The 121,896-nt window shown below is 48.2% G+C and overlaps 3 protein-coding genes across 8 annotated transcripts in view; all 3 read left to right on the top strand.

Annotated features, from left to right (window-relative positions):
• The window catches only part of HPSE2 (heparanase 2 (inactive)), a 655,107-nt gene extending 619,429 nt beyond the window's left edge, over positions 1–35,678 (top strand). Inside the window, exons 10-12 of the mRNA XM_032882617.1 lie at positions 6,001–6,146; positions 14,175–14,321; positions 34,597–35,678. Of these exons, the coding sequence (XP_032738508.1) occupies positions 6,001–6,146; positions 14,175–14,321; positions 34,597–34,762 (459 nt within the window). The 3' untranslated portion in view covers positions 34,763–35,678. The remainder of the gene's footprint in view (positions 1–6,000; positions 6,147–14,174; positions 14,322–34,596) is intronic.
• An 11,939-nt stretch (positions 35,679–47,617) lies between these two features.
• Positions 47,618–70,945, top strand: HPS1 (HPS1 biogenesis of lysosomal organelles complex 3 subunit 1). Of its 6 annotated transcripts, XM_032882655.1 has the most exons (19): positions 47,621–48,236; positions 49,613–49,720; positions 54,596–54,733; positions 54,943–55,085; positions 55,358–55,466; positions 57,629–57,789; positions 58,280–58,382; positions 58,954–59,052; positions 59,160–59,229; positions 61,082–61,137; positions 62,349–62,516; positions 62,612–62,791; positions 63,789–63,850; positions 64,395–64,529; positions 64,606–64,671; positions 65,733–65,877; positions 67,962–68,075; positions 69,856–69,938; positions 70,419–70,945. In XM_032882655.1, exons 2-19 carry the CDS (start codon positions 49,613–49,615, stop codon positions 70,579–70,581), a joined length of 2,103 nt encoding a protein of 700 aa, XP_032738546.1. In that variant the 5' UTR covers positions 47,621–48,236; the 3' UTR covers positions 70,582–70,945. The 6 variants fall into 6 exon arrangements, 5 of the variants coding, with proteins under 5 accessions (XP_032738546.1, XP_032738549.1, XP_032738552.1 ...); XM_032882658.1 differs by lacking the exons at positions 47,621–48,236; positions 49,613–49,720 and adding an exon at positions 54,291–54,385; XM_032882661.1 differs by lacking the exons at positions 47,621–48,236; positions 49,613–49,720 and adding an exon at positions 54,404–54,486.
• A 1,978-nt stretch (positions 70,946–72,923) lies between these two features.
• On the top strand, positions 72,924–100,859 carry PYROXD2 (pyridine nucleotide-disulphide oxidoreductase domain 2). The gene is made up of 16 exons (XM_032882693.1): positions 72,924–73,114; positions 77,494–77,513; positions 79,769–79,862; positions 79,951–80,024; positions 85,327–85,482; positions 88,407–88,560; positions 90,334–90,395; positions 90,492–90,589; positions 92,599–92,740; positions 93,146–93,280; positions 94,580–94,652; positions 94,903–95,059; positions 97,145–97,299; positions 97,983–98,089; positions 99,844–99,964; positions 100,624–100,859. The coding sequence occupies exons 1-16, from the start codon at positions 72,988–72,990 to the stop codon at positions 100,692–100,694; spliced, it is 1,746 nt and encodes a 581-aa protein (XP_032738584.1). The 5' UTR covers positions 72,924–72,987; the 3' UTR covers positions 100,695–100,859.
• Positions 100,860–121,896: the final 21,037 nt, after the last annotated feature.

Consider the following 121,896-nt stretch of genomic DNA (forward strand, 5'->3'; position numbering starts at 1 on the left):
CTACTAAATGGTTAACTAAAACTCCTAAAAATAAAATGTTTCCTGATTTCAGTCTCTGAACAGAAAACATTTCCATGTTTTCTCTTCCTTTCAAGATTTGTTTTCATTGTGAGAGATCTACGATACTTTCTTAATAGAAAAAAATTAGATTGTGAACTTTGAAAGAAACAAACAAATAAACAAGAAACAAAGAAAGAAAAAAGATTCCCTGACTGGAAGAAGTTTACTTTTCACTGCCTTCTATATTTATGAGAGAAGACTCAATATTATAAAAATGTAAACTCTTCTCATTTGAGCTATAAATTCATTGAAATTCCCAAGTCCCAGCAGATTTTGTTTAGATATTTAAGAATCTGATTCTGAAATGTCTGTGCCTGAGTAAAGGCCCAAGATTAGCAAAACCATTCCTGAAGAATAAGATAGGAGATGTTGCTCTACCAGATTTCAAGACATATGTAAAACAATGGTAATTAAAACAGTGCAGCAGTGATACAGGACAGCACAGTGGGACAGAATAGAGAGCCCTGAAACAAACCCATGAACATATGGAAGTTTAACAGAGGACACTGCAGACCGCTACAGAAAGAAGAGACTAGTTAGTAAATGATGCTGGTATAACTGACTATCCACATGGAAAAATATGAAGTTAGATACCTACCTCACACACCACACCAGCAGATCAATTCCAGATTGATTAAAGATTTAATTATTAGAGGGGAAAAAAAAACCCTCAAAATTATAAAAGAATATAAAATATCTATGAATTGGACCTGAGGAAGGACTTCTTAAACAACACACAAAAAGAGCTAGACATTTTATGCCCACTGGCTTGCAAAAATTCAGTCAGAAGATAACAGGTGTTGGCTAGGAGAGGGAACTCATGCAGATGCTGCTGGAGGAACTGTAAGTTGAAATAATTGAAATCACTTTGGAAAAGAGTTTGGCCTTATCCTGAAGTTGAGCCTTTGTCTACTTGGGTATGACACAGCAATTCCACCCTTAGGTATGTACTCTAGTAGAACAGTGCTTCTTTAACTTTCATGAGCATCAGAATTACCTAAAAAGCCACACAATTTGGGGGCCCCGCCCCCTGGAGATTCTGATTCAGTAGGTCTGGGATAAAGTCTATGAATGTGTATTTCTGAGAAACACCCTGCTGCTGAGGCTGCAGCTGGTTTCCAATCACAGTTGGAGCAATGCTTCTCCAGATTTCTTCACTTGTGTCTTGGGAAATAGGAATAAGACAACAAAGGAAACTGTCAACAAAACAAAGAGGCAACCCACGGAATGGGAGAAGATATTTGCAAATGACAGTACAGATAAAAGGATCTATAAAGAACTCCTCAAACTCTACACACACAAAACATATAATTATGTCAAAAAATAGGCAGAATATCCAGGATCTATAAAGAACTCAAACTCCACACACACAAAACAGATAATCATGCCAAAAAATGGGCAGAACACATGAACAGACACTTCTCCAATGAAGACACACAAATGGCTAAAAGACACATGAAAAAAATGTTCATCATCACTAGCCATCAGGGAGATTAAAATCGGAACCACATTGAGATACCACCTTACACCAGTTAGAATGGCCAAAATTAACAAGACAGTAAACAGCAAGTGTTGGAGAGGATGTGGAGAAAGGGGAACCCTCTTACACTGTTGGGAATGCAAGTTGGTACAGCCACTTTGGAAAACAGTGTGGAGATTCCTCAAGAAATTAAAAATAGAGCTTCCCTATGACCCTGCAACTGCACTATTGGGTAATTACCCCAAAGATACAGATGTAGTGAAAAGAAGGGCCATCTGTACCCCAATTTCATAACAGCAATGGCCATGGTCGCCAAACTGTGGAAAGAACCAACACGCCCTACAACGGACGAATGGATAAGGAAGATGTGGTCCATATGCACTATGGAGTATTATGCCTCCATCAGAAAGGATGAATACCCAACTTTTGTAGCAACATGGACGGGACTGGAAGAGATTATGCTGAGTGAAATAAGTCAAGCAGAGAGAGTCAATTATCATATGGTTTCACTTATTTGTGGAGCATAAGAAATAACATGGAGGACATGAGGAGATGGAGAGGAGAAGGGAGTTGGAGGAAACTGGAGGGGGAGATGAACCATGAGAAACTATGGACTCTGAAAAACAATCTGAGGGTTTTGAAGGGGCCAGGGGTGGGATGGAGGGTGAGCCTGGTGCTGGGTATTGTGGAGGGCATGTACTGCATGGAACACTGGGTGTGGTACATAAACAATGAATTCTGGTACACTGAAAAGAAATTTTAAAAATTTAAAAATTAAAAAAAAAACCACAACCCTAGCTAGCTGGTGCATTGCTGGGTGAAAGCAAAGGGAATGTGGATGAATAATATGAGGAAGAAGTCATAAATATCAGCCACTACTTTCTGATCAGAAAAGAGGACCATAATTTTCTCTTCTTTGCTGTATCATGGATGTTTATAAATATAAATGTCATTACTGTTAAAAAAAAAGAATATTCAAAGTCACATTGTTCATAACAGCAAAGATCTGGACACAACCCAAATATCTATCAGCAGAAGAATGGATAAACAAATTGTAGCATGTTCACACAATAAAGTATCATACAATATTGTTAATGAACAAACAATAAGTACAGATAACAACCTGGATAAATCTTAGAAGCATAATGTTAAGTGAAAAAAAGTAACTCACAGAAAATGACATCCAGCATGATACCACTTTTATAAAGCTAACAGATTAAATAACATATTTCTTAAGAGCAAATGTATGGATAAAACTAAAATATGAACTAAAATATGAATAGAAAACACAAAAATGGGGAAAGGAAAGAATCACCTAACAAGATGCCACTGCCTGGGTGTTAAGGTAGCTTTTCAGGTGGGTGGCAGGTTCTCATATGCTTCAGAACTCTCATGTAAGTTATATTTTTTATGAATATTTGTCATACATTATGGAAAACGTATACACAGTACACATAAAATGGAAAACAATTTTTAAATCAGTGCCAGACAATCAGGTAAGCTAAATGAGACAAGACTACAAGGAAAGGAACATTTTCATAGCAATTAAAATACTCATTAGACTTGGTAAATGACAGAAATGATCCTGGAGGAAATGTAGAGGACAAACTTGAGATGTCCTGTTGCAGAGGGAAAACAAGAAGATTAAAAAGTGATGAGAAAGGTGATGATAGATGCACAGGCCCAGGATGGAGGGCTCACAACAATGGTTTTAGGAGTCTTCCTAAAACCATGAGTGGAGCAAACAGAGAGAAAAAAAGTCAAAGCTATATTTAAAGAAAATCCTCATAGGTTAAAAAAAAAAAGGGGGGGGGCTTAGTCTTTCTTTTTTTTTTTTTGGAAATTTGATGTTTTGTCTCTTTTATTTTAAAGATTTTATTTATTTATTTGACAGAGAGAGATCACAATTAGGCAGAGAGGCAGGCAGAGAGAGAGGAAGAAGGAAGCTCCCTGCTGAGCAGAGAGCCCCAAGCGGGGCTTGATCCCAGGACCCTGGGATCATGACCCGAGCCGAAGGCAGAGGCTTTAACCCACTGAGCCACCCAGGTGCTCCAGGCCTTAGTCTTTCTGATCAAAAATACTCTCCAAATCAGCAAATTAATGCAGAAAACCACATTGACACATTTCTGATAAAAGTTCAAATATCAAGGATAAAACATGACTTCTATAAGCATTCTGGCAGAATACAAAAGATAGAAAATAAATAAGCTAACCAAACAGAAAAGAATTCACACTAGCCTCAAATTTCTCTGCAACAACAAACAAGACAAAAAGATTTCAAAGTTCATTTGGAAAAATAAATGGATATGACTAATTAAAGAAAGTTTGAACAAAGAAAAATTATAAATGAAATGAACTTGAACCTCTAGATATTAAGATGTTAACTATAATAACGAAAATGATGTAAAACTGATAATATAATATGTTATATTACATGTTATAATGTTATAATATATATTATAGATATATTTATATGTTTTTACATATATATAAAACTTGGTACGTGATCAAGATGTGTTTAAGAATAGGTTATCAACTGTATGATTCTACAGCTAGTTGTTGTAAATAGTTTAGAAAATAATTAGTACCATACAGCTAATAGTTTTCAATGAATTAAGAGGTTACACTTTTTTTTATATAAATTTTTTTAATTGCTTTTCAGTGTACTAGAATTCCTTGTTTATGCACCACACCCAGTGCTCCATGCAATGCGTGCCCTCCACAATACCCACCACTAGGCTGGCCCAACTTCCCACCCCCAAAGAGGTTACACTTTTAAATGATTATATAAAAAGAACTAGAAGAAATATCAATGAAGATTGATCTGATCTTTGTGTGAGAAAGGATTTTGTAAGAATAAAAGAAGTGAAAGAAATAAAAAGAAATAAATGGATATATTTATCTAAAATTTTCTTGAAAAATTTTCCATGTCAAAAAAATCATAAACATTGATAACAAGTAAGCTACAAACTTGGATGGAATATATTTGTTCAATATACATTCTAAAGACTCTTACCAATAATATTAAAAGATGTATTACAAATCAATAAGAAAAAGGTGGATATCCCATTGAAAACAGGGATGACTGTGATAATCACTTCACAAAGTTTACTGCAAATTAAAAATACAGAAATTGTCATGAAATAAGAGCAAATAGAACCAATGAGTTTTTTTCATTTATATGATTGATGGTGATAAAATATTTGGCATTTTAAATATTAGGAGACCATATTTAACAGCCATTCTGAGGACACTTAGAGTTAACTAAGGTAGGTGGTTAAGCAAGTCTTATAGCTCACTACTCAAGGCAGACATAGAGCTATTCTGCCAGCAAAGGGACTTTGAGACTTTGTTCTGATTTATGCAATTCAACAGACATTTTTAAGCAGCTGATATTATAGAAGACCACACAAGGGGGGGAAAAAAAGAAGAAGAAGATCATTAAAAGATTTCTGCCTGGAAAGATGAAGACTGAGAAAACATGCATGATGTCTTTAAGACCTTGAGTAGCATGTCCACACTGAATGGCATGGTTCTGGAATTCCAGAATTATGGGGAGGGAGGAAACCCCCAAACAAATTAGGGAGCCCTTTTTTACATGGGGAGTTATAAACACTGAAGTCATTACCCCATAATCGGATATAAGAGCAAATACAAAACAAATACAAAATATATCTTGTATCAAGTATAAAAACAAAATATGATAATAGCAAATACCATAGAAATTAAGGTGGCAGTGATTAGGCTTTGTAAGTTCAAATACATGTGTGGATCACAGATTGAATATTTATTAATCAGTTACAAATGGATGACAGAATGGCTAAAAACATCACATTCTTTTAGTTTAGAATTATTCTTTTTATTTCAGAATTATTGAGGATGACCAAGAAGTAGCACCATGGTTTGTAAACATTCTTCTGTTTGCATTTCTGACTCTGGAATCTAAGACCCTGGTCTCTTGCCTGGAGGACTTTCATCTCCCTCCCACCACACTAATAGTGTTTAGTGACAATACTGGGAGGATGACATTTGGATTCTTTTACTGATGACAATCCTAAAGATCGGAAATCTTCTACTCTACAGTTAATCACAAGTCATAGACCAGTGCAAATTCAAGTCATAGGAAAAGAAAGTTGAAAATGTAAGGCCCCAAAAGGTTATTATTTCGTATGTGAAAAACTTTGATTCATTTGTTTTGCATGCCTGTCTGGGTCTACCCAACTTAAATTTCCCCAAATTCATTTGGTCAGTTGAAAAGGTCACTTTAGACAGTGCCCATTTCATTATCAACCCAAGGTAAGCACTTAATTGAGTTGACATGCTTACAGGATTAGGGTGTCTTTAGTCATGATTCACTGTACCCCTGGTAAGAAGTGGTTTCTGGCCTATGTATTGATATGTTTACTCATGACAGTCAACATGCTTCTTTCTCTAACCCTCCACCTCTCTATTCTCCTCAGGACTACTGGCTCTCTCTCCTTTACAAGCGCCTGATCGGCCCCAAAGTCTTGGCTGTGCATGTGGCTGGGCTCCAACGGAAGCCACGGCCAGGCCGAGTGATCCGGGACAAACTAAGGATTTATGCTCACTGCACAAACCACCACAAGTAAGTCTTCAGAGACACGTCACAGAAAGCCACTCCTGAGGGTCTTCAGGCTTCAGGCCCCTCTTAGAATTCCATACCATATGGGACCCCTAAAACACTGACTGTAAACTGCTTCTGGAATCATTATACCTGCTCTTTGCAGGTTTCAAAGGACCTCTGATAAATAGCTTTTTCCCCAGGTAAAACCATTTTCTCACTCTCAAAGGATTGATACACAAAAAGTTCATAAAAACACATGCCATTTGTTCATTTACTTCTTCATCCAACAAATTTTTATTGAACATTTTCTCTCTTCCAGTTGATAAGGCCCATGAGGCTTTTTGTGTGTACCTACACCTGAACCAAAGCTAGAGACACAAAATGTGTTCCTATGATCCAGCAGCAGAGCTTGAGGAAATAAGTCTACATTTCTAAGGTGCATGCTGGAGAGCTCTCCCATTAGAAACCTAGCCCTAGACCTGTGTGTCCCAAGCTGGAAAGCCCAAAGGAAGTTATGCCAGCTTTAGAACCATTTTCAGAATTTCAGAACTCTTTCCGACTATTTTAAATCTTAGGAGGTTAAATAAAGACTAGGCTTCCTTTTTTTTACTGGGCTGGACTTAGGACAATCAGTGTGGTACAGTGTGTCTATCCTTCTCTTTTTTATCGGAAGCACTGGTTGTCATTGAAGTTGTCTGTAAATAAACAGGAAAAATAATTATAAGTAAATAAATAAAGTAAGGCAGATAAAATTTTAAAACATGAGGATCAGAATGTAAAAACTGAAAACAGATCCTAAAGCCAAACCCATCTGACCATATTTGGCTTTCCTACATCACTTCCTGTTTAAGGAGCAGAGTAGGCAACTCTGAAAAAGAACTCTTTCTCTTAATGCCAGTGGAGGATGGGAGGAGGAAGCCAGTGCCTCCAGCCAGAACTTTATTCCGGTGGGCCTATCAGGGGCTGATCATGGGCAGTGGATAGCACAAAGAGCTCCAGTGGTCAGGTTACAATAGACGTTCCTTCTCCTTCCTTGATGAGAGAGGAGCCAAGTCAATTAATTTATCATGATAAGATTTTTCAAAGAATCACTCTGAACATAGTGGGGCCAGGGGCCAGTTGTCTTGTCTGTAGATACAAGTGCCTATTGTGGATGAGAGGAGGCTGGTTTGGGCCGAGGCCAGAGGCTTTCAACGTGCCTTTTGCTCAACAGGAAGCTCAGGCCAATACCTGACAGAGAGTGACTGCTTTATGGCTCTGGCTGGAGTTATCTGATCACCACACAAGGATACATTGTACTCCTTGTCTCCACCCTGGCCCTGAGGTAACCACTCAAAAGGAGGACCCCCAGCTTCAAGAGAGAAATATTACCCTTGGCACCTTTTGTCTCCTTTGGGAAACACATCAGTTGTGCCCTTTATGCGATTGGTCTGAGGAACCAGGGGGGAAATGTCAGTAGTCATGGGCTTAGCAGGATTTCCATGTCCTCACAGAGGGCTCCTCACATAGTCTCATCCCAGTGCTCATCCTCACATTCTTTAACATGCTTGTGGGGAGTTGTCACTAATATTCTGAATATACCATGAACTCAGGGCCAGTGTCTCATTCATTTTTGTATTCTTGGTGTCTAATATGGTAAACTGGCATGAAGACCTCAGGAAATGTTTGATGAATGAATGAATGAATGAATGCCTGCAGAAACAGGGCATCACGACATCATGGATGATTTACAGTTCTTACTCTCTTCCCCTTTGATATCAGCACATCATCCAGAACACGGTGGTGTACTAGAATAGCTAAGAATTCTACCATTCACTAGCAGGAAACCTCAAACCAGTCACTAAAATCATCTGGATTTAATATTCTCTCTAATCACCAGCTCTCCTCTGCTTTCTGTGGGAATCCATTTCAGAACCTCTCTGGGGAAACAGTGCCACTGTGCTCCTGTCAGTACCGCCCCTCTTCCCCATTAAAAAAGGAAGACGAGACTTGTGTGATCTCTTGCACATATGGCTGTAATGAGAATAACAGGGTGGAAGGTCTTTTTGTTCCTATTAGAAAGTAAGCCCACGATGGATGCACGAGATGGCTGGGTTTGTAGATCTCCTCCATGTCTGTGGGTGTCAGATGCCCCAGATAGGTAAGCACAAAGGTAGGACAAGTGTGTCTGCTCCTTTTCCCTGGGAAGCCGTGTGCCCTGCCTGCGCCCCTCATATTCCACGACAGTCATGAGGAAGCATTGCTGATTCACTTGGTTTATTCATGGTGAACAACTCAAGGTCACAGAAATGTCCCAGAGTAGGCATGTTTACACTAGTCACTCCTTACCAATACTCTGAAAATATATATCCTTGGTCAAAACAGGGATTGGGTGAGAAAGTATAAACTTAGCAGTAGAACAATCCAGAGAGACTGTCTATTGAAACAACTCCTGCACTCCAGTGTAGACTGGGCACTTGCTGTGTGCCGAGCATCTTGCCAGATATCTGCATTTATATTATCAGACTGAATTCCAGAAGTCTTATGGTATCACCCCTCTATGCAAATAATAACAACATTAATAATGCAAAGAATTTTACACTTGGGAAGAACCCTCAGAGATCTTTGGGCCCAATGTCCTGTGCAGCAGAATTTCCTTTTGCAACCTCCTTGTCAGTTTTGCAAGCTCTATTTGAATACCTCACTGCCTTTCATGGCACTCTCTTACATTGTGGTTTGTTTCTGACCTAGGAGAGTGGTGTATTTTATGATCAATTGAGGATCAAAAGTTCCATACACACACCAATACCAGCATGTGCTCTGCTGCCTTCTGTTCTAGAGTCAATAGATCAGGAGCCCGGCAACATGGCAGTTCTCACCTTAGATCTTCTTGTTCAGAGAACAAATACGTTTTGACTGGGAAACCTTGTTTTTTTATAAACCATTCCGCTGAAACAATGTATGTTTCTGGGGAGGAGCTGAGGTCTTAAGCCAAGTTCAGAACCAATTGGAACCTGGTGGATATTGAAGCAAAATTGAGCCTTTTGGGGTTCAAGTTTGTTTATTATTGGCAAAACATGACTTCCTGTTTTTTAGAAGAAATTTTTTTAAAGGCTCATAAAAAAGGTTCCTGAGGCTTCTTGGACATCAAATGACTCTTACAAAACAATATTTTGATGAGTTAAGTGTAAATGAATCAGAAACATGTGGATTAAATTTCCCTTAAAATACACAGGGGCTTTGAAATTAGGGGAAAAAAATGTTTGGCAAAACATGGCCTGACTTTTACCGAACCCAAAAACTTTGAGTTAGATTTGGAATCAATGGACCAACCCGGTTCTCAAACACATGGACTTTCACTGGAAATGACCATGGATTCCAAAGCACCATCTTCTCTTTCCTTTTCTTGCCTCCCAGCTGCACTGGAGACATTTCTAGAACAGTGACTATTTTTATCTGGAAGTCAAAATGCACCTCTCCCTATGATGTCCCCCACCTCTTACATTGAGGATACCCCACTTTGAGCCTCCCTTCCCTGATTCACTTCCTCTTACCCCCATGGCATCACAGAGAAGATGTCAAGCAGCAAAAGAACAGCCAGAAAGATGAACTCCAGATGCATGGATTCCCTGCTGAGGAAGAAGTCTCACCATGAGTGAGACATGGGGTAAAGTAGATGTTCTACCAAGCAGAAAAGGGCATTCACTAAGAGAACCAAAAGCCACCAGACAGACCCTATCTTCAAAGGCAATAGATACTCCTCCAGATTATTTTTCTGTGGGCAGAGAATATATATTCTTTAGGACTCTGGATTCTCGACACAGTACTTTCAGGTTGGTGCTACACTCCCCAGCCAAGAATGTATTTTCCCAGCCAAATGACCTCTGCTTAAATCCTTGCCCCTCAGCCAAGCAGAAGGGATGGCTGAGGCAGTCTTCAATGCTAGTTCCTACCTGAGGAGGCTCCATGGAATCTGTGAAAGCCTCTGCTCAGGGGTCTCTGAGCTGGCTTTCAGTACTGCTTTGTCTCCCCCAGGGGTACTATGTAAATGGAAATCAGACCATTGCCAAGCAGCTTGAAAAGACAGCTTTCCCTGCAGCAATGTTGTGATTTCAGGTCTCCCTCCCACCCACCACTTCCCGGAATCCCACCCTTCTCCTCTTCAGTCTACCCCGCTCACCCTGCCCCAGCTCTGCAGAGGAAAAACTCGTAAATGCAAGCATGAGGCTCTCCCTCCTCCACTGATGGCCTTTGAGGTTATCTGATGGTAGTTAGCAAAAGAGTTTACCGCAGTCTGGCAAAACTGGTGCCCAGGCATGCCTACTTTTGCTCACACTGAGGCCCAGAGTACCTGTAGCTAATCGTGTTTCACTCAATTTCCTCAGCAAAGCTAAGCTTAAAGCCCACCAATGGAATATAGTTCTTTTAATGACAGTAAATGCAGGACGCCGGCTAGCAGCATCTTCTGAGCTCCGGTGACACAAGTCTGCTCAGTAAATGGGCATTCTTTTCTGACCTAACTCAGCTGGCTCCAAAAACTACTTCACATGCTTCAGAAGATTAAGAAGGACCAGAGAAGGAACCAGGGAGAAAAGTCATATAATAATTTATCAGAGTATCAGTGCAGGCCTTCAGAAAGCCTTCGAACACAGTAATGTGCCCTCCTACAGATGTAAGGAAAATTATCTGACACAAAGTCAATGGAATATACTTTGGGAATTCTTCTTCTAACCTTAATGGATTGTTCTAGACAAATGGTTCCCAAACTCAACTCATCTGCCAGATATCCTAGAAAGACTTATACACACACACACACACAACACACACACACATTCCTAGCTCCCATCACAAACAGATGGAATAAAAGTCTTCAGGATGAGTCCTAGCAACTGTTTTATTAAAAAACAGAAACAACCCAAGTTATCATGTTGACCTGTCCTTAGTCACTCTACTCTTAATTAGCACCTTTAGAAGCAGAGGTGAGTGACCCAGAGGCTAAGGGATGCTGTTTCTGTAAGGAATGATATTTTCCTCTGGGCAAAGTTGACTTAGAGTTTCTCTAAACTCCTCCTTTGAAGGCAGGACTGGGTCATTTCTTCTGTTTCCTCTCATTAACCCATCCAGATGGGGCCCTAGGGGACCCCTTAGAAACAAAGTCTTTTTTTCCTACAAGAAAGAAGGAAATCATTATAGTTTTGTTGATACATGCTGAAAGGCTCTTGCATGTAGGCATATAGTTCTTCCAGCCTTCTGAACATCCTGTCCTGGTTTAAAAGGATTCCAAAATGCTAATAGTTTTATAATCTTGGTGTAGGTAAAACAGCAAAAGCTGAAATCAAAAAGATCAATAAATTTGGCTATCTAAGAGTTTTAAAGTTTCATACATCAGAATACAATGTCAACAAACTGAATTGATCAAAGAAACCTGGGGGAAATTTTGCAACATACATGTAGACAAAGGATCACTATCTTTAATAAATAGTTTTTATAAATCAATAAGAAAATGGACAAAGGACATGAATAGCCAGTCACAAAAGAAGAGATAAAATGGCAAACAGGCAAATGAAAACAATGTGCCCCTCAGTGTGAATTTTTTAAAAAATGCAAATTAATACAACACAAAATCCCACTATCACCTCTCAGATTGATAAGCGTATTTTAAAAGGTTAATATCCTTTACTTTTGTTTTAAATTTAATTTAATTTCTCTTTTTTTCAGTGTTCCAAAATTCATTGTTTATGTACCACACCCAGTGCTCCATGCAATACGTGCCCTCCTTAATACCCATCACCAGGCTTACCCAACCCCCACCACTGCCTCCCCTCCAAATCCCTCAGTTTGTTTCTCAGAATCCACAGTCTCTCATGGTTTGTCTCCCCCTCCAATTTCCCCCAACTCACTTCTCCTCTCCATCTCCCAATGTCCTCTGTGTTATTCCTTATGCTCCACAATTAAGTGTAACCATATGATAATTGATTCTCTCTGCTTGACTATTTCACTCAGCATAATCTCTTCCAGTCCTATCCATGTTGATATAAAAGTTGGGTATTCATCCCTTCTGATGGAGGCATAATACTCCATAGTGTATATGAACCATATCTTCTTTATCCATTTGTTCGTTGAAGGGCATCTTTGTTCTTTGCACAATTTGGTGTCTCTGGCCATTGCTGCTATGAGCATTGGGGTACAGATGGCCCTTCTTTTCACTACATCAGTATCTTTAAGTTAAATACCCAGTAGTGTAATTGCAGGGTCATAGGTTAGTTCTATTTTTAATTCCTTAAGGAATCTCCACGCTGTTTTCCAAAGTGGCTGCACCAACTTGCATTCCCACCAACAGTGTATGAGGGTTCCCCTTTCTCCACAACCTCTCCAACACTTGTTGTTTACTGTCTTGTTGATTTTGGCCATTCTAACTGGTGTAAGGTGGTATCTCAATGTGGTTTTGATTTGAATCTCCCTGATGGCTAGTGATGATGAACATTTTTTCATGTGTCTTTTAGCCATTTGCATGTCTTTGGAGAAGTGTCCATTCATGTCTTCTGCCCATTTTTTGACATGCTTATCTGTTTTGTGTGTGTTGAGTTTGAGGAGTTATTTGTAGATCTTGGATATCAGCCCTTTGTCAGTAATGTCATTTGCAAATATCTTCTCCCATTCCGTGGGTTGCCTCTTTGTTTTGTTGACTGTTTCCTTTGCTGTGCAGAAACTTTTGTTCTTGATGAAGTCTCAAAAGTTCATTTTCACTTTTGTTTCCTTTGCCTTTGGGGACATGTCTTGAAAGAAGTGACTTCTTTCAAGACATGTCCCCAAAGGCAAAGGAAATATCCATTATTCTTAAAGTATGAGGAAATGGGTGCTCTTGTAGGTAGTTGAACAGAGCAAATAGGTACAAGCTTTCTAGGCAGTTAACATCAATGTCAGTCAGGATAGGTGAGGTTATGCCATGATAATGGAGGACCAACAAATCTCCATGGCTTTCGATAAAAAAGTGTATTTCTCACGCATACTACCTGTCTGTCATGGCTCAACTGTGGCTCTGCTCCACATCGTCTTCATTCTGGGTTGCAGGTCAATAGAGTAGCCTCTCTTGAGAACATCGTTGGTCTTCTGGCACAGGGAAAAGAGACATGGCAAAACACAGACTGCCTTATAAAACTTCTGCACAGAAATTTGAACACATCTATCCCCATTTCATTGGCCAAAACCAATCGTGTGATCCCTAGGGTTCAACAGAGTAGGGACAGAAAATCTTCCCACAAGGAGAGGCTTCACTGGGAATGAACCAGAAGATTTGGTTAGGAATCATGCCATGTGCCTTCCCCTAGTCCTAATGTGTCCAACTTCCAGGACTTTATTTGAAATAATGGTGACATGCAAAAAATTTATATACTAGCATATGTAATTTTGTTATGGCAAATTTTGAAAAAATGTAAGTCCCCAAAGGTAGGGGGTTAACTAAATAAATTATAGTACATTTATATAAGTGAAGAATTTAGCATTCTTCTGTAAGTAGAAGAAAATACACTAACATAATAAGATGGGAATATGTTTAAGATGTTCATGAACTGAAAAAACAATGTGGTCTCAATTAGATGAAAACTGAGAAATATATATGTATATGTCAAAGTACTCAGTAAATATGTGAATTAATGTTGAATTAATAAACAAAAAATACTGGAAGGATGTTTACCAAAATTTTATCATATCTCAAGATACTTGGATTATAAGAGAATTTTTTTTCTTTGTATTTCTCTGTATTTTTCCCTTTTTTCCCCATGCAGTCATCATGTTTTATTTTCATTCTCGGAAAAAGATATTTTGTTTTCTAAAGTCATTGTAATATATTTAAACAAAAACGAAAGGAGAGTGGTGGGAAGCGGGTATCTTCTCTGCAAGAAACCACAAACAATAACAAGGCCTTCTATCTTTGAAGGTCAGGGGTGGTCAAGAATCATAAAATAAGTGCCCTTTCCTGGGGCAGTCCTGTTTGGTGCAGTCTATGAATTATTTAGCAGCATCTAACTGACCACCTTATTTCCATCTTACCCTTCTCCTTCTCCATCTCAGCCACAACTATGTTCGAGGGTCTATTACACTTTTTATCATCAACCTGCACCGATCAAGAAAGAAAATCAAACTGGCTGGGACTCTCAGGGACAAGCTCGTGCACCAGTATCTGCTGCAGCCCTATGGACAGGAGGGGCTCAAGTCCAAGTAAGTGCAGACCTAGAAATAGCTTAAGAGCAAGTGCAGCAGGAACTGGAAAGGGAAGGATCTAGCGCTGTCATTTTCCTGTTGCTATTTCACTCTGGGTCTCAGTGGGATGGAGTCAGGGGACTGATGACTCCCTCTGGGACCCTTGTCAAGCCTGTCCCTGTCTCTAGGCTTAGATCCCTCAACGGTAAAATCAAATGGTAGACAAAAATATTTCTCAACAAGGGCATTTTTTGTTATCTGGGCAAGACAATTCGTTATGAAGGATGATCTCATTTCAAGCTACTTATTCACATCCTGGGTCCCTGTCTACTAAATGCCAATAGCACCCCCTAGTCACGTGACAAGTGAAAACCCTGGAACTTGAGAGCCTTGCCCCTTTCAGCTGTAATGAATAGGTAATGCTAGAACTCCCTTGTTGTTGGCATCTATGAACCTCATGGGAACAAAGGGTCAAAAGTTCAGAGATCAAGAGTTTGTTCTGCCCCTAAATTTATAACTTTGGACACATCACCTCTTGGATCTCAAGTTTCCTTATCAGAATGTTAGGAGAGACATTATATTCTGGGGCTCTGTGATTCCCTCAAACTCTAAAAATATATGATTCAGTCATACTCCCTACCTCCCTTTGTCTCTACCAGAGACTGTTGCCAACCCTGACCTCCACCAAAAGAAAGCAGCTCTAGGCCACAGGGAGAAGAGCCTGGTCAAAGACAAGGCCACCTCAGCTCCCCAAGTAAGGCCTCCCAGGAAGAGTATGGGATGCTGTACAGACTGGGAGCATTCCTATTACATTTTTAATGTTTACCAAGTTTAACAAAGCTGTAAACTTGGAGCAGGTGGCTTGCACTCCCACAGCTGCCCACAACTATTTGCGCTATAATTGTTCGCTGTTTCACTGCAACCTTGGTGGCTTGCATTTGGCTTCCAACTGTATGTGCAATGGGAACAAAACACAATCTGGGAAGTCACTTACTGAGTCTCTTTAGCCCACCCTAGATCTGTATTTTCAATTTTGGTTCATACACTGGCTCTTTTCTCCGGCTACATGTACATTGCCTCTACTTTTCTTTCCTCGCAATCCTACCTGTATTAGGAGTCACTCAAGTATTTTATCCCTTCTCTTTCTATTTCCCAGTCATTCATGACTAGTATGCTGAATTCCTGGACTTTATCCTAGGCAGGAAAATGAGTTTTTGTCCCAGAGTCACTAAATCGTTTGGCCTTGGCCGATCAGTTAATCCTAATTCTTTGGCCTCAGTGTTCTCATCTGCAAAATTCAAGAGTTGCTGTATGTTTGATAAGGTCCCTTCCAGCTCTAAAGTTCTCATCCTGGGGCTGATTTTCTGAGGATCATGAGTGTGTTCAAGTTTCCACTGCCATTCACTAGTGACCTGCAAAGTCACTTCTTGCAGAAGGGCTGACACCTCAAGCAGTGATTGTGATAGTTCAGGGTCCTCTGGAGCCGGAGATTAGGAGCTGAGCCTGCCCAACACTGGGAAAACCATGTGTACTGCACGGAAGGAACTAGCCAAATGCCTAAGTCTAACAGGCCATTTGCTGACTGTGTGTCCTTAAGCAAGTTACATAATTTCTATAATACAGTCTCAGTTTCTTCATCTCATGGGGAGAGGAGTAAACACAGTAGTCTGTAAAGTTCCTGCCACATAGGAGGTGTGTGGTAAATACCCATTGCCTTCTTTTTCCTCAACTCGGGACTCTAGCTGGCTGGGATGAAGGAAACAATTGCTCTCTTTTTAACATCTCTAAAATGTTCTTCCAAAGCAGAGTCTTCTCGGATTTTTAAGATAATGTGTTGCTAAGATGCTTGTTAAGATTATAATAAAGATGGTATAAATGCAAAACCATGGAACAGGAGGAAATGTAGTCAGAGCGTAGCATCATTTTATGAGTTTGTTTCCCCCACCAACCAAGGCCATGGGCCTCCAACCCTGTTTACTCCAGGATTATTCCCGATGCTTGAACCTGGGCACACCTCGGACCCTCCTGCCTATACCTGTCCTGCAGAGTGACTGAGGTGACTGCCATTGGCTACTGATGTGCTCTGTGCTCCTGTTATGCTTTCTTGTACCTCACCTCGTCACCATCTCAGTGACAATTTGTGTTAGGGGGTTTGTTGAGAATGTCAGAGGGGGGCAGGGTAAAAGAGAATTTCATTCCATGGGGGTCCTGAAGAGGGATTCTGTAATGGACACTGAGATCAAATAACAATGTTATGCAGTCGGAAGAGGAGGGAGCTAGAATCAGAAGGCCTGGCTATGAATCCAGTTGCTGCCATTTACTCGTGTGGGCAAACCTCGGCTCCCTTACCTGTCAGATGGGGTGATTGTGAGAATCGGGTTAGAGCATGTGGGGGAGCTAGAGCATGTGAGCTTTCTACAAATGAAAATTTCGCACACCCATGCATACACATATGTATAGAAGTAGAAATACAGTCAGGCACATATGATTTTACATATATCATTTTAAAGAGAGTTTTGGATTGGAAGTCAGGAGAACTGGATTCCAGCCCTAATCCTGCCATTACTTCACTGTGGAGTTTTGAGCCCTTCACTTAATTCTCTAAGCCTATTTCTCTCCTGTAAACTACTGCTAATTTGACACCTCTCCCGTTCTTGACCTCAGTGACTCTGACCCTGTGCCGCGCCATCTTGGACTGTAAGCTGCCGGCAGGGGCTGTCGTGTATGTGTTCGGTGCCTCCAGGGCTCTGCTCAGTAACTACTAATACATGCAGGAGCCCTCGGTGGTTCTGAGATGGGGGTCTTACAGGAAGGGTGTGGTTTTGGTGAAGCAGACTCTGCAGGAAAGGATGAAAGGAAATGCAAGGAAGTGATTTCAGCCTTTGGTGTCTCCTTCTCTGTTTTATAAGCCTCTGGGGCCAGATTCTGTATTCTGTGTCTGCTAATTCCTTGCTGCAGCCTGGAGCCATATTAACTCAGAAGAAAATGGAAAGCTCTGGGAGCTGAGGAACCTGTAATTGCTCTTGTCTGGAGGAACCAGAAAGAGGATACAGAGCAAGTCTGTGTGCCATTCAAGCCACCAGTTAGACACCGTGGCCTGGCATTTCAGGAGTAGAGAGATGCCAGCAAACATTTATGACTGGTTGAAAACAAGGGGTAATTCTCATTCTCTTGGTGTGGTCAGCAGGGCTGGGTATATTTGAAATATTTGGAAAGGGATCTCCATGAGATCTTGGGGCTCAAGAATGTCAGGCATTGCACATGAAGCCCCCCTAAGGGGCTAATCAGGCACAGTCTGGGCATCCGAGGCCACAAATGAAGGTTCCTGTTTGTCATTTCAGTGAGCGACCCCATCATAAGAACCACCAGTCAAGTCTCAACTCTCTATGTGAGAAATAGTTCTCATTCTTGGAATCAGACAAAAGGTGGGTGCCCTATACACTATAGGATAGGAGAATGGAAGCTTCAAAAATTATAGTGTGTACAAGAGGAGGGGGTTCTGTGTCTAGAATACATATTCTGTAAGGATGGCTGAAAGAAATAGGGAGATTTCATTCAGACAGGAAAAATAACACAAATCATAAGGACTTTCTTTAGATACTCAGGGACTGTGAAATGAAAGAAAACAGATTTAGCCTAGAATCCTCTAAAGTGACAGCAAATCAGGGAGTATAATTTAAAGAGAAAGATTTCACCACAAAAAGAGCTCATTTTCCAAAGACTCATCTGGTGTGACCGAGGACAGGGTTGTTAGGAGGTAGCCTATTATTCAGAGAGTGAGTGGCCATGGCCAACCCAGAGGGGCTCCAAGATTCTCACTCAGTGGGAGGGTGAGCTAAAAGAGTTCTGCTTCCCATTGAACTGTAAAATTCGATTTTTCTCTTCTATTCTCCTTCCCCCACTCCCACTTCACTTTTGGAGCCGATGGTCACCAGCCAAGTAGCTTCTTCAGGCCACTAAAAGGTCACACAAAGAGGCTGTGCTGTAAGAGGATGTGGCAGTAATATTGGGCTAGTTTTTCTCCAGAAAATCTCCAAGCTGCAGGTCCATCCTCTGTCCTGTTCCCTGGTTTCTCACCTGTCTGGGAGGAAGACTGACCATTTATATCCAAGACAATAATAGTTCCCATTCCGGAGAAGTCAAAGAGAACATTTGGGGCATCTCTGTATCCACAAAGGAAAGAATCTGCCCAATGCCTGATGCGATCACAAATCAGTGAGCATTGTCCTCTAAGGAATCGATTCCATCCAAGACATAAATATCTCCAGTGTCTTTCAACAAACAGGGAAACAACATGAAGCTGGGCCAAAGAAGTCAACTTACATCAAAAAACAGGACTCACGTTTTTAGGGAAAAGTCAAACCAAGAACGGGTGTTTGCTCACATCCTAATGTCCTACCCTATATGTCTAATTCAATTCCATTTGAAGGGAAAACTATCCAAAAATTAGAAAAGAAGGAAACAACCTTCATCACACTGACCGTTCTGTTCTGACACAGTGACCCAAGGGAATCTGCTACTAAGAATCCTGGGGCAGAATGACATTTTGAAGTGATCTGCTTCATTCTCCCTACCCTTAGTCTACGGCAAAGCCATCTGGACTAGACGACGCTCTAGGTTTAAAGACCTCTGGATAATGAGTGCCCACAATTTCAATCTTGTCCAAACACTTAATTTTATAAGAACACTGTGACCCACTGTGGCTGGGACTTTATAGATAATAAAGGACTTTAAGAGCCATTATCTCATTTGACCCTCTGAATAGCACCAAGAAGAAAGTAGAACAATCCCTGCCTCCCTCACACTTTAGAGTTGGAGAAACCAAATCTTGGAGCATTAAGTGACTTCCTCAAGAATCACACAACTATTAAGTGATAGAGTTAGAAAGTATCTAGCACCCAATTTTCCTGGCCCCAAATCCAGTACACTCTCCTCAACACTGTGCTACCCCAGTAGTACAGCAATATAAAATTATAGTGACATACTGACAAACATACAGTACGGATCACTGAACACTATCACGATGCCGTCTGCTTTCATTTCATCATAAGCTGTTCACAGAATGAATGTGAAGAGTATCAGGGTACTCAGCAATGTTCTCTCCTCTGTGCCAACTCACCTCTGTTCCATTAACTTTTCTTCAGAAGTCCTAATTCCAGATCCTTCTTAAAAAGTCTTCTGTGAGCTGCTTCTAAGATTCTTTTTCCCAGTCATATAGAATTTTAATAAAAGCTTTTTTTCTTTGCAAAATTGGTGATTTCCCTTCTGTTTCTTCTATGCTCTTCTCAGACAAAAGGATTATTAAATGCCAGCACTTACTATAAATTGGTTTAATTTGAAAGACGTAAAAATCAGTTTTGACAAAGGACATTCTGACCCTATGCACATAAGCACTGCTAGCTAACTCCCCTTCCCCTACTGGAGCTCAAGCCCAGAGTTACATCTCTGAGGGAAAGATGCTGGCACATGAGCTTTCTCATATGTCTTCATCCATTCATCACCTTTTATTGAGATCCTACTTTGTGCCAGACATGACTTGTTCCCCTTCAGCAGTCTATCGTGCAGTGGCCAGTAATGCAGCTGAAATTTTAAATGAATTATAGTCCAATAACTACAAAGAGCTCAGGAATCCCAAGTAGATAAACTAGGGGAAAATGTCTGAACATGAAGTTCAATGTGAATGCTTCATCTCAGAATGTCTCTTGATCTTCCTCATGCCAACCCACACCATCAATAGCCTTCAAAAGCTATTCAGTATAGAGTATTTAAGGGAAAGGGGAACGGGATTCTGAGGTCCCTGTCCTCGAGGAGTTCATCTCTGCTATTAGAAACAAACAGCTAACAGGAAGCGGCTTGTGGGTGGTACATGAGAGAGGTGTGGAGAATTTCTGCTTCAGGGCTAATAGGTTCCATATTAAATGTTTTTATTTCATATCTGCACGATGCATATTCATATTCATATCTGTATCTTCATATTCATATCTGCATCTCTGTCATGATGTTAGCTGAAAGAAACTTAAGGTTTCTATGAACCTAGAATCTTATTGCCTGTACTGTGAAGAAATGAACATATTTTTTTTCTTTTCTGCATACTGCTTATTTTTTCCATTTCTCCGGGATATGACTTTTGCTTTGATTTCATATTCATTAAATCCTATATCAAAGAAAAACATTGACATCTAACTGCATGCCTTTAGAAGGGTGTCATTTGATGTTAGCCAAACAGAATAGTTCTGAAAATATACAAGTTAACACCCAGGTGCTAAGAGTTTAAAAATATCTTCATGACCCTGTTGGAACAGACCACATTATGATACTTCATCTCCAGATTCAGAGTTTGGCGAGTGTGAGGGCTGAACTGGCCACCACCTGACCTACCACAGCCTCTAAAGATGACTAGAAGCGCCACATTTATTTTTGGGCATGGACAGATCTGGGAAAAGGAGCTTGAGGAAAAGTCTTAACCCTAAGAATTCTATACCGAGACATCTCACTCACACACTTAGAAACAACTTACCTCAGCAGACTCAAGACACGTAAGTGTGTAAGTTCTACACTGCTGATACTAGTTTCTGATGATGATGATGGGGTTTCTGAATTCTGTTTGACCAGACTCACTCTGTGCAGGTTTCCATTCTCTCACTTGTCTGGGATCATTTAAATTAGTTTCTTCTTAAAATAAACCATGTTATAAAAGTTCTGCAGTTATTAAAAGACGACTTTATAGAGGAGAAATAAATTTGAGAGTACTCTTAGCAATCAAGAAGTTTCCTCTAGAACGTCCCTGACAGAAAGCCTGTCAGCTTCCTTTTGATGAGACTGCTTATGTCCTGAGTCAGCCCACTCTGGGACTTGACAGCTCTGATGGTAGGAAAGAGCCTCCTTGTATGTGGCCAAAGGATGTTTTCTTCCATTTCTCCCCTTGCTTTAGGAAAATTAAGCAGAGTAAATCTATACCTTCTTCGTAATAATTTTTCAGTGTCTCCCTGTAGAGTTGTACTCTCCAAGCTAAACCCTTAACTCCTTCAGCTATTCCTCAAATGGCCTGGTTTCCAGATTGCTCACTGTTCTGTTCACCTTGGAATCCACTGAGCTATAGAACCTTATCTCCTATGATTAACTGCTCAATTTTCTTACCTCAGACAAGCCCAGTGGTGGAGGTCTGAGAAGGAGTAGGAAGTGTGAGCATTTTGTTATTTCAGTTTGCCTCATCACACAGAAAAGTAACATTTTTAAATCTCTGCCAACTTCATAATGATAAATAATGCTGTCATCTTAATTTGTATTCTTTGAGTATTAATGAGGTTGAAAATTTTTTCATGTCTCTTAGTATTGCTTTTAGGCATTTTCTATGTCTTTTGCTTATTTTTCAATTGGGTTGTTATCTGTTTTGTTAATGATTTGTAAGTTTTTTCTAACATGAGGCAATTTCCACTTTGATATTTTCCCCAGTATTTTATTTGTTATTTTTCCAACTGTTTCATTTTTAGGATATTATCTTGACATACAGAAGTATTCCCTTTTTATATAAGATATAAAATAAGATATATATATATGATAAATAAGATATAGTTAAGTCTATATATCTTTTGCCTTGTGGTTTCTTCTATCCCACACATATGTCTATGTATTTCTAGTCCTGAAATCAGATAAATATGTATCTTTTTTTTCCTCTAGTTTTTTTTTTTGTTTGTTTCATTTTTTATGTTTATTTCTTCAGTGCCTCTGGAATGCGTTTTGATATTCTGTAAGAGGTAAGGGCTGTCCGTAGTGCTATTGGAGCTGAAAGTGGGTGCGGAAGTTGGCCATCCATACAGGGCATCAGGTGCTGGTTTTAAAAAGTCAGGAAAAAGAGGATCCTTTTTTTTTTTTTTTAAGATTTTATTTATTTATTTGACAGAGATCACAGGTAGGCAGGGAGGCAGGCAGAATGAGAGGAGGAAGCAGGTTCCCCGCTGAGCAGAGAGCCTGATGCAGGGCTTGATCCCAAGACCCCGGGATCATGACCCAAGCCGAAGGCAGAGAGGCTTTAACCCACTGAGCCACCCAGGCGCCCCAAGAGGATCCTTTTTTTAAAAGCAGACATTAGAATGGAGACCTCTTTTACCTGGAGGAAAAGGCCCTGCTGTGCCGATGCCACCACCTCATCGGCAGCCCTGTTAGAAGGGCACTGAGAGCCCTCCAGGAGGAAAGACGAGCCAGAGGCCCGGTGGCAAGTGAGCGGGACGGTCGTACTTAGGCTCACAGCAGCGTTCAAGCTAGAGTTCCTGGTGAGAAAGTCTGACATGGACACTGTGAAAGTAGAAATGTAAATATATATGAGTATGCATATTTATAAAAATACTTGCACAAGGCTCTGAGTCAATCTGTAGAAAAACTACAGAGAAGTAATTACACAGAGATGAGCCTTACACATCTCTAGTTAATGTAAGCTTAACTACTCATTGGGACGTAGCGAATTTGGACTCTTTTCACCCTTGTGCTCATTTCAGGGTGTTCTGTGGTTCTGTGGTTCGAAAAGAGACAGTAGCCAGAACCAACGTATACAGGCTGATCTGAGTAAATAATTATAGACCTATCTGGAAAATGCCGTGAAGTACTGAATGACATATTTAATCCTCTTGGGTTCCTCTTGCTTGGAAAGAGCTTGAACCACCTTTGGTTTGTAGGGAACTCTGTGCCACAGCCCATGACCTGAGAGAAACTGAAATGCCTGTGACAACTTGCTCTTCAAAAAAAGCACCAAGTTTTCCTTTTTAATGTTAAAGAAATGCAGAGTTCGTTATGTATGCAAACGATTCATCCAGATTTAAGATTCGAGTCTTAATTCCTCCTGGAAAGTGCTACACACGCTTGCCTGTAGGGACTGAGGAGAATGCTTATCTCCCTGGTGGACGAACAGGAGGGGAGGCATGAAGGGAAGCAGTTCTCTTGAAAGAGCAAAAATGCTCACTTCAGACTAGCCAAAAAAACTTGCCTTTGAAAAGTTCACATCTTACTTTTAGGTTAAAAAAAAAAAAGTGGCCTCTTGACTTGGTACTCCAAAACAGAAAGAAAGGCTCTTTTTATTCAAAATGACTTCAGAATGTGATGGTTAGAAAGCTGTTTGCATCTCCTCTCACCCAACTGCGAACACCTTCCCACTCCCTCTCCTAACCCTGGGGCTCAACCAGGGCTTCGAGATGAATCACCTGGGACCTTTAAAAAGCCCCATGCCCAAGCCACACCCCAGACCAATTAAACCAAAATTCTCCAGGCTGGGACCCAGGCACCAGTATTTTTAAAGCTCCCCAGGTGATTCAAATATGTGGCCAAGGTTGTGAACAATTGTGGCTCCAAAAAATGCTGGAACAATATCCCAGCTGATTTGCATCTTCTATTTCACCCGGATTCTAGCCTTCATTTAGGCGCTAAGCCATTTTGCCAAAGGTGCGAACATGCCATGAGCCCCTGGGCGTTCTCTATGACTAAGTGGAAGGATGTGTACAGCTCCTCAAAGGGTTTATTGTTTGTTTTGTTTTAACTCCCAGATTAGTAATATACAGATCGCTGTGCAGATTAGAGGATTATAAAATGCTTTTATACTTTACAGAGACTTGACATCTTAAACCAAGATGTTTAGGAATTCAGGATTTTCACTCTGCACTCGGGGTTGTTTTCTGAGAGTTTTTCATTTGCTCTCGGCTTCGGAATACATTTTCTTGCAGCTCGCTCCAGCAGCTGGAATCTCTCTGCACAGCTGTCCATAAGGCTGTGGTCTCCCCTCCCTACCTTCACTCACTTGGGGACTCTAGGTGCAGGTAGAGATTTCCATTCTGTTCCAGATCACCCTGATGAAACACTGGTAAATGGGCACCTGAGGCTAAAGCTCACGGGCTTCGCAGCAGTTACTCTAAACTGAGGGGCAAGGACACAGAATACGCAGCTCTGCAGGACTGGGAGGAAATGGCCCTTGTCTTCTTCTTCCTCCACACCCTCCCGAGGCTGTGGTTTGTGTGACAGACAAACACAAGCCACAGGGAACTGAAAAGTCTTAATCTAGCTCGTCCCTGTGGCAGGGCCTAAGCCCTGAATCAGTATTTCTTTGGCGGCCAAGCATCAGGAAGCCTGTGACAACATGTAGCTTACTGCAGACCAGGGGCCTGGAGCCCCAAATGGTAGACCAGCTGCCCAACACAATCACTTGGCAGACTACCTCTTCCCTGCTCATCTTTGCCAGAATGATTGAGAGTCTCCGCACTTTGCATGTTAACATCCATAGACCCTGGAAGAGAGCCTGTGCCACCTGGGATGTCTTACTTTGCACTTTTGAGGGTGCACCAGTGCACCTGGTATTACAGGGAGCACTTTCTCAAAATCCTGTAAAACCGAGATGTTTATCCCTTTGATTTAACATATTTGAATAGGTGTCCAGGGAGCCATGACTTTAAAATGAAATAGCTAATTTTGGGTGTGGTTTCTGGACTTTATCTCATACTTTTTTATATGGGAAACCCATCTGCACACCTGTCCACATGCGTGCGCGCACACACTCCTACCCTTGTGCCGGACTCTCTTCATCCCGCCTGCAGACTGCCCATAAAAGAAATGCTTCTTTAAAAAAAAAAAATTTTAAGTTTTATTTATTTATTTGACAGAGAAAGAGACAGCAAGAGAGGGAACACAAGCAGGGGGAGTAGGAGAGGGAGAAGCAGTCTTCCTGCCGAGCAGGGAGCCTGATGTGGGGCTGGATATCAGGACCTGAGCCGAAGGAAGATGCTTAACATCTGAGCTACCCAGATGTTAAGGAGATGCTTCTCACCCCAGGGAGATGCTTCTCACCCCACACTACATCTTCCAGCTCCACACAATTAGGGCTGGGGACCTGATCTCTCATCACAGAGGACATCTGAAGACAAGACAAGACAGACCACAGAGGGTATATATGGGAGAAGGGAGTGTAAGGACAGAAGAGATGAATTCTAACCTGGTAGTCTGGGAGGTCCTCAGGGCTGAGGGCCATTGAGCAGGAGCTGGAAGGATGAGAGATACACCTAGGAAATGCTAGACCAAAGGAGATTCCAGGCAGTGGGATGAGCTTACTAAGTGTTCAGAAGTACAAAAGTTCAAGGAAGGATTGAGTAGTGGCAAATCATTTTACATGATTGGAATATAAGATGCTTTGTAGGGTGAGGGGAAAGGCCACAAAAATATACTAGAGCCAGAACAGAAGACCTCAAAATTCAGGCTAAGAGGTGTGATTTTCCTTTTGTCTCTCTCTTTGTGTAATTTTTAATTATACTGTGTCTGACCACACATTTGCATGTTCTGGGTTTCTGTCTACATGGGTAAGGACTGCTACAACTGAGTTTGTACAACACAAAGAATAGTAGGAATATGAGTAATGCCCCTTCTACATCACTCATGAATGTTGGAGATCATGGCACCAAGTCTTTACAATGGGAAGGGAGTAGAGTTAACCACATGTTAAGGTCTCTCCATGGTTTTTATAGCTGGTCCCTATTGTGTCCTGTGGTTTGAGTGTGATATGCCTATGACATGGAGCTTTGAGATGGTCACGGAATCAAATTTTCTTCCCAAACTGCCCCCAGATGATTTCCTCATCTGTTGGGAATTAACAATATCAGTATAAATCCAGGTTCCGTAGCTGGGCTCTCATCTTGTCTGCCAAATGTGCTAAGTTACTTCAGGCCATTAGAGACACATGATAGAATCCCATTATGGCTTGGACCATTATTACACCACTTGGCTAGAACACAGATCAAATCATGACCCCCAAACCTAACTGCAAACAGGAAAAGTCTATATCTCTAACAACTTGCCTATAAAATCCCCCCAGCTCTGCTTAGATGAAGGAGTCCTAGGGTTTGCTCCGTGATACAGAAGCTAGATCAAAACTCCTCATTGTTTCAAGATGGCCCTCAAAGAATAGGATGAAGGGCATATGATCTTATCAGCCTCAAAGGGTCTCCATGGCCAGGAACCTCACACATGATGTGGGCTCCCAGAGGAGAGAGGGGAACAAGAAGCCTTCATCTCCATTTGCCCTCTCTTGCACAGTCTCTTCTCTTTAACAACAGAGGAAGGGGTCAGAGTATCCAATCAGGAGAAGTCCTAGTGAGGCTGACCAACAGTAATTAGAATTAGTCTCGTAAGAAAGAAGGCACTGAACCGCATGCTCTTGAAAATTAGGAAATGCAAACAGTTTGGTCTAGCAGGCAAAATGACTCCAGCATACAGATAAAAATAAAGCTGAGCAGGACCGGTGCTAACTAAAAGGGGAGCTGCGGCTAATATGCCTGCCTTCCAGCTGGGGGTATCAGATAAGACCCTGTGAAGGAGGCCACATCCAGTGGGGCCTTGAGGGAAGAGGAGACTTTTTGACAGAATCTACCGATTCCAGGCAAGCACAGAGGAGGAAAGCTTCAGGGCACACCTGGAAGTCATCCTCCCCACAACCCCAGAGGCAGGAGTACCCCTGAGAGGGTAATGAGCATCCTTAAGCCTCTGGTCCAGCTAGGCTAGTGAGAACAGCGACACTAACCCGCGGCCACTCCAGAGGGGCCCTGGTCAGCAGAGTGGCGATCACTCCTGGCCATTTCAAAGGAATTTCCTTTCTAAGCTACCCCAGATGCACAGCCTCTCCCGGAGCAGCGGAGAGGAGGAAGGCCCCTCTGTCCTCAAACCCTCCAGGCTCTAACCTGCCCCTGACCTGGCGAAGGGCAGGGCAGCTGCAGAGACCGGATTCCTAACTCAGCGAGGGGCCACGAGGGGCAGCGGGGCCTGGAGGGCCTGTAAAGCGCACACAGGTGCGCGGCCGGCGCGGAGGACTGGAACGCCCGGTCGCGCGGGCGCCGCCAGCCCCGCACCTGCGCCGACCACCTCCCTGCACGCGGGCCGAGAAGCCCGCACCCCGGCGGGAATCGAAGCCCGGCTGCGTTCGTTTCCTTAATATTGGCCACATTTGGGGCGGAGGGGGTGGGTGCTGCCCAGTGGACCGCAAGGACGTTTTGCTGGGCTCTGAATGACCCTTAGGTCTGTTCCTCCGCGAGGCCAAGCTCAGTGCCGTGTGGCGGGGACCGAGTGCGGGTGTGGGGGCGGTGCACGCGCTCTGGCTTCCTGGGAGCCGGCGCTGGAGGGGTCGCGGGGGCGGGGTGCGAGGGGGGAGGAATGGAAAATGCTGTCTCGTGCTGTTGTGTAGAGCAAGAGTGCCCTCTAGTGGCGCATGGGACGGCACTCTGGAATGAGAGACCTGGATGTGTGGGGTTACAAGGAGCAAAGGGAGTTGACGCCCCTTCCCCAACACACACACTCAGATTCTTAGACATTCTCCTTCCTCCCTCCCCTGCCTCCCTTCTTCTACCCCTCTCATGGTTTAACCATACAGAAACAGACGCTAGAGCGGACGGGTGTCATGTCCAGCCTGCACATTTCATGTTGAGAGTCTGGACTAAAACTCAAGTCTCTGGACTTCCAGTCCAGTGTCTTTTCCTTCTGGATTCATCTACCTGCATATTTATAATCAGTCCTTCTCTTATTGCTCACCTGCTATGTGAGTTGGTGGAGGGAGAGTGCAAGAATGAACAAGACAGACACACGTCTTCCTGCCTAGTGGAGACACAGACAGGAGGTCAGCAATGCCAGTACCCTGTGATGAGTGCAGAGATCTCCGAAGTGTGGGGTAATATGGAAGCACTTTGGAGGAGCATCTGACCTAAAGGACAGATAGGAGTTATCCAGGGAAAGGAAGCTGGAAGGGGAAGGGAATATGGAGAAGGTTCCAAGCAGCAGGACATGTACAAAAACTCTGGGGTCAGAGATTGGGCTTGGAGACACTGTAGCATGGAATGGGAGGGGGTGGTGAGTAGTGGGGAGCTGGAATGGACAGGTACTAGGGTGAGCCTCTAATGGGCTGGAGACATAGGTAAAAGGCTTTGCCTGTTGGGTCTTGTAAAGTCTTTGGACAGTGCTCTAAGATCAGCAGGGAGCGACTGAACATTAGGTAGGTGAATATCGTGATCGGATTTCTGTTTGTGCAGCATGACTCTGAGTTTGGCATTAAATGCCTCAAGTTAGTATTTAGGCTTTGGACAGCCTACTTAAAAAATGTTCAGGACAGAAGGACTCTGAGGTTTCATCTAGTCTGTTTTACACATAGAGAAACCCAAGCTCAGAGAACGCAAATCACTTCCTCAAAGTAGCTGAGGTGGAGTGATTATCTCTAAGTCCCTTTACCTCCCACTCAAGGTCCCAAATATGCCAGCCTGAAGCAGACAGAGCTCCCAGGACTTCTCCCAATAATATAGTCTTCCCCAGCCTCTGCCCCACCAAAATCCACACAGGGCCAGACCAGAGTCCAGCAAATTATCTTCAAGATTGGCAAAGAGCATGCTCACTACACCTGCTTCCCTGAGCCCTCAGGATAGTCAAAAGCTTGCTTCAGTATCCATGGCTAGCAAGAACCAGGGTAGAACATGAGGACCAGAGACTGTAGACAGGTAGTGGGGGAAGGAGGCTGACCTGGGCAAGGGGGTCCCATAGAGACCAGGAGAACAGAAGGCTTGACTCCACACTGACACGTTGAATCCCATTTCAGATAGCATGCAAAATAAAGAAAACAAGTTTAGGAATTGAAAAATTAACTCAGACTTTGTAAAAACAGATGGTGATAAAATGCAGTTGTCCTAATATTTGGACAATTTAAATGCTCCCAGCAGCTAGGGATTTAAGAGAAATAGTTCAACATAGGCTGGATCATTTAGCATTTGGTGTGAAAAGTCATAGTAAGTAAGGAGGTCCCAAAATATGATGGAAATATGATTAGGAAGGGTTTTAAAATAAAGAAACACGATCCTGGTGAGTGCCATCTGGAATTGGAGAATAACACTAAATAGTAGAAAGACGTGTCAGAAAGGACTGAATTCGAGACCCAGCTTGGCCATTTATTAGCTGTGTGACCTTGCCCAGACCACTTAACCTTTCTGACCTCATCTCAGTAGTAAAGTTACAAAAATAATAATAATAATCACCCCATTTACCTCACAGGCCTCTTTAGCAATCACAAGGGAGGCCAGACAGGACCATGGTGAAGGGCAGTGTTGCAAATCTCACCCATATCACTTACTGGCTGTGTGACTTAGGTGAGACCCCTCTAAACTTTGATTTCCTCATCCATAATATAGGGTGGCTAACCCCCTGCCTTGGCTGGTTGTTGGAAGGACTAAATGCGATAGTCAAATGGAATCATAACAAAATGCCTTTGTGTACAAAGTAGTCATCGCCATTACTAATCAATGATTTTTATCATCAGTGTGACTATGTTTTCAAACTTACAAATTGTTCATAAAAATGAAAGACTATTGTAATATTTAGCATGATATGACTTCACTGGGTAATAGGATAAATATTAAAATAAAAATGTAAGCAGGAAAAATAGAATGGAGGTGGTAAAGTATGTGGCCTGTCTATAACGGAGGGAATTTATAGATGAGGATATGTGGAGACTCAGGGTCTCCCTGAATTAACTCATGTTGGCTTAGTTAAGAGATGGTCAAATGGATCTTTTTTTTAAGGAAGAAAAATACTATCCGTAATCAATGGCCTCCTGTCAGGTTGGGATAAGGTATCTGGTAAGTGACTGAGAATCAGCAATAATTCAGGTCTTATCTCATATCTCCAGAGCCACTGAGAGCGAGAGAGTAATTGGTAGGTTAATGAAATCTGTAAAGACACTCAGCGAACCTCCAGGGAGCCTCTCTGAAGCTGGAGAAACTCCACCTCAAAGATAAGAAGTAGTGCAAAAGAACCTCAAAGTTCATTCACTTGTTCAAAGATATTTCATCCCTCCTCCAGGCCGAGCACCTTGTTAGGCAGCGAGGAGTTAGGGATGAAAGACATGATCCCTTTTCTCACCAAGCTCACAGCCCAGTGAGGGGGATAGTGAGTAAGTCACTACAATTCAGTGAGGTAGTCATAGATAAGTTTGGGGTAGAAGAGAATCCAGAGTTGGAGCTCCTAGCCCAGCCCAGAGATCAGAGAAGTTTCCCCAGAAAGGACAACACCTGAGCAGGTTCTGTAAGGACACAATGTGGTTAGTCCGACAGGGGAGGAGGGTGAGTTGTGAAGTGGAACTGCACGTTGTTTACTTTGGTCCTGCGGGGCAAGGGGGCCAGGCCTATAAAAGGACCAGGGTTCCGTAGTGATGTCAGCTTATGTCACCATCCTCCCACATTACAGTAGTTGTCCTTTTAAAATCTCTTGCTTGAGGGCGCCTGGGTGGCTCAGTTGGTTAGGCGACTGCCTTCGGCTCAGGTCGTGATGCCGGCGTTCTGGGATCGAGTCCCGTATCAGGTTTCCAACTCCATTGGGAGTCTGCTTCTCCCTCTGATCTTCTGCCCTCTCATGCTCTCTCTTTCTCTCTCTTTCTCTCTCAAATAAATAAATAAAATCTTAAAAAAAAAATTTCTTGCTTGAGGGGCACTTGGGTGACTCAGTCGGTTAAGTGTCTGACTCTTGGTTTCAGCTCAGGGCATGCTTTCAGGGTCCTGAGGTTGAGTGCCCCACCCTGTGTCAGGCTCTGCTCCTCCCACCTCTGCTCGCTCTCTCTCTATCTCTCTCAAATAAATAAATAAAATCTTTAAAATCTCTTGCTTGAAAAAAGCACAGGATGCCCCACTCCTCCCAAAAAAGCTATTAGGAATTTTATAACAGTTTTAAATGAACTTGTGTCTTATTAATCCCAACAGTGTCTACTGGTACTTACACTTGAAAAATATTTACTATACTTTTAAATGAACTTTCATACTTCATTCCCAACAATATCTACTTACGTTGTCATTTGAGAACTATTTATTTCATTTATGAGCAAGATTTAACTAGCTTTTCATTGTGAAACAATCTTTGTTCATGCATATGTTGGCGATGACCTGAAAAGAACAGCCAATCAGCCCATGCTCACCCCCAGAGGCCAGGGAGCCGTAGTTAGCATTGGGGCTGGGGGTACTGGCAGGACCCAAGACCGGAGAGCTAGCCAGAATGGGGCTTCATTGTCCACGTGAAAGTGGAAGGCACGGGGAGATGCTGAAGAGTTTAAAGCGGTGACAGAAATTGATTGCTCTGTCAGCAATGTGGCAAGCAGCAGGAGGAAGGCAAGGCAGGGGGCAAAGAGATCGGTTACATGGCAAGTTCTGAACTAAGGTAGTAGCAGTAGCAGAGAGAAAGAAGCAGATATGAAAAATATTAAAAGGTAAAATTGACTTTGTGACACCCAACGTGGGAATTGGGGGAGAAATCCCAGATGACCAGCTTTCTGGCTTAGGTCATTGGGTAGATGGTGGCCCCAACACAAAAAAGGCTAAGAAAAGGACAGGGTTTGAGGAGACCATTTTTACTTTGGACATAGTGGCTTTGTAGTTCCTGTGGGACAGCCAAGTGGAGATGACATTAGTCAGAAGAAGGATCTAGGCTATGTTTGGGGAGAATTGACATGGATAACAAAGTTCTGGGTGTGGGTGACAGCACTCAGTGGGAGTATGGAGTGTGGGAGAAGAGGTCCAAGGACAAGGCACCAAGAACCCCAATATATGAGGCAGGTAGAAGCGAACAGTCCCTCTTAACAGACAACCACTTGCAGAAATGAAGGAGAAGGAGAATGGGGGTGAGAGAGAGACAGAGATACCATGGGAACCAAGGGAAGAGAGGACTTGAAGAAGGAGCCTTGAAACTTGTCAGTCCCAAGAGCAGTCAAGTACAAGGACCGATAAGTTTACTCACAGCTATGGTGAAAAGAATTAATAACAAAATCCCATCTCCTACTTGCGGGACTGGTTATGCTGTCAGAGCGTCCCATGCTTTGTACTTCATGTCCCTGGTCCTGGAGCCTATAGCAATTGCACAGACGGGAAAGCTCTGGAAGGGAGGTGACTTGTCTGAGTGAGTGACTGGGCTCCTGGAATTAGAGATCTGTCCCCAGAATCTCAACCATGCCCTCTGGTTCAACCCACACTTGGGTTAGCTTTTTACAAATAACCAACAAGGAAAGTAGAATGGGTCCTGTTAGAGAATAACAATATAGACATTCAAAGGCTTGCTTATGACACTTCCCAGAACCCAGACATAGAGCAATGCTCTGGGATGGTGTGATGCTAAAAGGACATTACCTCATTCCTTATGGGGAGGGCTTGCTCACAGTTCTGTATGCAAGAGGGATCATTGAAGGTCTTCAAGTAAAGCAGTGATATTAACTGAGGATGCATTGAAAAGATTAATTAGTATTATTGAACTTGTATTTGATGGTGCATATATATGTCTGGTTGTTGGATATCACACCCCCTGAAACAAAATAATGAAAGTACACAGTGAAGACCTGTTCTGGCTTTTTTTTTTTTTTTTTTTTTTTTTTTGTCTTTTGCAACTGGACCCCTTCTCCTTACCCCACCTCCCAGTCCAGTGAATAGGCTCTCTTCACCAGAGGTAGTCACTTAAATTTGGAGCAAAAGTTCCTTCCAGGTTTGATGAGGTCAATACTTACCAGATCTCAGTTCTTCTACTTCTGTACTTTTCCAGAGGCAGGTCTGGCTCTCCACACAGGAGTCCCCTGCTCACTCTGTCATTCCTTAGTCACACCAATAAGAGGAGGGTGGCTGTCTCTCTGGCCTGTTGGATCTGGATCAGACCCAAACTTATCCATGTGGGACCAGGCCTGGACCTGCCTCCCTGCCTTGCCCTCTGTTGGGAGCAACTCACAGCTCACTTATCTCTGGGAATTCTCCAGTCTGCTGTGCTGACCATCTCTCTCCAAACCTGTCTACCACTCACAGAACAGCAGGAACACGGAACAAAGACCTCTATATCAGTGTGTAACATTTCATTCTCTTTACAGCTCAGATAATATTACTGCATTGTCATCACATTGGAGGTCGGGCAGGACCCCAAAACAGTCATCACTATGCAACACTGATTTTCTGAGGGTGACTCACGGCCTTATTTCTAGGGTGGTCTGGCTCTGGCCTTTTCTTCTGACCCAGAAAACTGAGCTTCAATCTGGATACATGGCTGTGCAAGTCATTCCAGGAACAGCTGGGAAGTTTTTTGGATTCTGTACCACAGGCCAAGGATGGGTGATGAGCTACTTCCCTTTCTCCTAAGTGTACTCTGTATGTGGCCCTCTTCTCAGGATTGAAGACGGCTGGTACACAGGAAGAAGAAAAGCAAGCAGGATGGGTGAGCGGGAGTTAGAAAACCCCTACTTTATCACCTACTCCACCATGTTGCTGGAACAGAAACATCCGTAAAATACGAGATATAAAGGACACCTAAGTGGCTTAGTCAGTAGAAAGTCCAACTCTTTTTTTTTTTTTAAGATTTTATTTATTTATTCAAGAGAGAGACAGTGAGAGAGAGCATGAGCGAGGAGAAGGTCAGAGGGAGAAGCAGACTCCCCATGGAGCTGGGAGCCTGATGTGGGACTTGATCCCGGGATCCCGGGATCATGACCTAAGCCGAAGGCAGTCGTCCAACCAACTGAGCCACCCAGGCGTCCCAGAGAGTCCAACTCTTAATCATGATCTCAGGGTCATGAGATCGAGCCCGAGTTGGTCTCCACACTGGTTATGGAGCCTACTTAAGATTATCTCTCCCCCTCTCCTTCCGTCCCTCCACCCCCGCTCGCACTCTCTCTCTCCTTAAAAAAAAAAAAAAAATAGATTTGAAAACTCATTCTCAGAAAAAGGAGAATCATTAAGTGTCTCTCTCCTCCTTCAGAACAAACCTAGACAAGTAACGTGATGTTCATTCTCTAATCTCTCAAATAAATTAAAGAGATCTTTTAAAAAGGAGACTTCTGAAGTCATCTTAAGCCTGTGCATCACTCCACAGGGAAAAATTCTTCAGGTATACAATCAAACTGAACTGCTATCATGATTTTAAAAAGTAGGTGTAATACACTTTTCAGCTTCTGCATCATACTTTTCACTTGTCTAAATGATGTGTCTCTGGAACTAGACAGCCTGTGTTCAAATCCTGGCTCCCAGACCCACAAGCTGGATGACCTTGGACCAGTCACTTTAGCCACTCTAGGTAAAATGGGATCATGGCAGTTTCTTTCTCGGAGCATTGCTGGAGTTTTCTAATGAGTTTTTCAAAAGTAAAACACGGAGCTGAGAGTTTGGGTATAGGAAGTGTCAGTAAGGGCTCCCTGGGCCAGTCCCAGACAGACTGGCAGACAGTCCAGGGCTGCCCAGGCTTGGCTGTGATGAGGCACTGACAAGTCCCATGCTATTTGTCTTCGCTGTAGGTCAGTGCAGCTGAACGGCCAGCCCTTAGTGATGGTGGACGATGGGACCCTTCCCGAACTGAAGCCCCGTCCCCTGCGGGCCGGCCGGACATTGGTCATCCCTCCAGTCACCATGGGCTTCTATGTGGTCAAGAATGTCAACGCCTTGGCCTGCCGCTATCGATAAACCACCCTCACGCCCACAAGTCACCCGCAGGCCGCTGGACTGCTTTCCACTCTCCTGCCCTAATCGTATCCTGATCTTTCAGACATCTTCTTAGCAACAAACCAGTCTCTGCTGCCCCATCCTGCTGGAATCAGCACAGACTTGCTCTCTAAAGAGACAAATGCCTAGCACGAGCTTTGCGTAGGGAGGCCACATCCACCCCAAAGGAAAGTGTACCCATCACCTGTGCCTATAGAAGGATGAAGGTATGTGTGTGGAGCCGTATGTACCCATGTGCACACACCAGGAAGAGAAGCCGGCAGTGCACTCGCAGGACCCATGAAACAGCTCTCCATCATCCGGGTCACACAGCAGTGTCACTATAGACCTTAGCCTGGGACTGCTTCCCACAGTACGAGATGAGGAAGGAAACCACCAAGTGGGCCTTCAGGAGCCCAGTCCTCTTCAAACTCCTCTCCTTGTCTGTTCCCTGCTGTTGCCCCGGGTTTCCTGTCACCTCTCTTCTCACCGGGGAGCAAGTGGGTGGGTCAGCGACGGCCTGCTGGGTGAGCTGTTTATGTCATTTCCTGGCTGATGTATGAGTGTGTGCATCTGGGTTTCTGGCAGTGGCATCGATCACTGGCTATTCCTCCGGGAGACGGGTGCTTCAAAAGTAAAATTGTAATCGTACTCCAGATTTTGTAAGAGGGTTCTATTCCTCTGTGAATCCGGATTCCCCTTGGGTTGGAATGGGAGTCAGGTAACAATATTCATGGAGTGGAGAACAATGTATTAGGCACCACAAAAAGCAATCATCATCCGTCATGTGGCTGGGAGGGAGAGAGTTTCAGCACAAAGACAAAGCACACTGAACCACCGAATGAATGCAGACACACACACACACACACACACACACACACACACCCCAACTGAACAAGCAAATATCAGACCTGCACCAAATCTGAAGGGATCTTAAGGGCTTGTCAGTCAAGCCCTTAATGGCTTGTCTGACCAAAGTTATTAAAAAAAAAAAAAAAGTGTAAATCGAAAGTCATCCCTGTAAGACACAACCGAATCTAGCCATCCTTCCTGTTCCCCAAGGAGCTGTGTGCTTCTCCGGGCATTTACTAGGCAGAAATCTAATGTGGTAGCGAAAGCTGACCAGGTCGGCGCTTTCCCAGACCAGCCAGTGTGAGCCCAGAACAAAGCTTTCCATGTACCGCCTGGGGGAAGGGGGAATCTGGAAACTGAAGTCTGATGGAGAACTGTGGGGTGCGGGGTGGGAAGCCCCTGAATAGGACAGGGCGGAATGGACCGATTTAAAGATTACAATAAACCTGTATGATTCAAGGGGTAAGAGACAAATAAGTTGCCGCTGAAAAGACTCTCTCCCGTGGGGTTGATCTTCTTTCTCAGGATAAAGGACATGAAGGACGGGGCTAAGGACAGGGCCGGGTGTGAGGTGAGACACAGGAGGAAGATGAGATAAGGGAGGAAGTCCGGGACTCCGCACGGAGAACAGGGAATCAGGGAGAGGGAAGCCAGCAGCTCCGCTCTGTGCTTGAGGAAGAGAGCAGACTCGATTTTGCCGTGTGGGTCAGCGGGTCCGGAGGTGTGTGCTATGGTCAGCAAAAGGCAGGGACAAGGACTGGGCTGGACCTGGTCAGTGGGCATGCCCAGCCTGGAGGTGGATGGAGAGAGGGGCGCAGACCCCAGCCCCGCCACGCCCCAGGCTACCCAGGCGGCCTCCTCGGGAAGCTGGGAACCCGGGAGCTCCTGCTGAAGCCTCAGCTCTGCGAGGCGAGGAGGGAGAAGTGCCCAGACTGGGGTAGAAAGCAGGGAGAGAAGTGGCAGAGGACAGCCCACGTGAGGAAGAGAGAAGAAAAGAGAGACAAGTTGTCTCCCCAAACTTCGAAAAAGGCATGCAGATAGCAAAATCTCCTCTCTACACAGGTGCAGGCAGAGCTGCAGGCCCCCATGAGAACACGAGTAGGCAGCGGTCCCCCAGACCTGGCCCAGGCCAATTTGCTTCCCCATGAAGGAGTCGCTGGTTCTACCCCCGCCTTCCTGAGAGGCGGGGAGAGGGTTCGGAGCTCGCCCAGGGTCACCCAGGGCAGTGGGCGCCTGCGCGGAATAATCCAGTACCTGTTCATTTAACCACCAAGCCCAGGGTTGCCCACTTCCCCGACTCACCCCCTCCGCTGCTGCTTGAGTGCGGCCCAGGCTCCGTGCAAGCACGCTTCTTGTACATAAGTGCTGGTTCTTCCCTAAGCTTCCCAGCCCGCAGAGGATAGGCCGTTTCTGCTTCTTTGATCTTTCTTTGTGTATTAAATGCTCCCAAGAGGTTTAAGGGTTTTTTTTTTGTTTGTTTGTTAGTTAATAAAAAGGGAGGAGAGGGAATCATTGAAATTTATATTTGGGGTCCTGCAGTTCTAACTTTGCAACTGTCTCATGAAAGAAATATTTGCATTATTCAAAGGATACTGAGAAACTCATGATAATATCACATTCTTTAGGGATTTGGGTGCCAGGTATCTGTCCTGGCTTTTTCATTTTGGGGTGGGGGATAATTACTGAATCAGTAGGGATCCCTTCCTGTGAGGGATTCCCCTATCACACTCCCCACCCAAGACAGCCAGTAGCAAAACAGCCTCACAGTGCACACCAGGGGAGCGGCTTGCCAGGCTGGGCCCTGGGACCAAAGAGTTCATCCACCAGCTTCCCACGAGACTTTTCCTCCTAATACAAGACATGGCTAAGATCATCTAAGACTTTTGAGCCACTTTACTTTAAACTGAAGAATGGACTTGCAAAAATGCTTATTTGAAAGCATAAGTTATAATGAGAAGTCTGTGCCTTTTGTTGAGACAATTTTCTGTTCTTCCTGCCTCTAGGAATGATTTTCTTTCTCCTTTCTTATCACAAAGGCTCAGAACAAATTCTCATTGTTATTTGAAGAAAAAGTCTCAATTCTTCTTGTGCCTTGAAAAAGCTGCCACTGTGGGATATTAGCTTATCTCTTGATGGAGAAAAGCTTGAAAATTCCAGAACTGAGCTACAATGAGACTAAGGCCTGAGACCCCCAGAACCGCAGTTGCTTATGGCCCATCACCCTGGTAGCCCCATCCCCTCCCCAGCAGTTGGGCCCAAGCCCTGCACCTTCCAAAATGGCAGAGCTTGTTGGTGGATTCCACATGAAAGACCCCCACTGACCCTGAGCACCAGGAGGTGTTGAGGCCTCCTTGAGGCAGCCCGGGGAAGGACCCAGCGGGGCTATGAACCGATGAGGAGCTGGAATGGTCCTGGCCACGCCCCACACCTGCAGGTGTGCTCCTCATGTGCACTGCAGGCCCATGTTTGGGAGGGATGCTGCTGCTGGATTCACCTTGGAAATCCACTGAGAGTGGCTTTATTTCTGAAAACAAAAGGGCAGTGTCTAAACTCTACATTAGCAGAGATGAACCAGTCCGCAGTAAAGCGGACTAGCTCTTCTGATGAGTCGTGAGTAGGGTTGTGACCAACCAACTTTGGCTGTAACATTTGGAATCCAGCCTCCCCTGGGCCCACCAGTGACCCTCCTGGCCGTTCCTTCCTGTGTTCTTCTGTAGAATAATTTAAAGGACCCCTCCCACCACCCACCCCAGGTGATGAGTCTTGACATTTCCAAGTCCTGGAGAGCCAGGCAGCGCCCAAGCGTTCACTGGCTCTGAGGGCACTGCTCCTCCTGTCTCCACCACTAAGAGATCTGGAAGTTTCTCTTTGTCTTCCAGACTAAATAATAAATCCATTAACTATTGCCAGAGAGGCAGTATTTTGCAAAGATCACTCTAAAACAGGAAAGCTAAAATATAAGAAACTAACCTCTTTCGCACCTACTTCCTTCCAAACACCAGAGCAGCCCCCCAGCACTCAGGAGGAGCAGAACAAGTTCCCAATGACTGGCTCACAAATAAATCCCACTGACCTATGCACCCAGCAGAGAAAAGGGGGGCGGTGGTACCTCTTTACAGCCCACAGCGTGAACTTTACTCTTCTAATTATTATTCATGAAAATATCCTAGGATCCTTTTTCAAGTTGTAAATGTTATATAATAAATTATATTTTTGGAAGAAGCAAAAAGAAACCCAAGCTTTATTCATCTGGAAGTTGGCAAAATGAGTACAGGAACACCTCTCAGGGAAAGTCTCTTCTCTGCAGGGGATTTGAACAGGTGTTAATATTTGCTTCCAAAATCAGATCATATTAAGGTTTATATGAGCTTGGTGATGGCAGAGAGTTAGAGCTCATGAGGTAGTTTATATTTTGAGGTAACATTCTGGAAGTAATAAAATGTGAATATTCTAACTTTCTGTTCTCAGGGTGTTCTGTGGAGGATGGGGGCCACCGTTGTCCACACTACACTTTGACCCGATGAACTAATACATGGTGGGGATCGTTGATTTTGTGATGTGCTGCCCTCTCCCTCTTTCCTCTTCCCCACAAGCTTTGCCTCCAGCACTGTAATTGGAAATTAAATGTTATTGTTCAAGTTAGAGGTCATTGACTATGTTAAAGTAACTGTTAACTGCAATAACAGATAAACCCCAGAATCTCAATGGCCTAACATAATCGATATTTATTTCTTGCTAACAGATCATGCAAAGTTCAGTTCGTGGTCCATGGAGAAGTGGCTCCATTCTCCATAGCCCTTCAGGGACCCAGACTCGTAGGCGGTCTGCCATTTCAGCACTTGGCCTCCAAGGTTGCTATGGGCGTCCACCTGCAGCTGGCAGACAAGGACAGAGAGTGTGCAGAACCGTATGTGGTAGTTTAGGGGCCCACCTAGAACTGGCATGAATTCCTTTCACTCAATTCCACCAGCCATAAGTCAGTCACGTGGTCCCATCTAGATGCAGGGGTTTCAGAAATGAAGTCCATGGTGGGACAGTCACTTCTCAACAATTACATTTCATTGCTCTAAATGGAATGTCTTTGATCTCCCCCCCCCCACCAGATTCATACCTTGAAACCTAACACTATGTGATGGATTCCCAGTGTGATAGTATTTGGAGGTGGGTCCTTTGACAGCGATGAGATCATGAGGGAGGAGCATGATCCCTTCATGATGGGATTATAAAAGAGACTGTAGGGGATCCTTGGCCCCTTCCACCCTGTGAGGACACAACTGAAAGGTTCTTATGAGCAAGAAAGTGGGCTCTCATCAGACACTGAAGCTGCCCGAACCTCAGTCTTGGACTTCTCAGCTTCTAGAACTGTGAGGAATAAATTTCTTTTGTTTGTAAAGTATTCTGTCTATGGTATTTTTATTGTAGCAGCCTGAACAAACTAAGACATTCATGAAAAAGGAACACAAAACATTGATGGACAGCTAGGAGACCAGAAAATGTAACAATGATATTGGGTCTCTCTTTAATTTGACAAGTGAGTGTTAGAAACAGATCGTGTGTGGTGATATCTAAATTCAAAGGATTGTTTTTACTTACTTCAGAATGACCTCAAGGAGCTTTATTCTGCCCCTTTCCCTTCCCTTAAGTCCTACCACTCCTGGTACTTGGCTGAATTTTAGCAAAAAACAATCTTTGTGTTGTTCCACTGCTGTCCAGTTAGGAAGCATTTAGTACTGGACACTGTACCCTCTACCAGACACATCTGAAATCTAATTGATAACATCAAATAGCAAAGTGGGTTAACAGATTGCTAGAGAATCCTAGAGCCAATGGCTACAGACCAAATGGGTACCCACACCTGGAGATAACACGATTCCACTGGTTGACTGCACCTGACGGGGTGGGGGCAGGAGACTATACTTTTAGGTAGTTGAAGGAGGCTGCTCTGTCCAGAGACCTTGATTCTAGTCCTGACTCTCCATCCGCTGTGTGATGTTATACCAGTAATTGAGTCTCCCTGGACCTCAGAGCCCTTATCTCTACAATGAGAGCTTTGGATTAAGTGAGCTCTAGGATCACCTGAGACTCTCCACTGTCTGAGCCTGTATCAGATGGTCCATAAACACGCGCGCGCGCACACACACACACACACACACACTTAGATACACCTTTTAGATAAGTTTCAAAGTTAGCCTCAAATTTTTTGTCACTGTTTCTACATAAATGCAATGTGCCTTTCAGGATGCATACACACAAAAATTAACACAGACAACACAATTTGGCGATTTTTGTTTCTAGAGGTGAGGTCATGGTTTTTCTTTGAGTTAATGACTACTCCCATCCAAATGTCTTCCAAGCAGCGATTTAGAGCAAATTTAATGTAAATGAAGCATGCCTCGAAGTATATTCACCTTGTTACTAGGTTTTAGAAAGAAAAAAAAAAAAACACCTCACTTTTGAGAAATTAAATTGAACTTTAAGACATGTACATGGCATTGCTACAGCAGCATATGAAATGTAACACAGAAGAATTTTATTATGTGTACACCCGATACCTGGAAATCCACTATTTATAGGTGGGGTGGGCCATGGAGAGGTGAGGAAATTGAAGGGGCAATGAAAGACGGGGGGGCGGACAGCAAAAAAGAATGAATAATCAAAATAATGCTAAGGGAATTGCAGGAAAGAATGAAGAGCAACATAAATGGTAAATATATGGGCAAATTAAATAAATATAAATAATAATGTTTCATAATTAAAAATGCATCACAATAGTATACATTTTAAAAGCAGACAAATGGAAAGTATTCTAATATCCTTCCATTTTCAAGGAAGAGGCAAAAGTACCAATTTATATTAAACTTTGATAAGTCAAGAATGAATGTCTTAATCTCTAGGGTAACCGCTAAAAGAATATTAAAAGAGTGTATTATTTCTAAGTGAGTGGGGGCAGGGGAGTGAGTGGAATCAAAATAGAAAATAATTGATCTAAAAGAAAGCTAGAAAGAAAAGAAAGATAACAAAGAATATGTGGGACAAAGAGAAGAGTAAGATGATAGATTTGAACAAAAATTTATTTGTAATGTTATAAAATGTAAACAGAATGCTCCAATTAAAATACAAAGATTGTCAGATGAGATAAAAAAGAAACAAAGCCCAACTGAATGCCATTTAAAAAGAAACATCTAAAATATTAAAGGGTAAAAGGATTAAAAAAAGAACTGCCATGCAACAAAAGGTAATGTTAATAAGAGATAATAAATACTTTTGTAGAACAAAAAGCACTGTGAATAATGGAGAGGGACATTTCATAAAGAATTTTTAACAGTAAAACTTCTAAATTTCCATGCGCCTAATGACAAACCCAATCTGTAAAGCAAAGCCTCACAGAAATAAAAGGGGAAGGGACAAATTCACAATCATAATAGGAGATTCTAAATACATTTCTCTCAGAAAACGACAGAAAAGGCAGCCCAAATCAGAAAGAAGAGAAAATTTCAAGAGCCTAGAAAATCAACAAATTTCACCTAAATGAAATTTGATAGATAAATTTTAAAATGACATTTTAATCATATATATATGTATGTGTACATATATGAAGCAGGAAACTGTGTCCTACAGTCAGTAATAATGTTATGCCAAGCTATACTGGAGCCTCAGGCCAAAAGAAAAATCAGAAATACTGACATGTTTATTATTGAAAACTTTGATATTTTGTTCATTACAGATTTTTTGCATTAGTTTTGACTTTTAAAAACACTAATTAAAATAGTGTTAAGTTGATTACCAAATTTTTTGACATCCCTTTAAACTCTACACTCAAGATGAGTATCTCATCCGCCCGCCTCCCGCAGTCCTGGTCCTAAAGCCCATAAAGAAGATAAAAGGGAATCAAAGAAGTACCCAATAAATGTTTTTAGAGGCATAAAAAGAGGAATAAAGGGACAAAGAAAAGGTGGGACAAATGCAAAACAAATAGCAAGATAATGACTGATAGACTTTAAACCATAGTAATCAGCACATTACACCTGAGTTGTTCACACACAATCTGACAATTCCGTCTGGCACAGATTGTCAGTCTGGATAAAAAATCAGACCCAACTGTATGCTGCCTACAAAAAAAAAAAAAAAATGTGTTTTACATATGAAGACTCAAGTGGGTTAAGAGAAAGGATGGAAGATTAAATATGCAGGGGAAGTAATACGTCTCCTCGACCCTCTGGGGCTTTCCAGCTAAGGCTGATACAAAACAGAGTCACTGGAGAAAAGCACAGAGATTTTATTTAGTAATTTTTAACATGTCCAGGGGAACCCCCACAAGAATGAAGATCCAAAGAACTGGCCAGGCCTAAGTACTTATATACTAGGTTAAAGAAAGAGTGGAAAAGCAACTGAACCATATGGGGAGACTACAGAAAGAGAAGTTATTTTAACCCAGTCTATTTGTACAGATCTCGCTCTGCCTAGACTCCTCTTCTCTGGTGAGAAGAAAGTTCCTTTCCCCTTGGAAAAGGGAAGGCATTTTTCCCACGGGAGTTTCATCTCCCGCTTGCAGAAAGAAAAGGGAAGGTCAGCAGGCCCTTCTTGCACCCGCTGTGTTTCAAGTGCCTTAGCTCACAATAATCAATACATCAAAGTGGCATATTTGGGGGCTGCAGATCCTAAACTCTTCCACATGCCAAGTTAACTAATCAAAATAAAGCTCTAGTGGTGACACTGTTCTCAAAGTAGAGTTAGTGCAATGAATAGGGTCAAAGATTAAAAGGTAATTTTATAATGATATAGGTGCTAATTCATTAAGAGAACATAACAATCATAATGTTTATGCAGCAAATAACAGAGCTTCAAAATTTATGAAGCCAAACCTGGCAGAACCATGAAGAGAACTAGTCAAATTCAAAATTATAGTTAGGGAATTCAATATCACTATCTCAATATTTGATAGGATAGTACATAGAAATTCATGAAGGAGAGAAGATTAAAATGTAGATATCAACCAACTTGGCCTCATTGACATTTATAGATCACTCAACCCACCAAAAGAAAAATATATATTATTTTCAAGTACACCTGGAACATTCACCAAGATTGACCATATCCTAGACCATCAATAAATGTAAAAGGGCTCAAGCCACACAAAGCATATTCTCTGGCCAATAGGCAATGAAATAGAAACAAATTACAGAAAGATACCTGGAAAACCATCAAATAGTTGGAAATTAATACCATATTTCTAAATAATCCATAGGTCAAAAAATGATCAAAGGAAAAATTTGAAAGCATTTTGAACTCACTGAAAATGAAAATACAACATATCAAAAGTTGTGGGTCCTGAAAAACCAGTACCTTGCGGGAATTTATAGCAGCAAATCCCTTGTTAGAAAAAAAAAAGGCAAAAGGTCTCAAATCAATGGGTCAGTTTCTACCTTAAGAAACCAAAAACAAAGAAAAACAAATTAAATCCAAAGTAAACAGAAGGAAATAGTAAATAGTGCAGAAACTGGTGAAATAAAAAACAGAAAAACCAATGAAAATTATTGAAACCAAAAGCTGTTTGAGAAAATCAATAAAATCCTTACTGTGACCTGAATCCTTCTAAATTTATTGAACAGAATGGAGAATCCAGAAATAGATCCGCTTACTTAGAGTCAATTTATTCGAGACAAATGTGTCAAAGTAATTCAATGAAGGAAGGATATTTTTTTCAACAAATGGTGCTAGAAAAATTAGATATCTATATGCAAAAAAAGAAACATTTCTCTCACACTTTCTACAAAAATCAAGTGAAATGGATCATAGACTTAAAGTGCAAAACAAACTATAAAACTTTTGGAGGGAAACAGGAGGAAATCCTTATGACCCTGAATTTACGCAAAGATGATTTAGGCAATGGCACAGAAAGCACAAAAATTTCTGTTCTTCAAAAGTCACTGTAAAGAAAATGAAAAGACAAAGCCACAGGCTGGCAAAAAAAAAAGGGAAAAGATACCTGTTAAAGAAATCATATTAAGTAATAATAACTAAAAAATCCAATTTTAAAATGGGTAAATGATTTGAACACTTTACACATGGCATATAACAACATGAAAAGAAGTTCAACGTCATTAGTCATTAGGAAAATGAAAATTCAAACCCCAGTGGGATACTACAACACGTACTAGAATGGCTAAAATTATAAAAGGACAATGTCAAGTGCTAAGGAGGCTATAGGGCAGCAAAAACTCCCAGTGCTGGGGAGGTGGGGGGATAGGTGCAGGCACTTTACCCTACAGCTCGTACCAGAGAGCTACTTATCATGCAGCCCCACTCTCCTACTCCTAAATATTTACCCAAGTAAAATAAAAACTTATGTTGACACAAAAGCCTGGATAGAATTATAAATGGGTATATTGGGTTAAATCATAGTTGAAAACATTTGTGCCAGAAGTGATACCATTTAGAGAGCAAAAAACCAAACCACATAATGGGAGAAAAAATTTGTAAACCATAGATCTACTAAGGGACTTGTATCCAGAGTATATAAAGAACTCTTACAATTTGATAATAAAAAGACAATTAATTTAAAATGGGCAAATGAATTGAATGGCCGTTTCTTGAAAGAAGATATACAAATGGCCAAAAAGCACATGAACAGATGCTGAACACCATAGGTCATTAGGAAAACACAAATCGAGATCAGGAGCTATCACTTCACACCCACTAGGATGGCTAAGTAGAAACAGACAATAACAAGTGTTGACGCAGATGTGGAGCCTTGGGACCCTCCTACTATGATGGTGGGAACTGGCAACTACTAACAGTCGGAGGGAAGAATGGCAGCATACCCATCTGATGGAATTTATTCAACCACTGAAAACTCGTGCTTATGAAGAGTCCGACAGAGGAAGCAAGGTGACTGAAAACAGCAGGATGAAGAGCGGACAGACAGACCAATCACAAGTGTGGGCTGCAGAGAGCGATGCCTACAGCAGGCCTGTGGAGCAGATGGGTCTTTGGAAGGTGAGCCCTAAGGGAGGGAGGGACCAGTTGGAGGGGGGAAGGGAAGAGTTGCTTGCTTTGTCTGCAGGTGGTGGGGGCATGAATTCTGGGACCCTGTCTTTCCCCAGGGGGTGTGCAATCTGCCGGGTCCCACCAGTCCCCACAACGCATCCCCTGCTGAGCCTCGCCCAAAGCCCCCAGGCAGCACCAAGTCACCAAAGGTTAGGGGTGACCTGGGAGGGAATTTACTCCCTTCCATGTCCTTCATCAGCAACCCCACACTTCAGCCACTCTAAATAACACAATTTAAGAAAATCCTGAAAGCACAGGTTCTAAACAAAGCCCCTAATGTGCAGCCCGCCTCCCAGATGGATTGAGAATCTTTATAGAGAATTCCAGCGTTGGCACTGTGGGGACAGCCCGGCCCTGTTGCGGGCTGTCTTCTCCCCAGGCCACGGAAATCAAGTCACCTTGGGGCAGCTCTCGAAGGGGAAATGCAGTTCAGCAGGTAAAGCCAAAGGGTGGGAAAGAGCCGCGCGGGAGCCAGGAGTCCTGGACTCTGATCCCGGCTCGGGCCCTCTGCAAATTACTTCTTCTTCCTGGGCCTTGCTTTCCCCCGTGTGAAGCGCGGTGAAAACCGACAGGTCCTTAGTGCCTCGGTGGGGAATCGCCAGCGTGGTGGCGGGGCGGGGGGTGGCTCCCAGGCAGGTGCACCTGACCGCTGCGGGCAGCAGCCCCCAACTCCGCAGGCCTCCGCGAGCTCCTGGACGACCGGAAGAATGTGGCCGTGGAACTGAAGGAGTCCCTGCTCACAGGGCGGGGAGGGCGAGCGGAGCGAAGGGCCCCAGCGGGAACACGCGACGCCGGGCAGAGGCTGGGCTCGAACCCGCGGACCCCGCACCCGCTTCCAGCCCCTCCCCGCGCGAGGCGGTGACGCAAGAGGTCACGTGATCGCACCCGGAAGCGCGCCGGGGGCACAGGGTGCTGGGCGGTGTAGTGCTGCCGCGGGTACGTGCTCCTCGCCCTCCTTCCGAGCGCGGCTCCCCGCGGCCCCTCCGTGGGCGGCCGGACTTCTTGAGCGCCCCCACGGCCGGCGCGGCCCTCCGGAAAGTAGAGGCCGACCACACCCCGGCCGCGCGGACCCCGCCCTTCTGGCCTGGGTCCCGCCGCTTCAGCTCTCCGGGCCTAAGTTTCTGCAGCCACGGAGTGGGGCGGGCACCCCCAGCCGGGCCCTCTTCCCAGGGAAGCTGTGAGCTTCGCGGGGGCTTGCGGGGGGCTGCAGACACTGTGGAGTGCGGGGCACACGGAAGGCTGCCGTTGCGCGGGCGCCCCGCGGAATCTCTCTCCCGGGTCCTCCAGCCCAGCAGGGGCCAGGCGGGTCCCGGTCGGAGGGGAGCACCCCGAGACAGAGCTGCTGGGAGACCGGCGCGGCGGCCCGAGGGCTATTTGCTGGGGAAGGCGGTGAAAATGGGGCCGGGGCTCTTCCCCACATTGGGCCCGCGCCATCTGGAGCTCCAGTGAGGCCTGTGTTACCACTTCGGAGCAGGATAGAAAAGGGAACAGGGAAATCACAAAATGACACCGGCATGGTTCGCTTTCCAACAGTCATTTGGAATAAAACAGTAGAACCTAATGTCCGCTGAAAAGCATTTCCACTTTTCTGGGAATATGTCATTAAGGCCGGTTATGCCGCTGATGTAGCAAGTCTCAGTTACGCTGCAAAAGATGCTGAGCTCCCACTCTCCTTTCTTGCCTCTTACTTGCTTACAGGGTTGGGTTTCCTAGTTAGTTTACAGCTTTATGCTGTTCTGCCTTTCATCATCCCAGTGTGAATAATTCTGGAGCCAGTTTAGTTCACCTGTTATTTCACAAAGGGAAGCTGGGGAACAAGGGAAAGTAAGCCCACCTCACGTAAGAGAGCAGAGTTTGCTAAGGGCTTCCAGCTTGGTTATTCTGTCTTTCCCTACAGCCCTGCAGGGAGGTAGAGCAGGGGTGTGAGACGCAGGGGTTTAAGTGCCTCGGCCATCTCAAAACTAGAACCTGGTCTCTGGTGCCTTTTGTTTTGGTTTACTTCATCATCCCAGGATGTCCCCTCCCTTCTCCTGGGACCGCTTCCCTGTGGGGCTGGATGTGCTGTGCAGCCTCCAGTCACTCCTGGCAAGCCCCTTGGGGCTGCTCAGAGCGGGTTTGCTGACCACACCAGAGGTCTGAGTGACCCGTGGTAAAATGAGGGTGCCTGGAAGGAAACAGTAGGCGGGAATTAATGGTTGTGGGTCCCTGCTACGCCCAGAGGACTGTGCTGGCCGGGTTCGTGTTCTCAGTGGTGAGAGGATGGGGGTGGATGGGATACAGGGCACCCCGCACCTCCTGGCTGTGGAGTGTATGTTCTGAGGAGACTCCCTAGGGGCCAGAGAGAGACATTTGACCTCTGAGCCCTTCACCAGCTTGTCCTCCCAGAAATGGGCAGCAGGCAGATAAGAGGCTCTGCTGGCCCTCATGACTTCTGTGTGTTATAAGCATTTGCAGGACCTGAGATGCTGCGCTTCTCTGCGTGAGCTGGTCATCGAGTCTGCTGCAGCCCTTTCAGAACCTCTGGCTGGCGGGGGTCTTCGCGGTGCTCCTTGCCAAGGTAGGTGATCCTGCCTGACCTGGGGGCAGAACAGAGGCAGACAGTACCCCCTCCAGGGCTGCTCGGGGGCAGTGGGCGGTACCCACTGGAGCAGGCAGTGGACTGCTTCACACTCCGTTGCTCTCCCCCTTCTCCGCCTGGTGTTTAGCAGTTCCATGGGAACGGGCTGCATTCTTTGTTCACTGTGGAGGAACCACCTTGAGGCCAGGGGCTCGGAGTTAGAGTTGATAAACCCACAGGAAACTGGGGAGGAATTCAGTAAGTGCCACTGAGCTGAGCGCTAGGGGATTCTGAAGAGTGTCACTGAGTCCAAGACCTCAAGATGCTATGATCCTGTTTGAAACTGGACATCCACTCATGGGGCAGTTGGAGCAGAGTTTTCTGGTCATGGTCACATCTTGGCACACATACAACGTAATCTTGTCCACGTGGCACACTAAGGGGCATGAGAAGACGAGAAGCCCCTGCCTGCCCTTTATTCGGCTACAAGCAGGTGGCTGGAGAGCTCTGGCCTCCCCTGGCTTGGTCAGGCTTCCCCAGGGTTGAGAGGATGGATGTCCTGCCGGCCCCCGGAATGAAAGGCACAGTGTGGGACACTCTGGCTCAAGAAGCTCCCCACTGATGAATAATGAAACACATTTTGTATAATCAGGCATTAATATGTGTGACACAGAACGCATGGGTGGTGGGACGGGCAGTTTTGGGGGGCCAAAGGCACTGGTGGGTGTGGCTGAGGAAGCAGCAGCTACGGGAGTGTGAGAATGAGCTGTGGACAAGGTTAGGCAGCCTGTTTCCCCCCAGAGCAGAAGGAGCTCACAAAGGAAGTTATGTCATGCTGAACCCATTCCTGGGGGCTTTGAAGCTTGTCTTCTGGAGCTGTTTTTGCCTCGAGGAGAAACACATTTCTGAACTGCTCGAAGGGAGGTGTGCTAGCCTCCCTCCATCTAGACCAGGCACCGACGGCCACGAGCCACCACACTGCCTGTCCTCCTGGGCGGTTGATCCTCCGTCCTGGTCAGGAGCGGGGTCCTTCCGTAGGTTTGGTGCAGGTAGGCCCGTATGCGTCTGATGCTCTGGTGAGAGGCGCGAGAAAACACAGAAGCAAGAGCCCCAGCCTTAGGCCTGGTATTTGATCCCAGGGGCTCTGAGCTGTGCTGAGTCCTGCTCTAGAAAGTGGGAGTAACTAAAGATTCCTACATCCTTAGGTGGTTTTGAGGGTGTGACAAAATAACAGCAGGAAGGCCCCTGCCGTGGGGCCTGGTGCCCTGTGGGGGCTCAGTGGGTATTGGCTGGGGTTCTCATCCTCTTTGTTACTCAGGCTGAGCTTCTGGATAAAGAGGCTGGGAAGTGACCTTGCCCTTGCTTCTCCCTGGCAGATGAAGTGTGTCTTGGTGGCCACAGAAGGTGCAGAGGTCCTCTTCTACTGGACAGACGAGGAGTTTGCAGACAGTCTACGGCGGAAGTTTGGGTTTGAGGGAGAGGAGGTGAGTGCCGGGCCAGCGAGGCATGGGAGGGAACAACAGCCCAGAAGTACCAGGCGGCGGGAGAACCTGCCCCTCCCCCGGGCTGTACGTGTGGTCTGGGCTCCTGCACACCCAGCTGCTCATCGTCAGCAGTTGGCCTGTTGGTCCTCTCGAGTTGGTGACCTCACCCCTACTCTACCAGGGCTCCTCGGGTTAAATGAGAGCCGGAGGAGAGGGTAGAGTTTTAATCACACAACAGAGAAATTTGGTGTTCTCATTTCCTCTCCCTAAAAAATGTAGCATAAACTTAACCCATCAGTCTTTTAAAGCCTACATTAGGGTATAATGGACTTACTGTACACCAAACGCTCTCAAAGGGCAGTTGGAGATACGTGCGTGCGCATGCGCTCACGGACACACACACACACACACACACACACACACCTGTGATTCTGTCACAATCAATAAAGTAAACATATTGTTCATCACAGAAATTTGTGACCACACCCTCCCCTCCCCCAGCCTGGGCCATCACCAGTCTGCTTTCAGTCCCAATGGAGGAGTTTGTATTCTGTAGGATTTTATGTAAATGAAGTCATGTTGTATTTACTCCAAGTGGTTTTGGGGTAGCTTCTTTCTGTCAGCATAATTTTGAGATTTACCCACGTTGTAGCGTGTGTTGGTAGTGTCGTCCTTCTGACGGTTGAGCAGGGGGTCGTCGGGTATCGACAAGCCATGGCTTATGTATCTGGGTACCTGTTGATGGTAACTGTGTCCCGCTTTTGACTTTTCCCGATAAAGCAGATGTGGACATTCATGTGCAGGTCTCTCTGTGGACTTCACCTTTCACTTTTCTTGGGTAAATACCTAGTACAGAAGGGCTAGATCATGGAGGTGCATGTGAAACTTTGTAAGAAATTGCCAGATTTTGCCAGAGGGGTCGCAGCACACCAGAGCCCCCTACTCACATATGAGAGTTCTACTTCCGTATCCTTGCTAACACTTGCTGTAGTCTTTATAATTTTAGCCATTTTAATAGGCATCTCCTGGGTCTCATTATCATAATTTTCATGGCCTGTTAGCTGATGATTTTGACATCATTTCATGTACGTATTTTCCCTCTGTGTCTTCTTGAGTTGAAGTTGGTTCACATTTTGCCCGTCTTTTTATTGGGTAGGTTATTTCTTACTATTCTTAATGAGTTTTGAGAGTGTTACGTAGTTTGGGTGCAAGTCCTTTATTCGGTGTTTTGCAAATATTTTTTTCCAGTCTGTGTGTTGTCTTCACATCCATTAACCAGTATTTTGTAAAGAGCAGACGTTTTTCATTCTGATAATCTTTGTCCAACCCAAGATCCGAGAGTTTTCTCTGTATTTTCTTCTAGAAGTTTTATATATATATATACATATATATATGTATATATATGCTTTTTTTTAAGCTTTTTTTTATATTAGGTCTCTTTTTTTTAGCTTTTATATTAGGTCTAATGATCCTCTTTGAATTTTTGTATATGATGTCAAGTATGGATTAAGGTTTATCTTCTGCATGTAGACATCCAGGGTAATCCTGAAATATTACAGCATGGAAATAGTTTTCATTTTCACTCATAATTTCTACTCTACATTTGAAAGGAGTGATTTATTTTGAAAACTTTTTCCAGATGAATATGGAGCTAAACATATTTGCAGGGAAAGCAGTAGAGAGCATCCCAGCACTTCTGCAGCAGCCCCGACAGGTGGCTTGCCTGGCCCCTTCTCGCTCTGCTGGGCATAATCACCGCTCACACAGTTCCACTTCAGCAGCTTAATCTGCCCAACATCCCCACTATTCTTGTCCCCGTCTTTAGGAATAAAGATATCAGAGATCATGACGTTTTAGTGGTTTCCTTTAAGCTAAAAAACTGGTCTATTAGGCTCTTTTATTTTTAGCAGTCAATACATACAGTATTTTTCTTTTTTGAAGAGAGAGAGAATGCAAGTCGGGAGGGGACAGAGGGAGAGGAAGATGGAGAGAATCTCAGGCAGAGCCTGACATGGGGCTCAATCTTGGGACCCTGAGATCATGATCTGAGCTGAAATCGAGAGTCAAACGCTTAACCGACTGAGCCACCCAGGTGCCCCAATGCATATAGTTTTTTTAAAGAATTTTTAAATATTTTCGTTCTTAACCTACTATTTCAATCAGGTTAGCTGAAGAAGCCAGCTGTCAATAGACCTCTGTATCCCCAGAACCTGCCGTAACATGAACAGAAAGGCACTCAGTATATCGGTGAATGAATGAATAAAACAAAAGAAGCAAGTTATCTGATCGTGTTTATCTTCCTTTTTATTAAAAACCTCTTAAGGGAACAAAATCCTAATTTTTTTTTTCACTTCCTAAGTGATTACTGTAAAGAAAAAAATGCCTTTAAAGTTTTATTTTTATGTACACAATGCTATTTTTTTCCTGATTCTATAAATAACATGAATTAATTGTAGGAAATTTGGAAATACAGAGAAATCGTTTTTAAATGACCCATAATTCTAGTACCAGAGCCATTAGCTCTTCTATATATTTCCTTTGGGTCTTTATCTTTTATATGTAGTTGGGATCGTACCACATTTACAGTTTTATTTTCTGTTTTTCCACTTTCCATTATATCAAAAGCATTATTCTTTTTTGTTAAATATTCTCAAAAGCACAAATCTTAGTGGAAGCATTATATCCCAGTGTATAAATAAATGTATCATTTATCCGACCATTTTTCCCATACTGGGCACGTATATTGATTCTCGTTGACTAAAACTGTTGCTGCAGGGAACACTTATGTTTGAATTTGATCCCACATCTCATTATTTCCTTCGGATAATTTCCTATAAATAGAAACGTTGATTCAAAAGCCATTCAGAGATAATGCACCACTTTATAATTCCAAGTAATAGTAATTCCTTTGCACTCTGCCTTCCCCAACCTTTTAAAAAAAAAATCTCACTACACCTGCAGGAAAAGCCACTCCTTTAAAAACGAGTTGCTGTACATAATCCAGATTTTTAAGCAACTTTCTCTTACCATAATCTGTTTGTGGCAGTTCAAGAAAATTGTGGCACATGAGTAATTCAACAGACGTTTGGCTCTGTGGAGGGATATTCATTCAACAATATTAATTGAGAACCTACTATGCGCCAGCCTCTTGGGGTGAAGCAGTGAACACAGCGACAGGATCCTGCTCTCGTGGAAGCTACAGAGGGAGGACAGAGAGTGAACGGGGTGCAAAGAAACACATGAGTTCAGGGAATGTTAAATGTGCCAAAGAAGTTAGACCGTGTGGGGTGAGACGTGATGGGGGCAGGGTGGCCAAGGTGGTCAGAAAAGGGGCCATCTGAGCTGGGGCCCAGGAGCCACGGCTAGCGGGACCCACCTCTACTCCTGAGCAGAGTTGGAGGAAATCCGTCCTGCAGCGCTGCCTCCTGCTCCTGTTTGTAAATGCTGCTCATTGCCCCTGGTTAGGTGCGTGTTTTTCTTTTCAACGCAAGGTCTTACTCCTCTCCTTTCTTCTTTTTGTTTTTTATAATTTTTTTTTATTTTCTTATAAACATATAATGTATTATTAGCCCCAGGGGTACAGGTCTGTGAATCGCCAGGTTTACACACTTCACAGCACTCACCATAGCGCATACCCTCCCCAGTGTCCATCACCCACCCCCCCTCTCCCTACCCTCTCCCCCTGGCCACCCTCAGTTTGTTATGAGAGATTAAGGGTCTCTTATGGTTTGTCTCCCTCCCGATCCCATCTTGTTTCATTTATTCTTCTCCTACCCCCCAACCCCCGCACGTTGCGTCTCCACTTCCTCATGTCAAACTCTTCTCCTTTCAGATTTCACAAGCTCGAAGTCGGGATTCGGCTCTCTCCATATTTCGGTCAAGTCTCCCCAGATCAGCGTGGGGAAGGGCAGCTGTTCTCCTTTCTTCCCCTTCCAGTGAGGAAGGTTTGGGGGGTGCCCATTCTGCTGGCTTTATGCCAGTTTTATCTGCAGATTTTCAGCAGCTTTGTCCAGTTTCTCTTTGGTTCTCTTTGTTTTGCTCCTGATTTTGGAGGGCAGAGAAAATGGCTGGAGGAGGAGCTTGTAAAAGTGAAGGTTGGCTTGTTATGGAAATCGGGACGGTACAGAAGCATAAAAAATTGTGGGGGGGGGTCTCTCCTACTCTCTCGGCCAGAAGGAATACCTTTAACGGTGTTACACTGACTTTTTAAATATTTTTTCAATACTTTGTTTTTTCTATGTATTTCAAAATACTGTTCTCAGCGATTTTTTTTTTTTTAAGGTAACATCAGAGTAATTTTCCATGTCCTTGAAACTTCCAGTATTTTAGGTGGCTTCACATTCTTCCTTCATTTAGCTGAGCTGTCACTTATTTAACTGTTTCCCTGGCACTGGGCATTTCCGGTTCTTGCAGTCACTTGCTGCTGTAAATTATGCTGTAGTGAGCATCTTTGTGTGTTTGCCTTTGCCCTATCCCTGATCGTTGTCCTTAGGATATGTTCCCCCAAGGTAGACCAAGTGTAACAAAAAGCACGGACTCAGGGACACGTAGGGAACTTCCTCAGAGTTGGTCAGTTCTCCATTAAATGCCCCCCGCGTTGCACTGCTGTGGAGATGGCCTGAGTCCTTAATGTTTCCTTCTGGATTCAGAGCCAGAAGGGCACAGGTACCTGGCTGATTCTTCCCAGCCTCTTCTAACTACCACCAGAGTGCCGGGGGCAGTCTCCTCTTGCCCCACTTCCCTGTCAGGATGGTGGTACCTTCTAGGCAGGTCTAAAACAAGGGACACCCTTGCTAGCGAGGCCTGGGTCTTGTCCATTCCTTTTGTCGCCAGGGTCTGGCACTCTAAGCGGTGTTACTTTCTTCCGTCTTGCAGCTTCCCGCCCTGGAGGACCAGCTCAGCACCCTCCTGGCCCCGATCATCATCTCCTCCATGACCATGCTGGAGAAGCTCTCAGATACATATACCTGCTTTTCGACGGAAAATGGCAACTATCTGTACGTCCTTCACCTGGTGAGTGTGTAGCCCTGGGGCCCATGTTCCTCTTCCCTCAGCGCCACGGGCCGTCCGAGAGCCTTTCCCTTGAATTTCAGATTCCCTTAGAAAGCAGAAACCACCCTATCAGATTCCCCGGGGATCTAGGCCTCCCCTCACTCTCCTCCGGGATCAGGCCAGGTGAGGGGTCCCCGGGGCTGGCTGACCCCAGCCCCCTCGGCCCGCAGTTCGGAGAATGCCTTTTCATTGCCATCAACGGAGACCGCACGGAGGGCGAGGGCGACCTGCGGCAGAAGCTGTGTGTGCTCAAGTACCTGTTCGAGGTGCACTTTGGGCTGGTCACCGTGGACGGCCAGCTCATCCGAAAGGAGTGAGTCCACTCTGGCTGACTTTGTGTCCTGTGTCCGTGTGTGAGGGAAACCGAGACGTGAAGTGCTTAACTCGGGCGCCTGCCTCCCGGTTCTGTGCCCGTCCCACTCCAGGGCCACGGCGCCGCCTGGACCAGCCCTTCCATGCTCCGAGGGCTCTCCCACTTGTCGCCTCGAGTGGCAGGAGCCTGCCCAGCCCTGGCGGTAACTCTGCTCCTTTGGTGGATGGTGGGCACAGGCAGCTTTCTCAGGGTCTCTCCTGCTCCGCCCCCAGGCTGCGGCCCCCTGACCTTGAGCAGCGAGTCCGGGTGTGGAAGCACTTCCAGAGCCTGCTGTGGACGTACGGGCGCCTGCGGGAGCAGGAGCAGTGCTTCGCCGTGGAGGTGACTACTGGGCACGGGAAGCCTCAGGCCCCAGGGGTGCCAGGTCAGAGGGCTGAGGAGACACACCACTGCCCCATCACGAGTGAGGTCACGACAGACCCTCAGACTCTTACCTTTAGAAGGTTGCTGTCTGTGGCCGCATGGTGGGTTAGATGCTCTGGTGGGGTTCTCTACAATAAAACAGACATTTTAACACAATTTGGGGCTCACAGTAAATTTTGGAAATTCTGAAGCTAGCTCCCTCCGTTCTGACCGCCGCCTCCTCCCCAAGAAATTATATTGAACCGAAACTAGCGTGGAAAGTAGTGAAAACTAAACAGCCCTACAGGGAAGATGGCCCGAGTGCAGATGATGGTACCACCGTCACCGGCACACTGACTTAGGCCCTCAGCAGCTGCAGAGCTGAGCCCGAGACTCCCAGGTCAAGCTCCCACGGAGGAGCTCAGGGGGTCCCTGCAGTACCGCTTCTGGCTCCCTGTGGAGACAAACACAGATTTCCTCCCTAGGGGCAGTTCTCACCCTCAGGGTACATCCGAATCATCTGGAGGGCTTGTGAGAGAAGGGTTGTGGGGCCTCACTTTTCCCATGGGGATGGGTGGTGTGGAGATTCTAGAATTTGCATTTCTGACGAGTTCACTGGTGAGCTGATGATGCTGGTCCCGGAACTGCACTTTGAAAGCTCCTGCCTTAGAGGACAGGTTCGGAGCAGCAAACAGCAGCTCACAACTGACAGATGCACCAGGACACAAGCCAGCACGAGTGAGAGGAAAACCAATCACCAATAGATTTAGACCCCTAGGAGCTTGATATACTGGGATTATTCAGTCCAGAACGTAAAATAACTCTGAAATATTTAAAGACTTTAAAGCTAGTTGAGAACCCATATAGGTATTTTAGAAATAAAAACAATTGTTAAAATAAAAACCTCAAGAGATGGGTTAAATTGTGGATGAGACATAACTAGAAAGAGAATTAGTGAACTGGAAAATAGATCTGAAGGATTCGTGTGCACGCCCTGCTCACTTACTCCTCTGAGAAATGTACAGTTCCTACTACATGCGAAGAGTGTGCCAGGCCCTGGGAACAGAGAGTAAAGACACTGTCGCTGCCCTTGAGAGGAAGTCAGCTGTACACATACGCCTGAAAATACAACCAAGCATCCTGGGTGCTGCCATATTGGTTTCCCATCCAAATCCATGGTGGTGCAGGGGATGCCATGGTCAGCTCTCTCTGAGACATCAGGAAAGTCTTGTAGGAGGTGGCCTGTGCAGTTAAGATAAAATCCACACTTCTTCCAGAACCGACCAGGCCCTGGATGACCTGCCGCTGTGGGACTCACCCCCACCTCGTCTCATGCCCTTCTGCCCTTTCTCACTGTGGCCTGGCCCCCGGGACTTCTTTCCCTTTCAGGTGCACTGGACATTTAATTCTGAGAGGTTCGGTAGTCGTTAGCTACATTTGGCTATTGAACATTTGAAGTCCAGTTTGCCCAAATTGAGTTATGTTACACATGTAGAATATACTCTGAATTTTGGTGACTTAGTATAAAAACAGAGTGTCAAACATGCCATTAGTAATGCTTCTATATTGTATGTTGAAATGATAAGATTTTAAGTATATTAGGTAAAATAAATCATTAAAATTAATTTCACCTATTTCTTTCTACTTTTTAAATGTAGCTACTAGCAAATTTTAAATTATTCCTAGGGCTTTCCTTCTATATTAATTGGACAGCACTGCTCCAGAGTCTTCCCACCTCAGGGCCTTTGCATATGCTCTTTTCTCGGCTTACAGGATTCTCCCCCTCCACTCTATCTGTTAGGATTTCTTGTTCTTTAGAGATCAGTTTAGAGGTCACTTCCTCAAGGACACTTTCCAAGGACACCCTACCCAAGTAGGTGCTGGTCAGTACCAGGTGTTTCCTACACAGCACTTACTAGAGTTGACGTTTCTCTTGTCTCTTTGCTTGCATATTGTCTGTCTCACCCCCTAGAGTCTAGTGACTGGACCATATGCCCAGGAAGGCTGACCCGAGTCACCCTATTCCCTAGTGTCTGGCACGTAGTGTGCGTTCAGCATGGACGGAGTGAGGAGACCCACCAGCCCGGGCCTGGAGCAGGGGTGGATGGTCAGTGACATGGCTTCCTTTCCCTGCCCTCTAGGCTGTGGAACGGCTGATTCACCCTCAGCTCTGTGAGCTGTGCATAGAGGCCCTGGAGCGGCATGTCATCCAGGCTGTCAACTCCAGCCCCGAGAGGGCCGGCGAGGAGGCCCTGCACGCCTTTCTGCTCGTGCACTCCAAGCTGCTGGCCTTCTACTCCAGGTGGGCCCTGGTCCCGGCAGCAGAGGCCCAGAACCCTAACTTTCCCCCAACCCCCAGCTAAAAAAGCACCACCTCCCCAGCCAAGAAGACCTTCAAGACGTGTCTCTTCCCTGAAGCCTCCTTAACTCTTTCATTCTTGGCCCTCTCAGCGCATTCCCTTCTCTGAGTTAGGTCTTCCTGGAACACTGTCTCCGAATCTGAATTCTAGAACTTCTAGAACTTCCCCATGGGCTGTAACTGGTCCCCGGTGGTTTCTCATGGGTGTTTTTTTTTTCTTTAACACAACAAGTTTTATTTCACAAATTAACGAACTGATTAATTTTATTTGTACCTTGCCTTTCTTCAAGAAGGATGAAGCCAGCTGACACGTTCATAAATTCCTTGAGAGCAGGGACTCTGCTCCAAACTCCCTTAACCTGCCTGCACCGTGCCCACTGTTACCTGCAGGGGGGCGCCAGTGTGCGCTGACAGCCGCCTGCTCTCTCTGCAGCCACAGTGCCAGCTCCCTGCGCCCGGCTGACCTTCTTGCCCTCATCCTCCTGGTCCAGGATCTTTACCCCAGCGAGAGCACAGCGGAGGATGACGACCCTCAGGTCTTGGGCCGGCTCACCGGGGAAGCTCCCAAACCCAGTCTGGAGTGTGCTGGGCAGGCCACCTTGGGAAGGCTATGTTTCTGCATCACAGTTCTGGGCCAGCGGGGGTGCTATAGGCCTTGACTCCCTGCTGTTTTCAGATGTAACAGGAATTCTACAATGATGTGTTTTAGTCAGTGAAAAGAGCAGATTTTTGGAGTCCTTGCCGTTCCCTTCTCTGTGCACTGGGACAAGGGTTGTTTGGAGGAGTAAAGGGGACAGCTTACCTAGAGCCCAGCCGTGCCTGGGGTGCTTGGTGGGTGCTAGCCACTGTCCTCGCCCGCGCTGACCCCATTGTCAGTGGCAGTTTGGTTACCACTGTGTTGGAAGTTCGGACATATCAGTGGTTCTGGAGAAAGACTAGGCCACCTGGAACTGAAACCTCGGTGGGAAGTGAGGACACCCACCCAAGGCCACATGGTGGCGGGAGGCACCAGGGTGGAAGGGCTGTGGGTGGAAGAGCTGGGATCTGACGGAGGAGGGGAGGAGCAGATCAGAGTTGCTCTAACTAGGTTTCCCTTACCCATGGCAGCCTTCTCCCCGGAAGCCCAGGAGCAGCCAGAGCATCCCCGTGCAGCAGGCCCGGAGCCCTGCCTCCACAGCCCAGGCCAGGAGGAGTTCCGCGGCAACTGTGTGTGCTGTGCACCTGCTGTGTGGAGGGGTGTGGGGCCCAGGGCCAAGCCCCTCAGGAGAGGCTCTCCCAGCCCTCAGCCCAAGATGCCCTCTTCTCCCTTCCAGGAGACCGACAGCTTCTCCCTCCCTGAGGAGTACTTCACGCCCGCTCCTTCCCCGGGAGAGCAGAGCTCAGGTGAGACATGGGGAGGAACAGGAGGGCGGCAGGCGTGGATGGGGGGAGCCCAGATACAGACACCGGGATTCCCAGAGCGCAGGGTGCTACCCTGCACCACCCCCAGCTCCAGCCTGGATGTAAGCACGGCCCCGGAAATGATTCTGTGTGACAAGCAGATTTCATTTAAAATTTCATCTCCCATAGGTGTAATTTCTGCCCCTTTTTGGTTATCAATTAATAAGTAACTAAAATTAATAATCATTTCATTTCAAGTATAATGATTTAAAATGTACATATTTAATTTCTATACCTTACTTTTTTTTCCAGAAGATGTGAGTGGGTAAACAGTAAAAAGAAACGGAAAATATTCAAAATCTTGCTAATGAATAGACAACATTGCCAAGAACAAAGATAAGCCAGAATCTGTACTGTTGCCGTCCCTCTGGGTGGGCATCACGTTTACCTCTGAAGTTCTTAGGGAGAAGGAAGGATCGTGTGGTTCCCATCACCTAACAGAGGAAGGCCAGGATTTTAGGAGAAGACACTTCTCGGGGACTGAGTTTTGAAAGGAGTTTACTGTGTGGCGTCCTTAAGCCAGTGGTTCTTAACCCTGGCTGCACGTGGGAGCCCACCAGGTGGCTTCAGCCAGATGGGTGAAGCTACAGTCTGCGGGCTGGGACCCAGGTGTGAATGCTTCTAGAAACTGGCCCTGTGAGGCCAGCGAGCATCAGAGTGGGAACCGGCCCTGTGCACAGATTCAGGTTAGCACAGTGGTTCGAAGCCCTGTTACACTGTGGGCTTACTTAGGGGTCTTTAAAAACTACTGAAACCAGGCCTGCTAGTGCCAGGGATTTGGACTTAATTGATCTGGAATGTGGCCTGGGCATCGGGATTTTCAAAAGGTCTCACGTGCAGCCACAGCTGGAAACCAGTGGGTTAGATGTTCTTAACTGTAATTCCGTGGATGGGCTTCAAGGAGCCTGGGATCCCCGAGAGCCCACACCAGCTCCTGTAGCCTTGCACATTCCTCTGGGCCCAGGGTCCATAGCTGCCCTCTGGTCTCTAAGTTCCCCGTGAGCCCAGAACACAGCAGGAGACACCGCTTTGGGGTCGTCACCAAAGTTCCTTTTTCTTGTAACTACTCGCTCTCCTCGTCCATCACAACCTTCCTGCTGGCCTCTTTCTCAGTCGTATGTTTCTATGCCTCCGAGCTGTAAATAATGCCATTTCACAGTGCCTGGAACACCACTTACAAATGGCTTGAGTCGGACTCGTTCATTTGTAAATCGGGTGTTCAAAACATGGAAATGGGCTTCCCTAGAGAAACATGATTACAAATGATAGCTACCTGCAATGAAATATAAGGGAGCACTGTATTATTACAAACAGGTAATATTTCAAATCCGTAGTGGGCTCAGTAGGTTTTCTGGGAAAGGGAGGCCGCTGCGTTCCCTGCGCTTAGTGGGTACTCAGTAGAAGTTTGCTGATTGAGTAAGTGTGCTACCTCCTAGGGAAGAGGCACTGTGGTAGACAGGAAGAAACGGAAGGAGTGAGAGGGTATTCAGGGGGGCCAAGAAGGGCCATGCCCCACCTCGCCCCTGCCAGGTACATCGGGTACATTGTCAGGAGCCCACACCCAGCAGCTGGCCTTGGGGGGAGCGTCTCTTCCACAGGCTGCTCGGGGACTGCAGAGCACACCCCACACTTCCAGCCTGGGGTCCGATGAGCAGGGCAGGGCGGCTCCAGCCCCTGCTACGTGCCATCGCCCCCGCCACGTTCTCTGCCGCACCCTCCCCTTCTGACCCGCTGCTGGGCCATTGTTCAGGGGTTTACGGTATTTATGTTCTCTTATGTCCCGTGTGTCCTGTAGGTAGCACTGTCTGGCTGGATGAGGGCACCCCACCCATGGATGCTCCCCAGGTCCAGGTGAGCTGCTTCTGGGGAAGGGAGGGTCCATAGGCACCGGCTGATTTGAGATGCTGCGGTGGGCCCTGGGGACTCCAAGGTGTCTCCTCCCTGTAACTCCACACAGGGCCAACCCTCCTGCTGCCACCTCGGGGCTGGTCAGCGCGGGGACAGAGCTCGTCCCAGAGGCCGGGGCCAAGGGGGCAGGTGGTGGGCGAAGGGTGACCTCAACTCCGGAGGACTCCCACCCTCCTCACTGTTGTTGGGACTGAAAGTCCAGCTTAATTGGTGATGACTTTTTCAATTAGAAAGTAAGTATATTCATTGTAGAAAAATTGGGAAATACGAAAGTATGAAAAGCAATGAAAATAACTCAGTCTTAATCCTTTGTCCAGATATTAATTACTATTAATATTTTGAGATGTTTCCTCCTGTCTTCCCTCTGACTTTATGTTCACATATGGATGTATACACGTGTATATGTATATTTGCATACTACATGTTTTTTTTTTTCTTTTACCAAATTTGAATCCTAATGTCCTTGATTACATTGTTTTCCTTAAGCGTTTTTCCGTTTACTCTGTGCTGGTCTTTAAGGATTAAGAGTCCATCACGTGCCTCTATTAATTATTTTAGCGGATTCCCAAACAACTAGTACATCGTTGCTAGGTTTGGGGCTGTTCTAGAACAGTAAGACTGCAGTGCCAAGGTCTCGTGACATCTCGGGTGATTTCCTCAGTTCTCTACTTTTTCCCACTAAAGCCTTTCTTACTTATTTAGTAAGGCTGGATTCTTGCTCATTTAGTCCTCCCACTCCTCGGTTTCCACCATGAGACCAGCAGTCTGGATGCTCTGAGGATGGGTAGAATTTCGGCGTTCTTGACAGGCCTTCGCCCCAGGGAAGGCCTGGGAGGGACCGTTCCTGCCTTTTAGTCTCTTTGCTACCTCCCACCCCAAGTCCTATTCCCCACAGCCCCTGCTTGCCATCCAGTCCTGACTCTGGGTTGAATGGCTCCAAGGACACAGGGAGACCAGCAGGAGCGGTCCTGGAGCTGCTGGGGCTGTGGTAACAGAGCACAGGGGTTGAAGAACTGGGTTGCTTGGAGCGAAAGTGTCTATCCCCGTGGCTCACAGGGAAGACAGCGAATGGGCGACCCTGGTCGGTGCATGAGGCAGAGGCTGAGTGGCTCCCCCGCTGGAGCCCTCCCGCAGACAGCTCTTCTTCTCCACAGATAGCTGAAGACACCCTCCAGGTGCTGGTCCCACCCTCCCCAGTCGCTTCCGGCCCCAGAAGGATCTTCCTGGATGCCAGCATCAAGGAGAGCCACTGCCCCATGGTGCCCCACACTGCATACTGTCTGCCCCTGTGGCCAGGCATCAACATGGTGCTCCTGACCAAGGTGGGAGCGACCCCCCACTCCCTCAGCGGTGCCCCCACCGGGACACCTCCCCGCAGGCTTCCGCTGTTCATCCCGCTCTGCGCTGCTTCCCGTAGGGCCCCAGCACCCCCCTGGCTCTTGTCCTGTACCAGCTGCTGGACGGGTTTTCCCTGCTGGAGAAGAAGCTCAAGGAGGGGCAAGAGGCCGGGCGCACCCTGCGGTCCCACCCCCTCATGGGGGACCTGCGTCAGAGGATGGACAAGTTCGTCAAGAATCGCGGGGGGCAAGAGATTCAGGTGAGACCTGGGTCCCAGCTATGGTGGCCTCTGGGAGAGGAGGCAGGGCTGGGGCGGCAGGGTCTGTTCTGCTCACACTGGGGAAGGGAGCCCCATTGTGGGCCCGTGATCCTTGTTTTCCCCATCATGAACGGATAACAGAAATGTGACGGTATTTTCAGAGCATTTTGATGTGAGTTTGGTAGAACACGAGTTCAATTTCCTATGTTTTATGTGAGGAAACCAGAGCTGAGATTACTGGCAGGCAGATGGCAGGACCAGAGCCTGACTCTAGGCCGCCGTGAAGGCCAGCGGCCTGCCCCCGGCATCCCTCCTGGTGTGGCAGCTCGCGCCGAGGTGCGGGATGCCCGCCCCCACCTCAGGTGGGAGACGAGACCGGGAGAGGCCTAGACGGTAGAAACGCCATCTCTGCCGGGAGCCTAGCAGGAGTTCAGGAGGGGTAGGTCACTGGGAAGCAGCTGGCGGTGCTTGGGTCCGAGGACCTGAAATTCACTGTGGCTGCTGTACATGGGCATCTGAAAATGAGAAGAAGGGCTGGAGGAGACGGAGGGAGTGAGTGAAGCTCAGACCCAGATGGACCCAGACTGTGCAGTGAGCGTGGGGGTGGGGCGCACGGTCCCCCTTTACAGCTCTCGCCGGGCCCCACCTTCACACGCCAGTGCCTGCCCCACGTCCGCTTCTGTTCGGGGCGCTCGCCTGTCCCTCCGACAGCTTTAGTTCACGCGTCTGTGCCACTAGGCAGTGAGTCCCTGCTTGCCGCACAGAAACTGCTCTTTAAAGAAATGCGCACTGGTGTGTATGGTGGGGTGTATGGTGGGGCGCAGAGAGCTGGGGGACCTGCCGGAAAGCTGGCTCGGACTGCGTGAGGGCAGCTGAGCCTAAATACTGAAGCAGATGAGAGGTGTGGGTCCTTCCCAGAGCCCGACATCACAGGCTTCCCCCCGAGACCTCACTGTGGGGCCGTCAGCGCGAAGCCAACCTGTCCCGTGTCCTGCAGAGCACCTGGCTGGAGTTTAAGAGCAAGGCTTTCTCCAAGAGCGAACCCGGATCGTCCCTGGAGTGAGTGGTGGGCTCTGAGGATGGGTGGGGGGGAGTCATTTGGACAGAGGGGCAGGTTCCTCCAGGCCAAGAGGGAAAGGATGCTCAGGAAGGCGCTGAGCAGGGCCAGGGGCTTCCCAGAGAGCAGAGTCCCACCTGCAGATGCTGGAGAGGGGCTGGGAGGCAGGGGGGCTGCAGGTGGAGGAGGGGGCCTTGAGGACTTAACGTGGGGTCGGGGCTTAGGTTCCCACCCAGCCTCAGCCCTGAAGGGTGCACTTTCCCTCATTTCCCTGTAAAATAAACTGTGGCGGGGGCGGAGGGGGGGGTGGCAAGATTCCAGGAGCTTCTACCCAAGTAGGCATACCATGGTAGGGGAAAAGCGGGAAGCTTCCTCCTGAATCTCTGAGGGCAAGGTGTACTTCAGCAGCTGTGTCTGTCACCGGTCAGGTGACCCTGACCCAGAGGATGAAGTCCGGTGGGTTGTAGGGGTGTGTCTTCAGCACACTTGCAGACAGCCCCCCTCCAGGGCCCTTCCCGCTGTCATGCTCTCTTCTCCCGGCACCAGGCTGCTCCAGGCCTGCGGCAAGGTGAAGCGACAGCTTTGTGCCATCTACCGTCTCAGCTTCCTGAGCACGGCTCCAGGCCGGGGGGGCCCCCATCTGCCCCAGCAGCTACAGGACCAGGTCCAGACCATCATGCAGTAAGTAAGGGCGCCCCCTCCCCTCTGTAGCTGGACCAGGAGCCACACCACACCCACCTCCCTGCTTCCCTGACAGAGAGAAGCTGATGGACTGGAAGGACTTCTTGTTGGTGAAGAGTAGGAGGAACGTCACCATGGTGTCATATCCTCCTGCCTGAGCCCCTGGCGTCCGTCTGTCCCCTGCACCTACCCACTCTGTCGGAGTGAGGGCTTTCAGGAAGGAACAGATATGTTCCACCAGCTCAGCATCTTTTCTCTGAAGAATAGGAGATACTGTCATGGGTGTCTTGTCTGTAGGAATGCTCCAGGACTGAAAGTTCCCAAATCCCTGCTGTCCCACAGGGACTTCCTAAAGGCTTTGGGGATTGTTTATGTTGACACTGTCTGGCCAGCAAAGTGGTAACAGGTATTCCAGGAGGGGCAGGGGTCCTGGGGTCAGGAGAGGCAGGGTTCCTGGGGTCAGGTGGGTTAGAGAGGCCATGTCCTCCTTAGGAGTCACAGAACACAGTGGGATGTGAAGGCTCTGAGAAGGCCTGCACCAAAAATGTTTATCCGTTTAAACACCACTGTCCAAGACCTGTCTGACCATTTACTGTGGAATACTAGTTCTATCGAATACTGATTTTCCCTGCAGCTTTATATAAAACAGCTTTTTCTGTGTTGAGATCTCAGTATGCAGGTGAAAGGGTAATAGAGGCCCTCTTTAGCCGCCACCCTGCCATGTTGGCTGTTCCCTCTCAAGTGGGAACCTTCCAGCTTCACGAGGTGAAGTGTGGAGAGATGAGCAAAACCACGCCTAGTGGTGTGGGCTAGGCAGTCAGCTAGGCTCATTTATCTGAGGGGTAGCTCTGCTGTCCCACCAGCCTCACCGTGTATGTGATGTAAACTCATCCCTCATGAAAATGATAAAATAGGAACACTCACTATGCCTGTTGGGTCTAGAAACCCCCAGGTTAGATGTGCTAGTGTCAAGGGATCCATTGTACTTGCTTCATAGAATTTCACAGTGTTGGGGGTTCAGAGGTAAAGAGGTCTGGGAAAACAGGGACCCTAGGGGGTTGGCTGGCATGGCAGCTGTGGGGACAGGTGGGCACAGCAGGCCTGGCCTCCGGACTCCACTGCTTAGCCTTGCCGGAAGCCTAGGTGGAGGACAGAGTTACCCCCGCCTTGGTACCTGGCTTTCACCTTAACCCCGACCTTCACCTACCTAGAAGACTTCCCAGGCTTGGTACATTTCATCTACGTGGATCGCACGACTGGCCAGATGGTGGCCCCTTCCCTCAGCAGCAGTAAAAGGATTTCATCGGAGCTGGGCAGGGGGCCGTTGGCCACGTTCATCAGAACCAAGGTAACCACTGCCTGGCCCGGGTAACTCTTCACCCCTGTCAGACAAGATGTGCTGGCCTGACCCCTATCCAGAAAAGACTGATGCCCCACCCCCCCAGGGGCTCCCCTGAGGCCTTGGGCCCACCCCACCTTAACCCTTACTGTACTCTTCTGTCGGTGTCTGCCCCCAGCTGGTCTGCAGGCTCCCACCCTTGGCACCCAGGGCCACATGGGCCTCAGTCGGTGTGGGGGGCACCTTCCTGGGTGTCTTCTAATGGGCCCGAAGGAGCATGTCTGGGCAGTGAAGTCAACTGGGGCAGCGGCCAGGCCCTGACATTGTGCTTGGCATAAATAAATCCCAATAAGTATTTGTTGAGTGAATTCAAATGGAAAGAAGAAACGCAAGGTCGTTCAGTTTGGATACAGGATTTAACACTAGGTGGTTCGCACTAAAGAAGCATTCTCTGGGGGTTTTTGTATTCTCTTTAACAGACTCTTTCGTGGCAAACTAGTGTATTTCTATGTAGTAGGTAGCATGGTATAAACATAAATTAGGTAGGTTCATCTCGATAAAGCATATGCTAATAGGTAAAGTCAGGAGGAAGACAGAAGGCGGGTTGGGCTCTGCCTTTCCCTGGCCGTGTGGCCCGGGGCATTACGTGGTCTGAGTGTCCGTGTGCTCATCTGTGAAGGAGGCTACTGACACTGTTGACGTCCACGCGTGGCAATGATTACAGATGCGTGAGATGCTGCGGATTAAATACTCAGCTTGGTACGTGGCACAGAAGAGACAGAACTCAGGAAACAGTTGCTGGTACCAGCCTCCCAGCCATCTGTCGGGAGATCCTTGCGGTTCTCTGGCTGCGTTTCTTTGCGTTGTTTTTCTGTGCAGTTTTTTGCCATCAGTCATAGTCATGGATCATTCCGTAGGTGCAACTGTGTTTACCCACGTTTTCGCTTTCTATCTGATGCATTTCCTCATGTCATTAATTCTTTATCAACGTGATTTTTAACAAGTCCACAATAGTCCATCATGTGGCTGTAACATAATTTCCTTAGCCATTTCCCCAATGTTGGACAGTTAGAGTGTTTCCAGGCTCTCGCAGTCATAAATAATTCTGCAGCACATACTTTCGTGCATCCATCTTTGTCCTCATCTGATTATTTTCTCAATATGGATTCCCAGAAATGGAATTACTAAGTCAAATGGGAGGAATGTTTCCAAGGTTATTGATACACATTGTCAGATTGCTTTCCTGAAAATACAGCAAATCCGCAAACGTGTTTGCAGATGTCATTAGACATGACGCTGTGGTCAGGTTGGCTGTGAATCATGCATGCCTTCCACAAAGCTCTTTGGTGCAAGAGCTCATCAGACCTTTTCCAGCCCGGGAAATGGAGGAGTCAGGCTGTCCCTGCTGTCCTCCCTTGGGCAGGTCGAAGGTAGCACTGGGAAGTCCTTGATTAGGCAAGAGAATGTCACCCGGGGGATCCACCGCACATGGTCCCTCGGTCACTGTGTTTCTGTCGGACCTCTTGGTGAGCCCTGGCTGGGACTTTACCCTGGAGCAGAGGACATGCCTGGCTGAGGCTCCTCTGTGTTCACATGCCCCGCAGCACCTTCCTGGTGTAGAAGCTATGCCAGATGCCTGGCCCTGGAGGGGACCAGGTGGGCAGGTGGCCCTGGACAGCAGGAAGGGTTTCCAGGTGGCCACACCCTCATCTCCTGTTAACTAACCACATGCTTGGCTGTTTTCTGGGCTGAATGATCAGTTTACTAATTTGTGGCTTCTGTGCATGGTAAAGGTAAGTGAAGTATTTTTATGTATATTTTATTGTCGTAGTAAGTGGCGGGGGGCAGGTAGTCCACCTACCCACCCGATAATGATTTGTTTCTGAGCTCACACTCTGATCTAGGCCATGCCTCTGCACTAAGGAAACAGGCGAGCCAGAGCAGCGCTGGCCTTCCAGAAGCTCCTCCTCCAAGTGCTTTTCTTCCCGCTGCAGGAGCCTGAGCCCCGGGCCTGCTGTGAGGAGAGAGCCAACCCCGCAGGCCCTGGGAGGCTGTCGGGGCTGCCACGAGCACGTTGTCCCCCTGTCCCCCAGGTCTGGGCTCTGATCCGGCTGGCACGCAGATACCTGCAGAAAGGCTATACCACGCTGCTCTTCCGGGAGGGCGACTTCTGCTTCTCCTACTTCCTGTGGTTCGAGAACGAGATGGTGGGTGCAGCCAGGTCCCGGGACAGGACCGTCCCGAAATGCTTTCCTCTCTGCTCACTCTGGGATCCCTTTCTTCTGCACTGTGTTCAGTCTCTCTTCATCTCTTCTCGTCCCTAGTGGAGCTGACAGGGAGCCTCAGCCGTTGGGACCCAGACCTCAGAGGTCCCGTGTTCAGGGGCGCTGTGTGACCCTCCAGCAGCTGTCTGAACGACTCATGCTGTCACTCAAGGCAGCGTCCAGGTCGCACATGAACACATGGATGCGTGCCCGGTGAGAATGGCTCCTCACGCATGCTTCTGTGTGGCCGGCCGCCCTTACAGAGCATGGCACGCTGTCGCTCCCGCTGGAAAGGCCTGAGGTTCAGATAAACCGAGGTTCAGAGCAGTTAAGCAACCTGCCCAAGGTGAAGAGGACAGTCCGGCCTCCTGGCCCAATACTTCCCTCTCTAGCCCTCACAGTTACCCCAGTGTAAGCACAGGACTATTTCTCTCTCTCTCTTCTCTTTCTTTCCTGTTTCTCTTTGGTATCCCCTCCCTTGTCACTCAGAGTCAGTGTTCCAGCTCTCTCCATTCCTTCTGCCCCTCACACCCCCTCCACCCCCACTGGACCCTGCCCTCTCCCACTCCTGGCACCGGCCCTTCTTCACTCTGCCACAAGAGTGACAGCCAGCACCTTTGAGAGTGCAGGCTCCTTCCTGGGTCTCTCACAACCTCCCGTCTCCCCAGCCCGTGCTATGGTTGGGGTAGGTGTTATTAGCCCCATTTTACAGAGAGAGTCACTGATGCGTGGAGATCAAACTCCATGGCCAGGGCCACCAAGGTCATAAATGAAACAGCCGGAACCCAAGCTCAGCTCTCCTGGCCAGCAGGCTCCCATCTGTGCTCCAAGCCTGGGATGTGTGTACAACCTTTACCTTAGCTTCTGTGTGTGTGGCTGGCCCGACGGAGGGACAGACTGAAGTAGGGCTGTGGGGGGCAGAGCCAGCTGTGGAGGCTGCCCGCACCTGTGCCATCCTGGGCAGCCACCAGGCACTCTGAGCACACCTCCTCGCCTGCAGGACAGGCCCCACGGTGCCCACGTGAGCATGGAGACGATCCCATGATCGTGCCCAACACACAGTGGCTGCCCAGTGCATCTTAATTCCCTTCTCCTCCTTATTCTGTTTTTAAGATTATATTTATTTGTTTGAGAGAGAGCAGAGTGAGAGCAGAGCAAGAGAGCATAAATGGGGGTGGGGGTGCAGAGGGAGAAGCAGAGTCCCCACTGAGCAGGGAGCCCGATGTGGGGCTTAATTCCAGGACCCTGGGATCATGACCTGAGCCGAAGACAGATGCTTAATGACTGAGCCCCCCAGGTGCCCCCTTCTCCTCATCCTGCCCTGGAGACTGTGGTCACTTTCACAGCACAGACTTGGGCCTTTTGACAATGCCCAGCCCTTCAAAACCCTGCAAGGCCACCTCCCAGGATCACGCTCCCAGCAGCTGTCCCAAGCTCGTGCGGGTCCCTGACTCAGGTCCGCGCACTGAGGGGAGTGAGAGCCTCCCCACGTGCACCGGCCAGGCACTCAGAACTTGACATATGTCATCTCCAGTATCCGCTGGGAGGTTACTCTTAGTCCCACTTCACAGTTGAGATGTGAAAACGAGGTAGGAAGAGGCCCAAGCAGCAAGCAGCCACCACGCGGGTTGAGCCAGGCCTTGAACTTCGTGTCCGACTCAGGCTCGTGATCTCTGCAGCACACCACCACCACCCCGTGTAAGAGCTTCCTCCTCTCCCGCAGGGGTACAAACTGCAGCTGATAGAGGTGCCCGTCCTCTCGGATGACTCCGCGTCCTTCGGCGTGCTGGGAGGAGACTACTACAGGTGACCGCGGTTCACAAGGCTGCAGGGAACAGAAGGCACCCCGACGAGTGCCCCTCCCCCACTGAGGAGCAGCTCATCCTTCAGGAAAGCCCCCCAGAAAGCCCTCGGTGGGAGCTCTTTGCTGCCCAGCCCGTGTTCAGCGAGAGTGTGGGTGGGCACACACCCGGTTTCTACCCGTCTCTGGCCACTCGCATCCCGCCGGCGTCTGTGCTGGGCCCTCGGCCTTCCCCACTGGCTCTGTGGCTTCCCGTGGCTTGGACATGGCTGTCGGCAGACCCTGCGCAGGACTGGGAACCCAGAGGGGTGGAGTATGCGGCCCCGGGGCCATGCCTCGTGCAGTTGGGTGGGAAGGCTTCGCTGGCCAGGTGCTGGGGCCTCGCCAGGTGGCAGTGCCCATGCTGGGCCAGAGGGTACAGGGACGCCTGTGTCCAGGAAGGCTGCTGTGGCCTCGTTCCTGAGTCCTGTCCCCCCTTTCTCCAGGAAGCTCCTGCGCTACTATAGCAAGGGACACCCCGCTGAGGCCGTCAAGTGCCACGAGCTGCTGGCCCTCCACCTGTCGGTCATCCCCACGGATGTGCTGGTACAGCAGGCCGGCGAGCTGGCCCGGCGCCTGTGGGAGACCTCCCGCCTCCCTGTGCTCTAGGCCGGCGCAGCCAGGGTATGCAACCCTGGTCCCCATGCAGAACAGCCACCAGGGGTGGAACAGCCCCCTGGGTCTCTTAAAGAAACCACCTAAACTAGGCTCCCTTCCAGGTACCAAACCCCCAAATTCTCTTTGGAGGAGGAGGGAGGTGGGAAGGGTCCCTTGTTCTCCTTAAAACAACAGTGGCTGTGAGGGTAGACCTGGGGCACCCGCTTTCAGAGCTGCCTCTCCCTTTATCCCCAGGAGACAGGGAGTCCCCAGTGCCTGCAGGTGTCCGAAGATCCCTCCTTTAGGCTCCTTGGAGTGGAGAAAGAGCTTCCTCAGGAAGCTGGTTCCCTCCCCAAATGCAGGGTGCTGCCTTGGCTGGATGTTCCCGCTGGGCCCCTTCCTCTCTGTAGCTCAGGGCGGGTCTCCCACACCTGCACCCCATTCCCCGCCTTCGGAGGGCTGGCACCGACCTCTCAGCATGGCTGGGAGGACGGCCCAGCCCGCCATGTGAGCTCAATAAACGCCCACTGTGGTCGTTGCTGTTCCAGCCGAACATGCCTGTTCTCCTGGGCTCTTCCTGGTGCGCAGAAGTCCTGGCCCCTTCACACCCCACTCCATCCGACCTCCTGCCTCAGCCCCACCTCAGAGAGTCGTGTCCCTCGTGTCACTTGGTCCTCTGCATCCCAGGCAGAGGTTTATAAAAACTCCCCAGCCAATCCCTGTGTGCCCTGGGTTGAGAACCGCTGCCTGAGGGGGACGGTCCCTCTCCTGTCACCTGGAAGCTCCCACCCCAGGACAGGAGAGCACCTGAGCCCTGGGACTTGGGCACATCACCGCGGGGAGGAGAGAAGAGCCATGCCAGGGGGAGGCCCCTGGGCAGTGTTCCTGACTGCTGACCGCAGCCAGGCCTTTGTGTCTTCAGTCTTGAGCCAAAATTCAAGCAAAGACTCTTCTTTCCTGTTAAGGAAAGAGCTGGTGGGGGTGAAAGGGGGCAGAACCACACCTCACATGAATGTCCTCAGAGGTGGCAGTGAGGGGCAGTCACCTGAGATTACTGAGACTGCATTGCCCCTTAATATCTTGACTTTACAAATGGAAATTTAACCTCAATTGGGAAAAACACAGGAGAGCACAAAGGAGGGGGCGAGTAAGTCTAGAAGCCCACTGCCGCTTCTGTCACCTAGTACTCTAGTATTCCGTCACCTAGTATTGCCACTTCTGTCACCTAGTATTGTCCCTTAATTTTTAGTACCTGCATAATATTGACATGTCTAGTTGAGCCAGTCCCCCCAGTTCTTCAATGCTGTGACACCGGGGCGAACACCGTGCCTCAGACTCTAGCACAGATTCACACGGTGCAACCCTGGCGTGCGCGGGGTGTCTCCGTCCCCAGTAGAAGGATCCGCAGAAGGCTCTCCCGCTCGGACGCGGGTACTCTCTGCATTCTCTCCCAGTGTTAAGGTGCATTTCTAATGGCGGATTTCTAGAACATGGACAGATGTCATAGCACCACAGAAACTCAACTCTTGGGTGCTTTTTTCCTCCAACAAGAGGAATGGCCTGCTAGCTAATGGGTAGAGAACAAAAGGGCTGCTAATTCAAGGCAGGCTGGTGGATGGCAAGAAAGTGTGGTAGCTGAAGATACTTGCAGATGTGATCTTTAATCCTTGAGCATCCTGAGGAAATGGGAAAGGCGCCAAAAGTCAGAAGAGGGATGTCTAGGCCTTCAAAAGAAGGCAGCGTACCCCAAGTTCCCCAGACCTTGCAATCTCCCACGGCCTCTTTGAGTGCAAGGTGCTTCAGGGTCTGGGGGAGCACGAGCAGCTCTCCAGGGGCCACAGCGACAGATGTGTCTCCCCCCACCCCATAGTTTTGCAGAGGCCCCAGTCATGGCAACCCTGTGGGGTATAGAGCCGCTCTCTGTCCTGCTGGCAGAATGATGGGGAGCTAGTACAGCGTCTGACCAGTATGTCCTCAGGATTTGCTCCCTGCACACCCCCGACAGTAAACTCCCTGATAAGAGGCAGGACAGAGCTGGGGAAGGGGGCCCCTCCAGCATGCTCACAGGCTGCCTGACCTCCCCTCTCCCTTCTCCGAGGCTCAGTGGCCCTCATCCTTGAAATGGGAGTTTTAGGGCCCCCGTGAGCATAATGCCTCGCACGTGGGAGCCCTAGAGCGACCAGCACAGTGGCTGTCGTCTGCGGCCTGGAGGGGACCCGACTTACGCCTAGTGAACTGGCGGCCTCCTGAGACTCTGCCCCGTGTGGACTCTGCGAGCTGCCTGTCCTCATGGCCCAAAGCCAAGTACAGCAGCTGAACTGCTGCTCCTCCTCTCTTCCGGTTTGCTCTGCCCCTCCCCCTGCCTGAGTCGCACAAAAGCTGACTGGAAGCAAATTCCTGGCCTGGTGCTGGGCAGGAATGGCTGCAAGGGGTCCAGGTCTCAGCAGGGCCTTGGGTGCTCCTCCCTGCCCGGCTTGGAGGCGAGCTTACTGGGGAGCCAAGGGACGCCTGAAGCCTGAATACGATGCCGTGGTGATAGGAGCAGGTAACAGGGCTGTGCCCGAGCTGAGGGGTGGGGAGGGCAGCCCTGCTCAGAGTCCCGGGGACGGGGCCGGGGACGGGGCCGGGGGCGGGGGGCGGCATTCCCATGCCCCACACTTCCCTCTGCTCTGGGCACAAGCTGGTCTGGATTTGGGCCAGAGCAGGGTTGGTGGTGGAAAGTCTGCTTAGTCTGTGAGCAGGCACTAAGGTTGTGGGGCTGGCTCTGCCATCAACTTGCTCCGTGGTCTGGGGCAGTTTCTTGCCCTCTCCAGGCTTGGGTCTTCCCTTCTAGAATGACCAGGGAGGAATAGGTGAGCTCAAGAGTTCCCACGTATCTCTTGCAAAATTAGCTAGTTGCCACCACATTCTTGGAAAGCAGAAGGTACACAATGGTTGGGAACAAAGAGCCTTAGCATAAAAGACCCATGAAATCCAGCCACCCCGAGTGCCCTGAGTTCTGGTTACCACCACCTCACCACTAGGACTGCCCATTCCCTGAGGAAACTAGGAGATTCCTTAAAGAGGAGTTAGGAAAAAATAGAAATGAGTTGCAGAGTTACCAGCACATAGGTCTGGGGAGGGTGACACCCCCTGTTATCTTGGCCGGCCCAGCCCGGGTGTGCACCCCTGGACACAGATGTCCCCGTACCCTCGGGCACGTAGGGTCCTGCTGGCCTTTGCTCATCCCCAGGCTCCGGGTGTCCGATTCCACCACGTGACTGTGGGAGGCCAAAGGGCCTGGACCAGGTTGTCTTTGCTCAGAGCCTTCCACTCACACTCCCGGGAGGCCCCAAATGTCACCTTCTGGCATTCTCTCCCATTGGGCTTACACAGACAGACAATGGCAGGATGGAAAGAAGATGCTCATCACCGTTTTAAAGCTGCGTCCTGTACTGCCAGCCCTTCATTCATGTGTGCCCTGAGAGCAGTCACGGCCAGAGAACATTCCAAGGGCCCCTACAGGGAAAAATGTCTGCGAACATACATATGGAAGCTCATGATAAATACTGAAATAAAAGACGTAGAGCAGACACATTTACAAATAAGATACACAGTACTCTAAGTTCCAGGTAGCCAATTGGCTCTCACCAAATTTCTGTGCTTTTTGCTAAACATAACAACAAACCTGTGGTTACCCTCCACCAATCCGGCCAGCTTGGAAAGGAACAAGGCTTGCCGTTTGCAATGACTTTAAAGTGTAGAACCAACGGGAAGCAACAGCCCCTTCTCAACTTCACTCGTCCAGTAATGGGAGGGGCTTAGCTCCGTCAGATGACCTTTCTCCTGCACTGGGAGAACATTCTCTGGAGGTCTGTGCTGTTCACCGCAGAACAGCGGCAGCCACAGGCACACGACCGGGTTTCATCCGCACTGTTCGTGTTTTCTCCGTCACTTTCTTGCTTGGATCCGCCAGCAGAGTCATACCGCCCAGCCCCGAGGTGGACTTGTCGGCTGGCTTCCCTGGTGCAAGGGCTCCCACCACGGCCTTTTGCAAGTTGCCACCGTGAGGGGCTGTGTGTGCCCCTGGGAGGGAGGCACGGCCACTCACGGCTGCTCAGAGGTAAAGAACCACGAGAACGAAGGTAATTGTAAACTGTGGAGAAACGATGAGGAAGTGACAAGTTTTGAGTATTGATTACCTTTGTTTTCAATATAATGTATTTCACTGTAAGTTTATAATAATCTCAGTTTTAACGACGGTGGCCTTTGACGACCATCACAAACATCCCAGCTAGGGAAAGCCAGCTCCAGACTTCAGTGACTGGACTGGGCTCCCCGTACCTGGAAGGTGTTCCCCCCACCCCCTGCTTTCTTGCCCTTGGTGACAACACAACCCCGATATCTCCTGGCAGGGAGGGTTGACTCCATGTCACCAGAGAGGCCTGAGTGGCCCACACGTCTATGAGCCACAGGTGTGAGTTTTTCCTTGACGTTGTTTCTGCCTTTGCTAAGCATTCAGGGCAGCCTGGTTTAATTAAGGGAATTTGGGGATCAAGTGAGGAACAGAGTGGCATCTTCGGAGAGAAGGGTTAGCTCTGCTCCCTGAGGTCACACCAGTATCCAGGGGCCTTGAAGATGAGCCCTGATTAGTCCCTTGACTAAATATGCCCAAGAATGATCCAAGGAGCTTATTAAAATGCAGTTTCTGGACCCTGTCCCTGGTGATTAGGATTCAGGGAAAGTCAGCGCATCCAGCCAGAATTTGGAGCGGTTCGGGTGCAGGGGGCTGCAGGCCACACTTGAGAACCCACGTGCCTGGCTGTCCACAGATCCCTGGAGTCGGGCTGGAGATAGTCAGAGCCTGCAGCTTCAGATCCCCTCAGGAGGAAAGGACAGATCACCGGAAGCCCAAGGAGGGCTCAGGCAGGATTGGGGATGGGGTGGTGGAGGGCCAAGGTTCCTGGGCTGCTGCAATCTTGACCTTTGTCATTTAAGGTCTGTTTGTGCCTTTGTGGGCTCATGTGGGATGATGGAACTGGACCCAGTTGACTGGAAGCCTTCATTTCCCAAGATTTATGATCAGCATTATTTAAGAGACGAATAGCTACCATTTATCGCGGGGCTGCTGAGGGTCAGGTGCTCTACATATATTACTGGTTATTCTCGCCCCAACACTGGAAGAAGCCTGAAGCTCATGGCCCATCAGAAAGACTCTCAGAGGGCCACGTCCTATAAATAGGAACCAGCTTGAGCCCAGGATGGCCGGCCTTTAATTTGATATATGTATTTGAGAGCAGGGCTTTCCAAACCCATGAGTCCATCCAGCAAAGCTTCTAAACCAGAGCCCTGGGTGTGGTGCATAAACAATGAGTCTTGGAGCACTGAAAAAATAAAATTAAATTTAAAAAAAAGAAAAAAAATTTTTCAAAAATATATAAAAATAGCATATTAACCATTCCCTTTTAAAGGAAATATAATCAAATAGCTCATCACCTGCTTATCACGTGGTGAGTTAATATGAGTTCGTGAAACTTTTGTTTCTGTGGATACATGTGTATGTCGGGTGGGGGCCAGCTCGCAGAGTAAGACACGCTCTTCCTGTGGCTTGTGCTCAAAGAGGGTTGAACGAATGATTCGGAGATTCCTTCAATGGAAGAGAAGTTGGCTCAATGACCTCTAAAATTCTGGGTGTCTCCGTGTGGAAAATGTAAAACAAAGTCAGCTCAGCCGTGAAGAAATCCATCATGTGGGTCATCGCTGCCTCCTATTTATGGATGTTTGTCAAATTAATAGCTGAACGTTTGATTTGAGTGAGCGCCGGGTTCAGGCTGGTGCTCCGAGGACATAGTCTTCTGCTGACGTCTTTGAAGACTCAGAGTGACCTTCTGTCACCAAGGAGAAACACGGGCCAAGTGTTGCAGACGGGACCTGTCCCCATTACCTGAAAACAACCCCGGCCTGCTCTCCGCCCCACAAGGGCTTTCCCATAAGCAGCTACATTTACCCTGAGAGTGAGGCAAGAGGAGACACTCCCAGCCCCTGGCCGCGCTAGACCACCTGCATCAGAATGACCCCGCGGGCTTGTGAGAAATCCATCCCCGGTCCCTGCCCAGCAGACTCTGGGGAAGGGTTTTGAATCCTCGTTCCCACAAGTTCTCGGATGTCCTGAAGCTTCTCAGAGCAGGAGAGGCACTAGTGTGCAACCTGAGCCCTCAAGTCAAGTTCAGGGGTCCCAACCCAGGGGCGGCCCTCCTAAGATTTTGGAAAAGAAACACATAGAAGACAGACAAATTCGCCTAGTCGGCCGGTGCTCCTTTAGCACATGCTGAAGCCACATGTGTTTAATGACTTCCTTTGAACTGTTCTTATTCGGGGAACACTGGTGACTGACAAAGACAAAGCCATGTCCCTGAAGCCCTCTGGGGCACTAGAGCAGAGCACACTTGGGCAGAAGCAGCTGTGTTTGGTGGCAGCCATCCGCACGCCCAGCATGGCCCCTAGACGGGGAATCTGTGCCAGCGAGGGGGTCCAGCCCCAGCGTAGCAGCCAAGGAAACTGTGACACACTCTCCACCCATCACCTGCTTGTTCCCAAGTGACGGAAGTCCAGCAATGCGAGGCTTCATGAGATAGCTTTTGTCCGATGACTGTGGGTTTCTCCTGTCCCTCACTCCAGCCTAGAGCCACTGGCTAGGCCAGGGTGACAGGACATTTTTCAAGCTAGGGCAAGAGCCAGGGTTTTCTGACTCCCCACAGACCAGGTGACTTATGGCATCAAATAAGATGCTGTTAACACATCCAGGTACAGGAGGTAAACTCCCTGCTACCTCCCCAGAATCGTCATGAGCATGGGGACAGGGGTGGGTGACCATATTCCCCAAGGAGTGTGTCTATCTGCCCACTGACTACTGCTGCTTTCCTCCTCCCCCTTGTCTCATTGCAGGACACAACGGGCTGGTGGCTGTGAGTACCTACCCCCCACGCCCCGCTTCCCTAGCCAGAGGCAAGGAAGCTGGCACCGAGAAAGCCTGCAGGGTGCCGGCCCGGGAGAGGAGGGAGGCCGGTTTGTCTCCTCTCCATGGCGCCCACAAGTGGCTTTCGAATGGGTATCCACGGTAGTTAAGGAGGCTAGCAGGGGCTCCCTTTCCTTTCCTTAATGTATGTGCATTTCCCCCATGACTTTGGGAGAGTCAGGGGGCTTTCAGAAACAAGATGATGACAAGGTGGGAAAGTATGTAACTGGCAGAACCGGGGAGACAGGTTAGAGCCTCGGATGCTGGGGCCAGGTGGGGCCCTCTGACTACAGATTATGGGCAGCCCCCGTGCTCCCCAGCTGGGTCAAGGCTGAAGTGTCCAGCAGCTACATGACCCCAAGTGCATCCCGGAGAAAGCAAGGAAGCCAGCCTAGGAGAGGAGGCAGGGCCCTGCTCCCAACACCACTGGCTCCTCCAACCAAAGCTGAGCCAGGCCAGGGGTAGCCTAAGGCTGTGCTTCTCAAACTCTGGTCCCGGCACCCCTCCGAGGCCGCTGTGTGTGCTAGAGGGTGTTCACAAGACAAACGTGGAGCATCTCCCTGAAGCAACGGCTGCTCCAGGATATCGATACAGGGGAACTCAGCACGTTGGGGAGGGCGGGCTACGAGACCGGTGGTCAATCTGAACACTTCCCCTGACATACTAGTTTTACGTGAACGTTTTACAGGGAGCATTATGTAACTCAACCAATCAGTAATTTAAAACATGGATTCTATGCTAATAGAAACACAGGTTCGTCCTCCAGCTCTGCCACTTTCTCTCTGTGAAGGTCAAGGCAAGTTGTTCAGGCTCTCTGAGCCATGGTAGGATTGGAAAAAAAACACCCACTCTCAGAGTTGCTGTGAAGCGAACAGAGGACATGCTTCAAGGACCTGCCATCCAAGGTCTCCCAGATGGGGACTCAGCCGAGGGGAGGCTGGTGTCTGCGCCCCCAGCCCAAGACCCAGGGCCCCCCAAGCACAGCCCTGCAGTTCATGGGGTCAGGGGGTAACTGGCTGTGGGGGCTGGGAGGTAGGGGGGCCGTGAGGCAGCTCAGGAAGGAGGGGATTGGAAGAACCTGTTCTAGGATTTGAGCTCAAGTTGGATGACTGGGGGGACAGTGTGAGGATGCAGGGTCTGCTCTAGATTGGATACCGTCAGAAAGTGGGAGCACCCCCGTGACTGGGCATCTCGATGAATCTTACCTATCAGGGAGGGGGGCCAATAGGAGGAGAGGGTGCCTGGTAAGGAAGTAGCAGCCACTTACTCTGGCTGAAAGAGGTGTAAGGTATTTTGTGGGTGACTAAGAGCCCTTGTTTGTATTCAGACAGAATCGTGAAGTGGTCTTGCTCTGCCTGATTTTCAGTGGTCTCAGAACCTGCTTGTCCAAGGTGTCATCATTCTGTGAGGGTGTTCGTGGCTAATGTGAGAAGGACACGGCGTACCTTTGAGGGCCAGGCTGTGTCCCAGTGCCAGGGCGGCTCTGCTTTCTTCCTCACTGGGATGGGTCAGGAGTATAGGTCCTCGGTCCAGACCCTCTGGGTTCAATTCCCAACAGCTCTCCTTAGGAGCTCCATGAGCCTGAGGCAAGCTGTTAACCTCCTTGGGCCTCCATTTCCTCATCTGTGAGATGGGGAGAACCATAGTGCCCACCTCTAGGGTTGTGAGCTGGATTAAACAGTGTCTGGCAGTAAACTTTTATTAATTTACTTTTTAAAGATTTTGTTTATTTGACAGAGAGAATGTGCACCAGCAGGGGGAGCAGCAGGCAGAGGGAGAGGGAGAAGCAGGCGCCCAGTGTGGGCCTGGATACCAGGCCCCTGTGGTCATGACCGAAGGCAGATGCTTAACCAACTGAGCCACCCAGGTGCTCCTGCCTCTCCGTGCTTGTGAGGAGGCATGAGGTTTGCCCCGACCTGGGGGAGCTGGGCAGCCTGGGCAGGGCTGGGCACGGTGCAATAGGACTTCACAGAACCAGGCCATGCAGGAGGGAAGGTCACCGCTGGGACACAGAGGGGCAGGAATAGTCACGTCGCGTCTCACAAGACATCTGGGCAAGTGGGAATTTATGAAGGAAGCAAGGGAATGGCATTCCCAGAGGCAGGAACAGCATGAGCCTAGGGCCAGCAGGCCGGCCCTATAGCGGGACCCCTGAGCCAGCAGATTGGCCCCCAGGATGAAAAGAGGGCCCTGTGTGCCCTTCAGGCGGCGTACCTGCAGAGACTGGGGGTGGACACAGCCGTCTTCGAGAGACGCCCTATGATCGGGGGTGCAGCTGTCACAGAGGAGATCATCCCAGGTGAGCCCTGAGAGGTGGGAGTGGCAGAGGGAACCTCTGGTGACCGCTGGTGACTGCTGGTGACTGTCTTCACTGGATTCTGTTTCAGGGTTTAAGTTCTCCCGAGCGTCCTACCTCCTCAGCCTGCTGAGGCCGCAGATTTACACTGACCTGGAGCTGAAGGTACAGCCTCCCAGGGCCCAAAAATGGGGGGGCAGTTCCAGCTTCCCGCCCTACCTGGGTGAAGCCTCCCTATTTTGTGCCCACATGGTTCCCTGCACCTGGGGTGTCTCTTCCAGTGGAGGGTTTGTCTGCCCCACGTGCTCTCCTCAGTGCAGGCCCACAGATGGGCTTTGTCTAGCCTACCCAGGGTCTTACAAATGGGAAATTTCACAGAAAAAAATGGACATCTTTTGAAGAACAAGCCTTGGTGTCTTGCATGGGACTGGGTTTCCAGCTCTGCCGGGCCCCATCACTGCCTGGCGTCTCACCTGGTCCTCGCTGATGAACTGCCTGAACCCTTGGGCCTCCGACAAAAGCCCGATTTCTGCCCTCGTTAAACTTTAGGTCCTGTTACCACTGTGGGCAGCTTGAGCCTGAAGCTGGCCCCTAGGGACCTTCACCTCCTCTGACTCCCGGGCTGCTCTGAGGGAGTCCCGAGAATGCTCAGTGCCCCTTGCTGACGTCTAGTCAGCTTAACCTCGGTCCACAGGCTGGCGCAGCTTGGCCCTGTCCTTTCAGATTCCTGTCACCCCCGCTGCCTATTTTGGAGGTTGGGCGACCAGATCCCTGGGGCCCACTTAGCCTCTCCCCGCTGGATGTCTCTGTCACCTCCACTCGGGAAAAAGGGTCCTGTGTGTCATCCGTGTGAGAAGCTGTGAGCATTTGAGCAGCAACTTTGCTCTAAATTGAAAGTTTGAAGTTATTAAGACATTCAGCCACTGTTGCCTACTGAGAGAGAGATTGAGAGAAAGCGCATGAGCGAGCCACGCGCCAGGCAAGACAGGATGAAGTCCAGCTAAGGCCGGGGAAAGGGTCTCGGTCTTCAGCCCATGTCAGACTACAGCTGAAGACAGCTTGCAAACACACCAGTTACACACAGTGGCAGACGTGGCTGTGGGTGGGGACTGTGGGTACACCCTCCTTTTTGAAATATCTAACTTATGAAAACTCAGGATCACAGAATAGAAATTTTCATGTGCGTATTCTCTTTATAAAAATAAGTTACTCACTTGAGGGGTGCCTGGGTGGCTCAGTCGGTTAAGCATCTGCCTTCAGCTCAGGTCATGATCCCAGGGTCCTGGGATCGAGCCCCATGTTGGGCTCCCTGCCCAGTGGGGAGTCTGCTTCTTCCTCTTCTTCTGCCCCTGCTCCTGTGTTCCCTCTCTCTCTCTCGCTCACTGTCTCTCTCTCTCAAATACATAAACAAAACCTTTAAAAAAAAGTTTACTCCTTTGAAAATGGCTTCTTTCATAGGGTTTCTTTAACTAGGAACCCCTCCCCCCACTGAATTGAGTATATGCTTTGACTTCCTGTCTTGGACTGCATTAACAGGAACACGGTGCTCAAATCAAGGGAGAAAACAGTCCTGCTTCGTGATACACAGAACTAACTCCATGTGGAGTACAAAGCACCTTCTCCAACAGGACACTGACAGGCTGGACAGCATTTCTAGGAGGGCAGCTAAACTCTGGGAATGTTCTGTTTCCAAACAACAGTGAAGAACAGTTATTTCAGCAGTGTCACAACTCCGGCTACGAGCTCTAAGGCTCTAGCTACTGGTCTTCACCTATGAGGCAGGAATGTTAGTGTCCCATTCTATGACAAGGGAACTAAGGTTCTGGGATGTTAGGTTCACATGCTAGGAAACGACAGAGAGCTTGAACCAGGCCCGGCTGCCTCCCACTGCCCGTTCTTGGGCTCCCACGTGCCGGCACAGGCATCCTAGAGCCATCCTGCTCAGCCCCGCGCCTTCCAGCACATTGCAGTTTGCAGTGGACAAGGTCACAGAGGGGAGCTTCCCGCGCAGCCCGGCCTGAGCTCACAGACTCTGAGACCTAATGGGCCAACTTGAATTCCTCCCTGATGGTTTTATTAGCTCCCACATGGTGCCTCGTCTTCCTCGTCAGCAAGATGAGGATGGTAAGGGTACCCACCTCATAAGGCTATTGTGGCGGTTAATAGGTTTGTCTGGGGCATGCTCTGTACCCCAAAATTGTCAGCTAGCATTATGACTCCTGTGTCACATTTGAGAACCTGAGGTTCCAGAAAGACAAGACAGCCTCCCTGGGGCCTGTCCCCAGTTAGACCAAGCCCTCACCTGAAGTGTGAGTCTTGGCTTTGGTGCCACTGCCTCTCTTGCCACCCTTGAGCCATGGGGCCTCCATGGGGCCTGTCTTCTGGGTCTCAGTTTCCACAGCTGTCACCGAGAGCATCAGATTGATTCACCTCCTGGTTCTGCCCACTAGATAACAGGTTTGCTTTAAAAATGGCCCCACAGTAAATAGTGGGCTCCAGGCTGGGAGGGTGGAGTTCCGCCCTGGTGGGGTCTTTCCTCGCACGTCAGCAAGCAGCCACCTTGTCCACCTCTCCCTGGGCCAGCCTTGACCTCATTCAAGTGGCAACCCCTTGTCCTCCCTTCCCTTCACTAATAATCTTCTGGGTCTCAGCCAGATCGCTGTGCTCCTGCTTTACTCCCGGAAACCTAAGTCAGGGCCCTCAAACTTTCAGGTCTATCAGAACAACCTGGGAAAATGATGGGATCCTGACCCGAGATCTGATTCTGCAGGACTGCGGTGGGGCTGGGGACCACAGCTTTTGGATCTCCCTTACCTCTGGTCCCTCGTATATACCTTGCCCCTTCCTAGCAATTTTCACCCGGCTGAGAACGCTCCTGGGGGAATCAGAAGAAGGGTTCTATTGTTATAGGAGGAAAACTACATGATCTAAGCAAATCTAATGGGGATTTAACAATTCTCTTCTTATTCTGACACCGCATAGCTAAAACCATCAAGAATGACAAGGGTCGGGGCGCCTGGGTGGCTCAGTGGGTTAAAGCCTTTGCCTTTGGCTCAGGTCATGATCCCAGGACCCTGGGATCAAGCTCCACTTTGGGCTCTCTGCTCAGCAGGGAGCCTGCTTCCCTTCCTCTCTCTCTGCCTACTTGTGATCTCTCTCTGTCAAATAAATAAATAAAATCTTTAAAAATAATGACAAAGGTCCAATTTATGAGAAAGTCCTGGAATCAGTTGAAAACATTACTCATATTCAATTAGTTATACTGGAAGCTAGTCTTGGGTCCCTTATTTGGGGTGGGCTATCGATTCGTTCATTCAGTAAATGCTACCCTGCGTCCCTCGCTGGGAGAAGCCCTTGGGGATACCGTGGTGAGGGAGGGGGCAAGGCTTCTGCCCTTAGTAAGAGGACTTCAGGTAGAGGAAGTAGTACCCGAAGAAAGGAAAACAAGACAATATGATAGTGAGGAACCAGAGCTCCAGCCTGGACTGCCTGACCAAGACAGCTTTCCTGAGGAGGTGACATTTGAGCTGACATGCAAATGCTAAGGAGTTACTGTCCTTGTGGTCACCTGAGCAGAGGGTGTTCCAATCAGAGGGAGGTAGAGGTGGACAGGCCCACGGTGGAAGAAAGCAGACAAGGGATGGGGCGGCAGATGGTGTGAGAGAGGGGCTGGGACCAGCAGAGATAGGGCCTTGTAGGCTGTGAGGGAAGGACTGCAATTTATCCTGAGTGCCATGGGCAGAGGAAGAGGAGAGATGGGGTTTGTAACTTCACGAAAGGTCAGTCCACCTGTTGGGTGCTGTGGAATGTGGTGGAAGCAGCTGTGGTCTCAAGGAGACGGGTGAGGCAACAGCTGCAGGGGTCTGCAGGATGGCGGCTTGGGCTGAGGGGCGGTGGAGACGGAGAGAAGCAGGCAACTTCCGGAGAGACTGGGCCAATGAGACGTGGTGATGGATGGGATGAAGGGGAAGGAAAAGGAGAAACTAAGGATGCTTCCTGGGTGAGAAAGAGTTTACTGAGTCGAGAGAGCGAAACCAAGCTGGAACTTCCTCCAGCTTGGATCAGAGACATTTCCCCAAAGTGGACTGAAGAAGGACCCTGGAGGTCTCCCAGCCCAAACCCCTACAGCGTTTGGATTCACCTCCACAGCGTGCTCCATCTGTGGCGATCCCGCCATCTGGAATATCTCCGGCTTGGGTAAACGTCAGTTGTAATTGTTGTAGAGGGCTTTTGGGTTCTTTGTATTTTCTAGAATTTCTCCTCACAGCTCTTGTTTCTGCTTCTGGACAGGTCCCCTGTCTGAAACATGGCATTCATTTATTCAATCAACAGAATACATGTTAATTGCAGTACCTCAGGGGCTGGGGATAGAGTCCTGAGCAAAGGTACTATGCCCCTGAGCCCACAGAGCTTACAGTCTACCGGGGGCGGGGCGGGGTAGGGGAGACACGGGGAAACTAAGTATGCAGTTAGCCAGGTGGCAGTGAGTGTTTCAGAGACAAAGCAGGCTGAGGGGACCAGAAGTAAGGGGTGTGTAAGGGAGGTCTTGCCTCTCGGGTGATAGCAGTCCCTGGGAGAGGGAGCTGGCCACGTGTCTGGGAAAGAAGTCTCTAGATGCCAGATTCACCAGGTTAAACATGTTAAAGATTCAGTATGCTGATCACCCCTCAATAGAGTGGTTTCAGAAAAAAGGTGTCTCTGGTGGGAAGAGTAAGTCTTATTTGTGGGGATAGCGCATGTCCCTTTTGTATTATCTATACTCCATCAAAAAAGTAGCTGTGCTTTTGGAAAATTCTGTTTGCCAGTCAAATATTTGTAAATCAAATCATATTTTAAATACTTCGAGGGAACTTCCCTTTAAAGTGACCCTGGAGTAAATGAGTCTGCAAAGTAAATAAAATTTTTAGATGTGAATAATTTATCTACCTTATAAGTATGGATTTTCACATAACCATTACTTTCTTGTGTCTTTCTACATTTTAATTATTTATTTCTGAAGTGGGGGTAGTTACAGACCAGTGCTGAGAGGCAAAGCTTTGGAGTCACAGAGATGTGGTTTTGAAACCTAAACCTACCTCCCAAGGTGACCTTGGCCAACTTCCCTCTCTGCTCTGAGCCTCTGTTGTTGTATTTGTGCAATGAGGACCATTAACTTACAGTCATTGTGAGGTGGTCGTTGTAAACCCCAGGACAGTCACTGGCACAGGGTAGCATGGTCTGCTACGATGTGGCATGGCGGGGTTCAGTGTGGTGTGGTATGGCGTGGTGTGGTGGGGTGTGACGTGGCCTGCCAAGGGATGCCTGGGCGAGAGCGCTTTTGTATACTTGCATTAAAAAATAAGAAGCAGCAGCACCTGCCTTGGGGAACTGTACTCAGGTACCCAAATGGCTGCGAACAATCAGAGAAGGGTCAAGGGCAGAGGACACAGACCCCTTCAACTGTTGCTATGCTGTGTGTGTTCTGCAGAAACACGGGCTGAAGGTTCATCTTCGAGACCCCTACTCCTTCACCCCAATGCTGGAAGAGGGCTTGGGGAGCAAGGTGCCCAGGTCTCTTCTTTTGGGCATGGACATGGCGGAAAACCAGAAGCAGATTGCCCAGTTCTCACGGAAAGATGCCCAGGTAGGGAAAGGGACCAGCGACGGATCTCCTCCTCCCTCGCCAGCCTGTAGGTGGCTCTTGAAAGGAATTGGGCCTGGTTGGAATCATCCTAGAGCATGTTGTCCAAAGACCATGAGGGCTTGAACAGGCCATCTCTCCTGCCCTCGGAAGGCTCCAGTCTGTGGCAGCCTCTGATCTCAGATTTTTCAAAGAGGAGGGGATGGAGAACACTGATTACAACCAGCGGGCACTGGGGACACTTGGGTGGCTCAGTGGGTTAACCTTCTTCCTTCATCTCAGGTCATGATCCCAGGGTCCTGAGCAGGGAGCCTGCTTCTCCCTCTACTCCTCCCTGTCCACTCGTGCTCACTTTCTATCAAATAAATAAAATCTTAAAAAAAAGAAAAAAAGACCAGTGGACACTGGACATCCTCAAACCTGTGTGTGTTCAGTATGAGGCCACTGTTCAGGTGGTATCTGCCAGCTGAATTTCAAAAGGGAATCCACTGGTATGTACTTATACTGCATGTGCTTTCCATCTCGCCTGTCTTTGGAAAGAACTGCAGGTGCTTATCGGTGTTAAAGCCCATGAAAGCCAAAAAGAAGGATGAAGGGAGGATCAGAGACAATTAAGGATGGAATGAACTGGATCAGGTATTTAGGACAAGAGAGGTATAATAAATATTCATTGGATTTGGCGTCACTCCCCTGGCAGCCCAAGGCAAGAATTTGTCCAGGATGGCACGCAGGTCTGCTGGAAGGCAGACATACGTCTGAAGGAGAATGCACACTTTCTTCCTGGGAGTGCATCATAAGGAACTTGTTGGGTAGCTTCACATATGCGAACCATGGAATAATGTTAGGGGCCTGGTGTGCCTGGTTTTGCAGATTTGGATTCTTTGAAGGGACATATATTGGTACCAAGCCTAGGTACAACCTGATGGCATAGCATGAACTCCTGTCTCACTGAGGACTTTTCCAGAAGAAGACCTAGATTAACACAATCCACCTGTGTTGCTTTTTGTACTTTAGTATTGGGTAAAACCAAGAGAGCCACCGACACTCAGTATCTCTCCTAAGCCCGTGATGATCCGAATCACCTGGGGGGGCTTGCTTTCTTAAAGTGCTTCTTTTCTGTGCAGTGGGTCGGGGACCGGAGCCTCCAAGGCCCTCCTCCAAACCCTGACCGTCTCAGGCGCCCTAGAGAGGAGCATAGGACAAGGCCACGTCGCTGGGCCTAGAGGACAGTGGCTGTGGCCTGGCATGCTAGTGCCCACAAGAGGAGGAGGCAGGGGCCCCATCCCATTGTGGAAAGTAAGGAAACCTTTCCGGCTTTGTCTTCTCGCATTGTCCCATCGGGGGCGTGCTGTAGAGAAGGCTATTTAAGATCATGTGCACCAACACTTCTCAAATGTACTTCGGTGCAGGGCTTTTCTTTCTGCAACCTGACTAAAATTCCATGGATGTATTCATGGGTGTAGAGCAGCGAAAAATTGAAAGCTGGGGTCTGAGGATCAAGTTAGGGCCCCCAGGGCACAGGCATCCATCCCTGCTCCTGTCGCCCACCCAGTGAAGGAACGGGGTGTGTCCTAACCACACTATTGAAATGGATTCGGAAGGAAGGAAGGAAGGAAGGAAGGAAGGAAGGAGGAAGAAGGGAGGGAGGGAAGGAAGGAAGGAAGGAGGAAGGAAGGAAGGAAGGAGGAAGGAAGGAAGAAGGGAGGGAGGGAAGGAAGGAAGGAAGGAGGAAGGAAGGAAGGAAGGAGGAAGGAAGGGAGGGAGGGAAGGAAGGAAGGAAGGGAGGGAAGGAAGGAAGGAGGAAGGAAGGAAGAAGGGAGGGAGGAAGAAGGGAGGGAGGGAAGGAAGGAGGAAGGAAGGAAGGAAGGAGGAAGGAAGGAAGAAGGGAGGGAGGGAAGGAAGGAAGGAAGAAGGGAGGGAGGGAAGGAAGGAAAGAGGAAGGAAGAAGGAAGGAAGGAAGAAGGGAGGGAGGGAAGGAAGGAAGGAAGGAGGAAGGAAGGAAGGAAGGAAGGAGGAAGGAAGGAAGGAAGGAAGGAAGGAAGGAGGAAGGAAGGAAGGAAGAAGGGAGGGAGGGAAGGAAGGAAGGAAGGAGGAAGGAAGGAAGGAAGAAGGGAGGGAGGGAAGGAAGGAAGGAGGAAGGAAGGAAGGAAGAAGGGAGGGAGGGAAGGAAGGAAGGAGGGAGGAAGGAAGGAAGGAAGGAAGGAAGGAGGGAGGGAAGGAAGGAAGGAAGGAGGAAGGAAGGAAGAAGGGAGGGAGGGAAGGAAGGAGGAAGGAAGGAAGGAAGGAAGAAGGGAGGGAGGGAAGGAAGGAAGGAAGGAGGAAGGAAGAAAGGAGGAAGGAAGGAAGAAGGGAGGGAGGGAAGGAGAAAAAAGAAGGAACAAAGAAGGAAGGAAGGAAGGAGGAGAAAAGAAATGGATTCTATTATTGGGGTTTGTGGGGTGAAGGGGTGTAGGCTTCTATTTCTGCATATGTCAAGAGAACAGAGGAGATTTGCAGACCAGGAAAGAACAGTCATCGTGCTGCTATACAGGGGAGGAGATCTTACTCTCACCAGCAATATACGGAAAGACAGGACAGAGAGAAGAATCCTTGCAGCGGTTTTCTGGTTTATCATGGAGCCCACAGGCTAGGACACTTGCCAGTTTTCTGTGGCTGACAGCTGGTCTCAGCCAGCACAACCCCTTGTCCCTCCCAGCACCCTGGTGGCTCGTGTGCTCGGGATCTCTCTGGCCTCCCCCAGTGCTGACGTCAGCATGCAGGCCTGGAACTGGGAGTAATTTACCACAACCCAACTGAGCCAAGGCTGGGCGTGAGGCCTGAGGAGCTACGGAGGCATCAGCTAGGGTGGGATGGAGGCCGGAGCGTGGGGGCAGTGTCCCTGTGGGATGCTAAGCAATGCGGCCTTGACTCAGAGCTCTCTGTTCCAGGCCTTTCCCAAATATGAGGCGTTCATGAATCGCTTGGCATTAGCCATTGAACCTTTGCTGGATGCAGCCCCCGTGGACACGGAGGCCTTCCAGAGGGGTTCACTTCTGCAAAGGCTCCAGGCGCTCTCCACGCTCAAGCCCCTGCTGCAGGCAGGTGAGTCCAAGGTGCAGGCATCAGGTCTAATGAGTGACCTTCGGGGAGTTGAGCCCATTTTCTGGATGATTGGACATGAGCTTGAACCTTTAGGCGCCTGCCCACTACCGGCAGTGGATAGGGGCTGCCTGGACCACTGTGCCGAGCGGGTACTAGCCTCGCTGCCCGAGATAGAAAGCCTGAGACGGAGGCTGGTGTGCACACAGTTCATCTGGAAGGGGACCCCAAGGGGAAGGGATGGTGCGGAAGGAGGAAGAGTCCATCACGGGGGGTGCTGCTGCTGCTGTGGCCACCACCACAGGCGACAGGTGCTAGCTCTTAGGGGGACCACCCACGTAGCCTCACGAAGGGCACCTCAGGACCATTCCCAAGAGAAAAGGGGACACATTGGTCCAACAGGTTCACTCCCCCACTGGTCCCAGATTGCTCCATGGGGCTTAACTCCCACCTGGAGCATTAACTTCTGGGCAGTGCACCCATGGGTGCCAAGTGGGCTCCCCTGGGTGTCCAGTCATGGTGCCAGAGACCCCTCTCAGGACGAGATGAAGAGATGCATCCTATAGATCTGAAGTGAGATGCTGTCGGGTTTGACGGCGTGAGGCTGACTTAAAGCCTGCATGGAGCTTGTCACCGCAGTCTTAACTAGAATGAGAGACAGGGGCCAAGGGAGTTTGAAGGGATGTCCCCATACACAAAGGATGCTAGATTTGAGCTCAGCAAGAAATTCTCTGATGAATTTAGTGATGTCTGCCATGGGTATGAGAAGGGACGTTTCACCAAGCATGCTGCTGTTTTCTACATTCCTCCAAGATATGAAGGCCAGGTTAGCTCCTGCATTCTGGAAAAGCCCTGAATGAGTTAGCTCATACAAAATTGCTATGTAACAGCTACAAAACTCAAGTAGCACATAAAAATAAACATCTATTTCTCACGTGTCCACGCAGTCTGGGCTGGGCTGGTCTCACCTGTGGGTTTATGGCTGGGGCACATCAGCCACCCTACCTGTACTCCAGGGGCTTCCCACCCTCTTCCTGGAAGCAGCCAGTTGGTCCAGGTCTGGCCGTCTGACATCAATGGCAGAAGCATAGAGGTCAAGGGTGCAGGTGCAGGCCAGTTTCAAGCATCTGTTTGCATCCCGTTTGCAAACATCCCATTGGCCCAGGTAAATCACGTGGGTGAGCCCAGAGTCAAGGAGCAGGGCAGATCAGCCCAGCTGCAGTTGGAGGCGCTGTGGAGCTGCAGGAAAAAGTGTGTGGCTATGGGAAGGATCCGAGCCAGTAGAATCTATCATGAAATATAAAAGTCGACATTGCCTTTCAGAAGGCCTGTCCAAAGAGCTTCATGCGATGAAATTTATTAAGCAAATTCTAGTGCCAGACATTAAGCCAGGCACTGGGGCTGAAATTGCTAGAGATCACGATCCCTGCCCTGGGGGCCTTACTGCCCAGTTAGTCCCTGAGCTGGTGTGAATCAACTTCTGAGCAGTGGACCCGCCAAGCTGGCAACCTCCCAGGGGCGGGCCTTACAGAGTTCAAAGTAAGGGACTAAGGTACAAGTTAACACTTTTGAAAAATAACTCCAAGCACTAAAATGTATTCATGCCCGTGAACTTGCAAACACTGTACATATGTCATTTGTTCCTTACAGTAGCCCTTGGGGATATGAAATATCACTCCCATTTTGCAGATAAAGAAATAGGAACAGAGATATCATAGATGGGAAGGACTCCTTCTTGCCTGTCTCGATTTCTGTTTTATGGGTCTTCTCTTTTAGGTCGCGTGCTGGGAGCCCAGCTGCCCCAGTATTACCAGGTCCTCACAGCTCCAATTACAAAGGTAAGGGACTCCCCAGCCTCAGGCTGGACCTCACAGGGAGGGAGACGCTCCCCCTGAGGCCCCTCTGCCCTTCTCCTTGACATTTTGCTGTCCCAGGTGCTGGATCAGTGGTTTGAGTCTGAGCCCCTAAAAGCCACTCTGGCCACAGATGCTGTGATCGGAGCCATGACAAGTCCCCACACTCCAGGGAGCGGGTGAGTGTGGGACAGGGGACATGGGCTGCAGCAGGCGCAAAGTGACTCTCTCAACAAGGGTGCTAACAGCTGTTGCTCCCCCTGTGAACCGGGCACGAAGCCAAGCGCTCATCGAACCCTCAAAGCAACACCTGGGAGCCATGGTTCAGAGAAGGGACAGGTCTGGCCCCAGGTCACACAGCTGGTGGTGGCAGAGCTGATTTGCAGCTGGCCCTCTAGAATCTTCCTTCATAGCCACTTCTCTCTCCTGCTGCAGCGGGAAAAGCCTCTCTCCCACTGTGGGAGCCCAACATGAACAGTTCTTTCTCCCTCTCCTCTTCCTCCTTCTTTTTCTCTCTCCCTTCCACCCCGTCCTCTCTCTCTCTCTCCTCTTTCTATCCCTTCTCCCACAAAGTTCCACTGCCTTTCTCTCCCCCACAGATCCTGTCCCTGGGTTCCAGAACACACACCCACAGACACCTTCATCAGGGTGGGGTGCTGCCTTCCCTTTTTGGTGTGGGTGTTGACAGCGGAGCCAAGAGGGGGCAGCAAGACCCAGTGAAGCCTGTATCTGTGGTGTGACTTAAGGAGCCCCTTGCAGGAACAGGAGCGGAGGGTGTGTGCGCAAGCGTGTGTTAGGATAGAGGATGCTGCCAAGTGTTGGGCCATTTCCAGTACATCAGAAGATGCAGCTAGAAGCTGTCAACGTGGCTTTTCTCTCAAAGGACAAGAACCACCCTTGGAAGTGGTTTTTCAGCACACACTAAGCCAGCTCCAAATTCCCCAGGGCCATGGAAAAGGGGTTGGCAGTGGCAGCCCCACCTTGGCCAACTCTATGATCCACCCTCCAATTTGGATCTTCTATTGGGGCCTCCTGGCCTCTTTTCTGTGGCTCTCCTGGAAGCAAAGCTACTGCCCAGTGTGTGAAATGCACCTTTAAGTAATTTGTTTCCTCATTATTCCTTCCAGTGAATACTGATGGAGCTCTTACCTGTGCCAAGTGCAGGGCCAGGACGTGGAGGGCACTGAGATCTTCACAGGAGGGGTAGACACAGGGCGAGTGATGATAGGGGAGTTCTGTGAGGGTTGGGAATGGGGTGGAGCAGGGAAGCAATGCCATCCAGCGTCAGAGGAGGCCTCCGTGAGGAAGAGATACTTAATCTGAGACTCTCGGGACAGACATGAGGGAGGGAGGGGCTTCAAGGCGGCCAGACCAGTCCAGGCAAGCACTGGGGGCTGAGCCGGGACCATGTGGACGTTTGCTTTGACAGGAGTGCAGACTGCAAGGGATGGGTGTGGGGAGGGATGAGGCTGGAGCCAGAGACTGGCCATGCCACTGAGGGCAATGCTGAGTCGGCGAAGGCATCCCAGGAGAGAAGTGACAGGACTCGCCTAGGTTTTGTGATGGGGCTCCAGGTAGGCAGGGAATAAAGAGTGGGAGAAGGTGGTCCAACCAGGAGGACATCACTGTGGGAGCTGAAGGAAGGGAGGAGAGACCTGGGCCAGAGAGAAGGCCTCAGGGGGCAGGAACCGGAACATTCTCTGGGAGACAGGTTGATGGTGCCTGACTGCATGGAGGGAGTGAGGCATAGGTGCAAGTCACGACTGGCCCCCAGCTTCCTGTGGGAAACGGAAGCTGCCATCACAGGATGGGGAGAATGAAGGAAAAACAGGTTGGGGAATGGGGAAAGAGATGGGTTGCGGCTGCCTGTGGAAAAAAAAAAAAACCACTCAGGCGGAGATATCTGGGGTAGCCGGAGCTCAGGAGAGAGTTAGGGCTGCGGGTGTGGGATCACCGCCGCATGGTTGGGGCTATGGCTCTGCCCGTAGATGCGTTTGCATGGGGAGAGGATGTAGGGCATGAGGCAACAGGCCTTACAGGAGCCTAGAGCCCATTTAAAGGCTGATGAGAAAGGCAGCATGGGGGAAGGGAGAGGCTAAAGGTACCAGAAGGAAAGGACTGTTTGCACCTAGAGCTCTGGGGAGTTAAACTGCACCTCCAACCACTGACCCCAGTGGTCTGTCCTCAGGTATGTGCTGCTACATCACGTGATGGGGGGCCTGGAGGGGGTGCAGGGGGCCTGGGGCTATGTCCAGGGTGGCATGGGTGCCCTCTCAGAAGCCATCATGAGCTCAGCCACGGCACACGGAGCAAGCGTCTTCACTGAAAAGGTGAATCCCTGCCCACCCCTTATCCTGATTATCTGTAGGGATCCCAGCATAGAACAAAATCCCAAATTCGGAAGTTTCCTCATTTTACCCATGCACAAAGTGGGGCTTTGGAATCAAGGGGCTGAGTTTATGCAGCCTGTTCTTGGCTGAGCAGCTGTCAATCAGGTCCCAGTTCTTCTGACCACCTCCCTTTGAATGCCCCGGGCCCCTAACCCCCATTAGAGCTGAGCCTCTGCGTTGGCGTGGGTGGGCTGAGGCTTCCGCGCTTTGCCGCAGAGCCCCGCAGGGTGGGTTCAGGTGGGGAAGCTGGGAGCACCCGGAACAGCACAGCAGAAATCCCCCCAAGATCCAACCTGTATCTTCCTTCCTGGGGGGATTCTGGGGCCTTGCTCTGGTGGGTTCTAGACAGTGGTGAAAGTGCTGGTGAGCAATGAAGGGCGCGCCCAAGGAGTCGTGCTGCAGGACGGCTCGGAGGTGAGGAGCCGAGTGGTGCTGTCCAATGCTTCCCCGCAGGCCACCTTCCTGAAGCTGACGCCGCAGGTGAGGCCTGGGGGCTGGAGGCAAGACGTCTGCGCGGGGTGTTGGTAAGGGCACCAGGACCGTGTGAGGCTGGGATTGCAAGCGCCCGGTCTCTCTGCGCTGGGGGAAGCCAGTCCTTCTCCCCCTGACCCAACAGTCAGATAGCAAACAGGGAAGAAGCCTCAGATGTGGGGAGAAAGGTCCAGGGGGAGGAGATGACCTAGGCATGCAGCTGGCAATTAGCAGAACCAGATTTAGAACTCAGGTCTGACTTTTAATCCGGAGTTATCCTACTCCCCTGACTCACTGCTCTCACGAACTCTGGTTCCTTCTGTGTCAGTTGTCTGGCCCTATCAGTGCTGCATGAAACCACCGCAAAGCTTCTGGACGTTTAATAAGAAGTCCTGCCTTGGCATGCAGAATGGGAGAATTCAGTTGACCTTGGCTGAGTTCGGCTGATCTGGGCTTGCTCTTGTAAATTCCATCAGTTGTGGGTCAGCTGGTGGGGCCTGCTCGTCTTGGCTGGCCTCACTCCTGTTCTCAGGCTGGCTGGCTGGCGCTAGCCCAAGACAATTTCTGCTGGAATAACCAGGTTGACCAGCTCTGCTCTATGTGTCTTTCACTCCCCAGGATGATAAGTCCAGGCAGGTTCTCGGGATCTGGCAGAAGCCAAAAGTGAGCAAAGTCACTCATGCAGGTGGTTTTCAGGATTCTGTTTGCCTTTTACTGGTTCATGGTCACCTTGTCCCAAGCCCAGAGTCACAGTGGGAAGATGTTACAAAGGTGTGTGGATATGGCGAGGGGTGAGGACTGGGGGCAATTTTTGTAACCGATCGCGCCTTCCCTGTCCCTGAAACATATGATAATATGTCTATGAGTATGGAGCTCCCAACCATTCTTGGGACTATCTGAGGGCACAAGACACCAGGTTTTCTGAGTGATTCCACTAGGAAAATTCAACAAACATCAGTTCAAAAGCATCTTGTCAAGATAATTCTGAGATAATCAAGACATTCAAGAGCTTATAGACCAAAGGAGAAAGGGGGCCTTCGGCCATCTGGCCATGTCCAAAGTAGGAGTTGGTGTGCGCCATTTGCATTTGCTGTGGGAGGTCAAAGGAAGACGTGGTCAGTGATAAGCTGGAGGGGGGCGGGGTGGGGGATGCAGGGGAGCTTCACAGAGGAGGGGCGTTGGCTGAGCTCTGAATGATGGAAGGAATTTCTGGCAGTGGAGGTTGAGGGACCATCCTCACCAAAGGAAGGCAGCACCCCCCTGGGGGTCTCGGCCATCCCCAGGCCTTTCCATGGAACCTTCTTCCAGGAATGGCTTCCTAAGGAGTTCGTGGAGAGGATCTCCCAGCTGGACACCAAGTCACCTGTTACCAAGATCAACGGTAAGAGGCACACAGATTGCAGAACTGTCTTTTTTTGACATTATCCGAGTGAGAAATCTCCCAGTTTGGGAAAAACTGACTTACATCATCATCTCTATTCCCAGACCAGCCCCCTTCCCTCCACCCCCATAATTTTTTTTTTTTTTTCCAACCCACCACTTGGGTGAGCAGGGTGATAGGTAGAGAAGGAGGATCCGGGAGGCCAAGGACATAGGCCTTTGGGCCCTCACCCTCCTCTTTGGTCCCTCAGTGGCTGTCGACAGGCTGCCTGACTTCCTGGCGGCCCCCAATGCTCCCAGAGGCCAGCCACAGCCCCATCACCAGTGCTCTATCCACCTGAACTGTGAAGACACACTCCTCCTCCACCAGGCCTTCCAAGATGCCGTGGATGGCCTGCCTTCCCACAGGTGAGTGGGCCCTGGGCTTTGTGCCCCCTGCGGCACTCCTACACACATGGGCTGGGGAAGGGAGGGTGACTATCTAGGCCCAAGTGAGGGTTGCCTCTTCGTCGTGGGGCTTAACAGTCAGTGTCTTAGATCTACCTAAATCCATACTTAAGTTCTACGGATAGGAAGTTCATCCCAGGCGATAAATCCATGGGCCAGGGCAGGTGGGGAGTAAAGAGAAGGACATGGGGAGGCCAAGTGCCACAGATTAGGAGAAGGGGCAAAGGACGGCAGAGAGAAGAGCACTGGCATTTGGGGAGAATTGGAGAAAATGCTTACTGGGAGAGAAGGGGTCTCTCTGACTCGGCAGCCCATCAGAGGGCACACACTCCTCTGATCCCCCTGCTCCGTATTTTCTTGTCACCGATAAGCTGCCTTCATGCAAAACTTTTAAAAGCATTTCCTACCTCCCACCCCAGTTGTATCTCCGTCCTGGGAACAGGCAGGGATATTATAAGAGCAAGTACCTTTCCATACTATCAATTGTCTGCCAAAGCTTGTTGAAAACCCGTTCTCTGTGGGACTCCATATTGAGTGTGGGTTAGGGGAGTCAGGGATCAGGCAGGGGCAGGAAGGCACAAAGCTTACCTTAGGGCAGACACGCAAATATTTATAGCATGACATAAAGAGGATTGAGCCCTGTTCATTCATAAATATTCCAAGCCTCTACTCTGCCAGGCTTAGTCCAGGGACTGACCTATGGTGGAAGGCAAGACAATCAAACACGCACTGATAGTATGGCGAAAAATAGGTCAGAGGAGCAGATGGTTCGTTAGTCTTCATAAGGAGGTCAGGAAAGAAAGGCATCTCTGACAGCATGGCGTTTGACCTGAGACCCAAAGGAAATATTTGCACAAAGGTCTTATAAATTATATCTGAGGAAAAACATTCAGACAGAGGGCAAGTCATGTGCAAATGACCTGGGGCAGGAGTGGACTACTGTGTTGGAGGCATAGGAATGTAGCCAGAGAGGCTGGAGAAAGAGAACCTGGGAGCAAGGAAAGGAAGGAAGGGCCCCAGAGCGGCAGCCGGGCCCTTGTCAGCCTCTCCTGGCTTTCACTCTTGGAAAGTTTGTGCCAAGCCTGACTTCCATTTTGGAAAGATCGCTCTGGCCACTGCTGGGAGAAAAAAAAAAAAAAAAAGGCATCTGTTGCAACTGATTACTGTTGCAGAATCCAAGGGACAGAAGACAGTGGCCTGGACCAGGGTGGGGACAGTGGAAGTGACGAGAAGTGGCCAGATACTGGGTATTCGAAGGTGAACCTGACAGCATGTGCTGTTGGACGGGAAGTGGGGTTGAGCTAAAAAGGTGTCACTGGAGGATGGTGTTCGTCTTTATAAAAAGGGGGAACCTATTGTGTGGGAGAAGGAGCAGGCTTTAAGCATTCAGGTTTGGACAAGTTGCTTTGGAGATGCCTAGGGGACAACCAGGTTCATAGGATACATTGCAAGTGAGGGAGGCAGGGAGGAAGGGCATTTCACATGGCCTCGAAGATGCTTGTATTTGGAGATTAGAGGGGAAATGTGCTCCAAGTAGACGCCGCATTGTAAGCAGAGGAGGGGCGGGACAGGTTGGGGTTCTGTCGGGGGGCCTCAGCCCCAGCAGCTCTGGTTTGTGCAGGCTGCTCAGGGAAAGGCGGGCAGACAGTGCTAACCTGGGTTGAAATCTGGCCACCTGAGCACCTGCTGCCCTGGGCCTGGCCCCTTCCCTCAAGGGCGCTGTCTGCTGGGCCCTGGAGAGGTTTGAGACCATCAGAGTGGAGGCTGGTGGGGACAGGCACGCAGGTAGGGGGAGACTAGGAGGGACCTGAGACCCAGGGATGGTGGTGGTGTGGGGGTGCATCAGGGGCTGGGAGCTGCCCCGGCTGCTCTGGACCGTCCCAGGGGGTACAGACCCCACACAGGCGAGTAACCACCACAGCCTCGCAGACACACATCATCTCACCCTAGGCCTGCCTTCCTCTTGTCCCTGTCACCACTCCCAGCCCCTCCCTCAGGGCGGCTGCCGCTCTTCACGCCTGACCCTCTCTCTTCCTCCTGCGGCAGGCCTATGATTGAACTCTGCATCCCTTCCTCGATGGACCCCACCCTGGCTCCCCCCGGCTGCCATGTCATCTCCCTCTTCACTCAGTACACTCCCTACGCACTGGCCGGAGGCAAGGTGTGGGATGAGCAGGAGAGAAGCGCATATGCAGACAAAGGTAAAGGGGGCAGACCATCCCGTCTCCTGACAGCTGGGACCCCTCCCCTCCTGACTGCCCCATTCAGGGTTAACACCTGTTCAGGCCCGTCCCAGCGGGAGAGAAGTACCCAACAGAAGCTGAGTCAACACAGTGTGTGCCTGCCTCGACCAGGCACTGGGCCAAGAAAGCCTAAAAGACTCAGTTCCTGTCCTTAGGTTGCTCACAACCCAGTCGGGGTTTGAGGGAACCAATCTTACAAGACAATGTACTGTGTGAACCAAGGGAGGAAGCTATTCACCAGACAAGGAGCGCTTTCCAAAGGAAGGGACATTTGAGCTGGGTTTTAAAGGATGAATAGGAGTTGGCCAGGCACTGGTGGGCATTCCAAGCAAAGAAACAACTTGAACAAACCAAGAAGGTGAAGAAAACTCTGCATATTCATGGGAGACGAGTAACTTTGCGATTAGGTTTGGGGTGAGCAAGTGGGAAAGTGGGGTAGACCCATAGGACTTTGTAATGATTATTTACTTGCCCATGGACTGTTTTTATTTTTTGCTTATTGAGATATGACTTGCATGTAGTAAAATAAGCTCATTTTAAGTGTGTAGTTTAATGAATTTTTATAAATTTGCCAAGCTGTAGAATCCTAGCGCCTCCTCTTCTTCTCACACCATCTCATTTCTCTGCTCTTTGGTGCCCAGTGTTTGACTGCATCGAGGCCTATGCCCCTGGCTTCAAGGGCTCAGTGGTAGGCAGGGACATCCTCACTCCACCTGATTTGGAGAGAATCTTCGGGCTTCCTGGAGGGGTGAGTATAAGACCGGGGGTCTCAGGGCCGCCTGGGTGGCTCAGTTGGTTAAGTCGCTGCCTTTGGCTCAGGTCATGATCCCAGGGGCCTGGGATCAAGTCCTGCATCAGGCTCCTTGCTCAATGGGGAGCCTGCTTCTCTCTGCCTCTCCCTGCCACTCTGCCTGCTTGTGCGCTCGTGCACGCTCGCGTGCTCTCTCTCTCTCTCTGGCAAATAAATAAATAAATAAATAAAATCTTAAAAAAAAAAAAAAAAACGAGGGACCTCACCTTCTTCTCCCTACACCCCCACCCCTTGGCATGCCCGCTCAGCTTTCTCTTGTCCCTCTACACCCGCCCTGAATTGGGAAGGGAGGATGGTGCGGAGACCGCAGTGGAAGGGGACAGAGAAGTGGTCCAACCTGGGGATTTGGGGAGGAGTAAAGAGATCAGACAGGAGAGACAGTGCCCGCTGAGCAGGTCACCAAGACCGTGGCCCCCTCTGTCTGGACACCCATGGCCACCGCTCCCATCTGGCTTTCTTCAGAGGGAACTCCCCTCTTAAGGCAATATGTCCTTGGACTTGCCTCTCTGATTGCAAAACCTCGCTGACACTGGGGTTAGAGGGAACAGCTAGGAGGTCAGTCCACAAGGCAGCCACCAGCTTCATGTTTCTCTTGGTGGCTTCCGTGGGGTGAGACCAAACAGAGCCAGGCTACACAGGCAACCCGCCCAGCACCCCACAGAGACTTAGGATGAAAGAAAATGAAACACATCTCATTAATAATTATTATATTGATCACATGTTGAAATGATAATGTTTTGGATCTATTAGGTTAAATAAAATATATTATTGACGTTCGTTTCACTGGTTTCTTTTTAAATCTTAATGTGGCTCCTAGAAAATAAAAATTGCATATGTGGCTCATGTTATATTATTATTGGACAGCGCTGGTCCGGAAATAGAGCACAGGAGACTAGGCACTGGGGGGGTGGGGGGGGCAGAGCAGAGGGATGGGGGAGGCATCAGGCAGGCATGCAGAGGTCAGGGCAGAGGTGAGGGGAAGGGTCTGCCTGGAGGCCCAGGCAGGGCAGGTGATGCTGCCCACCAAGGTGGGGAAGGTGCAAGAAAGCAGACTGGGCAGGGGAGGACAAGAGCTCAGCTCAGGACATGCTGAGAGGGTTAGCTGGAAGGACATCCTTGTGGTGATGTCCAGCACGTGTCAGTCTTCTTATCCAGACCTGTCCCGAAAGTCTGACCTCCCCCTACCCTGTCCTGGCCCTTGCTCCCCACTTCCTGGCTGCTCGGACACAGGCTAGGGGAGCAGAACCAAGCTGGAGTCCCCTGCCCTTTGCCTGCCATCAACAGTGACTTCTGGGACATGAACCCCCCCAGGGCCCAGGCTCAAGTGGGTGTCTGGGCCAAGGGAAGGTGAGCCAACTGCCAAAATAAGTCAACCCCCCCATTTTTCAAACACAGTAAGGAGGATTTATAGTTCTCAGCAAAACCCTTAAAATCTCCCTCTTCTTTTCCCTTTCAGTTCCCTTCTGCTCTGAAGATGCTCACCTTTCTTTCCTCCTGAAAATTGCCTCTAGAAAACTCCATCCCCAGAGCAAGGATATGCACCAGTTCTCGCTCTTCCCCTCCCCTTTCTTCTTCATAAGAATCCAAGAGAACATAGCTGAAAGAAGAACCTTCCTGGGCCGGGGAAACTCGAAAAGGAGGTAAAGCCCCTAACACTCCTATGTTAACCACTGTGGTCCCGCCTCCCGCAGAATATCTTCCACTGCGCCATGACCCTGGACCAGCTCTACTTCGCCCGCCCTGCGCCCCTGCACTCGAGCTACCGCTGTCCCCTCCGGGGCCTGTATCTCTGCGGAAGTGGCGCCCACCCGGGTGAGTGCCCCGGGGCCCCTTCCCTGTGCCGCTGGGATCAGTGGTGCAGGGATGCAGGGGAAGAGGCCTGCAAGCAGGGACCGCCTACAAGAACAAGCCAACCCCCATACTCAGGCTTCTTGGAGCGCAGGAACCGAGGGTGGGGGGCTCTGCCAGCTGGCTGCACCCTCCCCCTGTGGGGTAGCTCACACTTCCTCCTAGCGAGGTCTGAGAATAGGTCGCAGAGGCGGCATCCAAATGCCGACTTTGGGCTGAGAGAGACCCGTGTCCCTGAATCCCCCCTCCAGGGTTTAGACCAGTACGAGTTGGTAAGGTGTTTCTCAATTTAAAAACTCTTCCCAGCCTCTCTGCCAAGCCCAGCTGACCTCACCAAGGCTGCCCTTCCTCATGGACACGTCCCAGAGAGGTCTGTGCCCCCACCCTTCCCCCTTGAACCTTGAGTTGGTTTCACCAGCTTCCAGACTGAAGGGTGCACTTGCTTGGACCACACGCTGGGCCCCCTGCCCAGAGGCCAGCCTGTAATCTGTCTTAGTAGTCATCCAGGGGCTTCTGATGCCCATGGTCCGGGCGGCGCTCAGCTTCTCTGTGAGCCCTGGCCCAGCAGGCTCTCTGGGGAGGGCTTTGAGTGCAGCTTAGCTTCCCCGGTGGTTGTCTTTCAGGAGGAGGCGTCATGGGAGCCGCTGGACGCAATGCAGCCCATGTTGTCTTCAGAGACCTCAAGAGCATGTGACCCTGAACCAACTCTGACCTTGAGATTTTAAGTCCCTGTGGGGTCAGCGTCCAGGATACGGCTGGAGGCCGACAAGCCCTCATGCTCAAGCCACATACAGGTTACGTTTGACACTTATTAACCTTGCACCCCTGACTTCCTAGAAGGACTGGTGTTGTTTTATTAAAAACAATTATATAGATAATATAATTATATAGATTGTGGATTTTCTTCTATATATTTTCTCTGTACTGGTAGATATTTGCATTTTTTCTACATGTTAGCTTTTTCTATGTGTTAGTCAGTACACATGACTATGTAGTAATGGGCAGGATAAGCTTGTCTGGGATACTCAGCCTTCGCACCTCGGCTCCAAGCAGTCCAAAGGACCCGCGCAAGGTTTTAATGCAAACACCCCTACTCACAGCTGGGTCCCACTACCAGCTGGACCTGGGACAGCCCCGGGGAGGCCCCATCTGCTGCTGTCCCACTCCTGGAAAACTGAAAGAAAGGACCCAGTTCCCTGACGGGACACAAAGCCATATAGGGGCCAGGGCTCCGAACGAAATTTGGCATCTCAAGCCATCAGAAACACCGTCAGGCAGCAGCAGTCAAGGGTAAGGGTGAAGTGCATGCAGCTGAGGGCCACGTGGGAGCTCACGTTCCTGATTCAAGAGGAGTCACACCCATGAGCTACATCTGATGCATCAGTAAACCCCTCAGATGGAAACCTGTGTTATTCTCAAGGGAGCTGAGTGGTCACTCTTGACCAGAAAGATCCACACAGATGCCCCGTATGCCAAGCAGCTCTCCACCCTGCTTCTCAATTCCAGCACCCAGGGCTGCTGCTGTCCAGGGGGGCCCTGTGGGGTGGGGGGCGGGGAGGCGGAACGGGGCGGGGGGAGGGCGGGGAGGCAGAAGGTTCCTGGGGCACCTCCTCCCTCCCCTGCCCAGGAAGACTTGCGCGGATCAGGATATAACCATCTCATTACTTAATCGTGCTCAACTCAGATTTTTCATCTGCAAGGAGTTGCCTCAAAGATCAAACAAGACAACAGGTCATGCTTTGGTCCCAGATCAGGTGCACGATTGGCATTCAGTGCAGGTGGCAGCCCGGCTGCTAAGCCTGTTGGTGAAGGCGCTGCTGTCGGGTTTGCATTCTGCAGAAGGCGGGCTCTTCCACACTCTTTTTCTAACCTGGCGCCCAGAACTGAAGCCAGCCGGCTAGTGGCAGCGTGGCTATGGCAGAACAGAGTAATTAGAGTTCGCGGAGCTTTTTCCAGAAGAATGGCTGCCAGGCTATGGTCCCTGTTTAGTTCCGGCACAAGTGACCTTGTTGGAAATCTGGTTCTGGTCTGGGTTCTGAGATACACTCTTCTCACTTGCCCTCAACCCCTCACAGGTTTCTTCCAGGGCCCCCCAGGGCAGTGGGGGGTGGGAGGACGGGGAAGTGTTTGGAAGACAGGGAGGAAGGAAAGGAGGAAGAATCGTGTGGGTTTGAGGGCAAGTGCTGGCTGAAATCTGTAGTCAGACGTGTCCTCATTCTCTGCAAAGTCATTTGCCTTGTGGATGTCTCCCCTGGTCTCAGCACACCTGTTCCCAACACAGGCTTGCTGAGAGCAGAACTGAAGAACAAATAGGACCCAGCCCAATCCCCGGAGGCCTGGGGCCCATCACATCTGATCTCGTGTTTCAGAGTGTCAGTGCTTGGGTGGGGGAGAGGGGTGGAATAAAAGTCAAAAAGCTTATAGGATGTAGGAAAATTTTTAAATGTAATAAGAACATAAAATGCAAACATAATCTTGCCTGCAGAGAAAATCATCATTACTGTTTATACTACTTCCAGATAGTCTTTTAGATAATTTAGATGAGGATCTGTATTCTGAATGTGGGCTTTACATCTTCATTTAGTTTTAATTCATGTCGTGAGCATTTTTCAGTCATAAAAATTCATTAAAAACATTATTTTTAATAGCTGCCTAATATTCTCTTATAAGGACAATGATGGGACATTGAGTTTATCCTTGGCCTTGATTGCTAACTAGCACCAGCCAAAGGCCAGAAAGAGTAGCTTTCTGCATCTGCTTCTACTTGAGTGATTGTCCATCGTGTCTGCCTGGGTGCAGCTGCTGTCCAGGCAAACACCCCTTCGTGGGGGCAGAACTCAGAGGACACATGGAAAGAAGGAAAAGAGAATTCGTTTCCCACCGTTTAGTGATTTCCCGTCTCTGGGAAGGTAACATTTGGTCCAGACCAAGAGACACAATCGGTGGACCGGATTTGGCACTATGGGGTGCCTGAGCTCCTACGAGCCCCCAGCAGCACCCCTCCCCCAGCCCTGGCTGAGCAAGGGGGACTGAGCTTTCCCTAAGTGCTGACTGCAAATTGGCCGTGGATCGGGCAATGGGTCCCTTGTTGAGTTCAGAATGTGAAACTCTTACAAGGATAAATAAGTCAGTGCCACATTGTTACCTGATTTACAGTTGCCCATTTCCCCAGAGCGCTGGGGGACACTTCCTCTGAGGCACAACTGTGTAAAAACCCAAAGTGTGTGTGAACCTCACCTGTTTAAGTCATTAGGTCACATGGCCAGCCCCTCCTGCTCTGAGGGCCCCTGGGTGATGGTGTCCAGAGTCCAGGTGAGAAGTGAGGTTTATAGCCCTGGGGGGAGTTCGGGGGTCCTCGTCGGAGGAATGACAGATGTGGCTGGCCGAGCCACCTGCGGGCCTTGGGAATGTGCGATTTTCTGTCACGTGTTCTGTTTGCAAGCATTTAGGAATGCAGAGTTTTCTATGGGACACTGATACTACATCGGTGGCAAAAGCAGAGATGAGACTTGCCTGCAGCATTCTGTGGGGGAGTGCAAAAACATCAAATAAAAAGGAACGTGAAATGCAAACGAGGAGACACTCAAAGGGAGAGCAAATCTGAAAAAATATGTAACCTCACCAGGAATCAGTGCAATGCAATTATAACTAAACTATCATGTTTTGCCTATAAAGCTGAGAAAAGTTATTATAATAGAAAATCACCAGTGTGAGCAGAGAGGACACTCACGCATTGTTGGCAGGTAGCGGCATAAATTGGTATTTGAGGAGGAACAAAAACCAACATCCAAAAGGCACCCCATTCAGTGCACGACTCAACGTCTTGGCCCGTAGCCTAAGGAAAATGTCAGAGATGCCCCCAAAGATTTAGGCACAAGCATATGCATGAAGTGTTACTGCCAATGGCAAAATACTGAAAACAGCTTAAATGTTCCAAAATAGAGAATTAGTTAAAAGAATCATAATAGGGGCACCTGGGTGGCTCAGTCGTTAAGCGTCTGCCTTTTGGCTCAGGTCTTGATCCCAGGGTCCTGGATCGAGCCCCACATTGGGCTGCCTGCTCAGTGGGAAGCCTTCTCCCTCTCCCACTTCTCCTGCTAGTGTTCCCTCTCTTGTTGTGTCTCTTTCTGTCAAATAAATGAAATCTTAAAAAAAAAAAAAAAGAATCCTAATAATTGCATGTGATAGGTATGCCTAATATGTGTGTGTATGTGTGCATATATATGGAGACATATTAGAGCTATATGTATGACATAATGACATACATGTCATACAGAGACTCAGAGAGACTGGCAGACAGACACAGTGGATGAACAGAAACAGACAAATGAGAAAGAACCAAGCACACCCAAATGTTAGCAGTAGCCGGAAGTCTTTCCGGCCACTTGGTGGCGGTTTGGAAGATGTTCCTTACTACCTTCCGACAGCCTATCTCAACTGAAGAACAAGCCCAGAGTAAATGGACGGGGCTCTGAAACATTGTCTAAAATGATGATCCAGGCCTGGTCTAAAAGACATGAATTACTTGTGTGTTGATATCTATTTATGGATCACAAATCCAAGGATGTCAGACATGGTGTGGGTCTTAGATTTTCTTAGTGGGAGAGTGAAGATCGGTCTCACTTAAAGTTCCCTAAACATCACAAAGGGAAGGGCAGTGTATCACCAGGGGTTTAACAGCCCCAGAGAAACCCTGTGTTCCTGAAAGGAGACGACAAAGGTGAACCCAAACCTGGACTTTCTTTGGTTTTATCTGAAATTACAACAGTTCTGTTAGGCAGGATGTCAGATCAGCAGCTCTGTAGCTGCTCTTTGACTAATAAGAGAATTGGGAGATGACTTAAATGATACGGGGCCAACAGAATTTGCTTAGCAGCTTGGTATGCAAAAATCTTCCAAAAACAATGGGTCTCTTAAGAAAAACTCATAACAAGTTGTCAATACTGAAAAAACACCAGAGCCAAGACCTACACTTTCTCCCTTGTGCCAGTTGGCCTTTCCTCCAGTCCCATCCTCCAGGACCTCTTCAGGAAACGTGGGTCTGGCTCAAATACTGCTGTGCATAAAGGGGCTGAAGATGCCTTCCTCACAGTGGGGATATGAGGATTATATATATGAACATAGCTTGCCAAAATATGTGTACCCTGCAGCCCACCAAACCAGCCCCAGATATATATCCAGCAGACATGCTTATGTGTTCACAAAAGACACATACTAAACCCCCATGAATGAGGGCCTCCAAACTGGAAACCACCCACATGCCCAACAGTAAAACAAACAAGTCAATTGTGCTAGGTCCACTCAAATGGAATCCTATTCAGCAATTAGAAAAGTACACCCAGACCAACATGACCCAAGACCATGTTGAGTCAAGAAAACCAGACACAGAAGACTACGGGCTACGGATTTGCATTTATAAAATGTACAAAAACATGCAAAAAGTAATCTCTGCTGTTAGAGATCCACCCTTGAGGGTGTTAGGGACTGGAAGGGAGATGGAGGAGGGCCCTGGGCTGCTGGTAATATTCTTGTGTTTGATCCGTGTGATAGTTACAGGCGTGTGTTGTGTCCAAAAAAAATCACGGAGCTCTACACATAGGATGTTGCCATTTTCTGCATGTGTGTTATACTTGAATAGAAAGGTAAAATGAAAACTAGCTTGGTGCCTGGCACAAAATGATATTACTTATTAGCATTGTTACCATAAAGCTCTTACTTACTGGCAAAGCCCTAGCTCTGAGTCTAGACTAGAATGGGAAATGAGGAGGAGGGTGAAAAGAAAAAAAGAAGGGAAAGGACAAAAGGGATGTGGTGGACAGGCCCTCAAGATGCCCCCACCCATAAGCCCTGCTTCCTGCTGTTCATGCCCTTGTGTGACTCCTCCCTTTGAGTGTGGGCAGGACCTGTGACCTGCTTCTAACCAACAGACGATAACAAAGGTCATGGGATGTATGTGTCATGAAAGGTAATAGGTAATACCTGTGTCACGAAAGGTAATAGTGCCCATCTTTCAGGAAGCTTGGTCTCCCTGGCTGGCTGTGATGGAGCGGGGGCCCCACTGGGAAGGCCAACATGGCAAGTCACTGAAGTGGCCTCTAGGTTCTGAGAGCAGCCCCCAGCCAACAGCCAGCAAAAAGCCTGAAGCCCTCAGTTCTACAGTCCAAAGGAACTGAATGCTGCTGGAAAATGGCTCCTTCCCCAGTCAAGTCTCCAGAGGATGGTGCAGCCCTGGGCAACGCCTGGATTGCAGCCCCACGAGACCACAAGCAGAGGGTTCAGCTAAACCCGCCTAAAGTCCTGACCTATAAAAACTATGGGTATTGTTTTAAGTTTGGGGTAATTTGTTACACAGCAACAGAGGATCCAAGAGAGGCCAAACAGCCAGATCTGGGTACAAAATGTATCTGATGATACACAGTTAATTTGTGGCCCTAGATTTCAGAATATTCCCATTTTAAATGACCCTGTGGTATGGAAATCTCTTGCTGGGGCTAAGCCTGGAGTCAGCCATCGCTGAGGTCAACAGTCAGACCCACCCGGGTTTGGATCCTGGTTCTACCGACACTTGACCTTGGCTAAGGTTCTTTGCACTTCTGAGTCTCAGTTTCTCCTGATTAATGGGGATCATGATATTTTGCACGACACGAGGCACACAACAAAGGCTAGGTTTCTTTCTTCCTTACAAAATGACATGTTGTCATGCTCAGAAGCAGAATGTTCAGACAGGGCAAGAGGCAGTCTGGAACATTCTGGGCCCACCTGAAGCAAAGGGATGAAATTAAAGCTACTATATGAAGAACTGGAGCAAGATCTCCTTTGATCTCAGGTTTGGAGATCCCTCCAAAAGAGGACCCCCAAGTGAAGGGCTGCCATTCTGGGACAGCAGCACACACACGTGCACACACACACACACACCCCTCTACAATAAACTACACCAGCTCACACACACAGATCAATATGTCAGGGCGAGAGAGAGAGAGAAGCAGGCAGGGCAGTTTGCCAAAGACAGAATCGGTGTGTGGGCTGTTGAGCTGTATTTCTGGTCTGATAAATCAATCCGCCTTGAATGAGTTCCTCCGACTCCATGACTGTAATTGGAGCCACCTTCCTCAGGGGCTGTTTGTTAGGTTCAAGGTCAGGTGACAAGTACAGGTTTTCAGAGTCAGGCCCAGTCAATCTTCACTGGCCTCCGGGAAGAGCTCTGCACTATCTGGGATATCAGCTAAAAACTAGTCCACCTGTGAAATGCTGAAAACTGGGTAGGAATAGACTTGAGTTAACCTCTCCTTTCTGTCCTCGTTAGGTTTCCAAACTCACTTCAACATTCTCTCTAGGAACCTCCTCTAAAACCATGTCCGTTAATTTGCAATTTGTAGAGTCTTGCTGTAGCAGAAATATCTGGGCACCAGCCCCCTCCCCCGAAAAAAAAAAAACAAAACACAGAAAATACTAACCGCTGCTGTTTACGGGGTCCCGTGCCTGTGTCAGGCACTGCACCGACCATGCATTTCACATACATTACTTCCCTTAAAGCCACAACAAGCCCAGGAGTCGATTACACTAGTTGTCTGTGTTCATAACCGAGGAAACGAGCCAATGACATTAAATAGCTTACCTAAGGTCACAAAGCTGGGAGTTGACAGAGTCAGGATTTGAGTTGAAGTCTTTCTCACACCCAAGGTCATGTTTTTTTTTTTTTTTTTAAGATTTTATTTATTGATTTGACAGAGAGAGATCACAAGTAGACAGAGAGGCAGGCAGAGAGAGAGAGAGAGAGAGAGAAGCAGGCTTCCCGCTGAGCAGAGAGCCCGATGCGGGACTCGATCCCAGGACCCTGAGATCATGACCTGAGCCGAAGGCAGCGGCTTAACCCACTGAGCCACCCAGGCGCCCCCCAAGGTCATGTTCTAAGCAAAAAGCTACTCTCTGGACCCAATTAATAGACAACTGGTTATATCATAATCAAGTCTACTAATTGTTGACCTATTTAGGTGTAGGGCTGTCTGTGAATGTGAAACCATGATCCCTAGTCTCAAAGCATCTAAACTCTAGTGGGGGGGAGACAAGGTACATGCATATAAAGGATCACTAACGTCTCCAGGCCTGTGTGATTCTGCACAGAGCACACCAGTGAAACATAATGGAGAGACAGCTGCTTGTGAGCCGGTGGGTTCAGGGAGAATTTCCTCCAGCAGAGGGACCTGAGCTACAGTGAGAGTGCCCTAGACTTCACAGGTGAAAAGACTTGTTGATTGAAAAGGATAAAGAGGGCATCCTGCTTCCTCCATGCAGGGGCAAAGGCAGAGGGGTGAGAAGGAGCAGAGAATGTGGGCTGGGTTTCCACTGCGTAAATGAGCTCAGGAACACACAAGTTGGCTGGGAAGAGGATTTGTGAAAAGCAGTGATGAGAAATAGGAGGGAACAAAGGCTCAAACTACTGGGAAATTTCATGTCTGGCTGAAGGTGGGCTTTGTTCTATAAGCAACGTGGAGTTCATTTGAGAAGATATTGGGGATTTTACACTAGTTAGAGGATGGCCAGTCCCTTCACTCGTCTAAGTGGCCACATTCAGAGTGTTAGCAGAGACCATCCAAGGCAAGCTTTTGGGCTGCCTGCATCCCCTTTCTTGGCTCTCTTCCCAAAGCCCTCAAATGAGATGAAAGTGAGCTAGGAATGGAATCTTCTCTCCAAGATGCTAGAATCAGTTTTTCAGACCATCACGCCCAGCTGTGTTCCTTGGCCAGGAGCTCAGTTTGGGGGTGTCAGCAGGAAGCCTGTGAGGCTAATGGTCTCTGTAGAAAGTCCTGTCACCAGCAGCGTCAATGTCAAAGGCTCCTTGTTCACTCTTGCCTCAGGAGAGACCCTGGCCATGGGACCTGGATTTGGCGAGCGTAGTTAGCATCTCCTGCTCTTTTATTAGAAATGTTTGAAAAACCTTGTGAAAGTAGCGACCCCTAGATCCTCCCAGAGAAGGCAGAAACTCATCCACATACTGTATTCACTGGAGCGGCCCATATTTGGTTTGGGAAGAAGGTTAATAATAGTAAACAAACTTCCTTGAAGGGATGGCCTAAAGGGGAACTGATTATTAAGAGGAAAAAAAATAAAACCAACACCACTGCTTTTACAGTTACTCTCCGCAGTCTATAATGAGAAAACCTCTCTTCTGTATAAACGACCTCCTAACGGGAGTCACCCCAAGACCCAGCTCCCAACCCTTAGTCCCGGAAGCAGGAGCATAATGGGGCAGTCAGGTGTAAATTATAGAGGCCCGCTGGGGCAGGAAGCAGGGGGAGTTATAATAGTCAAGTAAATTAATTTCACATAAGTGGGATTAGCAGTTAAATAAATAGCAGCCCCACCACTAACCCCGTCTGGCATGCTGGGTGTCTGTCCCCTGCCAGAAAAGCCTTATGGCTGAGCAGGAATTAGGTCACGACACGGTCGCCTACCCACTTTTAAGGACAACTCCTCTAGAAATGTAAGGCAGAAAAAATGTTTGTGTTAGGAAAGACATTCCAAGTCAAAAACATAAAGAAATAGAAGAGGAGCTGTGAGCTGCTTCTGCTGATGGTTCAGTCCCCGTTCCTGTGGCCACGATGCCCCCTGAGTCAACAGAGCCCTCAATGCAACCTGGGGTGAGGGGTCACCCAGGACGTGGGGCAAACTGGGGGCAATGAGTTCTGCAGACGGACACATCAGGAGCTTCCGTTCCAAGCTGAGAACGTGTCGGTCTTATTTTTAAATTGTCAACCTCTTGGGGCGCCTGGGTGGCTCAGTGGGTTAAGCCTCTGCCTTCAGTTCAGGTCCTGATCTCAGGATCCTGGGATTGAGCCCTGCATCAGGCTCTCTGCTCAGCAGGGGCTCTGCTTTCCCCCCTTTCTCTGCCTACTTGTGATATCTCTCTGATAAATAAATAAAATCTTTAAAAAAAAAATTGTCAACCTCTCGATGGGTTGTTTGGGCTTTTTAAGGCTTCTGCCTTTTCACAATTTGACAGTGACCTCTTTCCAGGTGAGTGATGTGCTGGGGTTTGGAGGACCTCAGAGGCTGTGGGAAGCGGTAAGGAGACCAGGGTTTGAGCTGAGCCAGGATGGGGGCGAGCTGGGCTGGAATTTCAAGGTAGGTTCCTGATGTACGGAATAGGGTCAGTCATGCTTCCTGCGGTGGTTGGGAGGGTCTAAATTACATCAAGACAAAAGCAAAGCCCCTCGTCCTCCTTCTGACATGTTAAGATGAACATGGAAAGAAATGGCAGCTCCCTCTCCTCCCCTCCCCCTTCGCTTGAAACAGTGGAGCCAAATAAGAGGATCGGTACTGGACATCATCTAAAGGAAATCATACCAATGTCAAAGTCTTCCTAAGGTGGGGAGAGCTAACTACCCTTTAGATGATTCTCAGTAAGGACCTCCAGGGATGCTTCCTGAAGCTGTGATTCTTTCTCTGCGTTTGCTAGAACCTTGGACCAAGTCAGAGCAGACTTGTAGCCTTGGTTGCCTGAGGAGAGGGCATTATCATGAACCTTCTACAGGGCTTCTCAGACTTTGCTGGCTATACCTACTTGGATGGGGGCCAAAGATCCCCAACACCCCACTTACTCCATGTCTCTTCTGAGTTGGGTAAATTAGAGGGGCTGGGTTTAAGGGAAGGAGAAGAGAATACAGAAGAACCAGATGAATCCATGGTGTTGAACTTGAACATGCAACATCCGTGACTCACTTCCTGCCTGTCTTAAAAGAGAAGAACCTGACGTTATCCACTTGATTATAAGTGAATGCCTTGTGGTCTCAAAAATAACCCTACTAATTTTATTCTACTACCCTCGAGTGTAAGATAAAAGCTATTAGAATAGCACAAATCCACAGGCAAGCGAGCCACCAACGAAGAGTCTGTAAATAACAGGGTGACCAATCATGCCAGCTTGCCCAGATTTCCTGGTTTGGGCACTGACACTTCTGCATCCCAGCAAAACCCTCTCTCCTGGGCAAACTGGCCTGGCTGATCACTCTACTGTACAAGCAAACATCAGAGATTATGTCTATCTCTCCCTTAGCAACAGGGATAGATGAGCCATTGCTTACCGAGCTGCAATTCATTTCTATGTAATGTCCAGACAGTGGGCGATTACACAGGCCGGAAATACCCACTCAGGACAAACAAAAACCTGTCATCGGCCCAAAATGGATAATGAGAGCACAGATCCAGTGGTAATTTATAAATAAAAAGTAGGAATACCAGCCACTGAATGCCACAACATCACCACTGCTGAAAAATCAAGTAAAAAGACTCCTTCCAAAAATCGGAGAAATTCCATCTATGTAAAGTAGAGGAGGAAAAACAAATTTGAGTCCTTAGCAAACTATGTGAACACTAATTTTAGCTTATGAATACCAAATTTTTGCAGGTTACTGGCAAATAGCCTTGAATTGTAGGCAAGGAGGAAAGTCCCTGGAATGTGTCTGGGTGTCACCGGCAGGAACCACAGAACAGATCTGCATTTTGTGGGGGCGGTTCAAGGTTGTCCCAAAGACACTTCAGTCCTACCAGAATCTCACAGCCGCAACACCTTGAGAAGTCTCTGCTTGAGCTCACTTAATAAATGAGAAAACCAAGGCCCAGACAAGTTAAATGACTTTTCCAAAGCTCTAATTGTCGTGGAAATACCAAGATGTGACAGTAGCCTGGAAAACTACTACAGGACCCCAAAGTGGCTCCCGCCCCCAGGGACGGGGTCTTTTCCCTCTCATGCCTCTCCTGGCAGCTGGTTGGGAACAAAAGAAAAGAGGCGGTTCCTCATCAGCCTCCTTACTGTGCCTTACCTGTCTGCTGTGGCAGCATTAGAGAACTCTGGTGCCTTGCCCCACTGGGTGGGCACACATCTCCAACACGGAGAGGGTGGGTGGCGTCAGGGCCTGGATCTGGGTCGCAGGAAGGTGGGGGAACACTGGCAGGCACACCCCCTCCTCCAGGAGGGCACTGTTCTGGGCCACATCCTTCTAGTATGATCACTTGACATTTTCCTGTCCATACACCATTTGGCAGGGGTGAGAGATTCGATGAGCCATCCTGCCCTTTGCCATTTTTTTTCTAGGACAAAAGTAAAGAGCTCATCAGATGGGGGTGGGGGAGGCCGCCACTTCAGACACTGAGAAGTTTGCACATTATCTTGCTTTTACGTCTCATGTCTTCTTCTAGATGCAACACAGAGACTTGGTTGGGTTACAAACTCCTCTGCCCATAATAGTCCACCGAGTATGAAGCCCGTCAGCTTCCCCAGGGCTAGGATGGCACCATCCCACGGGAGGCTGATAGCTTTATAAATATTCACCAGCTGCAGAGAATGGCCCTAAATTTACAAACTTTATAAATTTATAAGGATATTTACATGTCTGTCTGTATATCAAAATATCTGGAAAGAAAACACCAAAATGTTTTCTATCCGGGGTAGAATTATGAATGTTTTTATTTTATGTAACTCTTCTTTCTTTTCTAATATTGCTGCATTAAACAGGAAGGTATGATCTAAGAAAACTAACCAAAGAAAATTGCACCCACAAGCACAGCGCTTCAACACAGATTCTGCTAGTATTCTGACGCCTGAAAGATGAAAACACCAAGAGCTATAACAACATAACGACGCATTAATACATCACATTAACCATTTCTTACTCCAGCAAGGGTTGAAGAGGGCTTTTTCCAGTGAAGCGCTTTTTTTTTTTTTTTCCCTAATTGAGATCATCCTGGGTTTAAAAAACTGGTTTCACTTAAAGTCATAACAAGCATTTTCCCGTGTGGTTCTAAACCCTTCCATTCGTAATAGTCATCATATCTAATAGGTGCATAATAGTTGCCTCAGATACATAAACTTTCATTCACCTGCGTCTTTCACGAACCTTCATCCAGTTTGACTTGCCTTCACAGAACCTCAACTTCCCTTCTGCTAAAGTCACAAGAGAGTTTGCAGTAATCGGTTGAGAGTCAAGATTCTTCTACACATGTGGCCCGTGTTGGCTGCACCTGTCCGAGGGAGGCGGGCTGGCAGTCTGTCACCTCCTGCGTCCCACCAACACTCCGCTGAGTTGCCCCTCTGTGGCCAACGTTTGAAGTTAGGCTTCTTCTTCCCCGGCCCACCAGCTCATGACCAGCCACTCGTGCTACTATTTTTCACTTTGCTACTGGCCTTGTGGGACTGAAAGTGGTTGTGAATATCCATTGAGGTTGAGTAAATGAGCACCATTTTGGCCCCCAGGTCTCCATTTTCCTAAAACGCCAGGGATATCTTCAGCTCGAACCCTGCCCTCCCTTTGCTCAAGCAACATCCCTGTCTTTCCCAAGGAGGCAAGTACACGGCATATGTCACATCAGCCCTCGTTCCTTCCTTGTGGCCAAATCACCAAATGGTCACAGCATGCTTTCCGGCAGTGCCTGGCCACAGCGCTGACGGGTGTGGCACCGGAGACAGAGAACCGTATCATGCCAGGACCCCGTAATGGTTAGGGCCCTTTCTAGGGCTGGCATTCGGTGAACCCCACTCAAATTGCTCCATTTTTACCTTTTTAATTTTCAATCTGAACTGTGTAGGGTCGTAAACAGAACTAAGGGGTCTGCACAGATCTCAGCGTGAGGAATCCTGGCAGAAGGAAGGCAGTTTCCCAGGACCGACCAGTGTGGGGCAGGAACTGCCTGGAAGCTTGCGTATAAGAGACGATAAACCCAAACCAGGTGAAAACGGAAACACTTCCTTAACCACGCTTGGCTGAGGATTTTCACCAGTCCCGGGTGAGGAGTGATTGGAAATTAATAGCAGAAGCCCACTGTGTGTCTGTCGTCCACGGTATATAATTAGACTTAAGTTGACTTTACAGTAAACAGTCTATAATTCTCATTCCGTGGTGTAGCTACAGACAGTCTCAAACAATTCTTTGTTGCCTTTAGAAATTCTACAGTAAAAACCTTACTCGATACCTTTATAATTATAAATCTGTCCTGGAGGGTTCCCCCAAGGGACTCTGGCAACAAGATTCTAGTTCCTGGAGTGAGGCTAACAGCAACTTTCCAGAACGCAGCTTTACTAAGGCCTAGTTCTGACTGAGGGACAGCGGCCTTGGGGAACTCACCTCACCAGCCTGTACTGAGCACTTGTGCTAGGGGCTGGCCACACAGCACAAAATCGAGTCCATAACCACAAAAAGCCTCCTGGAAGTAAAAAAGAATAAAGAGATGAGTGGGAATAATATCTTAAGAGAAGAAGGTCTGGAAGGATCATTAAGGGCCAAGGAGGAGGAAGCCCACGAGAAATTAGGAAAAGGGCTCACATAGGACCCTGTCCCCAGAACCCGTACGGAACATGCAGATAGAATAGAGAGATGAGAGGGCTTTCTTTCTGTTTCATGTTCTGGGGGCATAAATAGCGTCAACAGTGTGGTTCCGGAGGCTTTGGATGGTTGTGAACATCAAGATGGCAGGTGGCATGCTCCCTGGAGGGCTCGCAGATGGCTTGAAGTGGGCATGTGAGCCGAGAGAGGAATTCACGTCCTCCTGGGGCACGGAGGTGGGGCTCTTCCAGCGACGATTGAAATGCCTGTGGTGGAACACAGCTGCAGGAAGGACAGCCAACGAGACACAGGCAGGCGATAAAAGACGCAGCGTTTCATCAGGTCCCATCCTTGCACAGTGCCAACCTGGGAAGGGAAAGATGCCAACCCAAGAAGGCAAAGATGGGATGTTTGGAGGGATGCCCCCCACCCCTTGTTAGTGCTCAGCTTCAGGAGCCTAATTGCCAGGAAGAGTTTAGCAGTAGGGCTCTTTGGAAAGGAGATGGAGTTTAAATCAGAGCTGTAAAAATGGGGGTGGAATTTATCACCACCCTCCCCACCTCCCACCCCCACCCCTGCTCAGGCCCTTTGGCCTTGGGATGTGTGCAATGCTTCGGCTATTTGCAATGCTTGAAGTTGAGAGCAATCTTAAAGTCCAAACGATTATACCCTCCAGACCCCCCCATCTGCCACCCTTAAACCTCCACTCGGGTACTGGGTTCGCAGCTGCTGTTCCAGGCGCCAGCCACTTATCCTGAGCAGCCTGGCCTCACTCGATGATAATGAAAAGTAGAACAATGCTTCCCTGTAGCTGTCTATAGCTCCCAGCATACAGACTTCTGATAATTCTTGGTTCATTTGATGGAACAACGGCGGAGACTGAGGACACATTATTATACCCCCATTTTAGAGCAGAACAAGCTGAGGTTCAGAGAAGAGGTGGGCATTTTCCCAGCATCTTATAGCTGGCAAATCGTGCTAAATCTTCTAGTTCAAGTCGCTTGACTATAAAGCCCACTCCAGTATGTGGTCTGCACAGCCAATTATAAGCTGTTGACTGGTCTTCATCCCTACCATTGAATCTTTTAAGCTTTTTGGAGAGAATGAGATCTGCTCCCTCCCGGCAGCCAGGTTTGGAGGATGTGAAGGCCCAGCCCATCTCTGCTAGAGAGAAGGAGGTGGTGGCCATCCCAATGGCATAAGACTCAACCTCCAGGGCCCTGCCCTAGCCCTAACTCAGTTTGGAGTGGCCATAGTCTTAGCTCCCAACACCCAGAATGTTCTAGAGTAGCGGTCATCTGCTGTTTGGACTCACAGCATCCATTTCTTCTTCATTTGCTAATAGCGTCTTGAGTTAGATGTCTCTCCCTCATGTGCACCATCTCAGGGCTCTTGTCTCCCTGGCCTACTAGTACCCACAAGGTCCCAGGACAATCCACCGGGCTCTCTCCTGGGCCTTCGACAATTGCAAAGTGAAAGGGAAATCATTAACACAAATTTATTCCAGGGAGAGGACCCCAAGAAGGCTATTAATGAGTTTCTCCTGCCCAGGCACTAGATCACTCTGGATCTTGTCCTTTTCAAAGCCTGGCTCTCCTACCTCCCACTGGATTCTGGGCCATCCGGCGGCCCTCCAGAAAAAATCTTTCCCACTGAAAGTAGCTAGAACCAGTCCCTCTGACTTGCAACCAGAGAAGAGGGGATGACTTCCATCTCCCTTCTACTCCCCATGCCCTTGTTCTCCTCTACCTCCCTCTTGGGGAGGACACAAAATAGTATAAAGGGAAGAGTCCTGGAATCCAAGTCAAGAATTGAGTTTAAGTCTAGTTTCTGCCAAGACCTTGACCTACCAGCCAGTTAACGGTGGGTTACAGGCTCGTGGGATACGTTCAGAGGCACTTTTGTCGATAGATCATAAGACATCAGGTGCATTAAAAACAGCTTCTAAGATAAGTAAGAATAAGGAAGGAATTCATAAGGGCTGAGGGTAAAGCTGTTTATCCTGGGAGAGGAAGACGGAACTCAAGTAGGACCCACAATCCTGCCTTGATCTGTAAGGGGAGCTTTGTCCTGGATACTTTGAAAGAAAAAGAGGACAGGCCCGGAAATATTCTCTCTGGAGAAGAGTAAACAGGCTGGCATGCTGAGCACCAAGCAAGACAACCATCCCTTTTCACTGGGGCATAAAGAGGGCACTGAGTGTGGGAATGTGCTGGGGTGGGTTCAGGTGAATGTCAGGCTGGGCCTGAGTCAGGTGCTGTGTTGGGGGCCGGACATCCTTTTCCTGTTGTCTCACACTGTGTGTGGAAAGAGGGGTCACTGGGGCTGTGTCCGGGCCTCTGTGCATCACCCAGAGGGACGCGTTGGTCCCTGTGCGGTAATTAGCCGTCCGGAAGTCAGCAGGCAGTGAAAGGTCAGGGCCTGACCCAGGTTTTGAATTGCCGAGGCAAAGCCCCAGATTGCACTGGGCTTGGCCTTGGCTGCACTGTCGTGCTCCGTGTTCTTTCCACATGCTCTGAGGTCCTTTCCACTGAACTTGAAAGCAGCATTTAAAAAAAAAAATTTTGGTCTTAGATAATAATGAACTATTGACTCAACCCCACAAAGCTTCCAATAGCCTACCAGGCCAGAGCCTCTTAGGCTGGAAGGGCAGAATTACACTGGTATGGCCCGACCTATGCCTCCTTGTCCTCTGACCTGTCACTGGCAGGATGCACATGCCTAAGTGAGCACTCCCACTGGGGCCACAGTAATAAGGTTTCTGAGATTTTGTATCAGATGAGAACTATCTGAATTTAGCCATGTGTGTGGCCCATCTCGAGTCATGTCTTTACTCTAGCACTGTCAAAACTGTGAAAACTTTGTGTGTGAAGGTTCAGGTAACCCGTGAACCCTCAGAAAGCAAAGCCTGACATTGAGCAGGGCAAGAAAGAAGAGGGGTTCTTCAGATGCCCCCCATGCTGAAGCCTCGGCTCTGAGATGCTGGTCCCCAAGGAACACCGTGCTTCCCTTCTCCCTCCTTTTTCTCCTCATCTCCAGTCATGAGGGAAAGAGGACCACAGGCACCAGTGGATGTCATTGCTAGTGACTATCGTCTGCCCAGAGACACACGGTGCCTGCCCTTTTAGGTCAGGAGAAAGATGTACTAGGGAACTCCCCAGAGAGGTTCGGTTCAGGTAGATTCTGTGTTGTCTCCTGAGTGTTCTCACTGTGATTAGCTTATGTTTCTCTCTGAGGGACAGGTTCCAGCCAGCTCCCCAGCTCCCCAGGTTTGAATCTTCACTCCGACATTTGCTAACCACGTGAGCACGTGAGTCAGAGTCTCCAAGTGATGCTTCCTCCTCCCTCAGTGAGGATGCGAGTGCTTCAGAGAGCTGTGATGATTACGTAGAATAAGGACTAAAGCTTCTGGCACACTCTGTGGTATTTAGAAGGTGCTTAATAAATTAACATTTATTAACATCAACCACAGTTTTAGTAATAGTAACAACCAAAGTTTGTTCCCTGAGTCCACTCTCGGTGGAGGTGTCCCCCTGCTCTCGTTCTGGGCTTGGCCATGTGACACTCTTTGACCAGTCAGACAGTAGCAACAGTGACACAGAGATCTGAAAAGTACTTGCATAGTGGGGCTTGCCCCCTGCTGCTCCTGGAACCCTGACGCTCTACGGCCAAGCCCGTTCGAGCCCCGTGGAAGAGAGACCACGGCGAGGGGACTGAGGTGGCCCAGCTACCAGCTGGCAGCTTCCGCTGGTACAGACAAAAATCTTTAGACTATTTATTTCAAAAGGTCATCGATCTCTCAAACGTGCAATATTTTAGGGTTGGTCTCTTGTTGGTCCCATGGCTTGATCTCTTGTCAGTATTCTTTGACACAACAAAATGATTCACTTAATGGTTAGCTGTCCTGCATCCTGGAGATTTGCTTCTTAATCCATCTAAATTCTAAAAACCATGGCAAAAATTAGAGGTTTGAGACAAAACTTTCTGGAAATTAAGTTAAATTCACTTTCTAAACAAATAAATGGACCACAGAAAGGGAAGTGCCCTAATGCCCAGTTCGCCAGGCAAACTTGGGAGGGGCCCAACCCAGGAGAGTTGAGCCAGGCCAAGCGAGGCAGCTGCCCAGGGCATCCAGGGCAGCCGTGGCCGGAGGCAAGTTCAGTGCATGCATCCCAGTCATGGTGGCTGCGCCGGGGCTGATGGGGCAAGACGGGCCAGAAGCTGGCAGGTCACGGTCTGGGAGACTTGGGTATACTTGGGAAGTAAAGATCCAAGTAGATCATAGTAAATGGTTTTTAAGGACAAGATCTAGGGATACTGTGAGTGAATTAGAGTCTCCCCCAATCGCATAGTCCTGGAGAAGCTGACCTTTGGCTTTCAAATCATCAGAGACCCCTCAAGGCTTAGCCGAACATGAACTCAGCAGATCCATCGATGAGTGGGTGCTAATGAAGCACCAACTGTATACCCACGGTTGGCTAGGCACCCAGAGGAATATAAGAACAGGCGAAGGCCCCTGCCTTCCAGTGGCTTACAAGCTACCCCATGGGAGCCATGCCAACCAGACCCAGAAAAGTATGTTCAGAGCAATATGTGCAGAAGTAAGTGGGAGTTGAATTGTTCTGTACAGACTTTTGGAGGAGAAGGCTTGAGTTAGACTATGAGGAATGGCTGTAATTTAACAACAAATAAACTGTTTGGCTTTGGAGCCAGACAGGACAGTGAGAGAATGCCATGATTGATTAGTGATGTCTGCATGAGCCCATGTCTATTTACCACCTCTGGCCTAGATGATATTTAAAATTCCTTTGACCTTTGATAGCCCATGACTAATGGGCTAAACCAATCTGTTTTAAGATAGAGCCAGGGCCCCCAGAATCCCTGATCCTTAGGGTGGCCGTGGGAGAGCGAAGACAGCTATTATACTCCTCTTGTCTGGATTTCTCACTCAGAAACCTGAGAAATTGTTTAGTCCGGTCTAGAATCTTCCCCGCTGCAAACATGCTGGTCATTAAAAGCAAACAAACTAATAGCTAGAAACCTCAGAGAACAATGGACGGAAAGAAAAGGAAGGGAATGATTAACATAAAACTCAGAACTACTGTTGACAGGAGAGAGGGGAATTCCACTGGGGAAAGCATATAAAACTAATGTTCTTGGTAATATTTTATTTTTAAAACTTGGTAATATTTTTATTTAATATTTAAGTACTTGGATGAATGGTAAGTGAATATTTTTTATACATTCACAGTGTTATGCGACCATTCCCACAATCTTCATTACCTCATGACCCCATAACCGTGAGCAGTCCCTCTCCATTTCTCCCTAAACCCCCCAGCTCTAGACAACCAGTAATCTACTTTTTGCCACATGGGTTTGCCTATTCTGGACATTTCAAAGAAGTGCAATTATGCAACACACGTTCTTCTGTGATTGGCTTCTTTGACTTAGCGTAACATTTTCGAAGGGCACCCTGGTGGTAGGATAACAGTACTTCGTTCCTTGTTATTGCTGAAGAACATTACATTCTATGGATGTACCACATCTCATTTATCCATTTATCAATCCATAGACATTGGGGTTGTTTCCACTTCTTGACTATAATGACAAACGCTGTCATGAACATTCAGGTACAATGTTTTTATGTCAACATATGTTTATATTTCTCTTGGGTATATGTCAGAAGTGGCATTGCTTGGTCATGCAGTAACTCTCCGTTTAACATTTTGAGAAACTACTCAAAGTAGCTGCATCACCTTAACATTCCCACCAGGAAGGGACAAGAGCTCCAATGTCTTTACATTCATGCCAACACTTGTGACTGTCTATTTTGTCAATTACAGCCGTCCTAATGGGCGTGAAGTGGTAGCTCATTTTGATTGACATTTCCCTCATAGCTAGTGATGAGCATCTTTTCATGAGCTTATTGGCCATGTGTGTATTTTCTTTGGAGAAATATCTATTCAGATCTTTTGTTCATTTTTTAGTTGAGTTGTTTGACTTTTTAATATTGAGCTGTGAAGAGCTCTTAATACAGTCCGGGTACAAGAGCCCCTTCAAATACGATTTACAAAAATTTTCTTCCATTCTGTGGGTTTTCTGTTCAGTTTCTTGATCTCAACAGATCAGACTTTGATCTTGCAGCACAAAAGTTTTTCATTTTGATGGTGTCCAGTTTATCTATTTTTCCTTTTGTTCTTTGTGCTTTGGTGTCATATTTTAAAAACCACTGCCTCATCTGAGATAGGAAAGATTTTCCACATGTTTTAAGAGTTTTATAGGTCTAGCTCTTATGTCCGGGTCTTTGATTCATTTTGAGTGAATTTTTGCACATGTGTAAGGTAAGGATCCAACTTTGTTCATTTGCATGCGGACACAATGTATTTTATGACCTAATCTCAGAAGTGACTTAGCATTTTTTTCTGCCATTTTCTGTTTGCCATAAAGGCTAATTCTGGTTACAATGTGGAAAGAGACTACACTTCCTCCTCTGGTCATGAAAACAGTGAGAATCACTGGGCACCATCTTGGAAGCTGGTTACAACACCACAGACTTTCATATTCATAAATCAGAGAAATCCCTTATGTTACCTTTAATGAATAACAAAATAAGATTACAAAAGATTCCCTCAGCTACAAGCGATAGCTATTCGTTCCTCTATTATTGATTTACCTTCTCTACGTCCTGGTAATAATAAAATTTATCATTTCTCAAGCAAACTACTTGGTTCCTTACACACAGCCAATTTTTCTGGCCATTATTTCTAGTCCCCACTTATTGCTGGGTATAGAATCAGGATATTTTTATACATATTTATTGATTAAAAAAAAAAAAACAAGTGACATGTCCAAGATCACCCGACCAGGAAGTGGTAGTCAAGTTCATCAGACTTTGGAATCTTTCCTTTCCAAACCATGGTCCAAAAACACTTGGGTGGGCACATTGGGGCTGGATCTTGCCTACTTCTCTGCGTGGAGAGAGCAGAGAAGTAGGCAAGACCCAGCCCCAATGTGCCCACCCAAGTGTTTTTGGACCATGGTTTGGAAAGGAAAGACTCCAACATGGTCATTCCACAACAATCGGGTCATTCTTAAAATCAGCTTTCTTGCAACTCTCAGGAACGGGCACTGAGGAGCCATCAGTCAGCATTAACTAGAGCTGCAGGATTTGGGGAGTGGGTGCCACGGTGGGTGCCAGACCCTGTGGAGTCTGCTCTGTTTAGCTGCCATTCTTGTTGCGAAAGCAGAACTCTATTAAAGTGTGGTGCCAAAATTCAAAATATAATTGAAGTACATTTTTATTTGCATTTTCTAGTTTATTCTGAATAGCTGAACTCCTTAATAGTTATCCGAAGTGTATTTCCCTTTAAAAGCACACTTTAAAATGTTTCACAGCATCCAATATGATTTTATTACATCTTGGAATCAAAATGTTTTCTAAAATTAACGTCTGGTTTTATGACTCAAGACTATCAGAAAATAAGCCTAGTTACATTAAAAAATTACATTACTGAAATCTTTTATGTGTTCCCATTCCAAAAGGAGGTGTAACATGCTTCTCTCCCTCCCCCACCCCTTGCT

The sequence above is a fragment of the Lontra canadensis genome, unplaced genomic scaffold (genome assembly GCF_010015895.1).
Source record: "Lontra canadensis isolate GAN:19392208 unplaced genomic scaffold, GSC_riverotter_1.0 scaffold3, whole genome shotgun sequence".
NCBI classification, from domain to species: Eukaryota; Metazoa; Chordata; class Mammalia; order Carnivora; family Mustelidae; genus Lontra; species Lontra canadensis.

Excerpts from the sequence above, each read along its gene's own strand:
- PYROXD2 (XM_032882693.1), top strand. The coding sequence starts at position 72,988 with ATGGCTGCAAGGGGTCCAGGTCTCAGCAGGGCCTTGGGTGCTCCTCCC. Across the intron at positions 85,483-88,406 it reads TCTCACGGAAAGATGCCCAG|GCCTTTCCCAAATATGAGGC; the intron begins GTAGGGAAAGGG and ends TCTCTGTTCCAG. Across the intron at positions 95,060-97,144 it reads GATGGCCTGCCTTCCCACAG|GCCTATGATTGAACTCTGCA; the intron begins GTGAGTGGGCCC and ends CTCCTGCGGCAG.
- HPS1 (XM_032882655.1), top strand. The coding sequence starts at position 49,613 with ATGAAGTGTGTCTTGGTGGCCACAGAAGGTGCAGAGGTCCTCTTCTAC. Across the intron at positions 49,721-54,595 it reads TTGGGTTTGAGGGAGAGGAG|CTTCCCGCCCTGGAGGACCA; the intron begins GTGAGTGCCGGG and ends TCCGTCTTGCAG. Across the intron at positions 61,138-62,348 it reads TGGATGCTCCCCAGGTCCAG|ATAGCTGAAGACACCCTCCA; the intron begins GTGAGCTGCTTC and ends TCTTCTCCACAG.